Source organism: Phalacrocorax aristotelis, chromosome 17 (assembly GCF_949628215.1).
Source record: "Phalacrocorax aristotelis chromosome 17, bGulAri2.1, whole genome shotgun sequence".
NCBI classification, from domain to species: Eukaryota; Metazoa; Chordata; class Aves; order Suliformes; family Phalacrocoracidae; genus Phalacrocorax; species Phalacrocorax aristotelis.
In genome coordinates this window covers 559,619-693,281 of record NC_134292.1, presented here as the reverse complement: position 1 = coordinate 693,281, position 133,663 = coordinate 559,619, and the positions used below count along the sequence as shown (strand labels likewise).

General features: G+C 59.2%; 9 protein-coding genes across 31 annotated transcripts; 6 read left to right on the top strand and 3 right to left on the bottom strand.

Moving 5' to 3' along the window:
• Window positions 1-1,146: 1,146 nt before the first annotated feature.
• Window positions 1,147-4,030, top strand: LOC142065682 (olfactory receptor 1E16-like). Its single transcript, XM_075112090.1, has 2 exons — window positions 1,147-1,167; window positions 3,032-4,030. Exons 1-2 carry the CDS (start codon window positions 1,147-1,149, stop codon window positions 4,028-4,030), a joined length of 1,020 nt encoding a protein of 339 aa, XP_074968191.1.
• Window positions 4,031-18,312: 14,282 nt separating this feature from the next.
• Window positions 18,313-43,533, top strand: NPDC1 (neural proliferation, differentiation and control 1). The gene is made up of 9 exons (XM_075111899.1): window positions 18,313-18,474; window positions 32,847-32,990; window positions 39,197-39,304; window positions 39,446-39,625; window positions 39,752-39,818; window positions 40,261-40,345; window positions 40,501-40,580; window positions 40,680-40,776; window positions 41,732-43,533. The coding sequence occupies exons 1-9, from the start codon at window positions 18,381-18,383 to the stop codon at window positions 41,807-41,809; spliced, it is 933 nt and encodes a 310-aa protein (XP_074968000.1). The 5' UTR covers window positions 18,313-18,380; the 3' UTR covers window positions 41,810-43,533.
• A 3,883-nt stretch (window positions 43,534-47,416) lies between these two features.
• LOC142065666 (POU domain, class 5, transcription factor 3-like) lies at window positions 47,417-52,766 on the top strand. The gene is made up of 5 exons (XM_075112058.1): window positions 47,417-48,012; window positions 49,879-49,990; window positions 50,432-50,562; window positions 51,098-51,262; window positions 51,541-52,766. The coding sequence occupies exons 1-5, from the start codon at window positions 47,521-47,523 to the stop codon at window positions 51,790-51,792; spliced, it is 1,152 nt and encodes a 383-aa protein (XP_074968159.1). The 5' UTR covers window positions 47,417-47,520; the 3' UTR covers window positions 51,793-52,766.
• Window positions 52,767-55,263: 2,497 nt separating this feature from the next.
• FUT7 (fucosyltransferase 7) lies at window positions 55,264-58,559 on the bottom strand. The gene is made up of 2 exons (XM_075111789.1): window positions 58,236-58,559; window positions 55,264-56,638 (listed from the first exon to the last, which is right to left on the bottom strand). Exons 1-2 carry the CDS (start codon window positions 58,474-58,476, stop codon window positions 55,560-55,562), a joined length of 1,320 nt encoding a protein of 439 aa, XP_074967890.1. The 5' UTR covers window positions 58,477-58,559; the 3' UTR covers window positions 55,264-55,559.
• A 4,381-nt stretch (window positions 58,560-62,940) lies between these two features.
• On the top strand, window positions 62,941-98,703 carry ABCA2 (ATP binding cassette subfamily A member 2). 7 transcript variants are annotated; one of them, XM_075112201.1, is made up of 49 exons: window positions 62,941-63,199; window positions 71,477-71,570; window positions 73,947-74,058; window positions 74,511-74,677; window positions 74,901-75,028; window positions 75,239-75,343; window positions 75,817-76,002; window positions 76,114-76,332; window positions 76,941-77,272; window positions 77,576-77,735; window positions 78,012-78,140; window positions 78,422-78,589; window positions 78,904-79,000; window positions 79,399-79,572; window positions 79,656-79,758; window positions 80,405-80,519; window positions 80,850-81,040; window positions 81,273-81,423; window positions 81,723-81,927; window positions 82,450-82,614; window positions 82,933-83,113; window positions 83,404-83,616; window positions 83,930-84,126; window positions 84,212-84,394; window positions 84,816-85,000; window positions 85,099-85,258; window positions 85,476-85,766; window positions 86,860-87,078; window positions 87,254-87,356; window positions 87,769-88,097; window positions 88,648-88,861; window positions 89,038-89,143; window positions 89,492-89,603; window positions 90,039-90,099; window positions 90,352-90,526; window positions 90,612-90,727; window positions 90,978-91,125; window positions 91,363-91,486; window positions 92,329-92,461; window positions 92,652-92,769; window positions 92,914-93,092; window positions 93,410-93,551; window positions 93,868-94,002; window positions 94,240-94,343; window positions 94,604-94,696; window positions 94,983-95,085; window positions 95,244-95,381; window positions 95,640-95,846; window positions 96,068-98,703. In XM_075112201.1, the coding sequence occupies exons 1-49, from the start codon at window positions 63,134-63,136 to the stop codon at window positions 96,101-96,103; spliced, it is 7,572 nt and encodes a 2,523-aa protein (XP_074968302.1). In that variant the 5' UTR covers window positions 62,941-63,133; the 3' UTR covers window positions 96,104-98,703. The 7 variants fall into 7 exon arrangements, with proteins under 7 accessions (XP_074968302.1, XP_074968303.1, XP_074968305.1 ...); XM_075112202.1 differs by having other exon boundaries at window positions 82,906-83,113; window positions 85,099-85,219; XM_075112204.1 differs by having other exon boundaries at window positions 82,906-83,113; window positions 85,476-85,685.
• A 293-nt stretch (window positions 98,704-98,996) lies between these two features.
• Window positions 98,997-102,711, top strand: CLIC3 (chloride intracellular channel 3). Of its 2 annotated transcripts, none has more exons than XM_075112211.1 (6): window positions 98,997-99,161; window positions 99,977-100,086; window positions 100,466-100,591; window positions 100,719-100,819; window positions 101,149-101,324; window positions 101,709-102,711. In XM_075112211.1, the coding sequence occupies exons 1-6, from the start codon at window positions 99,126-99,128 to the stop codon at window positions 101,868-101,870; spliced, it is 711 nt and encodes a 236-aa protein (XP_074968312.1). In that variant the 5' UTR covers window positions 98,997-99,125; the 3' UTR covers window positions 101,871-102,711. The 2 variants fall into 2 exon arrangements, with proteins under 2 accessions (XP_074968312.1, XP_074968311.1); XM_075112210.1 differs by having other exon boundaries at window positions 100,719-100,825.
• Window positions 102,712-102,891: 180 nt separating this feature from the next.
• Window positions 102,892-105,382, bottom strand: PAXX (PAXX non-homologous end joining factor). Of its 8 annotated transcripts, none has more exons than XM_075111798.1 (7): window positions 105,227-105,382; window positions 105,081-105,141; window positions 104,921-104,955; window positions 104,660-104,850; window positions 104,029-104,100; window positions 103,454-103,547; window positions 102,892-103,330 (listed from the first exon to the last, which is right to left on the bottom strand). In XM_075111798.1, the coding sequence occupies exons 1-7, from the start codon at window positions 105,316-105,318 to the stop codon at window positions 103,291-103,293; spliced, it is 585 nt and encodes a 194-aa protein (XP_074967899.1). In that variant the 5' UTR covers window positions 105,319-105,382; the 3' UTR covers window positions 102,892-103,290. The 8 variants fall into 8 exon arrangements, 7 of the variants coding, with proteins under 7 accessions (XP_074967899.1, XP_074967894.1, XP_074967898.1 ...); XM_075111793.1 differs by having other exon boundaries at window positions 103,809-104,103; window positions 105,227-105,329; XM_075111797.1 differs by having other exon boundaries at window positions 104,029-104,103; window positions 105,227-105,329.
• On the top strand, window positions 104,847-108,807 carry TMEM141 (transmembrane protein 141). Of its 9 annotated transcripts, none has more exons than XM_075111802.1 (5): window positions 104,854-105,072; window positions 105,536-105,602; window positions 105,720-105,803; window positions 106,100-106,225; window positions 108,506-108,807. In XM_075111802.1, the coding sequence occupies exons 1-5, from the start codon at window positions 104,869-104,871 to the stop codon at window positions 108,583-108,585; spliced, it is 561 nt and encodes a 186-aa protein (XP_074967903.1). In that variant the 5' UTR covers window positions 104,854-104,868; the 3' UTR covers window positions 108,586-108,807. The 9 variants fall into 9 exon arrangements, with proteins under 9 accessions (XP_074967906.1, XP_074967903.1, XP_074967902.1 ...); XM_075111801.1 differs by having other exon boundaries at window positions 106,094-106,225; XM_075111799.1 differs by having other exon boundaries at window positions 106,046-106,225.
• Window positions 108,808-110,427: 1,620 nt separating this feature from the next.
• Window positions 110,428-122,169, bottom strand: ENTPD2 (ectonucleoside triphosphate diphosphohydrolase 2). Its single transcript, XM_075111790.1, has 9 exons — window positions 121,955-122,169; window positions 115,315-115,432; window positions 114,669-114,819; window positions 113,883-114,042; window positions 113,555-113,782; window positions 112,907-113,173; window positions 112,583-112,702; window positions 112,169-112,303; window positions 110,428-111,569 (listed from the first exon to the last, which is right to left on the bottom strand). Exons 1-9 carry the CDS (start codon window positions 122,063-122,065, stop codon window positions 111,369-111,371), a joined length of 1,491 nt encoding a protein of 496 aa, XP_074967891.1. The 5' UTR covers window positions 122,066-122,169; the 3' UTR covers window positions 110,428-111,368.
• Between the last annotated feature and the right edge of the window lie 11,494 nt (window positions 122,170-133,663).

Genomic DNA, 133,663 nt, shown 5'->3' with positions numbered 1-133,663 from the left:
CTTATCTTCCTCATCCTAGAAAGGGCTCCCTGTTGTACACCACCTGACAAGGTGTCCCTAACATACCACAGCATCAGCATTTCCCACATGGGCTGGAAACCTTTCCGCTGTCCCCATGGCCAGTTTGGCATCCTGTGCCACACTCATGACTGCCCTGCACTGACCAGACCACTGGGTCTCCAGCCAAGGAAGACTGCTCTGTAGTCCCAGAGCTCCTGTGCCTACCTAGTTTTCCTTCTTTTTCTTTCCCCTAAAGCCTTGCAAATGCCTGGTGCCAGATTCCTCTTCTCCCAATGGACATAGCCCCATCACAAAGACACTTTGTACCCTTGCTGCAGGAGACAGAGCATTCATTCTTCCTGAATTCAGGTGCAGGCACGCTCCCCGCCTGCAGCCGTGATGACATGCAGCAAACCTCTGAAGACTATCCTCCCTCCTTGATGTTGTCCCTGTGCCCTCATGTTGTCACTGGCCACTCTCCCTTTGCCATAAATTGTCATTGTCCTCCTGGAAAACAGGGAGTGGGTGATGTCTGACTTCCAGGGCACTGAACTGAGAAGCTCTGCAGGGCTGCCTGTCCTTCAACTACGTGGCTGAAGGGCATATATTAATCTCATAACACTACAAGCAATTTTCACAGTCCCCCTGCACTCCTTCATCTTTCAGTGCAGTCTGTGCTTACTGCTTTTCAGGCTCTTTTCTTTCCTTGCAGACTTTCCACTCTTTCCAAATACCCTCCTCAGTGTATATACATTGTTCATTTGCTAGGGGAGAAGCCCTGCTCCATGAGCCTCTCCCTTGTGATTGAGAAGGAGTTTTTAGCTGGGTTTTGTACCTTTGCTTTCATGAAATCCCAGCTCTTTTCTATTTGCATGCTTGACTTCCCAAATCTGCCCAGCTGCAGTAACCAGCTCTCCTTACTTGCCCTGATTTGTGCTCGTTCACAGCCACAGACACCAATCTGCTCCTATTGATCTTCCCATTTACGCAAAATGGCATTGACTCATGCCTACTCTAGCTGAAGTTATTTCCTCAGACAGCTCTTCTAAAAACAGCCTGTTTTTCAGGAGCAGATACAAAAAAAAACCCATCAGCTCACTTCATGCTGTGACCTGGTGAAGAGATGTGTGTGATATCATATCTGGAATGACCATTACAGACAAGGCTGTGATTTATAACATCACCACCCCTCCAATGAGTTACTCTTCCTGGAAGAATTTCTCTCCTGGGGCTGTATCCTTGCCCCAGTCTGCCTGAGGGATCTGTGACAGGCTCCCAGCATCAGCCAAGCAGACCTTCCTTCCCTCCTTCCCAAGGCAATTTAGATCCAGGAAGATCTTTCGATGGTGCCTTTCAATGTCTTGTGCTGTGCTACCCTTCCTCCTCTCCTCCTGTGTTCTCCATTGCCTCTGCTCTGATCACACCAGCTATTCTTCTGATCTCTGGGAACATCTGCTGCCATGAGCAGCTCCATGTAGTAATTTGAGTCCTCCACACCAGCTTTGCCTGAGGCCACAATCATTTATATTATTTCCTATGGACCATCTGCTCTTCCTAAGCCAGAGACACCAGCCTTTTGCTGCCCATATTGCCCTCCCAGCTGCTCTTATCCCTACAGGTGCTTCCCTTCCCTCTGTGGTTATGCCCTGGTTCACCAGCTCCCGCTCTTCCAGCATGAAGAGTACTTGCCTTTCCTTCAACCTCCATTCCCTTCATGGTTCAAAGTGTGACATCAGATCCCCGAAGGCTTCTCCCACCCTGCTGGTGTGCCTCCTTGTATTAAGAGGAGTATATCTGTGGAGGATCCCAGCTGCTCAAGCACCCCAGCCCTTCCTGTGACACCCAGCCTTGGGCTGACTGCTCCTCCCTCCATCTCTGCTCACGCATGCACCCCAACTGCTGGGTGCCAGGGCAAATCCACAGCCCATCCCTCAATCTCTGCGTTGTGGAGCACATCCCCAGCATGGTGGGGTTGTCCTTGTTCCCTCTTGGAGGGAGTTTGCAATGTCATTTGAGGGTGCTCAAGTCTTCTCAGCCTGGCACCCACCTCCTCTTTGCTCCTGGCAGATGCTCCACTTCTCTCTGGAAGGACCTGGTGACAGCTCTGTTAGTACCAACAGCTTCTTGCAGGCTTGCATGAATCTCTGATCATCTCCTTACTACTCTTCCTATGGATTCAGTAGTTTTAGGTTCACACTCAAAGTCTTCTGTATCTCATCTTCGTTATTCCTGAGCTCCAGTTTCTCGTTAGATTCAGAGTCTTTCCCTTTTCCTGCAGCCTAGTGTCTCTGCTTTCCCTTGCCACCCTCAAGCCTGTTTGAACTGCACAGTCATCTTCAGATGCCTTTTTGGTCCTCCTATGATCTCTCAGGCTCTCAGAGGTCCCTCCCTTGCATTACTTACTAGGTGTGAACATGAGGCTAACATCCACAGTGCAGTATTTGCTAGCAGACACCTTCTTTGTCCGTATTTTATAAAAATTTCTCTTTTTTTTTTTGAGATCTGCTCCCACGATCTGTGATGGAGAGGGGAAGCAGGAGATCTCTATATCTTCACTAATGATGTAAACACAATTTGCTCCCATGAAGGGTATCAACTGTTCAGGCAGGGTCCAACCTGTCACATTTTGTGGGATCTTTAGACCAATCTCCAGTTGCAGCCCGGGAAACCTGGAGGGGCAAGAGGAGCTGCTCTCATCCACTCTCATTTAACAGTCCCTGGGACCCCTAATGACTGCAGTGGTGAGGTCCCAGCTCTCTCTGGTGTCCTTCAAGTGACACAGAGTTGGGGGTCGCCTTGAGGATCGAAAACCCATGGACTGTGACTCGCCACCTGCCCCCACAGGTGTATCCCCCCTGCCAAGACCCTGGAGCGAAGTGTGAGGAGTGCCAGGGCAGTGGCGTGGCTTCAGCCCACTGCACAGCAGAGTGGAGGGCTGGTGATGTCCACGGCAGGGGTGAGCACTCACCTCCTTTCTACCTCTCCTTATCTCCTCCTGCTCTCCCTGTAGATGAGCCCCAAATCCCTGCAGTGGGGGAACCTCAGCAGCCCCACTGTGTTCCTTCTTTTGGGATTTTCAAGTGCCTACAGAGCACAGGTGACGCTCTGCCTATGCTTCTTGCTCATTTACCTGGTGACGGTGCTGGGGAACCTGCTCATCGTGACCCTTATCTGGCTGGATGCTCACCTGCACTCTCCCATGTATTTCCTCCTGGGCCACCTCGCCTTCCTGGACATCTGCTACTCCTCTGTCACTCTCCCTAAGATCCTTCGAGACTCCTTCTCACCGCAGAAGACCATCTCCTTTGTGGGCTGCATCACACAGATCTACTTTTTCCTTTGCTTTGGGGGCTCCGAGTGCATACTCCTGGCTGCCATGGCCTACGATCGGTACCTGGCCATCTGCCACCCCCTCCACTACCCGGCATTCATGAGCAAGAAGATGTGCCACTGCTTAGTGGCCATTGCGTGGCTGAGCGGCTCCTTCTCATCCCTGGTCCAGGCCTTCCTCACAGCCCGCTTGCCCTTCTGCAGGTCCAACATGATTGACCACTTGTTCTGCGAGATGCCCTTCTTGCTGAAGGCATCCTGCAGCCCTAATGCTCCCCTCAACAAGGCCACCTTGTATGCTTTGGCTGGGACTGTTGCAATGGGCTCTTTCCTCCTTACTCTCATGTCGTACGTTCATATCATTGGGGCTGTCCTCCAGAAGGGAGCAGGAACACAGAGGGCCTTTGCTACCTGCACCTCCCACCTGACCGTGGTGTCCCTGTTCTTTGGCACTGGGGCCATTGCATACCTGGTGCCTCACTCCAGCAGCTCCAAGGAGATGGATGAGGTCCTCACCCTGCTGTATGCCGTTGTGACCCCCATGCTCAACCCCATCATCTACAGCTTGAGAAACAGTGAGGTCAAAGGAGCCATCAGGAAAGCCCTGCACAGGGGGGTGTTACAGATGTCCACCAAGGGTGCAGGCATCACCGCTGAGCAACCCCGACCCTCCCCACAGCAGGGATACGACTCTCAGTGACCCAGCACACATGAAGGAGTCTGGGGCTCCTAGTTGGGCAGTGCCATGTGGTGCTGGGGACACACAGCCAGCAGCTCCTTGCTCTGCCTCACCAATGCATCCAACGCTCAGACCCATTATTGCCCACTGGGGACCTGCGAGCTGGGTACCTAATTCACAGAATTGTCTCCCTTTGTGTCTGAAACTCACAGTGCTGGCTTCAGAAAGCCCAACTCATGCAGGTATGACCCCAGGCCAGTGAGCTGTGTCTCATCCCATCCCAGGGGCCAGGTACTGTCCTCCCAGTGTGGAGTACTACAGAGGTCTTCACTCTCTTGGACCAATGGCAGAAAGATGGCACACCACGTCCTTTGGAGACCTGAATAGACTAGGAGGGGATTTTTAAAATTGCTAACTGCTTGGCCATGGGAGTTCTCCCAATAAGCAATTCTGGGAACTTTTTTCCTAAGAAATAGATATTGCCCAGGTAGAGAAGCTGTACTTGCTGCCACACACTGCTTTTGATGTGACGGTGCCCACGGTAACCGTTATTTTTTTAATCATTTATCTACACCAGAGCTTTGTCAGGCTTTCTGGAAGGGCTTTTATTCCTAAGCAGAGCCCTTTCTGAGGTGAAACACTCAGTAATGCTCAGCAGTAATGCACAGCTGTTTGTATCTCCTGTTAAGTGGTGGATAATCTTGCCTGGGCTGGACTTGCAGACGCTGCAGAGCCAGATGTCTTTCCCTTAATGCAATAAAATATGCATAAGGAGGAAAACCATTGTCAAGGGATTGATCTTTGTAGTTTCAGGAGTCAAAGTTAATCCCGGGAAGAGAGACCTGCTTCCACATGCAAAATGGTGGTGATAAGGCAGGAGCATGGGTGGGAGCGAAGATTAACCTGGTTCATGATGTGCCTTCAGGAAAGGTTCAGGGGCTCTCAGCAGCACATGGAGTTGGGAAGGTGCTACCTGGTGGTCATAAATAAAGGGACATGAAAGGATTCTGTGACCACTGCTCAGTGTATGCACGAAGATACTCCTACAGGCACAGTGAAACACATCCTCCCTGGACCTTGGCCGAATGCTGGGTTGGGATTTCTTTACAAGTAAGACTCTGACTTAGCAGAAATTATGGGAACTGGTTTCCTGTGATTGGAAACACCCACGTCCCTGATGAAGCCAAGGATTTCCCAGTAGGAACCCAACGTGCCTTATCCTGCTTGAGTGAGGATGCCATACGGCCTCCCAGAGCACATGGACAAGGCAGGGCCAGTGGGGGAACCCAGTTTTTAGGATATCTACAAAATCAGCGTCTCCTTTGGAAATAAAATAGGAAATTTCACATCTCTTTCCACCCACAGTGGCCAGGGCACGTGAGCCAGAGCTGTCTGCCACCCCTCTGCTCTCCCCACAGGGAAACCTGTCATTTCATTTCTGCTCCTGCCACATGTAGCTACTTTCATATTTGGCAGGGTATGCACCTCTGGAGGTGACAGGCAGGGAAAGAGGATGGAGAACCCCTGTGGCAGGGAAGGGTCAGGCACCACAAGTCCTGAGTGTGCTCAGTGCTCTGTCTTCATGACCTTGTGTCACTGATGGGCCAGACCACACCATGATACGGGCCAATGGAGCTTGCTATAAAGACCAGCAGCATCACTAGGGATAAAAGAAATATATATCCTTCATATCAGGCTTATCTGTCAGGGAGATCCCTGCTTTCTCTAGAGCAGAGGTCTCCAAAGCAGGGCGCATGCGTCCCGGGGGTACAAAAGACAATCCATTGGGGTGCAGGAAGAAGTATTTTTGGTACCATTAATAAATAAAGTAAAATAAAATAATATTTTAAAAATAGTATTCATCTAATCTTTATCTTGTCCTTTTAAAAGTGTCTATTACTGTGTATGTTTTATGATGTACCTGTGTATAATTTGTGAATAAATATACATATATTGGGTGTGGTTGCTCAAAAGTTTTTCATTAGTAAGGGTGCATAATTAAAAAGGTTTGGGGAGTACTGCTTTACACCACCACATCCAAGCAAAAAAGAGTCTGGGGAAGTGAAACTTTATATCCAGCAAAGGAAGATGTGGGGATGAAATAAGGACCAATTATGCAGATGGGACATATGCAGCCCCTGGGACCAGGTGGGATGCACCCCAGGGTGCCAAGGAGCTCGTTTGGGGCTCTCCATCACTCTGGAGCCTCTTGCTTTGACCCCACAGAAACCATCGGTGGGGCTGAAGGTGGCAGAGAATTTTTGCCCCCTTCTCCCTGCTGTCTCACAGAGGATCTGAGGGAATCACTCTGGCTCAGACCTCAGTAGGAACATACTGTTCAGCTGCAGGCAGGGAGAAACCCAGCTAATGATGTTATCTTGACACTGGCCATCACACAGACAGGGGATGAGGGAAGGCTTTCATAGAATCATAGAATCATAGAATTGTTAAGGTTGGAAAAGACCCCCAAGATCATCGAGTCCAACCTCCAACCCACCACTGCCAAGTCCACCACTAAACCATATCCTCAAGCACCACGTCTACCCTTCTTTTAAATACCTCCAGGGATGGAGACTCAACCACCTCCCAGGGCAGCCTGTGCCAGGGCCTGACAACCCTTTCGGTGAAGTTTTTTCTAATGATCAACCTAAACTTCCCCTGGCGCAGCTTGAGGCTGTTTCCTCTCGTCCTATCGCTTGTTACTAGGGAGAAGAGACCGACTCCCACCTCACTACAACCTCCTTTCAGGTAGATGTAGAGAGCGAGAAGGGCTCCCCTCAGCCTCCCCTTCTCCAGGCTAAACCCCCCCAGCTCCCCCAGCCGCCCCCCAGCACACTTGTGCTCCAGACCCTGCCCCAGCCCCGCTGCCCTTCTCTGGACACGCTCCAGCCCCTCAAGGGCCTTCTTGTCCCGAAGGGCCCAAACCTGAGCCCAGCATTCAAGGTGGGGCCTCCCCAGGGCCGAGCACAGGGGCCCCATCCCTGCCCGGCTCCTGCTGGCCACACCAGGGCTGACACAAGCCCGGGGGCTGGTGGCCTCCTTGGCCACCTGGGCACTGCTGGCTCATGCCCAGCCGGCTGTCAGCCAGCACCCCCAGGGCCTTTTCCTCCAAGCATCTCTCCAGCCCCTCTTCCCCAAGCCTGGAGCATTGCCTGGGGTTCTTGTGACCCAAGTGCAGGACCCGGCACCTGGCCTTGTTGAATCTCATACTGTTGGCTCCAGCCCAACGATCCAGCCTGTCCAGGTCCCTCTGTAGGGCCATCCTGCCCTCCAGCAGAATGATGCTTCCACCCAGCTTGGTGTCATCTGCAGACTTGCTGAGGGTGCACTCAACCCCCTCATCCAGATCATCAATGAAGATATTGAACAGGACCGGCCCCAACACTGAGCCCTGGGGAACACCACTCGTGACTGGCCGCCAACTGGGTTTTACTCCATTCACCACCACTCTCTGGGCTTGGCCGTCCAGCCAGCTTTTAACCCAGTGCAGAGTGCACTAGTCCAAGCCGTGAGCAGCCAGCTTCTCCAGGAGAGTGCTGTGGGAGACAGTGTCAAAGGCCTTACTAAAGTCCAAGCAGACAACGTCCACAGCCTTCCCTCATCCACTAAGCGGGTGACCTTACAGGAGACCAGGTTAGTGAGGCAGGACCTCTCTTTCATAAACCCATGCTGGCTGAGCCTGATCCCCTCATTGTCTCACATGTGCCACATAACAGCATTCAAGATGATCTGCTCCATGACCTTTCCCAGCACCAAGGTCAGGCTGACAGGCCTGTAGTTCCCCAGGTCCTCCTTCCGACCCTTCTTGTAGAGGGGCGTCACATTTGCTAGTTTCCAGTCATCTGGGTCCTCCCCAGTTGACCAGGACTGCTGATAAATGGTGGAGAGTGTCTTGGCAAGCTCCTCTGCCAGCTTCCTCAGCATCCTCGGGTGGATCCCATCCGGCCCCATGGACTTGTGAACATCCAGGTGAAGGAGCAGGTCGGTGACTGCCACCTCTTCAACAACCAGGACTTCATTCTGTGGACCATCTCCATCTCCCAGCACAGGGGCCTGACACCCCTGAGGATGACCAGTCTGACTATTAAAGACTGAGGCAAAGAAAGCATTAGGTACCTCAGCCTTCTCATCTTTCCTGGCGAGGTTACCTTCCATATCCAACAAAGGAGGGAGGTTCTCCCTGGCCCTTCTTTGGTCACTGATATATTTATAAAAATATTTTTTGTTATCTTTAATGGTGGTGGCCAGTTTAAGTCCCAGCTGGGCCTTTGCCTTTCTAATCTTTTCCCTGCTTAACCTCACAACATCCTTGTAGTCCTCCTGAGTCACCTGCTCCTTCTTCCAAAGGCAGTAAGCTCTCCTTTTTTTCTTGAGTTCCAGCCAAAGCTCCCTATTCAGCCAAGCCGGCCTTCTCCCCCACCTGCTCAACTTACAGCCCATGGGGACAGCCTGCTCCCACGCCTTTGAGACTTCCTTCTTTAGTAACATCCAGCCTTCCTGAAGGGAAGTCCTGAAGGGACTCCTTTGCCCTTCAGGACTGCCTCCCAAGGGACTCTGTTAACCAGACTCCTTAACAATGTTAACAATGTTAACCAGACTCCTTAACAAAGTCTGCCCTTCTAAAGTTCAGGGTCGTGGTTTTGCTGACCCCCTTCCTTACTTTTCCAAGAATTGAGAACTCTATCATGTCATGGTCACTGAGCCCAAGACAGCCTCCGACCACCACATCACCCACCTGGCCTTCTCTGTTCATAAAGACCAGGTCCAGCAGGGCACCTCCCCTGGTTGGCTCGCTTACCAGCTGCATCAGGAGTTATCTCCCACACTCTCCACGATCCTCTGAGACTGCTTTCTCTCTGCTGTGTTGTATTTCCAGCAGGTATCTGGTAAGTTGAAGTCTCCCACAAGAACAAGGGCTAGAGATTGTAAGACTTCAGCCAACTGCTTGTAGAGTACTTCATCTGTCTCCTCATCCTGGTTGGGTGGTCTATAACAGACTCCCACCAGGATATCTGCCTTACTAGCCTTCCTCTGATCCTTACCCATAAGCACTCAACCTTATCATTACCGTCATTGAGTCCTAGACAGTCAAAACACTCTCTAACATACAAGGCTACCGCTCCACCTCTCCTTCCTTGCCTGTCCCTTCTGAAGAGCTTGTAGCCATCCACTGCAGTGCTCCAGTTGTGCAAGTCATCCCACCATGTTTCCGTGATGGCGACCACATCATAGTTTCCCTGGCGCGCAATGGCTTCCAGCTCCTCCTATTTATTGCCCATGGTGCGTGCATTGCTGTAAATGCACTTCAGTTGATCTATTGATCTCTTCTCCAACACAGGCATGCCACCCCTAGGCTCATTCCTAGCAAGCCTGGTTTTATCCCCTTCCCCCTTTGCATCTCAACGAGGCCTGCTAACTCCTGAGCCAGCACCCTTTCCCCCTCTGCGACAGGTGAACCCCATCTGTCTCCAGCAGGCCTGGGGCCATGTAAACTGCCCCATGATCAATAAAACCAAAATTCCACCACTGGCACCAGCCTCTGAGCCACGTGTTAATGAGATGGGACTTCCTGTTCCTTTCCGTATGCCTCCCAGCTACCGATGGGATGGAGGAAAACACTACCTGCGCTCCTGATCCTTCAAGTAATCACCCCAATTCTCTAAAGTCCCTTTTGATTGTCTTTGCACCTCTCAGCTAACTCATCACTGCCGACCTGAACAACCACTAGCAGATAATAATCGGATGCTTTTACCAGCCTAGGGAGCTTTCTGGTAATGTCTCTTACCCTTGCCCCAGGGAGGCAGCAGACTTCCCTGTGGGATGGGTCTGGTCAGCGTATCGGGCCCTCTGTTCCCCTCAGAAGGGAGTCGCTTACGACAATTACCCTTCTTTTTTTCTTACCAGTGGCCATTTGTCATGGTTTAGCCGGCAGCTCAGCCCCACACAGCCGCTTGCTCACTCCCCCACTGGTAGATGGGGGAGAGAATCAGAAGGGTAATGCTCGTGGGTTGGGATAAGAACAGTTTAATAATTAAAATTTAAAAAACCAACAAAAATGCAGTGGAAAGGAGAACAATGAGAGGCGCGAAACCCGGGGCTGGGGGGGAGTGAACCGCCAAAACAAACCGCACGTGAGGCAGCCGCTCACTGCCCGCCGACCCGACACCGCACCTCCCCAAGCCGCAACTGCCCCCCCTTAATATACTGGTCATGGCGTCACATGGTATGGGATGAACATGCCACTGGCCAGTCGGGGTCATTCCCTTAGTTCCACTGAGTTCACCCAGTCCATGACTCTGGGCTCCATCTGCTGTATCAGTCTTTGAGGGTGGGAGAGGTGGTGTGTGTGGCGTTGGGTTGCTGCATACCGAGTCAGTCATCATTCCGTCACTGCTGCACTTCACTTGTTTCACAGTTTATCTTCCATGGGTTGGGAGGCTCGTACTCTGATATCATTGATACAACACATAGGTGACACACAATATTATATAGCAGTTTGCATTGTGCCATTCAGTTCATTGCCTGTTTTCGCCCAAAATCAAACCCCCTTGAGGCACACATTGGATTTCTCCATCCTCCCGCATCACCCACCAAGTGCACCCAGGTCCTCGAGCAAAAGCAATCCCACGAATGGCTTTGCCTTTGCCTGAGGCAGGGAGGACCCAGACTGTGTTGCCCAGCGTACTTTCTGCGTGCACTACAGGGACTCTGTCCCCCTCCACAGTATGTAGGATTTCTGACTGGGCAGGGCCAGCTCACCTGGCAGATCCCCTCGTGTTGACTAACCACGTGGCTTTTGCTAAATGTGTATCCCAGAGCTTGAATGTTCCACCCCCCATTGCTCTTAGCATAGTTTTTAACAGTCCATTGTACCGTTCAATTTTTCCAGAGGCTGGTGCATGAAAGGGCATTGACCCCTTCTCAGCCAAAACCAGCACACCGTTGTAATGCGTGGGGCTGACTGGTTCCCTCTAGTCAACCCCTTGGGTGGATCACTGTATCTTCATCCTCCTGGCCCTCAGGTTCCAGAGCCTCATAACTATTGTGTAAGGGCACCTGGCGGGGCGAAGTCAGCCAGGAGAGGATTCCCCTACTGCGCTGAGCAGGGATCTGCATCCATTGACCCTGAGATCTGTGCTCTGAGCTGCCTGCGCAGCTTGTCTTTCTCACAGTTGTGCTGAAGATGAAGGTCATTTTTGTGCTCCTGAAGTTGATACTTCTGTCAATGCTTCAGGCCCAGGAAAAATCCCTCCGAAAGAATATTTTGATGGAGAGAAGGTAGTGCTGCTGGAGGGAGTTTTCCCATGGTGGAGGATGGGGAAGATGCCTTGCTTGGACATGGTCTCCCCGAGGGAGCAGAGATCAAACAAAACCCACCTGCCTGTTTTTGCAAGGACCCCAGTTCCTGCTGGAAATCAAAGCCCCTCAGGTTTCCTAGCATTCAACAACATGACGTGTGGGTGCTAGAATGCCTTAGTGGGGCAGCCAGTGGGCTGGTCAGGGTCACAGAGTACCTGGGTTTGGCCAAGCGGATCTTGCATTGCGTTAGCTCTTTACGGCTTACCGCTGTTGTACCTGGCGGAGGAGATGCCTGTCCACCCCATCAACAGCCTGGGCAGAGGAGGGAGTGGTGGGTTCCTTCTCTACCCCTGAATCTCTCATTGCTTTCTGTATTAATCAGTGCAGAGCAATTCTCTCTATCTTGCTGGGAAGTGGTGTACCATCACCATAGCTTCCCACTCCAGCTCGATCAAAAACCTCAAGAAAAACAGGAAGATGTCTGTGAGCACCAGATTTCACAGTGATGGTGAAATGATCATCAAACGTTTAATTCCTGGGTAAGTGTGAGTGCAAATCTACTCATTCACTATGGTATCACCCAGCTCTCCTCTCCTTCTTGCTCTTCACCTCAGTTGGTTCTTGAGTTCTTTGTAAGACGTAGAAAGAACTACATGGGTCCCGGGGCATTGTTACTTCCCATCCTGGTGACACATGTGTGCTGATTGTGTGCACAGAGCACAGTTGTCAGGAGCTGGTCTCTCGCCTCCAACCTGGAATGAAGATCTACCAGCTGTAGAAAAATACGGTGGACTTGGGAGCACCTGCCATGTGGCTGGAGACTTCAGGAGGTGAGACCAGAGGGACTGCTGTGCCAGAGCTCTGTGCCCAGGCAGGAGATGTCCAGCTGCTGCTCCTGCTTCCAGTTCGGACTTGAGGTACAGCCTAGTTTGGCAAAACTGGAGCAAGGGGCTATGCCAGGAAGGCCTCCAGCCCATGAGGGAGGTTGTTCCTTCAGGTTCCAGGCTGAGTCAGAGAATTACTTCATCACCGGGTATTTGTAAAGCACCTTCGAGTGGGCAGTGTCAGGGACTAGAGAAGCATCACTAAATCACAGAAATTACGCAGAAACATCTTTGTATTTAAACTGTCCTTACCAGTGCAGGATTGTCTTCAGTCCTCATTCTGGGAGCATATCTGAGAAGAGAGGCCAAAATCAACCAAGCTTCTTCTCAGCAGAGGTGTCTGATGTGGCTTCACATGCTTTAAAGACCTGATCTGAAAATTAGATTCTTCTTTTGTCTAGCACTGGCTAGAGGATCCTACCTCTGCATTCATCCCAATTAATTTGGTGACAACCCTGTTTCTCCTAGAAAGGTGTCCAGCCTTGGTTAGAGGATGGTGAGAGATGGACATCTTAACATTCCCCTGACGTTGTTAATTATGCCTTGTCTCTAATTGGAATTGTCTGAGCTCAAGCCTCAGATGCAGCTTCACACCTCCCCAGAAGCTGCTTAGGCTGGAACAACAAAATGACTTCTCGAGCTGCTTTTTGAGGAAGCCCACTGGGAATGCTTTGCATACCATCAGCTGGAGTCCAGTGGTCTTTATTTGCTCTCCAGAACTGCAGAATGTGAGCAGAGGATGATGGTCCTAAAAAAACCTGATTAATCTGATCTATACACAAACTCCCATAAGTACCAGGGAGCATGAGGGAGGAGATGGGACCTGACCCAGCAACAGAACTTAAGCCCCCACCAGAACCATGGCACCAGAACCATGTGAGCTATTCCCCACTGTGTAGGTGGGAGTTTCATGTACTACCACAAAATGTATCATGGGGAGCTAGGGATTTCCATGCCATGCTCCCTGGGCTCCCCATACCAAACCCTTCAGATAACAGTGCTGCCCCGTTAACGTCTCCACCTGGGCATAGGGAGGCCTGTCCAAGAGCCCAGCCCTACGCCCCCTCCCAACTCTCCGGCTCTCTCTGTGGAGCATGCTGGAGTTGGGATTTGGGGGTGATGCCACCTGGGGCAGAAAGGTCCCTTTGCTGTGAGGCACAACGGGGCGACACCAGTCATCAGTGCGGGTCACTACTGGGTTTATTCAGGGAGAGGTTGTCCAGAAGCATCCTCAGAGAGACCCCCAGCCTCCAGCATGTGAGGCAGTGCTGGGGGACCCCTACCTCTCTCTTAGTGCAATTGAGTCCCAGCAAGTCCCCTGTGGAGGGGTAAGATCATAAAGCTTGTAGATTTGGGCTGTTAATAGCGTGCTTTGTTCCCAAGATTAAATAAACGGCATTCTTTAGGCTCTTCGGGGTTTAGGAGCCCTAATGATGGTTGGAGAAAAGAAGTGATGTTTCTCACAGGAATGGTAAGAACCTATGGCTTTTAGAGGGCTGTAGCCCCAGGTGGTCCCAGATCCATGGGATCACCCTGAGAAGGAGACATCCCAGCCAGGGCTGGAAGTGACCATGTCCCACAGCTGGGGGAGAGGCACGGATGGTCCTGGGAACAAGGCTGGCATGCAAGGAGGTCCCACACTATGCCAAGGTGAAGGCGGTGGGGATGGGTGGGATGCCACCATCTGGAGGCCAGTGGGTAGGCAGAGAGAGGGACTTCAGGGACTTAGTTGGGTGCACAGGAGGTGCAGGGTGTACAGTGGGAGATGAAGAGGGGTAAGGGGTGTGCAAGGGGTGCCATGGAGGGGTGCTGTGTATGTGGGGTGTAGAGGAAGGGTGTAGGGGATGTTGTGTGCAGGGCAGGGGTGCTGGGTGTGGGGGTTGTAAAGGAGAGGTGCAGAGTGTGTAGGGTAGAGGGATTCAGACGTAGAGGTTGCAGAGCAGGGGTACAGGCTAAGGCTCAGGCAGGCCGGACATGTGTGAGAAGATGTGCACAGCTGCTCCAGGAGCTGCTGGAGCCCCAGGAGCTCTGGGAACTGGGAGGCTCAGCCTGCATCCTGGCAGGAGGTAATGCCCTGAGCTCATCCCCTCCACAAATGACAAGTAAAATGTCCCACCACTTTCTCCTGCAGGGAAAGATCTCACCAGCAGTGGCCTGGTCAATACAGACTATGCCAGCTACACCATCCTCCTCCGCAACTGGCAATACCAGGGGCTGACAATCTCAGTGCTGTTTCTGTACAGTAAGTGTCAGAGGAAATATAAAAAGGAGCAGTAAAGCCCAGGGAGATGAGGGGTGTTGGGGGCTGACCCTCCAGCAAGCCCTTGCTAGTGAGACGGGAGCTGCTGGACAGTTTCTCATAGAATCATAGGATCATTAAGGTTGGAAAAGACCTCTAGGATCATCAAGTTCAACCGTCACCCCAACACCACCGTGCCTCCTAAACCATGTCCCCAAGTGCCACGTCTACACGGTTTTTGAACACCCCCAGGGATGGTGACTCCACCACCTCTCTGGGCAGCCTGTGCCAGTGCCTGACCACTCTTTCAGTGAAGAAATTTTTCCTAATATCCAATCTAAACTTTCTCTGCTGTAGCTTGAGGCCATTTCCTCTTGTTCTATCACCAGTGACTTGGGAGAAGAGACCAACACACCCTTCACTACAACCTCCTTTCAGGTAGTTGTAGAGAGTGATATGGTCTCCCCTCAGACTCCTCTTCTCCGGAATAAACAACCCCAGTTCCCTCAGCCTCTCTTCATAAGACCTGCTCTCCAGACCCGTCACCAGCTTTGTTGTCCTCTGCTTTGGGGGTGCTGGCAGGCTGAGTGTTCTGGCAGGGCTTCATGGGACTCCCAAAGTGCTCCTGGTGCTCCTCCCTTGGGAGGAGGAGGAGATCTGGGGACATTCAGCCAGGCTGCAGCCACATCTCTGTCCCTGCAAGTAGGGACACTGAAGTGAAACCACAGGTGTTGGAGAAATTCAGAGACATCATGAGCCAGATGGGACTTCCCAAGGAGGAGATGACTGTGCTGCCCAAAGCCAATAAGAGCGACTGGCAGCCCCCATCCCCAGGTCCTCCGTGCTCAGCTTTTTCATGGAGCGCAGAGGTGGTGAGAGGTAGAGGGTGGTTTTGGCACCTTCCTGTGGCTGCTGCACTGAGAACCACAGGGAGCATGGCTCAACAGCCGGGCTGGAGGTTCCCTGGGATGCACTGAGCTGGGGCAGGCTCAGCCCTTGCAGGCAGTGCATGGGGTGTGAGGCAGAAACACTGCTACCAATGGGCTCCATGGGGGATTTTAGCTGGCCCATCCATCTGGGTGGGCACTGAGCAGCTCTCTCCAGTGCCCCCTTACTTATTGGTCTCCTCTCTGGTGCAGGAGGTGAGCCTCATGCCTCGTTGTGTTTGCAGAGGAGTGCCCTGCCTTCGGAGTAGGTGAGCCAGAACTCTGTTTCTCCCATCCTGGGGCTGGGACAAGCCCCCAGCATCTTCCCACCATCCCAGTTGGAGCCTTGGGCACAGGGACTCCTGGTACAACTTCCCAAAAGCAGCCCAAAAGTGACCCCCAGCCTGAAGCGTCATTCTGGGGAGAGGTTGAGCACCAGATAAAGTCTAGAAAAGCCACTTTTTTCTTTTTTTATTTTCTTCAAAGTAAATTGTAAGATCTGAAACTCAGCATTAGCAACAGATGTGGCCTCAGCCTGCATTTTGGGAGACTGGGAACCAGCAGTCATCTGCAACAGGCCAGACCCTTGGAGCTGGGTCTGGGCTTGTGGCAAGCAGCAAGCTCCCTCCAGAGAGGGGGAATGCTATCAGGGCATCCCAGGATAACTCAGGCTGGAAGGGACCTTTCGGAGGTCTGTAGTCCAACCCCTTGCCACAGCAAGGCCCAGGTTACTCAGGCTTTCATCCAGCAGAGTCTTGTAAACCACAAGGGTGGAAATGGCATGGTTTCAGCAGGTCCTTCTCTGCCTTCCCCAGGAGAGCAGGTCGCACCTCACCACCAGCCCCACTCACCCCCGATGGGTCAGTGCTGCAGGATCCAGCTCAGCTCCCCGCTCTGCAGCCCCCACTCAGCTGGTGGGCAAAGAGGTTGGTCTCTCTGTCACTTGTGACAGGGACAACACAGAGGAGCTCAGCTTTTTCAGAGCGTATTGAAATCACTGAGTTTATTCGGGTTTCCTATCAGCATAAATGGGATGTCTGTCCCAGTAACCCTTTGGTTTGGCCCAGTATCTGCCCCAGCAACCCTCTAACTCCACCTTCCTGCAGGTCAAAAAGCATCAGATTAAAGATGTGGTTACTGGCCCAGGCATGGGCACTTGCCTCAGTTCTCCCAGTACGCTTGCTGGTCCCAAAGGTGCATGTTAAAATTGAGAAGCAGTTAATGAGTACAGAGCTCCAGCAAATTCAAGAGCAAAGGAAATGCAGAGTCTTTCCTCTGGAAGCAAAATCCTGGATTTGCCTGTACAGCTGGCAGGAGCAAAAGGACAAGGAAATCAATGAAGAAAGAAAACTGTAAGAGATATCTATTCTGCTGGAGGCAGATGACAAGGCTGCAACGAACATTGTCCCCATGGCAAGCCCCACACCGTGCTGTCACCTACCTCTGCCTACACCTTCCTGCCCAGCCTTGGTGACAGTGAAAGCATGGGCAGGTAGCAGCCCCTGCCAAACCCCAGCCCAGTGTCCCCAGCATGCCACATGCCCAGCTGCTCACAAATCTTGGAAAGCCACAGAGCAGGCTGACAGCCTGCCAGGGCACTGCTGACGCTCTAACAGGGCTCCTGCCATGAGCACCGTTGGCTGGGGCCGAGCCCAGCCACGTGGTGAGGCACCGGCCGTAGGAATCCTTCCACTGAGAATTAGGGATAGAAATGGCACCACACGTTGGCCAGCAGGATCCCGAGCAGTGGGTCCCATGGAGCATCACATCCTCTTGTCCATGCCAAGGTCTCAGGTCTGTGCCCAGAGCATTGGGCTTGAGATCAGATACCTGGATTTTGCAAAGCTGCCTGTCTCAGCACCTGTGGGGGAAACCCTCATGCAACCCTGAGCATCTCTGCAGCACACAGGGGCACCGCGGACAATAACCTGGGACCCCTGCCAGATGCGGCAGTTGGCATGACTGGGGTGTCCTGGGGCATTCCCAGGACAGCTGGGTGTGGCGGCATGTCTCCACCAAGCACCCACTGTCCTGCAGCCAGCTGGGACATCTGTGCTTTGAGGAGGACCCAAGGGTTGGAAAACAAACCCTACAGACATGAGCCTAACCCAGGGTATGTGAAGAGGGTTCGGAAGGGAGCTCACCTGGCCGGGCCCGGGGGATGTAGCTGTGACTGGGAAGGGAGGGGGTGCTTTGGCTGCGCGTGGCTCTGTCCAAGGCCGGTGGCTGCAGCTGAGGTCTGGCAAACACATCGCTCACAGTCCAGTGCAGGCAGGGACCTGACACCTCCTGCCATCAGCCTGAGCATCGCCCCAGCAGCAACCTGACCCCCATGCAGGATTTCCCAGCCCCTTGTCCCCAGATCATGCCACTCCTGGCAGACTAGAGCAGCAACCGGGTCCCAACATCCACCAGCTTCCACTGACCTCTCTTCCTGGAGCTGGGCAGAAACAGCATCTCTGCTGCCCCGTGCTTCTCGCCTCTGTGCATGCAGGCTGCATTTCTGGTTACCAGATTTAATGTTATCTGTCCCACCTGGCCATGCAGAGACATCACCACACAAGATAGTGATACTGCCAAGCTAATGAATCCCCAGAGCAGCTATCCCATGTTCACGTTTTGGAAAACACTCGCGCTTAAAGGAGGGTGGCTTGTGGGGGCAGGATAAGCCCGGTTTAGGTGGCCTTACTGCTGGCCTTGATGCTTGCCAAGAGACACGGCGCCCCAGCACCACAGCCCCCCACCCAGCAATCTGGCCTCAGCAGGGACGTGGACATCACCCACCAGTGCCTTCTAAGGGATTTCCCCCCCCGCCAAGCCCACTGGGGTGTGCGTGGGGAAGTGGGCTGAGATGATGGGGGGACCGTTTGAGGGATGCTGCAGGAGGGGCGGGGCTCGGCGGGGCGGGGCGGGGCGGAGGGGGCGGGGCCATCGGACCCCACCCCTCGCCCCGGCCCCGCCCCGGCGCTCCCGCCACCGCCCGCAGCCGCCGCGGCCCCCACGCCCGCCCGCGTCGGTGGAGGATGGTGGCGGCCCGGGGCGCTGCCGCCCGCCGCGGAGCGCTGCTGCTGCTGCTCGCTGCCCTCGGGGTCTGCCGCCCGCGCCTCGCCCGTGCCGGTGAGTGCGTCTCCGTGTAACCCCCCGTGTCTGTGTGTCCTCCTTCCGCCACGGAGCAAGGCGGATGCTCGCGTCCCCTTCCCGAGGGACCCGCGTGGCCCCTCCCACGGCGAACCCGGTGCGGTTGGCACCCATCCCCACCCCCACGAGGGCTCAGCATCCGTGGGTGTTCAGTCTCCCAGCCCCCTGGGAGAGGGCAGCGGGTCCCTCCCCGCACCGCGGCTCCCGCGGCCACCCTCCCCCGCAGCGTCTGGGGGGGTGCGGGGAGCTGCCGTGGGTTAGGAGCCGCGCAGCATCCTTCCGCGGGCAGCGCGGGCCGCGCACCCCCGCGGCCTGAAAGCAAGGTGGGAAACGGCCCGTGGGCTCCCCCAGCGCAGCCCCACAGGGTTTCCCCCACCCCAGCCGGCTCCCAGCCAGGCCCGCGGCGCTCCCGGGGCGCAGGGCTGGTCCCCGGCAGCGGCTTGGGGTGGCAGCAGGTACCCACAGATACGGGGGCTGATGCTGGACAGGGAGAGAGGAGAGAACATGGACTTGTGGGAGCGGCCCTACACTGTGGCCCTCATGAAGCGCCTTTATTGGGGGAATAAAATAAAATAATAAATTGAATAAAAACCCAAACAGAACAAAAACCAAACCAAAAACAAACACACAAACTAACAAGATCCAAATCAAACAAAAAAAAAACCCGAATAAGACTGCTGTGGTGACCGAGCCATCTTATAGAGCTGCTGGGAGGCTGGGCCAGGCCCAGAGCACCCCGTTTGCTCACCTGCCCAGAGTTGCTCCCTCGAGGGGAGCAGCAGCAGCAGTGTGCCAAGGGGCTGAATCAATGACGGAGGTGCATTTCTCTCTCCCGGGGCAGAAAAAGTGCATGGCTTTCATTTCCCTCCCAGCAGCACTGCCTTTGGCCTTCTTTTTGTTTTCTTAAGGGTTGTTTAGGGTTTGGTTTTCATTGGTTTGGGTTTTTTTTTTTAGTTTTGGGGTCTAGGTGAGTGCATTTCCCTTCCCAGCAGGTCTGGCCCTGGTTGTGCACTGTGTTCACTCGCTCTGTGCCCACTGCTGGGGTGTGTGGGGCTGCAATGGGCATAAACACCACCCTGCCAAAAACCCCAACCAGCCTCAAGTGTTGTTGCCTGCAGCAAAACCCGGGGGCTGCCCACCTTTGCCCACGTCGGTTGGTCCTACCTGCAGGGAGGTGCAGTGTCCCTGCCTGCAGGACGATATGTCTCTGGGCAGGTGCTTTCCGCCTCGCTGGCCGCAGGAGCTGGGGAGTGCCTCCTTGATCCCAGCATTGTTTGCGGATCTGATATTGTTCTCCCTGCTCTGGCTCGCCAGAGGGGCGGACACCAGGCAGGCAACCTGCCATCAGCTGATCCTAGAGGTCCTTTCCAACCTTTATGATTCTATGACAGTGCGGCCTCACCATGCTCCTGCCTGCTCTATGGGAGGGCAAGGAGGTGCAGGTTTTTTTAAATCTCCCAGCAGTTCAAAATATCCAGGTCTTTCCATGCTGGGGGGCTGAATGCAGAGGTGGGGATGCTCCTGTGCTCTCCCTCTTCTCTTGTGTCGAGGCCAGGGTGGCCCATCTAGGGGTGCTGGTGACACAAGCTGGGGTGGGAGGAAGGAGATCCAGGTGGCTCTGATGCAGCCGCCAGTGATCTAACATAATCTCTGCTGCCTCCAGATTTAAGGGGTTGGGGTGGGATAAGCTGGCCTGGCAGTGGCCAGGGAGGGAGGGACCCCTCGAGGGGCTGCTCAGGGTGGCTGTGTCTGTGGGCTGTCATGGGGGGGAGATAGCAGAGTTTCCCCTTCCCTTCCCCTCCCTTCTCAGCCCTGGGGGACTGCCAGAGATGAAGCAAGTGCTAGGGGCCTTGCTTCACCAGCAGCAGCCCACTCCAGCAGCTGGGTTATCGCACTCTCAGCACAAGTGGGGTTGGGATGGATGGCTCAACCTCTTTGCCCCCAAGAGAAGGCTGGGGATGGTTTCTTTGCAATGCTTCCAATCACGTTGTTGTACTGCCTGAAAATGCCGACAGCAGCATCCCACTGCCGGGAGGTCGGGTTTGTGCAGCGAAAAGACTGTGGCAGTGGGGAGCTCTGGGTTGGGATAGCTGGGGTGCCTGGAGGAGCATCTACAGGATGGCTGGGCAGGGAAAGGAGTTGCTGTCCTGTCCTCACAGCCTTCCTCCCTGAGCATGGCGGGGCAAGGGAAATGTTGGCTGTTTCTTTCTGTTTTATAATTTCACTTCCTGGGCAGAAGGGGCAGAGCTTGGCTTTCTCTGGGGACAGCTGCACAGTGAAGGCAGCAGGGCCAGAGACAGCTCCCGCTCCGGGGCGTGCTGGTGAAGCTGGCTCTTGGCAAGGAGAGAGTTGGGATAGAAGTTCCCAGACTTCCATACCTGCGTCCTCCTGCCTCTGCAGCTTCAGCAAAACTTTGTAAAACAGGGAGTGGCATCTCCTCCTCCCCACCTTCATCTGCCAGTGCTGCAACACAGAGGCCCCTGCAATAGATGGCCATCTTCTGGGATGCAGGGGCACATGGCACGGTGACATTCTTACCCTGCCAAGGGACAGATCCGAGCTGGAGGAAGGGCAGCCCCTGGCTTTGGAGGGGGGTGCAGCCTGTGTTTTAGTTTTGGTTGGTGCTCCTTAGTTTTTTCCCCATGTGTCTCTATCCAGTGCACCCAGTTTCAGGCAGAAACTCTTGGTTGCCTGTTTACTGACTGCATTTCCTGGAGCATTAGTGAGAGTCAGACTTCTCACCCCTTCTTGAGTAATTAGTTGCCAAATTTAATCTATTATTATTACTATTATTATAAACAAAAAAAAAGATTTTCCAAATGGGATGACAAGCAAGAACCTCTTTTTTTAATAACCCTGAAAAACCTGGCCCTGCTGCTGCAGCCAGTGTGCTTTGCATCAGAAACACCTGGAGAAGCTGTTCAGCAAAAAACTCGTGGTCCTTTTCTAGTTCAAGTGACCCATTTGGCCACGTGTGAACTGCTGGCTCCTTGTGCCACTCAGGGATGCGGGTGAGAGCACAGCAGTGCTGATAGGGGTTGCCCCAGCTTTGTGGTGGCACAGGGACTTCTCAAGGTCCAGAGCTGGGGACGGCAAGGCAGGAGCCATCCCCTATGAAGTCCTCATGCTCAGCCTGTGGTGGGATTATCCATCTCTTGGATTTTAATTTGCCTGCTTTGCAATCACCATGCTGGGGTAGAAGCCATGGCGGTGTTGGGGCACAGGGGGTGTCCCCCCAGGAATGTCATCCTGAATGCTGAAGCTGGGGCAGCTCCAAGCCCCCCTTGGGAGCATCGCAGCAGTGCCTGGTGCTGTGCCTGTGGCACTTGCAAGGAACCGACTGCCCTACCAAGACTCCCAGGGCTCTGCCCGGTGGGTAATCAGGGGGTGGTCTCTGAGCCCCCCAACATCGCACAGGTCAGTCTGCGGAAAGCAGATATTTCCAGCCCAGCTTTTGCTTGAGATGCAGAGAAGGTCATCTGTGTCCCCATGGTAGCGGTGGGCAATGGTCCCACTCAGGGACATGCCGAGCCCCCTTTGAACATCCCTTCGAGCCCGCCCGCAGCTGCACATCGGGATGTCCTCTGCCACGCCGGTGCAGACTGTTTCCCACGTAGCAGCTGGGGTGCTGCTCCCCCAGGAGCTGCACATTGCTCCCAAGTTTAATTTTTTGTGTGACTTTATTCTTGGAGATAATGTTCCCCCCACGTTCTCTGGGGTTACATTTGCTCAGCTGGCTCCCACCATGAGAAATGAGCCCTCGTGGGTAGGTGAGGAGTGGAGGAAGCTGGGGATGTGGTGCATGGGCATCTCATGGGGCTCCGTGTGTTGGTACCTGTGCCAGGGACCTGGGCAGAGCTCCTTCCACAGGCATGGGGAGGGGTAATGGATGGAAAGAGGCCCCTGATCTCCATGATCCCAGTTCCCGATGTGGTCACTGTCAAGGAAGAGTTTACGGTTTATGGAAGAGACATGGTAAATGTCCCTTCTCTCCTTTCACTGCAGCTTGGGGACCCACAAACCCGTGTGTGCCCACCCTGTGGGTGCCAGTGCACGGAGACCTGGAGCTCAGGGTGGGGAGATCGTGGTCCTGGAGCCTGGGAGATCCACAATTTCCCTGGCAGCCCCAGGTGCAGACTTGGGCTCCGCAGGCAGTCTTGAGCGTCTGGAGTGGAACCCTGGACTAACCCCGGGACTCTGCTGCCTAGAGAGGGCTCCCTGGGGCTGCCATGGCCCCGCAGAGCCACCCCCCTCCCTAGGGACCTCTCGCTCCCCAGGGGTGCCTGGGCCCTTCCTGCAGCACGAAGGGGAAGATGAATCCAGGACATTTGCCTGAAAAGGCTCTTCTGGGCCACAGGGGTATTAAGGGAGGTAATCGGTTTAGCTCTGCTGCGTGCGATACGGGGGGGCATTGGGGGCGGAAGGGGTTATGTGGATGCTGGGGACAGGAGGGGTGACAGTGTGATAGGGGCACAGGGGACAGGGAGCTTGATGATGCTGGGGACTAGAGGGGTAATGGGGATGTTGGGGCTAGGAGGGGTAACGGTGTGTCAGGGGTGATGGGGATAGGAGGGGTCACAGGGTAGCCAGTGTGCTGGGGACAGGAGGGGTGATGGGAGGTGCTGGCAACAAAAGGGGTGATGGGGATATTGTGGGTAGGAGGGATTATGGGGTGATGGGGGTGCCAGGGGAAGGAGGGGTGGCCTCTCCCCAGTCACAAGGCAGTGGGTCCCTGGGCACTGGGGACAGGAGCTGCCATCAGTCCCATCCCTGCGTTAATCCCATAAACATGATGCCCTCATGCTTTGTCCCCACAGGGTGCTCTGAGCCTGGTCTCCTGGGTCCCCCTTGCAGGCTGCCCCCCAGAGCCCCAGGGCACAGCCCCAGCACTGCTTATAGTGCCAGGGCATCTCCCTCCCATGTCTGGGTTTTACCGACCACCGCTGTCATAGGGGTGACCAGAGCACCGAATGGCGGCAGCAGGCCTGTAATTAGCTGCTTCATGAGCTAACAATAATTGCAACGGGAAGAAACTGGCCATTAAGTGCCTGGAGAGCACTTTGAATTGGAGGAAGGAAGAGCAGCCGGAGCAGGTCCCCGTCTCTGCCTCTTCCTGTCCCAGAGCACTGGAGGACCATGGTCTGGCAGCTGCCCGCCCTAACCAGTGCACCCAGTGGTGTGTTGCTGAGGTCTCTCCTGCACAGACAGATAGGGGCAAAGCCTTTGCGGGAGGGAGGCTTGCTCTGTGGTGTGGGGGACCCATTGCTTCAGGTGGGTGACATGAGAGGTGACATGTCAGCTGGCATGCTCATGTGGACCCTGGCTTGTCGTGGCACAGGGGTCCCCCAGGTTCCTGGCCCCTGTTCCCTTCCTATACAAAGGAGATGGCGATAGAGGTAGAGAGCAAAAGGTGGGGAAGGTGCTGCTCTCGATGTGCACCTGTAGCACCCATGGGTGCTGCCTGGGTTGAGTTGGGGGTCAGCAGAGGAACATTCCTGGGGAGCCTGTGGCTCTTGCATGTGGGAGGAGCAGCTCTGCCTCGGGGAGCTCATCATCTCACGTCTGTCGGGGATTATTTCCCAGCCGCCTGCTAAACCAGGAGAGAGGGTGGGCCCGGTAAGCTGCCGGTAACATGACCCATCCTGCAGTTGTAATTCTTGGCTTTCTGACTGGAAAGGAAAGGGTTTCCCCAAGCCACAGGGGATAAAACCCAAAATAAATCTCCAGGTCCAGCTGTTTTGGCACTGTCTGCAGCCCTTTTCCAGGAGCCCTGGGATGCTGCATTCACAAGTGTTCCTGAGATGCAGCTGTGCATCCCACGGGCGCACAGAAAATGGGCTCTCTCTGCCCCAGCAGGACACAAGGTCCTGCAGGTCTTTATCACTGATGGTGTCTGAGTCAGTGTGGGCGCAGGCTGGGGAGGGTGGGGTGATGTGGCCCCTGCTTTTCTGCCTATCTCTCACTTTGCATGTCCACCGGGCTGCAGACTGCCCGCCTGGGGGTCCCCACTCACAAGCTGTTGGGAAGCTGTAAGAGTCAGTCCATATAGCCCCTGGGACCTGCTGATTAGTGACTGTGTCCCCAAACCCCCCATCTCAGGGCGACCAGCTGGTGGGAACGCTGAGGCCAGTGTTGGGCACAGGTCAGATGGTGAGGGTAGGACAGACAGACTCCCTACCCCAAGCAAAGCTGCCTGTGCTGCTGCCGCTGCCTCCGAGCTGCCCGAGGGTGTTTAATCAGCAAAATCATCCTAGCGCGTCTTTACCAAAGGCTGCAAAATGTCTCACGGCAGTGAGGTGTGGGAGGGCTTTGGCTTTGCCAAAGAGCAGCTGGCCCTGGTGGGTGCAGCAGTGCTTCATCGGAGAGCTGCTGCTCCGGGGTTTTATTTCCAGCCCGGCAATGGGAGCGTGCGGCTGCTCGTAGATGACTGAGTTGTGACAGCACAGCCATGCTGGCCCTTGGCCTGGCAGCTCTTTGGGTGCTCAGCTGGGAGAGGTGAGCTCATGTCTTTCACCTCCCAGCCAGCAGTGATGGGTCTGCAGAGAGAGCTTGCCCATGGCTGTGGCTCTGCAGCAGCTCACCGGGCAGGTGCATGCCCTGGCAGACTGGGTTCTGTGGCTGCTGCTCTGCTGATCGGTTGGTGCCCATCCAGTGCCAGGAAGAGAGAGCTAGACCCGAGACCTTCCCTCGAGGCTGCTCAGGGCGTCAGGTGGGTCTGTGCTTGGAGCAGAGCTGTAAAACCCCCTGCCCTGCAGAGCACAGCCTGCTCCGGTGCAGGCACGGTGGTGGTGCCAGGGCTGCCCATCCCCTGCAATGCCAGCACAGCAAGGGTCCAGCACTGTGCTGTGCTGCCCATCAGAGCATCCCAGAGCACCATGGGGAAGCAAGGAGGGGTCCCCCTCACCGGTGAGGCCACTGTGCTGCACATCCGGCATTAGCACACCGTGCTCGCATGGGGCCGGCCCCGCTAGCACTCTTGCAACGGCAGCCTACACCTTGGCCCTGACCACTGGCTATTTCACCTGTCACATTGTGCTAAACCTCAGAGGCTAGCCAGTAAAAGAGGAATTTAAAAAAACCTGTCCCGGCAAGCCGTGGACAGGTACAAAGCCAGTTGATATTTGCTTGGGCAAAACCAGATAAACAGGACTGCAAGTGAGTGGTTCAAGCTGCAAAGAACAGCAAGGTGCTTTTTGGCATAGGGTGGCACTGGGGGCAGCCTGGGGTCCCTGGTATGGGTGGGCGCACACACAACCGAGCCAGGGCCAGCAATGCAGAGCCAGCAGCAGTCCTGAGCAGGCAGAACCAGGAAAATGGCATATGGGATCTGTTTTTTCTTTTTTCTTTTTTTTTTTTAATTCTTCTCTTCTGAATATCTGAGGCAAAGCACTTGGGGCTGGAGACAGCCCTGGTGCTGCAGGATCACCCTGGCACAGTGGGGGATGCAGCATATCACCCTGCCAGAGGCAACACAGCCTCTGTGGGGCTGGAGCTGCCCTGAGCAGGTGGAAGGGGGCAGCGTGCTGAGGCCAGAGCTGCCAGAACCCAGGGATGGCTGGGCTGGGGAACTGGGGGAGTCTTGCTCGGCTTGGTGCCCCCCTCACCTTCCACAGGCAAAGGGGCTGCATCCTCTGCTGCCTCCTGGCTCTGCCTGGTCCCTGTTGGAGTCTGGAGCTGTGGTTTGTCAGAGCCGTTTCCATCCATCCAGGTGCCATTTCCCCTTCCCGCACCACCCATCGCTCCAGCAACTCTTACCATGGCAGGCCGCGCAGGTTGCCAGGGTGGGGAACAGGGATTTTTCTGGCCAGTTAACGGGTGTGAGTAGCAATGACACAAAATTCTGCTCCATCGGCCTGGCAGAGGGAGGCTGCCTGGGGCTTCCCCTTTCCCCAGCCCTGAGTTGAGGAGCAGCTTGAGGTTTTGGGGTGCTTGTAGATGAGGTCTGCTTTAGAGCAGGGACAGGCTCTGTGGTAACCCCCCAGTGGTTATGGGGCGGGGGAGTGAAGTGTTTGGGGTTGCCAAGGGTTTGGTATCCCCATACCTCTGGGGAAGCCTGGCTCAGCCCCTCCTGGCCCTCTCTTTCCCCCTTGGCATTGAACCTGGAGGGGGACAAGGGTCTGGGAGCCCATCATGATGGCCTCAGGGCTGCAGCAGTCAGCTGCCCTCTGCGTGGCTCCCGTCCACTCTGCCACGCAGCCCCACTGCCTCCACAGGCCCCTGCCCACCCCGCGCTTCCTCTGTCTCTTCCCCAGCACTGGGTGCACACTGTGCTCCTGCACCGCCTGTACACTGGGGTCCAGTGCAGGCAGCCCTCCCCGCAGCGCCTGCAGGGGCTGGTGGCTCAGAAGCAGCTAGCAGTGGCATTCCAGCTGGGTGACTGCTTGTGGTGGCATTTTCTGTCGTTCCTGGGTGGGGATGCAGCCAACAAGACCATCCCCTCAGTGGGAGCGTGGTGCAGCTGAGGTATTTGCTGCACAGGCAGGGCAGGCAGGGGGGATGCTGCCAGGGAGTCCCTGCAGGGACACCCTGACCCCAGCTTGAGGGGATACGCCTGTCACCCAGCCTATGGCACAGGGCTGCTGGCACTGTCCCTTGGCCATGACGTAAGCTGTGTTGGGACCATCTCTGCTGGCATGCTTTATCAGCTGGGCCAGAACTTGGTGGCTGCCTGGCTGAACCAGAAAATCTGGAAGCTGGGACATGAGTCCCAGGTGGCCTCAGGGACAGGAAGCCTGGTGGCACATGGCCTTTGCCTGGACAAACCTGCCGAAGGAAAAAGCAAACAAGCACTTTGAGCCACAAAGTGCTCTCTGGTGGGCTGGCACACACACGCCAGTGCTGCCGCAGGAGGGTGTGGCGGGGGGCCCGGCTGCGCGGATGTGCCGTGTTCTCTGTCCCCAGGAGCAGCACGACATGGCCAGCACCCCCCTGCCCCCAGTTTGCTGGGATCAGTGTTTGCAGAGAGCCCCTCTCTGCTGCCTCCCCAGCCCGGGAGGGGTCTCCGTCTGCTGCATTTTCGGGGGCAGGAGCACGGCGGTGACGTGAGCAGCTGCAGGCAATGGCAGGGCTCCCGCGGGGGCTGCTGGAGCGGTGGCAGAGCCGCGCTGGCAGAGCTGGGATGGCCAGGGCCGTGGTGCCAGCAGCTATGCCCGGGGAGGGGGGATCACTCCTGGGCGTACGGCCATGCCTGAAGCGTGGCTCCCTGCTTTCAGGTGCAAGAAGCTGCAGGGCAGGGGGGATGCAGCCAGGTTGGGGAGCCTGGCAGGACTCAAGGCTGCCAGCACGGCATCAGTGCTGGTGTCAGTGTGTGTCACCCATGGTCAGTGTGTGCAGTGGGAGCAGTGCCAGGGCTGGGGCACCAGCCCGGGCAACCCCAAGCATCCAGCCTGGCTCTTGCCCTATTATTGTGGCTGCTGGCAGACAAGGCTGTGGCCACCCAGCTGACTCGGGGGCCAGTGTCCCTGGGCATATGTGGAGTGGGGCTGGGGCTTTCGGGGGTGTCAGCACCCCCATCCTCCGGCCTGCTGCTGGGCAGAAGCATCTGCCCCTGCCCTGGGGATGGCTGCGGGCTTGAGGGAAGTGAGACCCTGAGGGCTGGGGTGTGGTGCGGGGCAGCATGCCTGCCTGCCGGCCTGCCCACCCAGGGCTGGCTCCAGCCCTTCAGAACCAGGAGCAATTTGCAGAGCCAGGAGGAAAGCCCCAGCTGGTGCCAGCTCACAGCGGAAGCACTGGGAGGGCAGGCAGCTTGCAGGCAGGTCCCACAGCAGGTCCCACGTCACTTGGCCGGAGGAGGAGGTGGAGGAGGAGTGACCTTGAAGTGGAGCTGGCACACACCCGCTGCTGTGGGGCCTGGAATGCCGCCGCTGCTGGCGGTCTGCCATGCCTTCGGCTATAGTCGTCCCTCCAGCTGCAGCCATGTGCCAGCCTACAGAGGCTCAACATGGGAGCGGAGACCTGCACCCCTGTTTCCTGGGCACCCAGATACCCCCCCATGCCTGGTGTGGCCCCGTGCCTTTACTGCTGTGCAGAGCCAGACACCGGCAGCCCCGGGACAGGCTGCTCCCAGCAGGCAGGCGCGAGCTCCGAGCCCGCTCATCCGCTGCGGCTGATGCCCAACAGGCTCTGCCAGCTCATGCTACTGGCACCAGGGCTCCATCAGCCAGGAGGATAGGCGTTGGTGGTGCCGGCGCACAGAGCATAAGCACTTGGACCAGTGCTCAGCACTAATTAATTATCCTCTTACGTTAACTTTTATCTCCGTATCTGTGGCAGTGACACAGCGGGGGCAGTTCCTGCCTTCCTGACTACTCAGAAATCCTCCCTGGTGTTATTGTTGGGGTTCTTTTCACCTGTGTGTTTCAGCATGAGTGTCAAAAGAACCGCTTCACCCAGGGCCATGACTGTCAGCAGCTCCATGTCCTACCATGGCAAGGTGCTGACAGACCCTATGGCATTTGGAGGGGTGCAGCAGGCACCCCCTGTTGCGGGCATTCTGCTCGCCTGGGGGCCCACCCTGAGTGCCTGGCATGGTTCTCCCCAGGGTGGGTCCTTGGGGCCAGGGGTGTTGTGCTGAGCTTCCACCCCTGGATGACCTGCCTTGGGGCATGTGCATGTGTGTGCACACCTCAGAGCTTGCATGCCAGCTGTTCCTGCTCCTGCACATCCCAGGCTCATGCTCACCATTTGTCTTTGTGTGCTGTCTGCACGGTGCCACTCGCCCACTGGCCTTGGGCTCAGCTCCTGTCTGCATTTCTGCCTGCAGGGAGCCTCCTCCAGCACAAGCAGCTTGTCCCAGCCCAAAGCCCGGTTTAATGGGATACCCCTGGTTGTGCTGGGCTGGGCTTGCTGCCCACCTGCATGGGAGGTTTGTGCCATGGGAGCTGCAGTGACAGCAGTTGGATGGAGCATTCCACCCCCTCCACATACCCATGGCACATGTGGGCAGCAGTGGCTTCAGACTCCATGTTATTGCATGCTCCTTTTGCTTCACCTTACAGGCAGGTCTGTGCTGCCCCGCCATGCCCCTGTTCCCAGGGACCAGCCTCCCCATCCTACCCATGGCCAGACCATCCCTCCTTCCCCAGCAGCCAGTGGGGCTGGCCATGCTGGCATGCACTGATGCCAAGTAGGGGGCATGGTTGGGGTCGGGGGGAATCCCAAATTCTCCCAGACTCGACAGCAGCTCCACAAGAGCAGAGGCAAGACTGGGGGGCTGCAGCCTGCAAGCTGGAACTGGTGCAGGTGGGCAGCATGGCCATGGGTGGAAACAGGGCCCACATGCTGTGCCAGCACCAGCACTCACCTTGGTGTGGGTATGTGGGAGGGGGCACATGACCAGGGTGCTGTGCCAGGGCTGGGGAAGCCAAGGGGTGATGGGGAGGGTCAGGTACATCCCAAAATGGCAGCTGGACCCTACTGGCTGCCTGCTGGAACACTAGGCAGGGTGGCACCAGCCACTCTGGACATGTGCAGGTGTTTAGGGTTGGGGCAGGAAGCGCCAGCAAGGGTGGGTGGGTGGTCCTCTTGGTGGGAGATGTCCCCATGGCTCCTGAGTGCTGGCACAGGAAGCACCCTGTCCCTGGCACCTGATGTGGAGGCACCTGCTCTCATCAGCCCAACCAGAGAGCAGCAAAGCCTCTACAGAACCCCTCACCCTGCAGGGTGCCCATGCAGTGATATCTGCTCGCTAACCACCAATTGATTACACATGGGGAGCTTAATTAGATCAGTGCCTGCCTGTCTCACTCCTACTCATAGCCTGTGACAGCTGGGCAAGCACAGCTCGTTCCTCAAACAGAGATAACAACCTTTTATATATTCCAGGCTGGGGTTTATTTAACCAGTTGCTTGGCACTGGCTCAGGGCTGGCCCCCACCTCACCCCTCTCACTGCCCCATGGTGGCTCCGAGGGTCCCACTGGATTCTCATGGTGCTGGGTGGCTCCAAGTGCCAGGTGACCTATGCTGAGGTGGCTTCCTCCTGCCAGCGAAGAGCTTCTGGCAGCACCTATTTTGGGGGGATGTGTTCCCCTGGGTCCATGGCACAGGTGGGGGTCTGGAGACCCCCAGTGCCCCACAGGGATGTGGCATGTCCTCACCCCTGGGGCTGCACAGTGCCAAAACCTCCTCCTGCCCTTGAGCAGCTGTGTGTTTTGGCTGTTTTGTGAATTTTGAACAGAAGCGGCCTTGAGAGCCAGCCCAGAGCAGGTGAAGCAGGCAGCCGAGTCCAATTTCTGTGCTTAAATGGCCAGTTAGTTTCCCATTAAGCCTTAACTGTCCCCCAGCCACCTGGCTGAGCCCTGTACCGTCCCCAGGGAACAAACCCTCTGCCCTCCACCCCAAGTGAATCCCTTTCAGGCTGTTGTACACAGCGTGGGGTTCACCAACCCTAATTGCAGCTGCTGAGGAAACCCCGCTGGCAAGAGAAACCTCTGCAGGAAAGGCAGCTCTCCCCTTTGGCACGGTCAACTGGAGGGTGATGAATGTGATGCCCCATGGGATGCAGTGGGGAGAGGTCTGGGTGCAGTCTGGGGGCCATTAGTAGCGGTTCCACCCTCCGGTGAGCACTTTAATGGTGAAATAGAGCTGTGCAAAGGGGGATTTGTTGTGGGTGGCATCCCACATATGTTGCTTTGGGGTGACATCCAGCTCGGCATCTGCGCCCTGGCTGGAGGAGCAGAGCTGCCACAGTGGCCCTGGAGCTTCATGTCCTGGTGGCTCCATCCTGCACTGGGACACTCCCCTGTGCTGTGCCTAGGCACTGCAGCACTGCCCCCCTCACTCCTGGTGTGCTGCAGGGTTGGGGATGCTTGGGAAAGCCTCCAAAGTTGGGGTACCTTTCTCATGGGGTGCTTGGTGCCATGCTGTGCTGGGACTGTCCCCGGTGCTGCCATCCCCCGGGGCATGGGGACAGGCAGATGACAGGCACTTTGCCCACAGTGTCAGCGTGGGAGTGTGGGATGGTGCTGGGAGCTGGCGCCTGCTGTGACTCATCGCCAGGCTGGGGGCAGCCAGGCCTGGCTCTGCTCCCAGTGAGAGACCTGTGGTGGTGCTCTCCTGTGTGCTGCTGCCTGCAGGAAAGGTGTGGGCATGGCCACGCATGGCAAGGTGAAGAGCAGGGCTGGGGCAGCTGTGTGCACCCCCACCCAACTGTGCATGCCCCCCATTCAGCTGTGCACCCTCCCCATCTGGCTGTGCCCACCCCAGGACGTGGGCGCGTTGAGCAGTACCAGGCTCTGCACTGCCACCAGCTCCTAAGGGAGGGACATCTGTGCTCATGCCATGGCAGTGCCAGCAGTGTCACCATCCTTGGCAGCATCTCCTCCTGCTGTCACTGAAAGCCAGGACCCCAGAGTGTCCCAACAGCTCCATGCCGCAAAGTGAGACCTGTGCGCTGGCCCTGTGTGTCACTGTCTGGCTGGTCACTGTTCCTCTCTCCTTCTCCACACGTGGTTTGCCACCATCACCCGGTCTCAGGATTTGGCTTTGTGTAGGACCCAGGGACTTTGTGTCTGCCCAGGAGGTCCCGCTGGTTTGAGGCAGGCTGGGGAAGGCTGCTCCTGGTCGTGCAGGCTGCCATGATGTCACAAGTGTGTTGGGCCTGGATGAGGTCAGAGCATGGGGGGCTCGTGCCTGTTCCCAGGTACCAGAGAGGTCCCTGGATCTGACATGGAAACGAGATGCCCTGTAAAGCCACAAGGGAGGTTTGGGCATGGTACATCACCAGGGGAGGGCTGGGTGCCACTGTATCTCCCTGTCACAATACCAAAGGGATGGAAACCAAAGCTGCTGCTGCCTGTGATGGCCTGTTGCAGCTGTCCTGAGGCTTTACGGGAGGATTGGTTTGGGGTTTTGTTTGTTTGACCGCATGAGCATCAGTTTGTTTTGGTTGGATTTCAGCTGCCAGCCTGCTCGGCCACTGCCTGTGTGGTGCATGCAGGCACTGGAGACCCTCATCGCCTCCAGCTCCGCAGGACTCAGGGTGTCCTGCAGCACCCTGGGACATAGGCATCCCATGGAACAGTGGTACCCTGGGGCTTGTGGTCCTGTGCAAGAGGACGGGCACTGCCTGCTTTTTCCTGCAGGCAGCAAACAGCCTTGTGCAGGTCATAAAATTGTAGAATATCTTGAGCTGGAAAGGTCATATAAAGATCATCAAGTCCAACTTCCAGGTCATTAGAACCCATACTCATTTGCAGTCAATAATGACGTTATGAAGGGCTGAGGGGCGGCTCCAGTGAAGCACATCTGTACCCATGAGCTGCAGGGGAGCTGCCCAGGGTGGCTTTATCCCACGCCAAGCAGCCATGGACCTGTCTCCTTCTCCTGACCTATTTTCTCCCATCCCCACAGCAGCGTCCTGTCCCCGGAGCCTTGACTGTGCCCTGCAGCGTCGGGAGTTCTGCCCGCCAGGGTCAGGCGCCTGTGGCCCTTGCCTACGCACCTTCCAGGAGGACGACCGTGGGCGATGTATCCAGAAGCAGCTCTCACCCAGTGGTAGGTGCACCCACTCTGCAGCAGCCCCTTCTGCAACCCCCTGCCCTGCCTGCAAACCTGCCCTGCACTTCTGCAGCTCCAGGAGGTACCCATGCTTCACGGCAGCCCCCCACCCCAGCAGCACCCCTGCTCCCCATCCTCTAGCTTCTTCTCTCTGTGGCAGCCATATGCCTTTGAGGACAGCAGCTCTGCTCCCTCTCTCCCCACGCCCTGTCTCGATGCAGTTGTGGCACGGCTTCGAGGCTGGTGGGGAGCATGTTGACCCAACCCCGCTTCCTTGTGCATCCTCCTGCAGCTGTACCAGTGACCACGTGTGCCGCTGGGCCCTGCCAGCACACAGGGGTACCCAGGAGCCCAGGGGCAGAAGGCAGCCCGGATGGCTGCAAGGGCACTCCAGGGTCTGCCTGGCTGCTCTGGGGTGGGGGCTTTTCGGAGTAGGGGATGTGGCTGCACAGAGCCCTAGGCTTTGCAGGAGCAGGGTAGTTGCTTTCACAGGTTGTGACTTGGGCAGACCCGTGGCTGAGGCAAATGGAAGCCCGTGGCCTCACCTGTCCCAGGGCTAAGCCATGCCAGTATTTGGGATTTCAATACCTGGTTCCCATTAGTTTGAGATGTTGGGCTGTGGTTTGGTGCTGCCATCTCCTCCTCTGGTGATGGCCAGCATCCATGCCAGGAGGGCTGGACTCAGCAGCACCGAGTAGGACCCCTGCCTGGCTGTGCATGAGGGCACCAAGGGCTGCACTGCGTGTTATTCCCTCACTCCTTTCTCAAGGGAGCTGTGGGGCTGTGGCAGCCTGGGTGGCTGCACTGTGCCAGTGGGCAGAGAGATGGGCAGAGCATCCCTGGGGAGCAGCAGCCCATGGTCACCCATGCCTGCACAGGGGTCTCCCATCCACTGCTGCAGTGCGTGGAGGATGCTCCAGGTGCAGCCACAGCACCTGCACCCTGGCTTGACCACCCAGACAGTTCTGGGAGCTGGGCAAACGCATTTTTTAGGGTGACCCTCAACTCTTCATGCAGCTTGGAAAGCTGCAGGCAGAGCTGTTTCTGTGCCCCCCACCTTGTGGTTTTTCTTCCAGATTCAATGAGCAGAAGAATTAAGACTAAAATTTGGCTCCACCCAATTATTTTTCCTTTAACTGAAGTGGAGTGGTCTCTGTGTGTGGAAGGAGCCAGGACCCAGCCATGACCTCACACACTGCCCCCGTGTGGGTTTCGCTGGGGACTGCTTGGGTGCGGGGTGGGGGCTCCCAAGCACCTCTGAACCTCCTTCATGCCTGCTGCAAAGACCATCAACCAGCATCTTCCTCCAGCCTGCCCTTCTCTGCCTGCTTTTCACTTCCACTGCCCCCAAAATCCTCTTGCTAAAGGGGGGTTGTTTTTTTTCCAGCGGGCAAAGCCCATGGTCCCTCCTGGAGCCCAGCTCCTGCCTGCGGTGGGCACTCCGCAGCATTGCCTGGCCCTGGTGTGGGGCTGAGCTGGTGCTCGCCAGGCAGTATCCCCACCGGCACAGCCCTTTGCCCCCACCCCAAGGCCTGGGGAGCTCCAGAAAACACGCAGAGTGGCTCGTCCCACGCTGGGCGGTCTGGGCCAGGAGGACAAGTTCACTAGACCATGGCAGGACCCAGAGAGACAGCTCCCCCCTGCACCCAAGCTGCTGCCTGCGTGGAGGGGTCCTCTGGGTTTTTGAGGGGTTTGCTTTGCGTTCTGATTCCTGTGTCTTGAGCACACCAGAGGTCCTGCCGGGATGCCGCAAGAGTGCCCTTTCTCCGTGGGTCAGCCCACAACTTGCAGCAGGTGGGCACATGGGGGATGGCAGAGCCCATCGTGCCCTTCACGCCATCAGCCTCCTGGCAGGAGGATCACCCCCTAAGTCAGAGGGGAGATCCCCAAAGCAGGGCCCGGGATCTGTGCAAGCCTTTGGCTCTCGGGCAGAGGGTCCAGGCTGCACTGAAATGGGAGCGATGGCTGAGGGGGACGAGAGCAGGGATGGCACAGGATTGGGTCCAGGCTTGGTGCTTGGCAGCAAGCAGGGGTCCAATGGGCAGATGACCCCTGCCACAGGCACCACATCCACGGGTACTGAACAGCTTTAACAGTTATTGGTGGTTTATTTTTTACTGTGAAGTCTTGGGAGTAAATTCCCCTTTCAGAAGGGCTGCAGATGCACTGGCATCTCCATGGCAACCCCGCTCCTTGCAGACTTCTGCAGGGAGACCCAGGCACAGTAGCATCCTTGCCTGGCTTCAGCAGAGAGGTGTGGGACCGCTGTAGCATCCTCTGCTGGCTTCTCTGGGACTGTGGTAGTGTCCTCTCGCGGCTTTGTCGGGGAGATGTGGAACTTCTGTAGCATCCTCTGGGAGGATGCTGGGAGAATGGAGAGCATGCCAGGGTCTCTCCCAGCCCTGTCCTCTTGTCTCAAGCAATGCCCCCACCTTCTGGCAGCAAAAGTGTGGGTACAGGGGAAAAAAGAAAAAGGGGGATCCCCTCCCAAATCCTCTATTTTAGCATGCAGGGGAGCAGTAGCATCCCGAGGATGCCCAGCTCCTTTTGTCAGGGAGGCCCTGATATTTTTCCATGGGTGCTTTTGCATCCTGCCTGTACCTTGGTCTGGCAACAGTACCCAGCTGCCCAGTGCAACTGGGGGAGCCTGCGAGAATGCAGAGGAGGTGTGATAGCTGCATTCTGGGGGGGAATGCAGTGCAAATGGGGGGGCTGCCAGGGCTCAAGGATGCTTGGTAGCCCCTTTAAAGGGTTAGGCATCCTTGAGCTGCTTGTGACTGCTGGTGAAGCTGATCCCGGGATCCCAGCTGCCCCCGCATTCGCCACCATGCCATCCCCATGGTTGGTTGCAGGTCCTGGCAGAATCGTGGGCAGCAGCTGGGGCTCCTCTCCTCCAGCGTACCCATGCAGACAGGCAGGCACCAAGAGCAGCTTTCTGGGGTCTTGGGAGGGTGATGCACGTGAGTGGCATATTCCTGCCATTGGTGATGGTGTACATGGATGTCTTGGCATACCCAACACAGCACCAGCACAGAGGTGAGATGGGATGCGTGGGACCTGATGATGCAGTGCATCCTGCAGTTACTTCAGTCAGGTGGGCAGCCAGCTGCCTGTATGTCACTGGTGCTGCCTGCACAGGGGTCCGAGCCCCCAAAATGCTGCCAGCACCACATACTATATGCCATTTGAATGTGCTGTGATGAGTTTGCATGATGTGGTTTGGGCTGGTGGATCCCATCCCTGCTCAACTCCACTGGCACAGACCTGGGGCTGAGCCCCGCTTTGGGAAGATGGGGAAAAGGGGATCCCAGTTTGTGGACCTGGGCGTTTCCCCCTCCCCATTTGCTCTGCTGCCCGCAGCCAGGAAAGCATCAGCCATCCTGATGCAGGACTATAGAAATAAATGGATTTGTAGGAATTGTGTGCCCTCCTGTGGAGCCTGTCAACATCTCTTCTGGCTGGGAAGAAGCCACACATGTTCCTTCTTGATCCCTGCTGTCCCCAAACCCCTCATGGTAACTGGTGAGACCGCTGTATGTGTTCCACGGTTGAGCCCTGGAGACCCTGGGGAGAGAAAAGTCCCAAGGAGGGGCAGGGCGGGGAGAGCAGCTGGGCTGGGATGCTGTGTGCCAGCCTGGCCGTGCCCTTCCTGCTGCAGGCAGGTGGTGGGACCTACCATGAGAGGGCACCCGTTCCCTCTGCAAGCACTCTCTGCTCCCTGCGTACTCCCTGTGTGTCCTTTGCATTGCCCTGCATGCCGCCTGTGCATACCGTGTGCCCTGTTCATACCCTGCATTCACTCTCCGTGCCATGTGCATACCCTGTGCGCACCCTCCGTGTCCTGTGTACGCCCTGTGCCTGCCCAGCATGCCTAACTCGCTGCAGCGGGGCTGGGGAGGCCCCTGGAAGGCCCTCATCCCTCTTCCTCTTGCAGCAAAAGCAGCCCCTGGGCAGCTGGGCAGGAATCAGGGTCAGCCCCGGCCCCCTGTTCCCTGGGGAGCAGCCCTGGGCCAGCATTTCACCGCAGCGTCTCACCGACCTGCAGTGCCTGGCAGGAACCACCCACCAGTGACAGGCTGCTTCTGCCCTGCAAACATTGTGGGGTGGCAAGGGAAATCTCAGCTGCCGAACAAAACGGGTGTGGGGATTTTGAGCCGCTAAAAGGGAACTCGGTGATAAAGCTGGTTAATGCAGGTGAGCGGCATGATCCAGGCACTGCTGGCAATGCCAGAAACCACAAATGGCACAGCTGCCTAGGTTTTGCGTGTGCCACTTCGCACAGCAGGAGGCTCAGAGTGACCTGGGAACTGCTTTTGCTGGTTTTCCAGCTTTTTTTTTCCCCCAGTCATTCCATGTTCATACTCCTGAAGTGTCAGCTGTTGGAGCTGTGTCTACGCAAGGCCAAGGAACGTCAGGGCAGGGCTGGACCATGCCACCCCAATGGTGGCAGCACCAATGCAGCCCATTTTCCCCAGGCCTGATGGTGACACACGTGGCCATGGGCAGGATTGTCCCCTAGGTCCCCCGGGAATGGGGACAAGCCTTTCCCTGAGTGCAGTGGGGAGCTAGAGCCAGGCTGTCCCGATCCCAGGCACAGGACTGTCCCCATGAGGCACCAGGCTGTCACCTCCTGGCCACAGGCCTGTCCCCACAGGGCACAGGGCTGTCATGCTTGGTCCCATGCCAGCTCCCCTGCCCATTGGGAGAGCCTATACCGATGATGGCTCCTTGGCACCACGGCTGATGGCACAGCCCCAAACCTGGCACTGCATGGCCACAGCACTGCTTTGCAAATCACTTTGGGCATGGGAATAACAGGGTGCAAAGGAGCTCTGGCTCCTGCCAGGGATGAGGGGCTGAGGGGTGCTTTGGGGAGCCAGGGGTCACAGGGGACAGTGGCCCTTCATGCACTTGCCTAAAGCAAGAGTGTCCCCCTTTTAAACTGTTTTTTGGCTCATGTGGCTCTGAGTCATAGAGCGGCTGAATGGCCTCTGTGCCCAGCTCTGGAGGGAACTGGGGTTTATTTCCAAATACTGGGAGCGAGGACAGATTCCAGAGGAGCTGTAATTGTTATAAACTTGAATTATCCAGGAACCAAGCTGCTGGTACCACCTCGCCTTTGTATGTCTTGATTTACCCTCCAGGGCTTCCTGCTGGGAACAGCCTGAATACGACAGAGATGGGGCAGAGGGAGCAGGGATGGGGACAGGGACATCTCCTGCCTTTGAAGTTGAGTTTAATCCTGTTAAAAGCAGAGTGGTAAGCATCAGAGCTTGACTCTGCTCAGTGAGTCTGAGGACAGCAACTCGACTCCTGCTCTGTACTCTCACCCCTTGGGTGGGTACCCCAAGCCCGGGGTGGGGGTCCTGCTTGTGCCCCACATCACAGGGTAGATGGTCTTTTGTGGGTCCCTGACATACACCATGCGAGGACATGGGCTGGGGCAGCCAGCCATGAAATACCCTTGAGGATATATGATAGTCCTCACTGCATGGAGCACTCCAACCCCCTCCCCAAAGGGGCCACATCCTGCCGAGTGCTGGGCAGAAACTGGCCCCTCAGCTGGAGCGAGGTTTCCCACCAACTCCTGGACAGTCGCAGATGAGCCCTGCTCTGGGATGGCTCCAGCCCCTGGGGCATACAGGGCAATTTGGGGTGAAAAAAACAGTGTTCAGGTGTCCCCTGCCTGCTCTTGAAATGGACCCACTGCCTGCAGCAGATCTGTGATTTGCCCTGCCAGAGCTGCCCCTCACACCCCGCAGCAGCAGGGCAGCTGTGGGGTGTCTCTCCTAGTCCAGCTCGTGTCCCTCCTCGCTCAGGGCCATTGTATGGCCCTGGGTGCAGGGACACAGGGCAGGTCCTGAGCAGCGGGTGCTGGCAGCCTGCCTGCTCCTACAGGGCTCTGCAGGACCCACTGGTTCTGGCATGCGAGCAGCTGCAGCCACTGCTGCTCCTGCAGCCTTCAACATCTGCAGGGTGAGAAACATCCCAAAAGCAGCAAGGACAGGTGCGGATCCCAGGTCTCAGCTTTGGGACCACCGGTGTGCCAGAAGGCTGCATCCAAGTGGGCTTGGACTCCAAACCACCTGCATTTGCTTGTGCTGGGACATGAGCCCCTTCTCAGGGGGATGCTGGGTCCGTCCCTGGGGCTGGGCATGCAGCCACATCCCAAGGTGCCTGTCTCACACTCTCTCTCGGCGCAGGGCGGACGTCCGTTCCCAGCTTGGAGGAAGAAATTGATTTTCTGGCAGACGTGCTGGCCAGGCAAGAGGCTCCTCACCCCCACCAGCTGCGGGATGGCAAGCCCAGGAGTAAGTGTCTGTCCCTCACTTCCACCACTCTCTGCAGCAGTGCTGCAGACCCTGCGGCAGCCAGACCCTGCACCCCAGGCTGGTTTGCCCTCCAGAGCTGCCCAGGTGCAGCTCAGCTCACGGCTATGCCTTCTCCCGCAGCCACCCTGGTCCCTGGCAGTGGCAGACAGCGCATGGCCAGTGGGCTGAGAGAGGGGCTTCTGCAGCGGGGCCCCGCCGGCAGCAAGGCAGCTGCCACCCTCCCCACCTCCACTACCTCCACGGTCCAGAAGTACCCGGTGGAGGCATCCCCCATCCCTTCAAATGACGATGTGGTGCTTGGTGAGACCCTGGGGACAGGCAGCTCATGGGAAGGGGTTTCATGTCCTTGCTGGGGAAGCGTGAGCTGGTGGCACCATGCTGCCACGCTCACCCACTGTCCCTCTGTGTCCTGCTCCACTTCTGCAGGGCTGATTGTGGTGTGCACAGTGGCTGGGATCTCGGCACTGATCGTGGCTGCAGTCTGCTGGTGCAGGTGAGACGGGGGCTGCTGGGGCCAGCCAGTCCCTCAGTGTCCTCATGCCCACAGGAGCTTGTTCCTGTGCTTCCTGGGCGTGTGGGGGGTTTGGAGGAGAGGCAATAGCTGTCCTTGCCAGTCCACCTGCAGGTAGTGTCTGCCAGTCAGGGCTGGAGGACAGTGGTGGGACATCCCCATGCCAGGCACAGGCTCCTGAGAGCTGGTGGCACCTGGTTTGGGCATTGCTGTGGTGCTGGGTGTTGTCAGCCGCAGCATGTCGGTGCCTCATGCCCAGGCCTCATGGGATGGAGGTGGCTGCACGTGGGGGTGGCACTCGTCGTGGGTGCCATCACAGGGAACAGGGATGTGGGTGGGAGCACTGAGCTCCCCTGGGGTCGCTGGCTCCTGTATGGAGTCATCCAGTCCAGTGGCCCCTGCTGACTGCTCTCTTCCCTGGCAGGCTGCAGAAGGAGGTCAGGCTGGCACAGAAAGCAGACTACGCGGCACAGCGAGCAGCCAGCCCCTTACCCTATGACAAGATCTCGGTAAGGTGCCCTCAACCCTTCTTGCAGGGTTTTTGGTGCAGGGGTCATGCTGGTGCTGTGCTTGAGGGGCTTCTGACATGGTAGGGGACACCCACCAGCCAGGCTGGGTGCTCTCTGGAGCCCGGCCTCCATGCCTGTCCTTGCTCTCTCCACAGCCTGGGGACAAGACACTGGCTCAGAGTGCCCAGATGTACCACTACCAGCACCAAAAGCAGCAGATGCTCTCCATGGAGAAGTAAGCAGACCTGGTCTCTGATCGATGCCCTGCCATTAACTGGGGTGCTGTTAGTCATCCCTTTGGGCTTCATCCCCTCTCTGCATCCTCTCCCCCCAGGCATAAAGAGGAGCCCAAGCTGCCGGACTCAGCGTCATCTGACGAGGAGAACGAGGATGGAGACTTCACCGTGTACGAGTGCCCTGGGCTGGCTCCGGTACGGCGGGCACAGGGCATCTGGGAGGGAACCTGTGCGTGCGGGGTAGGATCCAACACATGCTTGGGATATGCAGTTCCTCACAAGGAGCCTTTTAAACACGTCCTTCATCAAACCCTGAGATAGGCCAACCCCTCTGCTTGGTTGGACCACCGCCATGCGCCTTGGCCAGGTCCCACCGGAGCTGTCCATTGCGCAGGAGTGGGTGCCCTGGTATGGGTGCTGCAGCATGGGGCCATTCGCTGGGGAGCACTGCCCCGTGGCCCCAGGAGTGGAGAGCTGGAGCGGCCCTTGGCAGACCCAACCGGCCATCGCTGTGGTGCCAAGGACATGGCCACCTTAGGCTTTTGGGCACCAGGACAGGGGAACTCATCCTGGTACCTCCCCAGCACCTGGGCCAGGGACCTGTGGCCCCTCAAACCCGGGGGGGGGGGGGGGGGGGCGGGTGGACACGACACTTTCCTGGCTGTCAGGGGACCCTGGGGAAGGGCAGCTCCTAACAGCCCTGGGTACAAAGAGCACAAAGAGACCCAAAAAGAGCTTTTCACATGGTAATGGTTGCGGAGCCTGACCATCAGGGCCTAGATTAAGGGTCATCATTAGGTCTTTACAGGCCCATTAAAGGGCACTTCATGGCAGGCGAGCAGTCTGGGCAAGGAACCCCATTCCTGCCAGCCAGGCTGAGGGTCCTCTCCTGGGGTCCCCAGCCAGGCTGTGGGGTCCCATCCCATATGCCATCATCCCCTCCCAGCATCCCTGGCTGCTCCTGGTGGGGAGGCAGCACCTTTCTAGGGGTGACAGCGGAGACCTGGTGTGTGTCACCCCAGCCCAGCCCACGAGGTCCCCCATCCTCTACCCTCCTTGCTGTGCTGGGGTTCAGGGCAGCTCAACCCCCAGCCGGTTTTTGACCTCCTGCCTTTTCCTTCCCCCCATCCTGCTCCCTCCACTACTGCAGACCGGAGAAATGGAAGTGAGGAACCCGCTGTTTGACGACTCCTCCTTACACCCCTCGAACCCCAAGTCGCACCAGTAACACCCCTCCTCTCCTCTGCCCAAGCTCGCTACGGACTGTATGCCCAACGCCAAAACCCGGCGGGGTGGCCACACCGGAGGGGCACCCGCAGCCGGGCAAAGGGGCGCGGACCCCACTCTGCCAGACTGTTTGATGCCTGCCCAATAAACACCCACTAACAGCTACGGGAGGGGGAAAATTGCCCCATTTCCAGCATTCTTGTCCTCTTTGCTGCTCTGATCGCGTCCCTGCCTTGCCCTTTGCTCACTGCTCTCGGGGACACAGCAGTCCTGTGGGGCGGGTGGCCACTGCCTTGGCACAGAAACGGGGCTGGGGGGAGGGGGGGAATGCAGCGCTGCCTCTTTGCATTTGGCTTTGAGAAGAGGGCTGCTGCCGTGGCTGTAGCTGGGCTGATGCAACAGCAGCTGGGAAAGGACTGAAGAGGGGGTTGCAGAGCAGGAGAGGGGCCAGGGCGTCCGAGCATGCTCATGTCTGCAGGGAAAGGCATCAGGGCTGCCCAGAGCCCCTTTGCCAGGGATGGAGACTTCACACAGAGTGGGTGGCATTGCTAAAGGCTCTGGTGCCTGGTCTGTCCCCTCGTTCCCAGCCTGGGCAGCCCCTGGTAGTAGGGTCCTGCTCCAGGAACCAAGAGCAGGAGCAGGCTTGGGCAGGCACTGGCATCGCTCCCAGGATACATCTTCAGATGCTGCTCTGTGCCATGCCCAGCCGGAACCAGAGGCTCTGCCCTGGCCCCTGCACTGGCTCCATCCCCTTCTAAGGGTGCTGGTCCTCTGAGGCCCTGGGGCGCAGACAGTCCTGGTGCAGCCGTGGCCTTTGACACCATGCCGGACTATGCAGGCAGAGGATTTCCTTGTGGCAGCCCTGGGTGCTGGCTGGGCTCTCACCCCAGGCCTCCATGGGGTGAATGCTCAGAAGAGGCTCAGTGTTTTGGTCTTAAGCCTGTGTGGCCAAGGGGGAGGAAGGAGCAAGACTAGTGGGGTCTCAGATGCCTGGGTGGAGTAGCCAAGGCACGGTGGCTTTGCTGTGCTGCTTCTCTGCCCCATGGAGTCCATGCCCTTTGCAGCATCCCTGTGGAGCCTGGCCCGGCGCTCTCCCCAGGCATCCCTCTGTGGCAGGGGACAGTCTCTGCCTCTCCATCCCAGGCATCCCCTGGGCTGCAGAGACCCCCTGCACCCCTCTACTGCCCGTATCTGCATCCGGGCTCACCAGCCCCCACCGACAAGTCCTTGCTCGGAGCCCAGCACTCTTCCCCAAAGCCTCCCTGGTGCATTGGCTGTGACCCCTCCTGCATAAGGCCCAGGACAAGTTTTGGGTTGCTTTTCACAGATGTGGCTTCATGTCCAGACCCTGGCGTGGACTGTCACAGCCACAGGTAACCTGTTGCATGCAGGTGGTGTCTTGCCATGGGGGTGACTTCTTGCACATGGGTGGCCTCCTGCATGCACAGGAGCTGTTGCATGCACAGGAGCCGTTGCACGCTCAGAAGCCGTTGCACATGCAGGCAGGCACGGGCAGGGCAGGCAGCAGCGGCAGTGCCCTGTGCTGTTGAGCGGTGGTGGTGTGGGAACATCCCCAGCGGGGCTGCTGGCAGAGACTGTCACTGCACAGATCCTTTCCCCGCACCCTGCTCCCTTTCCCATGGGCTGCTGCCCTTCTCTCCGTGCCCTTCGTTGTTGTATGTAGTTCTTTTAAAATGAGATTTTATTAAACGACCATGTTTGAGACCCATGCGAGTGTGTGGTATGGGGCCAGGCTACCCACTGCAGGGCCCTCGTCTCAGAGTGCTCCTCTTAGGAGCAGGGTGGGACGGGATGGGGAGGGATAGGGAGGGAGGATGCTGCGGGTCCACCATCCCCAAACCTTCCCCAGGGAATAGCGAGAGCAGCCGTCCTGTTCTTGCAGCTGGAGTAGCCTCCAAACCCTTCCCACGGGTTTTCTGAGACCCCGCAAGAACGTAGGGTTTATTTTTTTGCTTCTTAGTGTTTGCCAGGAGAGGTTTCCCCAGCGATGGGTTGGGTGGGAGCCCCTGGCTGTGTCTGCCCGCACCCAGCCCTGCAGCGCCCAGCGCCCACCCGCCCCCATCACCCCTTGCCCCCAGGGCCGGGGCCCTTCGCACCTCGGCGGGGCCGACAGATAAGGGCTATCATGTTCCCCCATTGTGTGGAGCCTGAGCTCCTCTCCCGGCCCTTTGATCACTCCAGCCCCCCCATCAGGCTGATAAAATCTCGTCTCCTCCTGGTTTCGGCAGCCTGGAGGGTGGGTGCTGACTCACCGCCAAAGCGCCCGGGCATCATCGGGGATGCTCAGCCCCGCTCAGAGCACACGCAGGCTTTTTGGGAAGCTCCAGCTTTGAGTAAAACCCGGCTGCTCCTCCCGGGAAGACTCCGTCAGTCAGGGCCCCCCTAGGAAGCTGTGTCCCCACCGCGTGTCCGGGCACTGGAGAGTCATTTGTCCTGGGACACCACGTCTGTGCCGCAGACATCCCAGCACAGCCCAGGGCTGGGTGCAGCGTCTGTGCTCAGCTCTAGCCTGTCCCTGCTTCAGTTTCCCCGGCAGGGAGGACTGGCTGGTGTGTTCAGGCACTGCGGTGATGTGGGCAATACCCAAATTACACCCTGGGCTCTGAAACGCAGAGGCCTTTTTAATGAGGGGACAGATCTGGACCAAACCATCCTCCAGGACAGACACTCATCGCAGCCACATTTGGAAGCACCAACCCTCTATTCCATCCACCCAGGCCAGCAGCCAAGCATATTGTGCCATGAAGTAGCTTTGGTGTTCCTCCCAGGGACAAGGCTTTTGAAGCTGAACCCACTGCCCAGTCCTCCTCAGACAGACCTGGAGTGAAGACTGTGGCCAGCTCCTGATCATGGGGTCCCGACCCACCTTGTGCAGGGCTGCAGCCCACCAAGGTGACTGCCTCAGGCATGAAACTCATGGGGATCCAGCACAGCCCTGACAGCTTCTCCATCATCTGCCCCAGGAGAAAGGGTCAGCTGACAGTTGAATAGACCATCATCTGTGGTCATACACTCTCTTAAAATCTTGCCTCCAAGCCAAACCAATGCCAAACCAGCACACTCAGCAAAGGGAGGACAAGCAAATGTGCATCTCTGTTCCCCACAGCCTGCTGCCGTCTCAGTGAGATGGGGAGGACAGAAGCGTTTCTTTCAGCACATCTTTTCCTAGCAGGATCCCATCCATCCCTGACTGGGTTGCAGACCACAGAGCTGGGCCCAAGTCTGGAGCATGAGCAGGCTCCAGCCATGGTGGTGATGGAGGGATGCATCCTTCCTCCTCCCAGAGCAGGCAGGAGGATTTGCCCCAATGGAGATGGACAGCCAAGCCCTGGCCATCAGCACACAATGACCCCGCACAATAACTGGGCACCTCACACTGCTCCCCCAAAATCACCCCATTGAAATGTAGAGGGAGGGGGCACACACTGAGAAACCCCACTGACTCCCTCCACATCCCCCAGCTAAAACCATCACTGCCACAATGGGCCCTGCTCCTACAAAGGGGCCGGTTCAAAGTCAACGTCTCCCTTCCCCTCTGCCTGTATATGAAAGAGAGCAGGAATGCGTTTGAGGCCTTGGCGGGCTAGGGGGGCTGGGGGGCTTCCTGGGGGGATGGAGAGAAAGAGCAGGTTGGCAGGAGGAGGGGGTCTGGCCCAGGAACAATAAATCAAAGGGAAGGGGAGTTACTGCCCAGCTAAGGATCTTCTGAAACCCTGGGCCGCAGCAGGAGCCCGGGAGGAGCAGGGCTGATGGCTGCGATTGGAGTCCCGCAGCGAGACTTCCTCTGCCGGCTGGCAGAGGGGAGGCAGAGGGGCAGGCCTGCCTGCATGGCGCCTGGGTGCCGGCACCCCTGGCAGCATGGCCCAGCGCCCAGCTCTCCCCTCGGCATGGTTGAATCCAGCACCTGCAGGGAAAGGTGCCTCCCCAGGTCTGGGCAGTGGTTCCCCTCCAGGCAGGTCCTGCAGCTGTGGGGCTCATTTGGGGTTGCCCACATCCCTGATGATGGGCTTTTTGCATCCTTGGGTCATTTTCCTGGGGCTGCCTCACTCCCCAGAGCAGCCTGACACAGCTGAGATGGGCAGCCCAGCACATGCCCAGCCAGGGGTCAGGAAGGGGCTTTAATTCCAGCTCATCCTCTTGGTCACCTTTTTTTTTTCCTTATGGCAGTATCATTACAAGGAAGGGGAGGCTGTTCCACTCCCCACCATGTGTGGCAGTGCCATGTGCTGGGCCAGGGGCTGCTGCTGGGGCTGCAGGTACCAGTCCCTGGGTACCAGCCACTGGGTGCCAGCTGCTGAGCACCAATCCCTGGAAGCCAGTCCTTGGATGCCAGCCCTCTCGGGAGCCAAAGCAAGTGCTTGATAACCAGCATCAAGCACCTTCTACCAGTCCCACCAGCAGCCCCATCCCCATCCCACTGCCGCAGGGGAGGCTTCTCCAGCCTATCTCTGCAGCATATCTCCAGTGCGAGACGATAGCCACAGGCTCCCGGTAATCCAGGTTAATAAACAGGGAGCAGGACTAGCAGCAGCATCGCCCCTCACCCTGCTCTGGCTGGGGTCAGGGGGATCCCGCACTGCCAGTGGCTGCCCGTAACCAGGAGCCAGCTTTGGGCAGGCTGATCCCAGCAGAGCCTGACCTGGCAGCAGTGTCAGGATGGGGAAAGCTCCTGGTGCCAAGGCAGGAGGGAGGGAAGGGGGAAATGACTGGAGCTGGCCCTGATAGTGCCATTGTGAAGGGCAGTGTGAGAGGGCAGATAGAGAAACATCAAGTGCGCTCCATTGTGGAGCAGATGGGCCTGATAGCCAGGGCTGCAATTAGCTCCCCAGTGGCACACCCAGAGCACCAGGGCCTCTGCCAGCACAGGCCTCCAGGAAGGACACGCTCCTTCCAACCCAAGGCCTTTCTCTGTGGGGTGAGGGAGAGGGCCAGTGGAAGTGTGAGGGAGCCGCAGCTTCATTCATGAAGCACTCCACAGGGAACCCCCGGGGCCACGAGGCTCTGGGCAAGAGGGGATGGCCAAGCCCCTTACAACCCTCCCGCTGCACGGTGGTGCCAGCATACCCGGGGCTCGACCCACAGCCAAGGGGCTGCTGCGGCCACAGGCAGGCTGCCATTCCCGCCTGCACCCCCAGCCGTGGCGGCTGCCCGTACCCCAAAGCAGTCCTGGCTCCCTGCCTGCACGCAGACCCCACGGCGCTGGGGACTTCCCAGGTGGAGAGACCCTGGGGCTGAACCTGTCCCAACATTTGGAGGCGTGGGCCTCACCGCGCAACCCCCGAGCCGTGCGGGGGGCTCTGCCCTTCACCGCCCACGGGCCGGACGGCACCGGAGGGGTGCGAGGAACCACGGCGGGGTCCCTCGCCCGCCTGGGCCGGCCCCGGCCCTCTCCTCCCCGAGACCCGAGGGGAAGGGTGCAGGCAGGCCGCAGCCCACCTTTCCTCGCACCTTCCCCCCGGGCGCCCCCACCCCCGCCTTCGTCCGCCACGGGGGGATCAAGTTCACGCCCGACCCACCGGTGCGGGGCCAATAGGGCCGGGGCCCATTTCCATACGGCCCGGCCCGGCCCGGCCCGGCCCGGCCCCGCCGCCCTCAGAGGCCCCGGCGGCGCCGCAGCAGGGAGGCAGCGGCCGGCGGGCGGCCGGGCCGAGCCCCGCAGCCCCCGCATGGAGCCCTAGGGCGGCGGGCAGCATGTTCAGCCCGGACGGGGGGCTGCCGGCCGCCCCCTTCGGCCTCCTCCCCGACGCCGGCCCGCCCTTCCCCCGCGGCGGCTTCGACGGGGCGGCCGCCCAGCCGCTCTTCTTCCCCTTCGCCGCCGAGTCCGAGGCTGCCCGCGACCCGCCGCCGGCCCGCGCCTGGCTGCCCCCGCCCGCCGGGCCGCCCGCCAAGGCGGAGGCGCGCCCGGGCCGGCCCTGCCGCCAGCCCTCGCCCGAGCCCCGCGCCGCGGCCTGCTGCGGGCCGGCCTGGCCCGCCCCGCCCTGGGCCGGGCCTGCGCCCCCCGGCGCCGCCAACGCCGCCCTGCCCGGCCCGCCCTTCCCCGGCCCCGCCGCCTCTTTCCCTGGCCCCCCGCTCTGCCCCGCCGCGCTGCAGCCGGGCGCCGGTGGCCCGTCGGGGCTGGGCAGCAGCGGCAGCTCCAGCGGCGCCGCCAGCGAGGGCGGACACTCCAGCGACAGCGGCGACGAGGTGAGACCCGACGGGACTTGGAGGGGGAGCCCTGCCCCGCTGCCCTCCGCCCGGCAACCGGGGTGCGCCGGCGCCCCTCGGGGGTGGTGAGGCGGGGAACTGCCCGGGCATCGCCGGCCCGGCCTGGGCAAGGGCGAGCGGGAAGCCCGCCGCCGGTGCCGTCTTGCCTGTCCCCATCGCCGGGTGCCCCCCGGAGAAGCCCTGAAACGGCCCGACGTGTCCCAACGCTGGGCTCGTCCCGGCTGGGTCAGCCGCTCTGCGGGGGGAGTGCCTCGGGGAGGCCGCTTTAAGGGGGAGAAAAGGTGGTTTTGGGGACTTGGAGTGGGGAGCTTTCACTCGTGCTGACCGCCCCTTCTCCGCGGTGCTACATGGACGTGCTAGCACACGACGGTGAAGCCCGGCTCAGGCGGGATACACGGGGCAGCGCAGCGCGGCCCCCCCACGGGCTCTGCTCCTCCGCCGCCCGGCTCCTGACAGCCCACGGCGGCTGCTTCCCGGCTGTTCCTCCCGGGCCTCCGCGGGCACCGACGGCTGCCGGGGCACGGGCAGAGCCAGGGCGGTGGGGGGCCGTCGGGGGGCGGCAGCCTAGCTACCAGTATGACTAACAGCTGTATTTTGGGTTTGGTTATCGTACTTTTTAAATCTCGGAGTAATATAAGCCCATCCCTCCCAGGCAGGGCCGCCCCGGGTATAGCAGCGGCAGATGATGCCCGGGTTTGTTGCAAGGCTCCTACAAGCTGTTGCGGGTGTGTTGGTCGGGTTTGTGCGGAGCTGCTGCCGAGTACGTGCTGCGACGGTGCGGGACGTCCCACGCACGCCACGAAGTGGGCGTGGAGGGTTGCGTGTCCCCCGGGGCGCAGTCTGCCGCGCTTGGGGGGGTGACGAGGAATGGTTTTCGCCGGCTGTGGGAGGGTGAGGATCACCCCGTGGCGGGGATGTGGGGATGTTCCGGACTTCTGGCTGCCGATGCGCGCCGGGAATTAAATGCCGAGACCTGGTGACAGGAGGAACGTCTGTGAAATCCAAAATTGCGCAGCAGATGTGGAAATCGGGTAAAAGACTGCAAAATGCCCTCGCAGGCGTGGAAGGCTGCGCTGCAGGGAGGAAGGGAAGCACCCGGGTAAGCAGCTTTCCAGAAGGGAAGAGCCTGGTTGTAGCAAAGAGGTGTTTGAATCCCACTCGAGTCACGGGCGCTTTCATAGTTCGCTTCACCTGAGCCGTTTCACCTGCCCGGGGCGCAGGTGGGAGAGGGGCTAGCGAGGGGCTGCCCCATGCCCGAGGGCCGTGGGGAGGTGGGTGCCCACGCACCGGGATAGCTGAACCTGTGGGGACGTGTTGTGGGATGGAGTGGGGCAATAATGGGGCCATCAGCGAATGTGCCCGTCAGTGTTGCCTGTGGTCGGGCCACGAGGGACTGAGCCTGGGGACAGAGGGGACATTCCCAGGACACGTTGGGGCAGAGCGGGAGCCTGGGTGGTCCCGGGACCTGCTTTCTGTCCCTGGGTCCTTGTGCTACCCTGGGCCTCTGCCACGCCAGCGTGGTGAGCTGGGTGGTGTGCCGTGGACAGGGGGTGGCCAGGGGGGTCCTGCTTGGGGCAGGGTGGGGTGGAGGCACTTTGATGTCCCTGAGCAAAGCCCCTTGTTCAGGGGTTGGAAAACCCTTCTGCCACCCACCCTATTGCCCCAAGGGACCCCATCGCCCAGATGTGGCAGCGGCTTGTGGGTGTCGGCGCTGCCAAGGGCACAGCCAAGCCCTCTCCTGTCCCCATCCCTGTCCCACACTGACCCCGACACACCGACAGACCCTGCTCTCAGCACCCCTTGGGCTCGAGTTGTTCCCTCTCAGTTTATCTCTGCCCCTGCCAGGATGCGCCGACCTCAGAAGAGCTGGAGCAATTCGCCAAGGACCTCAAGCACAAGCGCATCATGCTGGGTTTCACCCAGGCTGACGTGGGGCTGGCTCTGGGCACCCTCTACGGTAAGGGTCTGGTAAAAGGTCCTTGTCTCCATCGTCCTCGCCGGGGGGGGGGGGGGGGGCGGGGGGAAGGGAGAGGCCTGGGAGGGGCATGGAGCACCTGGGCAATGGAGGTTTCTGCTCCTTAACGACCTGCAAAGGAGGTGGTGAGCACCAGCCTCAGGGCTCCTGGGGTTCCCTAGACCTGGTTAAGTACTCCCTCAAGCTGGAAGAGTTTGATAACAAGGAACTGGTTTGAAAAAACTACAGCTGCTTACTGAAGTGCTTACTGAAGTGCTTACTGAAGTGCTTTCAGTGCTTTAAAGCCCTGCTGAAGCAGCAGGGAGAATGCCTTTCCTGATACCCCATCCCCAGGGACAGGGGATTCGGGACAGCTGCTGGAGGGAGGGAGACCTGCCGGCATGGGGGCAGGAGCGGTGCATGACTCCCTGCCTGCCCATGCAGGGAAGATGTTCAGCCAGACAACCATCTGCCGCTTTGAAGCGCTCCAGCTCAGCTTCAAGAACATGTGCAAGCTGAAGCCACTGCTGCAGCGTTGGCTCAATGAGGCGGAGAACACGGACAACATGCAAGAGGTACAGGGCTGGGAGCTGGGGGTATCGCACACCAACATGCCCCCAAGCTGCAGCGCCTCCTCCCTTTTATACATGTTGGAGAGAGGAGGGGAGCAGCAGGCATCCCATGCGATAGCAGCACCTCACTACAGTGACTTCAGTCTGGCTGCGGGGGGAACCACTGGGTATCGCCTTCTGCCAGGCTGGGTGAGCTCAAATCCCCCCACAGGCACCTTGTGACAACTGGCAGCTCCCGTTTCAGAGCAGTCGGTTTCTGCTGGAATCTAGGATAGGCTGGAGGTGCAGCTTGCTGCTCCCTGCGGAGCCTGGAGGGAAGTAGGAAGATGTGTCTATTCCCCCTGCAGCAGCTACAGGCGGTGCTGGAACACTGCAAATGGTGCCATTTGCAGTGGGGTGACACTCAGTGGACAGTCACGGGGACAACGCCTGTCCCCATCCCTCCCAGACCTCTGCAGCCAGCTGCACATGTGTCCAGAGCCTGGTTGGGACATTGCTAGCCCTGTGACCAAGCATGCAGCCTCACTTTCATTTTCAGATGTGCAATGCAGAGCAAGTGTTGGCCCAAGCCCGGAAGAGAAAACGCAGGACCAGCATCGAGACCAACGTAAAGGGGACGCTGGAGAGCTTCTTCCGCAAATGCGTGAAGCCCAGTCCCCAGGAGATCTCCCAGATCGCTGAGGACCTCAACCTGGACAAAGATGTAGGTTGGAAGGGTTTGCAGGGTGGGTGCCCAAACAGCTGCAGTTCCCGAGTACCCACATCAGGCCAGTTCAATACTAGAAGCTGTGGGAGAGTGGCTGGGGCTGGTAGCCACCATCAGCCCGTTTGGGTCCAGCTCCAAGAGGAGCTGTGGCAGGAGGGTGCTGTGCTGGCAGGTTGGGGTGCTGTGGAGATGCCACCAGCAGAACTGAGTCCTTGTCAGCCACACAGTGCCTGGGCTCACCACCCTCACCCTTCCCTGTCTATGCTCCCTCGCAGGTGGTCCGCGTCTGGTTCTGCAACCGGCGTCAGAAAGGCAAACGGCTGCTGCTGCCCTTTGGCAATGAGGCGGAGGGGGTGATGTACGACATGAACCAGTCCCTGGTGCCCACCAGCCTGCCCATCCCGGTGACATCCCAGGGCTACAGCCTGGCCCCCTCCCCTCCTGTCTACATGCCGCCCTTCCACAAAGCCGAGATGTTCCCTCAAGCGCTGCAACCTGGGCTTTCCATGAGCAACAGCAGCCACTGAACCGGGAGCTGCGGGGGCTGGCGATGGTGCCGCCCCAACACCGCGGCCGGGTTGGCTCTCTGGGGGCAGCTTCCCCCCCCTTCACCCTAAGAAGGCACGGGTATGGCCCTGCTCCTGCTCTCAGGCCCTGCCTCGGCACTCGCTGGGCTGCCTTAGGGCTTTTGGGGCAGAAGGGGCAGGCGGTTGCTCCCAGCCCTTCCCAGTTATGTGAGTTTACTGGTCCCAGCAGCGTCGACCACCCTCTGACCTCTCCTGGGGGGCAGCTGCTCCTGCCCCACTGCACCCCACAGAAGCCATGCATGCCCGGGGCACTGAGTGGAGCTGCCTGCACTCAGCTCCAGTCCAGCTGAGCCATTCTCCTGCAAGACCCAGAAAAAAAGTATTTTTTAGATTTTTTTTGTTGAGGGGGGGGGAGGGGGGTGGTTTTATTTTTTAAATGGTTTTTGGTTGTAGTTTTTGAAAAGCAAAAATCTTTGTAGTGATTACTAGTTTCCCAGGTGCCCCCTCCCTGTCCTGTAGAGCAGGGCTGGGGCACTGGGCCAAGGGCTGGGGTCCCTGGCTGCTCTGCCCACCCTACCAGGCAGCCAGGGCAAGCTGAAGACTGGAGTGTGGAGCAGGAGGTGAACCCTCCAGCCCCATGCCCCATGGCACAGGAGAGCTTCACCCATCTGTGGGCAATCTGGCAGGGCTTGTTTTGGAGGGGGGGGTCGGGTTGTCACCGGCCCTTGTGCCCAGCATCACCCCATGTCCCCCACACCCTCTCTACTCTCTGCCCCAGCCCTTGTCCCTCTGCCCCAGCCCAGCTGCCCAAGGACCATCTTTCCCCAGGGGTCCCAGCCCAGGGGAGCCGACACTGTCCTGTCCATGCTGCTAGCCACCCCCGTGCCTTTGAGCCTGCTGTAGTTGATGATGATTTATTTTTTTCTTAATCATATTCCCTCTGGCAATGAAATAAATCTCAGTTCTTTGGGGCATGAGAGTGAGTTAACCCTTTCGTTGCCTCCCTTTGCATCCCTGCTCCTGCATGGTGCCCGGCAGCCCAGCGGCATGGGTTTGGCAGCATGCGGGGGCACAGTGGAGCTGGACCAGCGCACTCAAATAGGATGGACATGTCCCCATTGTGCCAGCAACATCCAGCTCTTGGCTGCCTGCAGCCTGGCCCACCACCAGCACTGGTGGCAGCTTGGCCCTGGAGGGACATCACTTGTCCATGCTGTGCCCCCTCCAAAGCCGAGGTGGTCAGGCGTGCAGCAGAAGTCACCTTCCACTAGGTTTGGGCTGCTGTTTTTCCATAGCTGCTTGTGGGAAGAGTGGAAGTGAAGCAGGATCTCACTTGCAGGCTGCTCTAGCAGATGCTGTGGACAGGGAAGGACTGGGTAGGGACATAGCAGGAGCTGCAGAGCTCCCAGCCCCGGGGTGGGCAGCAGAGAGGTATGGGAAGCCTGGGGTGTCCTCGCTGTGGGGCTGCCAGCGTGGCACCAGCAGGTGAGGGGTGCTCCTGTGTGTGTGGTCCAGCCAGGACAGCCTTGGGTGGTGGCTGTACTGGCTGTACTGGGTGGTACCGCCCCATCCAAGCAGGTCCAGGCGGGCACCAGGGGATGAGCTGGTGTGGCTCAGGGGTGCCAGCCCAGCCAGGAGAAATAAGAGTCTGGGAGATGACACTTCACATTCACTGCCATGGGCAGCTTGGTTTGCCACCTGCCTGCACCTCCTGAGGGACTTTCCCCCTGAGCAGAAGCAATGAATGACCAAGCCTGTAGGGAAACTTCTGAAAAGCCCCTTTTTCAGCTCGTCTGCCAGTATGCAATGCGCTTGCTGGCCCACAGCCTTGCTTCCGGCAGGAGCAGGGTCACTGCAGGCTGCTGCTCGTGGGGTTCCTCGGGACCCTGCAGAGGGCTGGGGCGCGCACTGGGCTGTGTGCCAGCCTCACGGGGTGGGATCCCCTTGGCTCGCCCTGTGTTGCCACTTGCTTCCCCAGTGTCTGGGTACGCAGGGTCACATCCCTGCCCGCCTGCTCCATGGGTTGGGGCATGGCATGCTCTGGAAACTGCCCCTCTGCCACTGCTGCCCTTTGCTGCCGGGTACTTTGGGGGTAGGTGAGGTGAGGGTGCTGGAGGCTGGGGAAGAGCAGCGTTGGTAGCAGAAGGCCTGGGAAGGATGTCACCTCCCTGAGGTTTGCTTCTCTCCACATTTCCACCATGTGATTTTCTGCTCTAGTAAAAGGCCAGGCAAGCAGGAGTCTACCCACCCCATGAGGTCCCCAAATCCTCCTGCCCCAGTGCCCTCCCCATGGGCACCCAGAGCCCCTCCCGCTCTGTTTTCAGTTGACCCAGAAAACAGAGGCTGCAGAAATCAGAAGAGCACGGTGTCGTCAGCAAACTGCAACCTGGGCAAGGCTGGGCCAGGCTGGATGAGGCCACCGGCCGGGGACGCAGTGATGCACCAGCCCAAGGCAGGAATGTCCCCTATGCTGAGGGTGTCACCGCATGCCTGAGCCCCACTGCACCCTGGGACACAGGGAGCAGGTCCCGGAGGGCAGCCAGCAGCTTGTGGGTTGGCAAGGGTGGGGTTGGGCTACTTTGGGGCTGCAGTGAGGGAAATCAGGGAAAACCTGTGACAAAATGTGTTTGTATCAGGCATTGATGGCACCAAGCCGAGGGGCACAGAGGAAGGCACAGATGGAGCAGTTGTGTCCCACCCCCTGGTCCCGGCAGCTGCCACCGATTCCTCAGGGTGTCTGGGCATTGCCTGTGCCCAGGGTGCAGGGTGGCCATGGAGCAGGGTGGGTGCTCTCCATGCAAGGTCCCCATGGTGCGGGGTGCAGGGTGTGTGCAGGGTGCCTACAGCGCAGCCTGTGTGTGGCACTGCAGGGTGCGGGGACCTGGGGCGCATGGTGCGTGTGCCGTGCAGGGTGCCCAGGGGCTTGGCAGTGCCAAGGGCACACGGAGCAGGCTGATGGTACTGCAGGGTGCCCACTGGACCAGCTTTGCTCTGGGCTCACTACGAGGCTCTGGATGCCACCACGTCACTGGCTTCCTGCTGCAGCAGGGCAGGCGTGCCGGCAGGGGAACGAGAAACCACAGCATCCCTCTCTGACTCGGCCTCGCACTGAGCAGGCTGAGATTGCTCTTGAGAGCAGTGTCCTGCCAGTCGTCACCAGCACAGTGACACCCACAACTCGAGAGTGGGGGGGGGAGGGAAATGGGTGCTGCAGGGCTGTGCTGGGAAGTGGTGAAGCAGAGGCTGTCCTCTCTGTCCCTGCTGCAGTGTGCTGGGCCCCTCCGGGCTGCCCCAGGCTCACCTCCTCCACAGCAGCCGGAAATGTCACCATGGGGCCTCTGCCACCAGGGCTTCACCACTCAGCAGAAGGTGCTGGGGGGTCACAGAATGACTGCAGGGGAAGGTTGGGGACCTCTGAGGCCCCCATCAGCACCCTGCCCTGCCCACCCCCATGCCATAGGCAGAGCCGCTGCAGCACTTCGTCGTTTATTTCCAGTGCATGCTCTTGTCCTGCCAGCACCATGGTGAGGTAGATCAGTGTCGGGTTTGGGGTGGGAGGAGTTAGTCCTAGTTTGCAAGAAATGAAGTCACATGGAGTTGCTCAAGGTCCCAGTGTGGCAACAGCCAGGCTGGGAGGAGAGTTCAGGGCTCCTGCATCTCTCCCTGCCCCATGTCCTTGTCTGTAGGAGGGTGCCCCACACTCCCTCCACCCCAGTATTGTCTGCCCAGGTGCTTCTCTGATGATCCCAGCAGACAACAGCTCCGCACTAGATGTTGAACCAGCTCTCCAGGTTGGGATAGACACGGCCGTGGGGCAGGCTGGGGTAGGCAGTGCATATGGTGCAGATGCGCTCCCTCCAGTCGGTGTAGAGCTTCACGCTGTACCTCTTCTGCCAGGCGAAGAACTGCCGGTAGCGGCTGGAGTTCATTGTCTTCAGGAATGTGGCCAGCTCTTTCAGGGAACCAAAGTCATCGACATGAATGAAGGAGTCTGCAGGAACAAACTGCTCATAGTTGGCCCGGGGAGGCCCCAGAACCACAGGCACGGTGCCGGCCATCAGCGAGTTCCTCCAGAGCTTCTCGGTGATATAGTCCCGGTGGATGGAGTTCTCAAAGGCCAGGTAGAACTTGGACTTGGATGTTGTTGGCAAGAGGCAGTCCTTGCAAAGTGGCTTTTTGTTTGCTTTCCCATATATGTTCACATGGAGGTACCTGGAGAGGTTTTTGTAGATTTCAGCTCTTTTCTGAGTCCTGTGGTAGTTGCTGATAACCCAGGAGACCAAGTTGGTCTTTGTGGGGATGTTCACGGTGGCCGACTGGTTGGGCACAAGCTTGCCGTAAGGGATGAAGATGTCTGAGTCCCGTCTGTAAGTCATCACCCAGTTGAAGGTCTGGTTCCATGCTGCTAGAGCTTTAGTGTTGGAGGGGGACTCCAGGGAGACCCACACCCAGTTCTGCCCTGGTGGCCTCTCCTTGGGGAGCCAGTCCCTGCCAGGCTGGAGTCTGGAGTGGGGGAACACCACCACATCTGCCTGGTCCAGGAGCCGCCGATCCACGGTGAGCCAGCAGCCTGCAATGCTGTACAGCTCATGGCAAACGTCCCCACTGATGTTGGGGACCTGCTTTGAGGGCCATTCCCACACCAGGACCACTAGTGGCTCAGTGTGCTTTGGGGCTTCTCCGGAGAGCTCAGGAGGATTGAGGAAGCACCTCAGGTTCCAGAGGGTGGTTACAAACAACCCAGTGGTGACCACAGCCTTCATGCCCCACAGCAGCCGTGGCGGCAGTAACGCCCGGAGCATGCTGCTGGGCTGGCTGTCACCTTCTTGGGTGACAGAGCCAACACCTGGGAGAGAGGAGAGGCCACCAAGGGCCATCAGCTTGGCTTGCCAAGAGTGAGGAGTGGTAGAGAGGTGCTGGGGCTGGAGGGGATGGAGCAAGGGCTTCTCCATGAAACCTGGGCTCCAGTGTCATCCCTGGTCCCTCTGCTGGCCCCCAGCTCACCCTCGGGGTCCCCCATGCACCTGGTGTCACCCTGCAGTGGCTTTTGTGTCACCCTCCCACAGTCCCTGGTGCCCCCATCTCCAGGACAAGCAGGGATGCTGCCAAAGGGGGGCACAGAGCTGATGGGCAGCAGCCACCTGTCCCGCCCACCCCAATTTCCTGACACCGCTCCCCATTACATGCACAAGGGATGTGGTCTTTGGTACTTGCTCCGTGCTTCAGTTTCCCCACCTGACAAACAGCCACGGTTCCACTCCACCCTTCTTGCTTTCCCCTGGCCAGGTTGAGCCTGAAATGCAGCCAGCCTTGCCACAGCCAGGCTTGGGAGAAAGGTGCCTGGGGTTTGCAGGATGGGGCCACGCACCACAGGGCGAGGGGGATACCCTGGGTCCTGCCTGAATAACCCCACAGTGAGGCCCCAACTGTGAACTGGGGTGTCTCTGGGAGTGACTGGGAAGTCTGAAATCCTGCTCAGGGACAGACTGGAGTGTCCTGCCTGAGAAATGCCCCTCACCCCAGCAGCCTCCTGTGGCAATGGCAGGGCTTTCCCCAGGCTTGGGGTGCTTCCCCGGCCATCAAAGGCAGACGGAGCCCCAGAAGTCCAGGAGCTTGCAGCCTTGGTGCCCCAAACACTCCTATTTCATTTTTAGGGCGTCACAGACTGCCAGTGCCCCACAGGCAGGGCAGGGAGGGCGGTGCAGGCAGGGGGCCATTTGGGCCTGCTGCTGGTGCAACTGAGTCCGCAGGTGCATGGGAACCCTGGCTGCAAGATGCTCACCCCACCACGGTGCCCATCTGCCTGCTTCAGGCCTCCGCTGGCAGTGCTGTGCCTTAACCAGTGGCACTGATGGGAAGGGAGAGCTGTAGCAGGGGCGGCGAGGGGGATGCTCGGCTGGGCTGGGAACCAGCTGCCAGCTCAAGCTCACCAGAGACTGCCAGACCCAGGGGCAGGGCTCAACACCTGCAGGCTGCCCAGAGCGTTCAGCACCAAAGGCAGTTTCCCTTTCGAGGTAACCTCTGAAAACACCTTGGCTGCCCGAGCCCCACTGCTGGCCAGGGCTGTGCCGGTTCCTCCACAATTTTAGAGCCTCCTGGAAAGCAGTGCCCTGCTTTCCAACCCCAGCTGCTGCAGCTTTGCTGTGAAAAATCCCTTCCCTACCTTGGCATGCTCTATCTGTCCTGCTAAAATATATGACCTAAGCTTAGGCTCCAGAAAAACCTGGCATCCAAAGCGGGGAGTGTTGGGAAAGATTCCCCAGCTCTCTGCACCACAGACCAGTGCTTCAGGTCCCTCTGCTCGCCAGTCCCCTGCAGTGGGGATGCTACCCCCATTCTGAGGATGCTTTGGGAGGGGACACCCTGCTCTGGCAGTGCCAGGAGCCTACCCGTTTCTCAGCCCCTCTCCCCGTGGCAGCCAGCTGTGCTGAGCTCAGACTTACCGGGGAAGAGCTGGTGTGGCAGCGTGCGAGGTGCCTGTGAGTGTCTGCCTGGGCAGCTGCTGGCGCTGGGCTGGGGCACTTGAGGACTTCCTCTTTTCTGTGGTTTTGCCTCGTTCTGGCCCCACAGCGGGTCCTTCCTGCCGCACGCAGTGGCTGGCACAGCCTGCTCCCAGCACTTCCCCTGTGCTGTGTGGGCAGCGACATGACCCACGGCTGGATGCATGCCTCGGGGCCAGTGCATGCCCTTGGCCAGATGGGTGCTCCACAGCTGGGTGGGTGTCCTCTGGCTAAGTGGGCACCCGATGGCTGGGTGGGTGCCTTGTGGCTTGTGCATGTCCCACATCTGAGAGGGTGCCCCACCGCGAGGTGCATGCCCCATAGCAAGGTGGGTGCCCTGTGGCTGAGTGGATGTCCCATGGCTGTGTGAGTGTCCCATGGCTGGGTGGGTGCTACATGGTTGAGTATGTGCTCCATAGATGTGTGGGTGCCTCACGGCTGCATAGGTGCCCGTGGCTTGTGCATGCCCTGTGACTGCCCCACGGCTGGGTGCTGCACATGGCTGGGTGTGTGCCCCATGCCAGGGTGGGACACTGTTGCCCAGTGCATGCTCCATGGCAGGTGCTGCCCCATGGCAGTTCCCTGCACCCCTGGGAATGGTGCACCGGGGAGGTGCAGGTGCTGCTCACAGCTCTGTCTGTGCACCCTGTCCTGTCCCCCTGTGCTTCTCCCACCACCCTCCGGACAGTCTGCAGCTCCTTGGAGAAGGTGTGTGTGGGCCCATGTAGGACTTCAGTTCCCCAAAGGAGTTCCCCAGGTACCAGGTTTGAAACCAAGACCAAATCATGGCTCCTTTCTGCCAAGTGCCTTTCCTGTCCCAGCTGCCAGTCAGAGCCTTGATGCCCTGGCTGGGCTGCACTTTTCCAAGGTACCTGTGCCCAGTTTGCCTGCCGGAGCCATAGCTGTGCAGGGGGTAAAGCTGAGCCCATGGGGCAGCTCTGCTAGCTGGCAGCTTTGTGCCAAACCACAACTCACAATCTTTTGCTGAGACCGCTAATACATTATTATTACTATTATCATTAGTAGTAGTAGTTGCAATAGTAGTAGTAGTATTCTCTAAAGCAGGATTGTGGGGTCCGGCTGCATGTCCCTGGCTCATGCAACTCCCTCTGAAATCACCCAGACCCATGGCAGAGCTGGTGGGGATGGAGTGGGGCACCAGCCCCAGAGCCTCAGCCTGCCACTGCTACCCAGGGCCACAGGTGACTCCCTCATGGCGGGTGCTAGGAAGGAGCCAGTGCCTTGCCCAGCTGATGTGCCAGGGGTTTGAATGCCTGTCTGCGCTGGGACGCCTGCAGGCAGGGCCCTGCTGTCAGCCTTGCCAAGGTGCCTCCCATCTGCCACCCGCAGCCTGGTTGAAAACAGGATGCCAGCCTGACTTTGGCTCCCACTGACTCATCTTGAAACCATCAGCAGTGGCACCAGCAGCTCCTTGGTGCTGCCAAACCCCAGGCACCTGCCCTGGCCAGGATACCAAAAGGGGAAGTAGGCACCTGTGTGTCTCGGTGGCATCTGCACAGCGGGCTGCCTCTCGTGCCCAGGTTGCAGACCTGCCCTTGAACCTAGTCTGGCCATGCGCCTTGTTCTTTTCTTACTGGCATTGCTGTCTGGGCACCAAGTATCGCCCAAAGCCCTGGCAGGGGATGAGACGGGGAAACTGAGACAGATGTAGGGAGGGTAGCCCTGAGGCATGCAGCACTCTCCCTGGAGCTGGCAGGAGCACACACAGAGCTGGGAGTGGGGCCCCAAACCACTCCCTGGGAGCCCTCAAATAGCTCAAGCACCCCTGGGGTCTGCACTCCCCACTGCACCCTTGCTCCCACTGGCTGCCAGGATCCTGGGAGCAAGGATGGCTCCAGTGCTGGCAGAGAGGTGAGGAGCTGGCAGCGGCTGGGCACAGCACCATGCCACCATGCCAGGGTGTAGCAGAGCTCTGTGGTTACAGTGCCGCCCTGGGAGCCCTCGGAGGCCAACTGCAGAGGCCAACTGCTGCTCTGGGGCTGGGTGTTTTTTCCTCCCCAGCCATGTCCCCTGTTTCCTGTTATCTTTTCTCACCCCCTTTCTGCATTTCTTCCCCTGTGTGAATAAGAGCCCAGATACCAGACGCTGCACAGCCCACAGGGTACCATTCCCAGCCTGGCTTGCCCCAAACCCGCTGGCTGCAGGCAGCACTCCCTGGCTAGCTGGAGCTGCCAGCATCACCTCCGCTGCTGTCCCCATCCCCGTGCACAGCCCTGGGGACTGGGGCCACGAACATGGGGCCATTGCCCTCCATGGAGGACAGCAGGGACAGCAGCAGCCATCATGTTTCCACTGGGGTGCAGGATGGATGGTGGAGTAGAAGGGCACTTTTCACCAGCACTTGTAGCCGTCACCCCAGGGTCCTGCCCTAGGACACACTGCCAACAGGGAATGGTGCCCCAGGGGATACTTGCAACCGATGGGCCCAGGCACCCTGACCCCCACAGCCCAGGGATGTGGCAGAGCAGTGCTGGAGGCTCAAAGCTGGGCTGGGAGCCAGGGTCAGCTCTGCCTGGGTGCGCTGGGCAGAAGCCCCCAATGCCAGGGCAAGGGCATGGGTCCAGCCGGTAATGCCAGACAGCACCAGCACATGGCAGGGAGCTTTGTGTGGGTGGGTGCTGCCCTCTGCAGATGACCCCACACAGACAGAGAAGCTTGGCCACCCAGCAAGGAAGTCCCCTGAAAGGTGCTCAGGGCCTCAGGTCCATGGAGGAGATGGGTCGCTGGGTCCCTGGGTCTTGAGGATCACAGGTCCATGGAGGAGATGGGCCCCCAGGTCCTCGGGGCTGTGCTGCCCCATGGCATGCTGCTGAGTCTGCTGCTGGCCCCTCATGGGGTTTCATGGTCACACCAAGTGGAAGAGGAGCTGCGAAGCTCACCAAGGCCTTTGAGCCCATGTCACCCGTGGCCCCACCCGTGACCCTCTCTGGTGCACCCCTCCCAGCTGGGGACCCACTCTGCTGCAGGGCAGGGTTTTCTGAGGTGTTTCTAGTGTCAGCGTGGGACAACCCGTGTGTAATCCCTTGGGAGGAGCCAAGGGTGCATGTATCCCTCCTTCCCCAGGGACCAAGTAAAAGACACGGCTGGAGCAAGGTCCTGGGCTGGACAGCCTGTTGGCTGAACGCCCACAGCCTGGCTTACCTTGACACCAGATCTCTCCGGTATTTCAAAGCTGCAGAAATGCCAGCAAACCTCGGGGTCATCCCGGTGCAGCTGCCCCCATGTTACTTGTGCCAGTGGGATGTAGGTGGAAAGGTTCTGAGCCAGACCTGGCCACCCCCTACCCAGCTCCTCTCAAACGCCAGGCTGCTCCACCACCTGCATGTCTGCCCACACACCCTGTAGCCCTTTCAAAACAGCCACCCTCTCCAGGACACAGAGCTGGGGCAAGACATTGCCTCTCCACCATGTCCTCCTGGGTATCCCTCGGCAAAATGTTTCACCCAGAAGTTTTTTGAATAACGGTGCTTTGTGGCAGGACAAGGGGAGCTTTTGTTAGTGCCCCAGCAGCTGTCGCAGAGCCTGCCTGAAACCAGTCACCCTTAGCAACCCCGCTTGGGGCTGGGGCAATCAAACCAGTTATTTCACAGCTCCTGGCTGCACTTGGCTTTGAAAGCAGCATGGAGACTAGGTGGTTAAATGTAGCTGCAGGAGAGGAAAGAGGGTGAAGGAGAGAGGTGGCTGTAGACAGCTGGGGATGAGGGAGGGACAGGTTATGAAATGAAAAGAACCAGAGGAATGGGAAGAGGGAGGGAGAGAAGGATGGGTGTATGGATGGATGAAAGCAAGGACAGAAGGAAGGATGAATGGAAGGATGAGAGCTGGCCTGATTCAGTGCTTACTGCTGTTGAGGGTATGAAGAACCAGAGGTCAGAAGTAGATTGTTGTGGTCTAACCCCAGTAGGCAGCTCAGCCCCACAAGGGCATCCTTCCCAGCCTTGCAGTCACAACTGGGCTGGGGCGACAGCTTGTTGCAGGCAGGTCGGACCCTTCCAAGAACACACATGGACACGCTACCACCTGTCTGTGGGATCAGTTGGAGAGCAGCTGCAGGCAGCCAGGCCTAAGCAGGGCAGGCAGCAACCAGCATGTGAGGACAGCAATGCCACCATCGCATGCAGACTTCCACAGCAACAGGCTCCCCTGAGGCAAGTTTGTCCTGGAGGGGCAACAGCAGAGGAGAGGCTCAGTGGGGGTGACCCCTCCATGTCTCTGGCTTCGAGAGGTGCAGGGGCAGCTCCTGGGGTAGCTCCCTTGACAGACTGAGGGGTTCTGTGACTGGGCACATTCCTGAAGCAGGAGCCCCGCTCCTGGACCAGCCATACCCAGGGAGATGAGGGTGCCGAAGCGGCCGCCCCGCGCCGTGCCCCAGGGGCTCCGTGCCTCGGTTTCCCTGGGAGGAGCAGGACCCACCAGCAGGTGCCCGTCTGGCAGCAAGTCCCCGGGGGCCCCCGCGGGACAACGGTGCCCTCCGGGGCCAGGCGGCGGGACTCCGGGCCACCCTGGACCGCGGGGCGGGCTGGGCTGCGGGGGCACCCCGAGGCCCTGCCCCGGGCTGGACGGGCGGGGCCGCGGCCCTGCGGGGCCTTTAAGGGGCGGTGGGCGGGCAGGCGGCCCCAGGCTGGGGGCGGCGCTGAGTAAAGCTGGGCCGGGCTGGGCCGGGGCCGGGGCTAGGGCCGGAGCCCGAGCCCGGCCTGCTCCGCGGCCTCCGAGGCTGCTGGGGACAAAGGCGGCGGAGGCCCGGCGGGCTATGGCGGTGGGTGGCGGGTGATCCGCGGAGCCGAGTGGGGGGAGCTGCGGCGGCGAGGCTGGGCCCGGCCATGGGGTTCCTGCACCAGCTCCATCTCCTGCTCTGGAAGAACGTGACGCTGAAGCGGCGCAGCCCGGTGAGCGCGGGCGCGGGCCCGGCGGGGGGTTGCGGCTTCCCGGCGGCCCTGGGCGAGGCCCCCGAGCGGGGGAGGCTCCGCGGGGCGGCTGCGTGGGCCGGAGGGGAGCCCGCGGGGCGGGATGCGGAGCCAGCCCCCTCCCTCCCCACGGGCCGGGGTCTCCCCAGGTCCCCGCCCTCCCCACCACTGCCCCCTGCCCGCCGGTCGGGCCGTGGGGACGGGCGATGCGTGGAGGGGCGGGTGCAGGCCCGATGGTGCTGGGAGCTGCAGGGAGCGCGGAGCGTGGGTGCCGGCTGTGCACGGACTCACGGAGCGGCCGAGGAACGCCCCGCCGTCCCCGGCTGCCGGCGCGTCGCCCCCTGCCCCGGCGTGGGCCCAGCCCTGCCGTTCCCTTCGTGGGGCAGCAACAGTTGGGTCTCTCCTGCCCCGCTCCCACCCTGTGGCCGCGGGAGGAACCCGGGGCTGTGGGTTGGGTGCTGTCTTCCACCCAACCCTCTGCCCCGTGTAGCATCTCCCTCCCCTCCACTGCATATTCTCGTCTCCCAAGTGCCCCGGGTACTCGCCAGCCCTCTCCTGTCCCCCTGCGGGGTGGGAGAGCTTTCCCCAAGCCCTCGGTATCCGCAGGCTATAAATAGGTTTCCCAATCTTATGTGGGTCAGAGCTGCTTCCCCTCCGTGGGCTGGAGAGGAGCTGCTATCGCTTTCTGGGCGTGAGGATGAGGAACGGGGTTCCTGGGGGGCTGCTCCCCTCCCGGGGGTGGCAGAGGAGGCAGGATGGCACCTTCCCTGCTGGGGTCGCAAATCTGGTGTGACCCTGCCCCGGCTTCTCATGCCTGACTACTCCTGTGCAGGTCGTCCAGGAGGGAGCCCCGGGGAGGGACCCCGGCCCGGAGGGATCCCCGGCGGTGCAGGCAGGGGGATGGGTGCGTTGGGCACCGAGGAAGACGGTTATTTTTAGACGGTGGGGGAGGGTAGCGAACTGCTGCTCCTGAGCTGGCAATGCTCTCTCCTATTCCCCCTCCCAAATATCCTGCCTGCTTTCCCTCGCCAGCAGCCTGCAAGCATCAGACCCTGCCTCTGTGCCGGTGGCCATAACACCAGGGACTGCCTGGGACAGGTGCAGGCCCAGCCCTCACCAGGCCCTCCCCTGCCAAGGGCCGCGTTGCAGGCCAGCAGCCCCTGTGCCCCTGGGATGGGCGAGGGGGATGAGGATGCTCTTCGGCTGAGTCATCTCTGCTTCTTACCCTGAGCAGAGCTGCATGGCCACGGCAAGGGGCTGCCTGGTGCTGCTGTGCCATGGACCCCTGCCTGTGAGGGCAAGCCAGCTGGCACAGCTGTGCCCTGGCATCCACTGACCCAGACCTGGCTGCTGTGGCTGGTGGGGTTACAGACTGAGGATGCACACATCTTCTGGGGACCCGTTTCTCCTTGACCCTTCCCAGCCCGATGGTCAGTGTGGGGTTGCAGTGCAGGAAGCTGCAGCTGTACAAGGAGGACAAGGAGCCCTGGGCCTGGCCACCCCCACAGGCAGGGACTGGCACTGGAGTGCCTGCTTGCTGCAGGCAGGGTGGCAGGGGAAGGACCAGCTCCTCCTTGCCCACCCAGCAATGCTGTGTGTGGAGGACTAGCCATGCGCTGGGGCAAGAGCTGTCCCCAGTGGAGCAGGTAGTCGTGGATAGATCTGGTGCAGCCCTTGGGGTAGTCATGCCCTGAGGATCTGTGTGGCCTGTATGTGTCACCTACTTTCTCATTCTGTGTGTAAGTGCCATGGTCACCTTGTACTCCACTTTTGTGCAGAGGTCATTATCCTGCCCGATCCTGGGGGAACACTGCCCTTTCCCAGCAGCCCAGGAGCAGAGCTGCTGGTGCTGGCTGGCCAGGGCAGAATCAGGCCCTGTGCCGGAGCCCAGCCTCATTGGCCCATGCCTTGCTCTCTGTGACAGGTACACCCTGGCCACATTCAGAGCTGGATGTTTCACCAAGTGAGGCTGAGGGGACTGGGAGTAAGCATGAGACCCCTCCCCTGCTCAGGCTTCACCCTGGCGGGATCAGAGTTGGGGGTTGCTGGGCTTCTCCCAGTCTCACAGAGGGAGCATGGTGCATGCCCTGCCCTTGCCCTGCCAGCAGCCTCCCACTGGTACAGCCTCATGTCGTGGAGGTGCTGCCCTGAGGTGGGTGCCTCACTACAGTGCTCTTTCCTCCCAGCAACATGCAGAGCAGTGGCCCTGGTGCTATGGGATGGGATGGGGAGCACACACCTTGTGCTTGGCTGAGGGTGCTGGGCTGGGACTTCAGAGCTGGGGCCAGTGCCCTGCACTGCCCCTGAATGCTCGTGGTTCTGGCAGGGTCCCCATGATCCATGGCACCAGGGTGTCTTTGGGGAGCAGCATTGCAGCAAGGTTCAGCAGTGCTTTTGGGACAGACTTTGTCCACAGGCACTTGGTGAGGCCTTGGCTGGTCCTCTTGAGGATGCAGCAGTTCTGGGTGCAGCGAGGCTGCATGACCAGGTGGTCTTCAAGAGAAGTGTACTCCTGACCCACAGTGCCACATGTCACCCACTTCTGTAATGCCCTTTTGTCACCAGAGGAGCTCACCTGCAGCCTGGTGAGGGTGATGGCTGGGCACTGTACTGTGGTGCCGTCACTGGCTTTTGCTGGAGGGAGCCAGGGCTGTGGGTGCCTGAGGATGGACAGTCCCCTGGGGTGCTGATGGCAGCCCTGGGAGTACAGGCTGTGCCATTGTCTACCGTTGTCTTGGCTCTGCTGGGACAAGAGCTGAGCTCATCTATGTATATCTTAAGGGGTGAGTTCCCCGACGAGGTTTGGTAGCTGGTTAAACCTATGTTGGATGTAAAATTAACAGGTGATCTCTCAAAAGTTACCACAGGCATGGTTCAGGTTTTCATCCACCTTCCCTGTGGCTACATGTGCCCACATGTTTGGGACAGGAAGGTGACTGCAGCTGGAGTTCCCAGCTCTGGAGTGCTGGTGATGGAAGCACACTGCTGGGTTCTGTTTGGCCATAGGGAAGAGCTGCTCTTTGGAGCAATAGGGAGCAGGAGTTGAGGCTCTGGGTGCTGCTTCAGTGTCATAGCATGTCAGTGGGGCCCTGGGGTTGGGGATAATGCACATGGGGCACGGGAGAGCCAGCAGCAGTGTGGCTGCTTTACCCTGTGCAGGGTTTGTGCCTTTAGTACCTTGGCCAAGAGCTGGGAAGCTCCCACTGCCCAAAGAAGTTGTCCTGGTGGGTCTGCCTCTTCCTCCCTGGCTGGTGGGGGTAGAGCTGTGGGGATCTTGATGCCTCCAAAATACATAAGGCTGAAATCTTGGGGTGTTGGGGGAGCTCACCTGGCTGGCCCTGCTGCAGCAGCACCTGTGCCAGAGAGCAGTGTCCCTGGGGGACAGAGCACCCAATGCCTGCGGAGGCACTGCCAGGTCCTGCTGCCAGTGCTGGGTAGGGGCTGGTGCCAGATCCTGCAGCAGGAACTGATTGGGCTGGCACTGCCCTGGCTCAGGGTGCTCTTTGCCCCCTCGCTGTTTGCAGTTGGTGTGGGGGAGGTGGTGGTGTGGGACATGACATGATGTGCAGGCTTGGCAGGGTGGTGCTGGTTTAGCAGTGCCAGGCAGCACCCCTGTGAATCCCTGCTTGCAGGGTGGCCATGGGGGCACCTGTTGCAAAGCGATTGGTGGCCACAGTGGCCCAGAGGGCAGGTGCCCATGAGCCACTGAGCCTGCAGGACTCTGCCTCGCTCCCTGTCTGCAGGGAGAGGCTGCAGGGCAGCCAGTGCCTTCCTCCACACTGTGGCTGCTGGCACAATCCCACCTGCTGTCAGGCTTGACACCTTTTGCCAGCAGGAGGTTGGCCACTTCCTAGTGCCATGTGCTGGTACGAAGCGCTGCTGCGTGGCCCTGGCGACAGGGGGCTGCTGCTGCTGTATTCCCCTTGCCATGGCACGCTGGTGCCCAGCTGACATAGCACGGCGGGGTTGGCATGGGGGAGAACCATGCTTGTCTCTCCCTGGACTCCCAGTTCTGGCATGGCAGGACCGGGCTCAGGAGAGGTATTGGCCAACCCCAGTGCAGATTCCTCCTGCTCCAGCGTCCCTGAGGCTTGTCCCCAGGCTGCCATGCCAGGGCTACAGGGCAGGGTGTGAGGGGTGGGGATGTGCCCTTGCTGGGGGCAGTGATAGTGATGGGCACAACTTGCGCTGAGCAAAAGTGTGACCAGAGACAAGGGTGGTGACAGCCAGGCATTGGCAGGGGAGTCGGCAGCCCCTGGGCCGCCCATGGGTGAGGGCACAGGCAGGTGACCTCGGGGGAGCCCTGGCGGTGCCCTGCTGGATGGTGACCATCAGTGGCTGTCTGGGGTGGTGGTGGGGAGGGGTGGGAGGGGCAGGACTGGCCTGTGGTGGGTGCTTGGTTTGGCCTCATGGGTCTGCCTGGCCATGGGGCCTTGCTCATCTGCCAGCTCTAGTGCTCATCTTTCCCAGTGACTGTGGCTTCACCTGCTTGTGCTTCCCAGCTGTGGGCAAGTAAGTGGATATTTAATGATGATTAAAGTCTGGAGACATCAAAAAGTTTAAGATATTTTTGCCAGCCTTAAAATACCGTTGGAAAAGTTGGGGTGTTAATTCTCCAGGAGCTGAGCTCTATCCGTTGGGGCTCCTGTGGGCTGACACTGCTGCTGCTGCTGGTTCTGTGGGCAGTGCTGGGACCGACAGGAGAGGCTGACAGGGAGCAGGCAGCAGCTCACCTTCCTCCCCAGGGAGGAGCTCAGGCAGACCATGCCCTGTCCTCTGGTGGTTGCAGGGTGAGAGTTTGGCAGCTGGGCTTTTTCCCCAAGCTCTACAGAGTGCTGCTTCAGGGCTGGTAAATCCCCTCACATGTGCCAGGCCACAGGGAGAGGGGAGCTGACATGGCAGGTTTGGGCTGTGGGGGCATCACTGGGGTTGCTAGCTTGGGTGTCTCTGGGCCAGGGCTCCCAGCTCCTGCATGGCCCTCTGCAGGGCCATGCTGGCTGAAGGTGATGGCTGCAGGCTTCAGGGCATTTCTGGGAGCAGACAGGGAGGGATGGACCAGGCTCTTGGGTGGTGGTGATGGATGTAGAGAGCTGCCTCCGCCTGGCCTGGCTGCCCCCACAGGGAGTGAACAGCTTGGGCCATGAGAGCATGCACACTGCTGTGACCCAGGGGTGCCAGCAGAGTTGTCCTGCAAAGTCCATGGCCCAGTGCCTGTGGCTGTGCTAACCCTGGCTTCAGCACAAATGCCATCTGCCCCCAGTGCTGGCCAGAGGGTGGGCACGGTGGGATTGCGCCAGGCCAGGCTGTTTGCTCTTGCTGTGTCCCGTGTGGCTTGTTGGTGCTTTTGGCCTGGCAGCATGGGAGCTGCGTGTCCCTGGCTGGTGCTGCTGCTGCCTCATGCTCAGGCTATGCCGTGCCTGGCCCTCATCCTCCTTGCCACCCCCTATTCCCATCTGCTGTGTGGCAGAGGGCAGGAGCAAGTGTCAAGCTGCTGGCCTGGTGCTCTGGGGAGCTGAGTGTTTCCCTGCCAGGGAACTGCCTGCCTGGGGCCAGCGCCCTGCTGGCAGCACCTGCCAACCTCTGCCTCCCTTGCTGTGGGAGTCAGGCAGGATCTGGCTGTCCCTGCGTCCAGCTGGTGGCAGGGCTCAACGTGGGATCCCATCACTCATGATGATGTGGGCAGACACATCCAGTGCTCATGCTAGCCCAAACAGTGCCTATAGCCTCATCCTGCTCACCTCTCCAGAAGGTCAAGGTGAGCATGTGCAGGGGGATGTACACATGTGTATGTGGTGGATCCCTCTGGCATGCTGTCCCCAGTGCCCTCAGCCACTGTCACCTGGGCACAAAGGCCCCTGGGACCCAGGTTCCCACCCTGGGTGCTCACCAGCACCCTCCCACAGATGTATGTGTGAGAGCCCTCACTGAGGAAGGAGTGAGGAAGGGTGAGAGGACAGGACAGACTGTGCAGGGCATGGCCAGACCTGCTGCCAGCAGTCACTGGTCCTTTTCTCCTTGTCCCCTGTCTTCTCCCAGCATTTCCTTCCCAGCTGTCCAGATCCAGGCCTTGCTTCCTCACACAATCCCAAAGTGTCCCCCTGTGTCCTGCACCTGCAGGCAGGAACCCTGCTGTCTCGAGGCTGTGCTAACATTGGGTACCCCTGCTGGGTCTCCCACCGGGGGTTATGATGCTCCCTTGAGACAGCATACCTCCCCCTGCTTGCCAGTGCCTCTGCCCCACTATGGGTGTGGGGCAGCCCTGGCTCTCCTCTGTGCCTGGGAAGCCCCTGTGGGGACATGCCAAAGGGGAAGGATCAGTTCCAGAGGTGTTGGCTGGTGAGCCCTGCTGTGCAACCGTGTCTGCCCATCATCACGCTACCCCAAGTGCCAGTGGTGGGGAACAGCCTGTCCTGGCACTGGCATATGCAGCGGTGCAGGAGGGGTTGGGAACAGAGGACATCTGGGGAAGGAGATGAGCAAAAGGTCAATGACCCACTTTAAAAAAACATAAAATAATAACAGGCAGGTCCCTCCCATTGCCACCAAGGACCCAACAGTCACCAAGGGAGCCTGGTACGGCCTGGTGTGGGTGTGGGGGGATGGTCCCACAGGCGCCTGGGCACAGAGGCCCGATTGTGTGCCTGATAAACAGGCGGGGGTGGGTGCAGGCAGTGAGCAGCAGGGCAGGAGCCACGGGGAGGGCAGAGTGGGTCAGGGTCTCCCTTGCCATCCCCCCACCCCCCCGTACAGGGATGGTGACGCCAAGGGCCATGCCTGGGACTGGTGGTGCTGGCAAGATGGGGATCCCCTAGCCATGGCACCATTCCTGGGGTGTCCACCCTCCCCTTTAGCCCTTCTTCCTCCAGTCTGCCTCCCCCAAAATCAGCAGCTCTGGGTGTGGGGAGGGCAGCAGTGAGGGGCACCCATGTGTCCAGCTATGCCTGTCCTACAGCCCTACTGACCCTGATGCCTGCAGGAGTGCCACAACAGGTGGAAGTCCCTCTGCTCACTGCGGTTCACTGGGCTGCTGTGACTTTTTGGCGGAGGGTTTGCAGCCCCTGGGTGAGGCCAGTTTGGAGGCGACGCTGTTGGGAACAGGAGGGTCTGGTCTGACTCTGTCACCTGCTGCCAGCTGTGTCCTTCCAAGCAGGCACTGTCATGTTGAAGCCTTCTCTTCCCCTGCTTCTGGTGTGCTCCTCTGGTGCCTGGTCACTGCAGTTGACTGGGCTGGTGCAGGAGTGTGGCAGGAGGTGCCGGTGCTGCAGCGAGCACCTTCCTGGCAGCAGAGCTGGGGCCTGCCCTGCCCAAGGTGGCAGCAGGTTCTGGGGTCTCAGTGCCAGCCTAGGGTCTGATCTGGCCCTGAAGCAAGCTCAGGTTGGCTCACCTCACCCCATGCCTTAATTTCCCCACCCACAGTAGTTCCCCTTCACTTGGCAGCAAGGGCAATGAGGCCATGATGTGGCCTGGGTACTCCCAGAGCAAACTGGCAGCAGCTGTGCTGGCAGCCTGCTGGGTGCCCACTCCTGCTGGTGGCTGAAGGTGCTGATGCCTGTCCCCAGGACCTCTGGGCACAGAGCCCAGCCTAGGCTGCCTTGTGCTGTTGGGGTCAGGGATTCCTAGGGATTTGCTGTGATTTACTGTATGCCTCTGGTGGAAATCCCGTGCAGCCATGGCTTTCCTGGGAGGGTATGGAGGCAGTGCGAGGATCCCCCATGCTACTGCCCAGTTGCACCTGGATCTGGTGGCAGGGCCTGGCTGAACTGAACCTTGCCTCGATGGTGTTGGGGTCTGTCCCCTGCATGGTCCCGTGAGTGGGACCCAGCAGTGGTGCGGGTGGCTGCCAGCTGTGAGGGCATTGCCAGGATGGGGGCCTGTGGCTCTTTGCTGGCCATAAGGACTTGGGGTCATCTCCCCTGGGCAGCTGCAGCTGCAGTGGCCCATCAGGGCTGGGCTCAAAGCACCAGCACCCTGTTTGCATTGCTGGAGTAGTGGTCCATCTCCTCTGTGGTACCCTCTCCTGTCCTGAGGTGCCCCAGGCAAGATGAGTAGGCAGGGTGCAGGCAGGGACGAGCAGGAGATCCTCGGGTTCTCAGGGACCCGTTTGCTTCTGGCTGAGCTGCAATGGTGTCACGTCACCCACAAGATGTGGGCACAGTGCTGCACTGCACTGGTGCTCCAGGGACCCCTGCCCATGCTTGTCCTTGGTAGCCAGGTCCTGTCCCCAAGCGTCACAATCCCTCTGCTTTGTGTCATCCTCAGTGGGTGCTGGCCTTTGAGATCTTCATCCCCTTAGTGCTCTTCTTCATCCTCCTGGGGCTGCGGCAGAAGAAGCCAACCATCCCTGTGAAGGAAGGTGAGTGCCAGAGAGGTGGTACTTGGGGCCACCCCAAGGCTCTGGGGAGCTGCTCCAGCATGCTAGGGACTGCCTGGGGGGCCCCCCGCGACAGCTGGTGGGGATCTAGAGGGACCTTTTGGGGGGCATAGCACTTGGCAGGGGCTGCAGCTGAGGGCTGGCAGGGCAAGCACAGTGGGGTTGGAGAGCCAGAATCAGTCCCAGCCAGTGGGGCCTGCCCTGGGGGTGACAGTGCCAACCAGCCTGTGGCTGCCATCAGCAAGGACATTTTGTGGTAGGAAGGGGGAGATGGAGCTGGATGGCGCTGGGACAGCCACAGTCCCCCTGAGTGGTCAAGGAGCAGCTGAAGTGCTGCTGGAGGGGGGAAATGCACTGCGTGGAGACCCGTGACTGGCTATGGTGGGGCTCTGGGGCCCTGGCAAGGTGACAAATTGATGGGACTGGAGCTAGGGGCTCCTGGAGATGTGCAGCCGGAGCTCTGGCCGGGGCTGCAGGCGCCAGTGCCTGTAAGCTGTGCTGCTGGGAGGAGGCGGCAGAGCAGACTTGCCAGCTTGCCAGGGTTCTGTGTGGCACCTGTACACCCTGTGGGATGCCCACCCTGGCGGGTGCCCTTGCATGGGTGGCACAGTGGGGCCAGGGGGAGATGCTGGGAGCTGGCGGCAGCAGCGACCTGGCATAACTTGTCCAAGCCTGTGTTTCAGCATGTCCAGGCAAGGGAGAGCCCAGCTACGAGTGTGGGTCCACCTGCAGGCATTGCCCTGGTTCCTACCCCAGAGCTGACGTGCGCTCTGTGTTGTGTGGTTTTTTTGGTTTGATTTTTCTTTCTTTTTGCTCATGTTTTCTTTTTCTTTCCCACCATCTCCCTTGTCCGCCTGCCCTCCATGCCTCTACTGCATGTGCCAGTCTGTAAGTTGGTGGGGTGGGTGGGTGCCTCCCCCCCTTCCCCCACCTGTGCCAGCTACATGTTTTGGGGAGAAAGAGCCTGGTTTGGATCAGCTCACTCTGGCCTAATCCACACCTCTGTAACCCTGTTGCCTTCCTCTGCAGCTGGTGAAGATGAGCTTGGGCAGCACAGTGTGGCCCCTGCCTGCTTCTCCCTGGTGGACTGCCCAGCCAGGACTGGCCCCTGGTGGTGTCCCCACCGGGTTAGTGGTGCCGGGTTCCCCAGGTGCTGGGGCCACTGGTGATGATGTCCCCGGCCCCCTGGGCTGCAGAGGGCTCTCCAGGCCAGGGGGAGGCTTGTCCTGCCCCTTCTTGCCTCCCTCCTGGGGCAGATGGGGCTGGGTGCTGGCCTGCGTTCTTGCCTGTGCTCCCCCAGTTGGTCCCCAAGGGGCTGGAGATGCTCTCACCCCTGCACCACCACTGGGTCCCTGTCCTGGCCCCTTGCAGCTGGGACAAGCTGGGATGTGGCAGTACCAGGAGCCTGGAGATGAGCAAGGTGACACCCATGCAATAGCTTTGTCACCAAAGCGTGGCATGGTCAGCACGGTTTGTCCCACCACCCCAGCAGGCTGCTAGCCTGTCCTCTGCAGGGCCTGACCCTGCCCTTGGCTGCCCCTTACCCCTGCCAGAAGCCCATCTTCACCAGCCCCTGCCTGTTGTGGCCATGCTAACAGCACTGACCTGCCTCTAACCATGGGGCCCCTGGACAGGGTGGCAAGTGCAGGGTCCCTGCCTGGCACTGCCGAGTGACAACCTCCGGTCCCTTTTGGGCAGGACCCTTCCAGGCTTGCCCAGCCCTGGGGAAGGACATGGAAGGACCCCAGCAGGGATGATGGCGCAGTACCAGTGGAAGGGGGGAGGTTTGCTGTCCCCTTGCTGCTCATTTCTTCCGTCTCCCCCACACTGTGTTTCCATTTCCACCCACCTCCAGCAGCCGCACGTCAGGGCAGGGGGGAGGCCAGGGGCTCGGGGAGCTGTGGGTGACAACTTTAGTTTCCCTGTCGTATTCTTCCTTCTCCTCCTCTTCCTTTGGAGATCTGGCAGTGCCTCTGAGGTTACTAACAAGAGGGGCCAAGAGGCTGGGGGAGGTTGGCAGCCATTCTGGGGGAAAGTGGTAAAAGTTGGTATCGTACTGGGGCAGAAGGGACCTGTCACCCAGGGGGAAGCAGGCATGGGCAAGAGGGCAGGAGCCAGGGTGGCAGGAGTTGCCCACAGCCCCAAGTGACCACCAGCTCAGCACAGCCGTGGTGGGAAAGCTGCACACTTCTGACCTTGGCCGCCAACCTCCCGCGGAGCTCACAGGGCCCAGCACGTGCTTCTCTGAACTGAGTGTCTCTCCGGTGGCCCTCTGCCTCCCCCCTGCCTTCTCCCACCTGTCCTCCCTCCCTGCCCACACCTTCTGCGGCCTCTTCTGCGCTCTCTTGCTGGCTCCAGCTTTCTACACGGCGGCCCCGCTCACCTCGGCTGGGATCCTGCCCGTCATGCAGTCCCTGTGCCCTGATGGCCAGCGCGATGAGTTTGGCTTTCTGCAGTACTCCAACTCCACGTGAGTCATGCCCTCACACACGCTTCCTTCTCCCACCCCACGTGCTCCTGCACACTCCTGCTCATGGCCTGCCCCTTCTTCTGCAAGCACTGCCCTCCTGGCAACAAGCACAAGCCCCTGTCCCCCAAAGTGCTTGGGTGCAGAGCACCGTCTCCCTAGGGTGCAGGGGACATCTCAGTCCGTTCCTTCATGGGCTGTCAGGTGCCCAGTGCTGGGAGGAGGACGGAGGTGGCCCTTGGGGACACATTGAGGCACTGGGGCTCTCCTCTGCACCCCTGGCATGGTGGATTTGGTGTGCAGGCAAGGGCAGCTCTGGGGGCAGCGATGCCCCATGGCAGGCATTGCTGCTGCCCCGCGCACACGAGGGGCTCGTCCCCTGCAGGGCTCTGTGGAGGGTGTCCCTATCCCTCTGTCCCTGTCCCTGAAGCCACGGTGGTGCTGGGCTCTCACAGGGTGACGCAGCTCCTGGAGCACCTCAGTGAAGTGGTGGAGCAGAGCAGCCTCTTCGACCCACAGCACCCAGGGCTGGAGGAGGAGTTGGAGTCGCTGCGCCGGCGCCTGGAGGCACTCAGCAGCAGCGAACCCAGCTCCATGGAGACCCACTTCAGCAATCGAGCAGGTAGGCTGTGCCCTGCGGGCCTGCACTGCTGCCTGCGCAGGCAGAGGTGCAGATGCCCATCTGCCAGGCACCCAGTGATGCGATGGTGTGTGGCAGTGCCCTGCCAGTGTCTCACATTGCTGCATTCCAGGCAGGGCCAGCTGTGATACGTCCCCGTGTGGGGCTGTGCAATGTCCCTGGCACTGGCGAGCTGCTCTGACACCCCTGCCTTGCTCCTTGCCAGGATCTGGCTTCACGCTGGCGTGGGCAGCCAAGGACTGGGGCGAGCTGTACCGCTTCCTGACACAGAACATGTCCCTCCCCAACAGCACGGCTGAGCTGCTCCTGGGCTCCAGCGTTGACCTGCGGGAGGTGGGTGACCACACAGTGCTGCAGAGCCTGGCTTTGCAGGGGTCCGACTGACCCAGACTGAGCCCTGACTGCTAGACCCACAGGGTGGGAGTCAGCAGGCACCAGGCCGCGATACATCCTGCCCTGCCCCCTCATGCTGGGGCATTGCTGGGCAAACGGGTCCCTCCGGGCCTGGCATGCTCAGCAGCCCCACTCCCATCCCTGGTGCAGGTGTACCGCATTTTTTTTGGTTCCTTTCCTTTGGTACCCGATGAGACCCATGAGCGTGACCTGTGGGATAGGTTTGGCCCTGGTGAGAAGATGATGCAGCTGGAGGTGAGGAGCAGTGCCGCATGCTGGGGACATGGTGGGGCAGAGCTCGTCCTCTGCATCCCCTCCGTGTCCCACCACAGGGCGATCTGGGGGTGTCTGTCCCAGCAGAGGGATGTGACAGGATGGTGTCAGGTGGCCAGAGCCGCAGCAGGGATAGCTGGGTCCTGTCCCAGTGGTGCCACCAGTTTCTCCAGTGCTTTGAGGCACACCAATGCCTGTGCCTTGGTTTCCCATTGCCACGGGTGCTGACACCACCTGGATGGTGGCTGAAGAGGGAGCAGAGGAGTTCCCTCCTGTGGCTGGGGTGCAGGGGACCCATGCTGCCTCCCACCTGCACATCCCCTTTTCTTCCCCTCCCCATGGAGATCATGGATGTGGGTGCTGTGTGGGCCGTTCATGTGTGCTTGGGGGGACACACGAAGGGGGACCCCGAGGGGCCCCTGCACCATCAGCCACCCCCGTTGGTCCTCTTGCAGAAGAGCCTCCCCAGCGGCTGGAGGAGCCTGCAGGAAGGGCTGGTCCACAGGGCGCTTCGGGACCCCGTGGCAGCTCTGCGCCAGCCAGCGCTGCTCCGCCTGCTCTCCCAGGCCCTGGGCCTTGCCAGTACTGCCCCAGCACCCAGCACCTCAGACAGCCCCCAGGCCTTCATCACTGAGATGGAGGTGAGCACCTCGCAGGGTGAACTGGGGTGTGTGGGCAGCAGCTCTGCCAGGGTGGGCACCGTCACAGTGCCCCTGTGCCCAGGGCTGCACCCCCACGGCTCCCTGCCCTAGGGTATCCTCTTCACTGCGCCGATGCTGGAGCAGCTGACGTGTGAGCAGAGCCCAGGGGGGCTGCGTCGCCTCCTGCACGTAGCCCCTGGGCAGCAGCCGCTGCTGCATGCATACCGGGTGCTGGCCTGCAATGGCAGCCAGGCTGCCCGCCGGGAGCACTTCGCCCAGCTGGCTGCTGAGCTCCGGGAGCAGCTGGATACCCGCAAGATCGTCAGCAGGGTGAATGCGGGGCTGCGGGACGTGCCTCCCACTGGCTGTGGGGTGGGCTGTGGGGCAGGGACATGTCCTGGGTGGGGTTTCCCTACTTACCAGGGATGTGTGGGGATGGGGCTCTGTTACATGGTGCGGCCCCTCCTGATCACCCCTTTATCCCACAAGGGCACCCCCCACCCAGCCCCATGGTGGGACCCCAGATGATTCGTCTTCCTGGCACCTGCTCGGACGCTTCCCATTGGATGGGGCTGGGTGTCCCCAACAGGCTCCTCTCCCCAGGACTGGCAATGTCCCTGGTGGCACAGCTCCTCAAGGCTGGCTCTGAGGTCCCCCTCCTCATCTGATGTGTTCCTTGTGGTCACAGAGGACCAACCTTCCTGCTTGAGGGACACCTCGTGTGCCCCAGCAAGACCCTGCCTGTATTTGCACTCCCACTGCCTGATAGCCAGGGATGCACATCAATGAGTCTAGGGCCCCAGCTGGGCACAGCTCCAACCTTTTAACCCATGAAGTGGACATGCCACTGCTTGGGGTCACCCTTGGTCCCCTCCTGGTGGTGAGCAGGGCTCTGTTGCCCCAGCCATGTGTAACCTCTTGCCTGGTCCTCCTCACAGCTGAAGCTGGATGAGGTGAACAGCACAGCCACCCAGCACCGCCTCCGCGCCTTCCTAGAGGACCTGGTGGAGATGGAGAAGGTTCTCCGTGATGTGAACATCCTCTCAGCACTGGCCAAGCTGCTGCCCAGGGGAGCCTGCGCCAGCAAGGCCCCACCACCCACTGCCAACAGCACTGGCTGGGTCAGTGCCAATGGCACGGCTGGCAACACCACGGCGGAGGAGGAGGGCACCAGCAGGGGCCCGGCTGGCAGCGACGACCCCCAGGGGCAGTTCTCGGCATTTGTGCAGCTCTGGGCTGGGCTGCAGCCCATCCTCTGCGGCAACAACCGGTAGGAGCCCTGGGCGATAGAGGGGGCGAGATCCAGCTGCTCTCTGGTTGGGACAGGGGTGCAGGAGAACCCACCTTGCCTCTGCCAGTGGTCAAGGGCCCCGGTTATCCCTTGATGAGCGTGCGGAAAATGGATGCTGCACCACAGCAGCCTTGTCCCACATCCAGGGGAAGCTCCCCATGCTGGGCAGCACCACGCTGGCATGGGAGTTGGTGTGAAATCCCCTCATGGGCAGGGGTGGGCTGCCTGCAGTGAGGAGTGCTGTGGCTGGAGCAGAGTTGGCAGCCTGAGCCCCCTTTGCAGGACAATCGAGCCCGAGGCGCTGAAGCAGGGTAACATGAGCTCACTGGGTTTCACCAGCAAGGAGCAGCGAAACCTTGGCCTCCTCGTGCATCTGATGACCAGCAACCCCAAAATCCTGTATGCCCCTGTGGGCACTGAAGTGGACAAGGTCATTCTGAAGGTGAGTGTGCAGAGGTCAGGATTCCTGTCTTTCCTCTCCCACCAGAACCACTCTGTGGTGATCTCCTTGCTCAGATGGGCTTGGCAGGGCCAGAGCTGAGTGGGGAGGAAGGGGCCAGCTGCCAGCCAGCACTGCCAGAAGCAGACAGCTGCACTGGCCCTTGCTGGGATAGGGATGCTTGCTGGGATGTGGGCAGATACTGCCATGGCTGTTAGCCATCCCAGAGAGCAGGGGGACCCCTGTCTCTTCCCACTGTGTGACCTTCCTCCCCTCCAGGCCAATGAGACCTTTGCCTTTGTGGGCAACGTCACCCACTACGCCAAGGCGTGGCTGAACATCTCCCCCGAGATCCGTGCCTACCTGGAGGAGGGCAGGCTGCAGAGGCGCATCCGCTGGCTTCAGCAGGTAGGATAGGAAGGAGGGGACCAAGCCTGCCTGGGCTTTACTGCCCTGGGGGTGTGGAGGGGGTGTCCTGTCCCCAGGCACCTTGTAGCTTCTTTGTGTGAAGCTCCTGGGTGCCCATCCTGCTCTTGCAATGACCGGGCTGGTTCCCGATGGAGGGTGGACACTGTCCCTCTGTCCCCAGAAGGAACGTTGGGTCCTGTCTGTGTCCTTAGGGAGGACAGGAGGATGAGAGGCAGGGCATACCCCAACTTCTCCCTCCCATATCTCCTTCTCTGCCCTAGTTCACCACTGACCTCCGCAAGCACCCAGAGATCCTCAATGTCTCTGACAGCGATGTTCTCCACAATTTCCTCAATGGCAACTTCTCCCTGCCCAATGCCAGCATCCTGCTCCAGCAGCTGGACACCATTGACAATGCTGCCTGCGGCTGGGTCCACTTCATGGCCAAGGTGAGGTTGTGCCTGCCTGTGGGAACATGGGTGCTGGATCAGCACCCACCACCCACAGCGGGCTCTGTGGGGTTGAAGAGGGGTCAGGCGTGCTCAGACCTCCTTAAGGCCATGGGATGGGACCCCTGGAGGAGATAGTGGCTTCTGCAGTGTCAGGAGCTTGGGGGTAGATGTCAGTTGTGGAGATGCTCATCCACTGTTGGGTTTGGGGGCTCGCGGGGTGGCTGTGGGTGTCACATGCTGCACTGTGTGTAGGGCCCACGTGCTAGACTCATTGGGGAAGTGAGGTCTCACCGACCTTCCCCTCCCACTAGGTCAGTGTGGACATCTTCAAAGGCTTCCCAGATGAGGAGAGCATCGTCAACTACACGCTTAACCAGGCCTACCAGGACAATGTCACAGTCTTTGCCAGTATGTCCCTGGGAGTCAGCCCCTTCACAGGGATCCCTGAAGCCATGTCCTTCTCCAGATTTGCCCTGGGCTGGGATCGCTGGCTTTGGGATGTGGATCCCTTATTGCATGCTTTGGGTGTATGAGTGGATAGAGCATCTCACAGTACCCATCCTTTGCCCCTGGCCGAGCTCTGCCACACCGCTGTCCTGGCTTTCCAACTGCTGCTGCCTGCTGTCCACGTGCCCTTGCATCCCGTGCCAGGGCCATGCTCACGCTCCTCATCCATGGCAGCCCTTGTGGTGCCCTTGGCTGGGACATGCTGAACCCCTCCATGTCCCTGCCTGTCACTGTGGGCCAGCTGGTGTGGCCATCTCCTGTGGTGCCAGCAGGCTCCCTGCCTCTCCCACTGCCCGCAGGCGTCATCTTCCAGACCAACAGAGATGGCTCACTGCCCCCCCATGTCATGTACAAGATCCGGCAGAACTCCAGCTTCACAGAGAAGACCAACGAGATCCGACGGGCGTACTGGCGGCCCGGCCCCAACACTGGCGGCCGCTTCTACTTCCTCTACGGCTTTGTCTGGATCCAGGGTGAGTGCCAGCTCCCTGCCACAGCTGCCCACATCCCTGGCCCCTGCCCACACTGCCCGCTCAGCTTTGTCTCTCCTCCTCAGACATGATGGAGCGCGCCCTCATTAACACGTTTGTTGGCCATGACGTGGTGGAGCCTGGCAACTATGTGCAGATGTTCCCGTACCCGTGTTATACCAGGGACGAGTGAGTAAAACCCAGGTGGACAGGGTGGGCAGGGGAAGGACCTTTCCTCTTCCCCCTTCCAGGCCAGGACACTTGAGCTGAGAGGAGGAGAAGTTTGTGAGTCTGAGAGAGGTTGGTGACATTGGGAGTGGTGAGCAACCAGTTAAGCCCTGTTCCTTGGACCACCAGGCTAGGCAAGCAGGGGAAGGATTTTGTGCCCAGTTCGCAGCTGAAGTGAGGAGCTCATAGCTGTGGGGGTGTCTTGGAGGCTGAAAGACTTGGGGAGAACAAGAGGAGTGTGGTAAATGGATGGCACATTGGTCTGTTGGTGGTTATTGAACACAGTGGACTGGAGAAAGCACCTGCAGAAGTCCCAGAGCCCCTAGCCCTCCAGGACAGGAGGGTGGATAGAGCCCTGGCCATACCAGGGTAGGCAGGGCACCAGGCCAAGCCCACAGCTGCTGCCTCCCTGCCTGCCAGGACACTATGTTGTCCTATGGGCTCATTGGAGAAGCTGTTTCAGGGCACTAAGGAGCTGCTGGACCAGAGGGCTGGTTGTCCGCAGCCAGTGGGAGAGTGCCTCCACTGCCCTGTGCCCCAGGGTCTGCCTGGGTCTCTGCAATGGTGCCACCATCCAGCTCTCCCCTTTCTTCCTCTACCCCACCAGCTTCCTCTTCGTCATTGAGCACATGATGCCCCTGTGCATGGTGATCTCCTGGGTCTACTCAGTGGCCATGATGATCCAGCACATTGTGACGGAGAAGGAGCATCGCCTGAAAGAGGTGGGGATGGTGGGAGAAATCCTTGGGAAGGAGCTGGCATCTCTGACTTCTGCACTGCGTCCCTGGGCACCTTACCTGTGTCTCTGGGGTGTGTGAGCTGGGGCGGACGCAGATCCTGCATCTTTGGGCTGAGATGGTCCATCCGAGGTGCCCAGTGCCAGAGGGAGCTGAGCCTGTTGGCACCCTGGCACAGGGTGCTGTGGCCTGCCTGCTCACAGCAGTCCCTGGGGACCCTTTGGTGCTGCCTGTTGCCCTCCCAGCCCCAGCGAGTGAGGCAGCAGGGATCCGCACGGTAGGGGACAACCCTGCTGAGCAGTTTTGGCCTCACAGGTGATGAAGATGATGGGCTTGAACAACGCAGTGCATTGGGTGGCTTGGTTCATCACTGGCTTTGTCCAGCTCTCCATCTCAGTCACGGCACTCACCGCCATCCTGAAGTATGGCAAGGTCCTCATGCACAGTGATGTCCTCATCATCTGGCTCTTTCTCGCCATCTATGCAGTGGCCACCATCATGTTCTGGTGAGCTGCCAGGTCCAATCTGTGGGGTGAGGGGGCATGGGCAGTGCCAGGGTCCTTGTGCCATGGGCCGAGGGTGCTGGGAGCACTGTGGACAAGGGCCAGTGAAGGTGCACAAGTTCCCCCAGCCAGCTGATTTGAGGGGCCATTTTATCACCTCAGCAACACCAATATCAGACGGTGTGGCGAAAGCCCTGGTTGGGTAGGACCTGAGGTGACACTGTCTTCCCTGCAGCTTCCTGGTGTCGGTGCTCTACTCCAAGGCCAAGTTGGCCTCTGCCTGCGGTGGCATCATCTATTTCCTCAGCTATGTGCCCTACATGTATGTGGCCATCCGGGAGGAGGTGGCACATGACAAGATCACAGCCTTTGAGAAGTGCATCGCGGTGAGTTGGCTGTGGCTGCTGGGGAGGTGCTTGGCCCCAGGTTTGCCCAGGGCACCCCATGTCCAGTACCCAGGTCACCAAGCTGTCACCAAGCCCTGGGCAAACCTCTGCCTGTATGAACCACCTACCTGTGGGGCTTTGGAGGCATCTCCAGGAAGTTTGGTGCCTCCCAGGGCAGGGAGCATCTCCACAGGGCTGGGTGGGGAACAACTGCGTAGGAATTCGTCCCAGCCTGTTCCTCTGGAGCTGGCCTGTGGTTTCTGCTGATGTTTCCTTCCCTTCTCTCTGCCTCTCCACAGTCCCTCATGTCCACCACAGCCTTCGGGCTGGGCTCCAAGTACTTTGCGCTGTACGAGGTGGCCGGTGTGGGCATCCAGTGGCACACCTTCAGCCAGTCGCCTGTGGAAGGAGACGACTTCAACCTCTTGCTGTCCATGATGATGCTGATCGTGGATGCTGTGGTGTATGGGGTACTCACGTGGTACATTGAGGCTGTGCACCCGGGTACGTGTGGGAGATGGGGCATGAGGGCACCTCTGATCTTATGGGAGCCTCCTCACTGGGCAAGCTGCTTCAGGGTCCCCTGTGTGTGTCCAGCTGGGGACACCTGCCTACATGCCCTGACCCACTGGTGACACCAGCAGGTTCCTTGGAGATGTTTAGTCCTGTGTTCAGTGGCCAACTGTAGCAAAGCAAGGTGTTGAAGGCTGGAGCGCTGTTGCCCCTTATCACCTGCTTGGGAAGGAGTCTCACCTCTTCCTTTGCTTTCCTAGTAAAACTGAAGTGTGAGCCAGACCCAATCCAAAGCCCAAAGGACTTCCTTGCACAGTCCAGCCGCGTTGCCCTGAGCCCAGTTGGCCAGGGCGCTTGCAGCCACCACCCTGCAGTGATGTCCCTAAGCTGGGGAAACCTCCAAGCTCATGCCTGTGCCCATACCAGTGCCACGCTCTGTGCTGGCACTCGGCCAGCTTCTGCACAGACATGGGTGCAGGGTTGGCCCTGACTTCACAGGGGTTGTGCTTGCAGGCATGTTCGGCTTGCCGCGGCCCTGGTACTTTCCCTTCCAGAAGTCTTACTGGCTGGGCAACGGGCGAGTGGAGACCTGGGAGTGGACCTGGCCCTGGTCCCGCACCACCCGCCTCAGCATCATGGAGGAAGATCAGGCCTGTGCAATGGAGAGCCGGAGGCTGGGTGAGGGCAAACAGGGGCCTGTGGGGGCCCAGGGGTGGCCCTGGCTCTGCTGTAGGGTCCTGCTGTGGCCAGGGGCCCCTGTGTGTCCCCTGTGCCCTTGTTGGGGCACGTTTCTAGGCCGGGCACTGCCGCCTGTCTGGGAGCTGCTGCCTGTGGTGCAGGAGGGGGGAAGTTGGCAAGAAGCAGAGAGGAGGGGGCCGTGAGCCAGCACAGCCACTATGGGATGATGGTGGGGGAGGTTCATTCCCTGGCTAGCCCCACTCCAAGCCCGGCCTCCCTGCTGCCCCCCAGCTTCTCACCATCCTGCTCTTGTGGCAGAAGAGACACGGGGCATCGAGGAGGAGCCAACCCACCTACCCCTGGTCGTCTGCATTGACAAGCTCACCAAGGTCTACAAGACGGACAAGAAGCTGGCATTAAACAAGCTGAGCCTCAACCTCTATGAAAACCAGGTGGTGTCCTTCCTGGGGCACAATGGTGCGGGCAAAACCACCACCATGTGAGTTCCCGTTGGGGTGCACAAGGGTCATATCCTGGCCAGCTGCAGTGAGTGGGGAAGGTACTACGCGAGGTACTGGCAGGGTACTGTGGCAGCTGGTGCCATGCCCAGAGGGTGGAAGTGTGAATTTGTGGTTGGCGTGAGACGGGGACAAGCAGTGGGCGCATGGCCCAGCACTGGCATTGCTCTGCCTGGGGCCTAGGAGATGCTCCTGGAGGTGGTTATTGGCATTGGGACCGGATGGAGGAATATGAGGTCTCTCACATTGCTACCTTTCTCCATCCATCCAGGTCCATCCTCACCGGCTTGTTCCCTCCAACCTCGGGTTCTGCTACCATCTATGGCCACGATATCCGGACGGAGATGGATGAGATACGGAAGAACCTGGGCATGTGTCCCCAGCACAATGTGCTCTTCGACAGGCTGACAGTGGAGGAGCACCTCTGGTTCTACTCCCAGCTCAAGAGCATGGCAGAGGAGGAAATCCGCAAGGAGATGGACAAGTAGGCTCCCCCAGCTCCTTTTGCTCCATCCATGCCTTTTGCATGAGTGGGTCCCCTTCCTGCTGTGCTGTGGTGCATGATCTGGGAGCAGAGATGTCCTCCAGAGCAGCTCCACCAAGTGTTTTCCAAAACTTGGGGTATCAGTCTGTGGAAGCCAGCAGAAGATGCCTCTGTAGCCTGGCTGTAGCTGGGCTGTCCCAGGGACAGAGAGCCATAGGTACCACATGGGGGAGAGGCGTCACATGCTCCCTGCAGGCACCAGGCACCAGTACCAGGCTGCCCAGCATCCCTCATGCTTCTCCCTTTTCCCCAGGATGATCGAGGACCTGGAGCTCTCCAACAAACGCCACTCCCTCGTGCAGACCCTCTCAGGGGGCATGAAGAGGAAGCTGTCGGTGGCCATTGCGTTCGTGGGCGGGTCACGGGCGGTGATCTTGGATGAGCCCACAGCTGGTGTGGACCCGTACGCACGCAGGGCCATCTGGGACCTGATCCTCAAGTACAAGCCAGGTGGGTAGAGGTGGGCAGCGCCCAGTATTGCTCCTCTGGCTGCAGTGGCCCTGGCCTCCCTGATGAGGCCCTGTGCCACTGTCAGGGAGGACCATCCTGCTCTCCACACATCACATGGATGAGGCCGACCTACTGGGTGACCGTATCGCTATCATCTCCCACGGCAAGCTCAAGTGCTGCGGCTCTCCACTTTTCCTCAAGAGTACCTATGGTGATGGCTACAAGCTGACAGTGGTGAAGAAGCAATCAGACACCAGGAACAGCACAGGTCTGGGGGGGGCAGCGGGACCCTGTGTTTAGAGTAGATGGGACAAGCCCAGGAAAGGAACGAGAGGTCAACACCCAAGTGCTCCCACCCCAAGTCTCCTTAGGCCACAAGGAGGGCAGAGGGTGTACAAAGTGGCATTGCCCAGCCTTGATTTCTTGCATCTGGGTCCCAGGTTAGACCTGGTGTCATTTGTCTCCAGGCACTAGTTCTGTCTGGCCCATGGGCTGCCCACCGAGATGTTCAGCATGGGCCACAGCGCAGAGCACCATCCCCAGGCCAGGCAGGGCAGCTGGGAAGCCTCTAGTGCCCTGCGAGGGAGGCTGGAGGAGCCCCCATGGTGCTGGGGTGTAGGGTGGATGTGGTGGGTCCTGGTGGGGGTCCAGGTGAGAAGAGACTGACCATTGCTGCCCCTCTGCCACAGAGCCAGGCCAGCTGCACAGTCCCCCAGCCCACTCCTCCATTAGCCCCTGCTCTGAGCCTCGTGTCTCCCAGTTCATCAAGAAATATGTGGCCTCCTGCCTCCTCATCTCTAACACCAACACTGAGCTCTCCTACATCCTGCCCAGCGAGGCTGTCAAGAAGGGCTGCTTCGAGAGGCTCTTCCAGGTAACTGCAGGAGCTAGCAGGGTGGGCAGGCGGGCATTTGTGGGGGGCTGTGGCACTGCAGGCAGCTCCTGCCCTCACACAGTGCTCTACCTCCACAGCACTTGGAGCAGAGCCTGGAAGAGCTGGACCTCACCAGTTTCGGGCTGATGGACACCACGCTGGAGGAGGTCTTCCTGAAGGTGTCTGAGGAGGACCAGTCCCTGGAGAACAGTGACGTGGGTACGGGCAGCAGTGGGGCACATGGTGCTGCTGGGACTGGTGAGGAGCTTGTGGCTTTGCGTGGGCTTAGTGGCTCCTCTCTCCTGGCACATGGCTGCAGGAGTCTCCTTTCCCAAGGGAAGGAGTGGTTGCCAGCAGAGCCCATCCCAGGCAAGGGCAGCCGGCCCTCTGGGTTTCCAGAGCAGACCTGTCACTGCTCTGTGCCGTGCCGCAGTGAAGGGTGGCATGGCTGGTGGCAACCCCCTTCTCCTTCCAGACGTGAAGGAGTCCAAGAAGGATGCCCTGCAGCCACCTGCTCCTGAGCTGGGCCTAAAGCCTGAGGCCAATGGGGAGCCCCTGGCTGAAGCAGCTGTGCCGGAGAAGCCTGAGGTGGAGCTCAGCAACCTGGTGACCTGCTCCAAGTTGGCGCAGTCGCAGGCGTCCCTGCGCTCGGCCTCCTCGGTGGGCTCCATGCGGGGCGACGAAGGTGGGGCTTATTCGGAATTCTTTGGGGATTACGTGCCCCTGTTCGATAATCGGCAGGACCCCGATAACATCAGTCTGCAAGGTTCGTGCCCCCAGTGCCTGGCCAGCGGCAGGGGCCGGTGGAGGTGCTCAGCTGGGATGTGGAGGGTGGCCGGGGCAGTGGTGGTGCCCATCCCTGCACCTGGGCAGGACAGTGCTGACCCTGGCCAGGGCAGGTAGATGTGCTGGGGATGGGGGATATGCCTGCTGGGGCAAGACCCTGTGGGGGGGTCTGATGATGCATCCAACAATGCAGTGCCCAGAGAACTGCAGCCTGGGTGGGAGGGTTGGGAACAGGTGCTTCTACCAGTTTGCACCCCCAAACTGGTAGCGTGTGCAATGGGGAGTCCCATGCTGAGACATAGAACCAGCAGGCGCAGCTGGTGTTAGCTCTGCCCTTTGCCTCCGTCAGATCCAGCAAGTACCATCCTGCAGACTTGCCCCACTAATGTGCTTGCTCCTCATGCTGTTGCCTGGTCGGGTTTTCTCCTCTTGGCCCTTGGGCATTGAGTCATCTTCCAGCTGGTGGTTTGCTCTCTGTACCCTGACGTGGGCTCAGGGCTCTCCCTTCCCAGATGCTGGGATTGCTGGAGGATGGAGGATGTAGGCAGGCACCCTGAGGCTACTGCTTTATTCACAAATCCTTTTCTGAGTTATCCCAGCAGCTCTTGTTCAGGGATGCGCCACCCTGCCTTCCTGGCTGGGGCTGCTCTGAGTATTGTGATTTGGGTTGTGAGAGGCAGACCTGAAACAGTGCTGCGGCAGAGCTCCCTGAGCCCCAGCCGTGCACCCACTGCCTCGCTGGGTCCTCCCACCCATGTCCCGTCCCCCATTCCCGACTGTGCTGACCCCTTGCGAGCTGCGTGAGCTGATGGGAAAATGGAGGGGTTCTGCCAAAAAGCAGCAATTTACATTGTTTTTTTAAAAACTATTCTCTAAATTTCCCGTCTTGGGCCAAGAGGAACCTGACAGCCAGCTGCCTTGCTTCATGCTACGGTGCTGCTGTGGCTCAGTGGCCAACAGGGTTGGGTGCTGCCCTGTCCCGTGGGGTGGCTGTGCCCAGCTCAGCTCCCTGGAGGCCAAGGCAGGTGGGGGAGTGGCCATGCTGGGGAGCTGACATCCTTCTCATCTCCCAGAACAAGAGGCAGAGGTGGAGGCGGAGGACAGCGATAAGGCTGGGCAGGGGAGCTTCAAGCTGGAGGGATCGTGGCTGAAGCTGCGCCAGTTCCATGGGCTGATCGTCAAACGCTTCCACTGTGCCAAGCGCAACACCAAGGCCCTCTTCTCGCAGATCCTCCTGCCTGCCTTCTTTGTCTGCGTGGCCATGACAGTGGCGCTATCCGTGCCCGAAATAGGTGCCTGCAAGCCACCTGCCTGAACGCTGGGGGGTACTGGTGTCCCCTTCTGCCTGCCCCAGTGTGGCTGGTGGGGACGCTGGCTGGGGCAGGGGTGAGGACAAGGCTTGTGGGTGCTCGGCCTGTGCACAGTGGTCCTGCGGGTGCGAGGGGGTTCCTGTCCTTGTCCCTGCAGGTGACCTGCCACCCCTCATCCTCTCGCCATCACAGTACCACAACTACACCCAGCCCAAGGGCAACTTCATTCCTTATGCCAACGAGGAGCGGCGTGAGTACCGGTGAGAGCTGCAGCTCACTGGTAACCAGTGTCCCATGCCCCATCCTCATCCCCATCCCTGTCTCCATCCCTGGGACTGAGATGGGGGCAGCAGGGAGGGCAGCCTGAAGCGGGGCTGGTGCTGGGTCTGGCTCAGGCTTGAAGCAGAGCCTGGCTGGTGCCATGTCTGCCCTTGCAGAAAGCAGCCTCCATCGTCCGCAGGGTGTCTCTGGGAGAGGTGCTAGCCCTGACAGTGGCTGTGACTGGCAGCTTGGCTCATGCCAGGCCTGGGCTGTGTGTGCCACTGTGGTGCCCATGCCCACTTAGTCATGATATGTTCCAAGGCCTCAGGGAGGCCCCAGCAGAAGGTTGGCCAAGGTGGTGAGACCCATGTCTGCTGCTCATTGTACCTCCTCACCTGCTCCTCTCTGCAGCATCAGGCTTTCTCCCGATGCCAGCCCCCAGCAGCTGGTGAACACCTTCCACCTGCCTTCTGGTGTGGGGGCCACCTGCGTGCTCAAGACAGCCTTCAACAACACACTGGACCAGCCCATGCAGACGCTCAACCTCAACAGCAATGAATCCAAGATGCTGGCAGCCAAGTACTTTGACGCCATGTGCATTGACTCCTTCACCCAGGGCCTGCCGCTCTCCAACTTTGTGCCGCCGCCTCCATCCCCGGCCCCCTCTGACTACCCTGTCTCGGTGGATGAGGACCTGCTCCGTGCCTGGAACTCCACAACCTTCTCTGCTGCCATAAAAGGTATCACCTGTGCTTGGTGTCCAAGTCTATCTGAGCCTGGGATTTATCCCCAGCTGGGAGATGATCTGTCTTGCCCTTAGAAGGAGCTCCAGGGACCCCTGGAAGCACCTATCAGTTTGGCCTGGCCCCCAGCAAAGCATCACATCACTGGGTTGAACTTCTGGCTGGTGCTGGCCCTGGAGCACTGCTCCCCGTTCAGCCCTGGCAGTGCCAGTGGAGCTCCCTGTGATGGTGACACCGAGAGCCTTGTGGCCAGCCTTGTGTCACCCTTGCTGGCCTGCCACCCCAGCCATTGCCTTCTCAAGCCACACTTCATGGCCCCTCTCTGAATTCTTTCTGCCCCCACAAAGTTTTCTCCCACGTCCATCTCTTGGTCCTTCTTGGTGACCAGGACACAAAAGCCCTCTCGCAGACCAGCCTCTGGCCATGGGGCAGAGTGTTCCCTCCTGGCCTGGCCAGGACCCCTTGGCTCAGCCTCTCACCCTCACATTGTCCCAGGCAGCTGGGGCAGGCAGGAGCCTGGCTGTGATCTGCCCTTTCTGCTCCTCAGAGACTGTGACCTCAGCCCCTGCCCTGCCCCACATCATCCACGAGCCCATCAAGTGCACATGCTCCATGCAGGGGACTGGCTTCTCCTGCCCCAGTGGTGTGGGGGGCCACCCCCCACAGATGAAGGTGGTGACGGGGGACATCCTGGCAGACATCACAGGGCGCAACGTCTCTGAATATCTGCTCTACACCTCAGACCGCTTCCGGCTGCACAGGCAAGAGGGAAGGCTGGGAGGGTCTGTCTTGTGCTCTGGAGCAGGGGAAGGGGGCTGGGGACTTGGGAACACCTGCCCGGGGCAGTGATAGGAGCCAGGAGTATGCTTGAGCATGGCTGTGCTCCTGGAGGTGGAGGACAGCAGTCTCAGCTTCTTGGCCATGTCTTGTCCCACAGGTACGGGGCACTCACCTTCGGCAACGTTCAGAAATCCATCCCGGCCTCCTTCGGGGCCCGGGCTCCTGCCACAGTGCGCAAGATTGCTGTCCGGAGAACGGCCCAGGTGGGACCACGCTGCGCCCCGCAGGAGCTGGGTGGGCAGTGGCAGCCGTGGCATGGGCGGGGAGAAGGGGGCAGGCAGCGCTGCCTGCATGGCAGGGACCCCTCACTCACTGCTCTGCAGCGGTGCTCTCCACCAAGGAACCTGGTGGGGCTCTTGCCCCATGGGGTTCTTTGCAGTTCCCACACCAGCAGGTCTGGCCCAGCATGGTCAGCAGTGGCCTGCTCTCCCCACAGCTGTGAGCACGGGAAGCCTGCCCTGTGGCCATCCCATCCCATCCCTCCTTTCCAGTACATCTGCTGTGGGCCTAGCTCTCTTGCCACCTCCCACCAGTCTTCTCTGCTCCTCCAGGTCTTCTACAACAACAAGGGCTACCACAGCATGCCCACCTACCTCAATGCTCTCAACAATGCCATCCTGCGAGCCAATTTGCCCAAGAGTAAAGGCAACCCTGCTGCCTACGGTAAGGACCTGGAGGTGTTTAAGAGCCGAAGCATGTCATGAACAGCTTTAGGGCATGGTCCAACCAGGCTCTAAAGTGCAGTGTTGCCCCTTGGACCAAGCAGGCTAGTGTCCAGTTGGGGCAGGGTTGTCACAGACCTTGGCTATGAGATCTGAGCTAGGCAGATCTCTCTGAGGTCTGGCTGGGGCAGAATGTCCCAAAGTGCTGCCTGAAGGCACCTGGGCTTGCAACATGGCCACGGATGCTTTCTGCCAGCTGGTGAGGGAGGGCTTGGCTTCAAGGTGCTCAGTTGCTTCAGACAGCTCAGCTCCTGCCAAGCTGCAGGGAGGAAACCTGTGCTCCCACTCACAACCAGGAGTGGGCAGGCTTGGAGGAAGATTTTCTGTCCTGAGCCAGCTTTCATGCTCCCATGTTTCTTCTTGGGCCTTCCTACAGGCATCACTGTCACCAACCACCCCATGAACAAGACGAGCGCCAGCCTGTCCCTGGATTACCTGTAGGTCCAGGGATTGGGTTTGAGGGAGGGTGGCTGTCCTGTGGAAGGGAGGGAGCTCCTCACTGTGGTTTGCAAGGGACTGACGAGGCTTCTGCCCTGCTGGCTGCGTGGGGTGGGGACTGGTTGGCTGTGACATGGGTGCCCCTCTGCCATGCCCTGTGCACAGTGACTGTCCCATGCCAGGATGGGTGACCCTTCCCTGGGCAGCTGAGGGTGACGGGGTCCCTGCTCTCCTCCTTGCTCCCATTGCAGCCTGCAAGGCACGGATGTGGTGATTGCCATCTTCATCATTGTGGCCATGTCCTTCGTGCCAGCCAGCTTTGTGGTGTTCCTGGTGGCTGAAAAGGCCACCAAGGCCAAACACCTGCAGTTTGTGAGTGGCTGTGACCCTGTCATCTACTGGTTGGCTAACTACGTGTGGGACATGGTGAGCAGGGCACACGGCCCCACCAGCCGAACCCCCAGGGCTGGGCAGATGGGTGGGTAGTCACAGAAGTTTCTGTCTTCTCCAGCTGAACTACCTGGTGCCAGCCACATGCTGCATCATCATCCTGTTCGTATTTGACCTCCCAGCATACACCTCTCCCACCAACTTCCCCGCTGTCCTCTCCCTCTTCCTGCTCTACGGGTACGTTGCTCAGAGGGGCAGTCAGGATGCACTGGTGCATCCCACCAATGCCCTGTCTGCACTGTGGCTACACGGGCAGGATCTGGCCTCAGGGCTGCCCATCTGGCTGATGTTCTGTGTCTCCTCTCACTGGCGGGAGACGGGTGGGAGGACAGGGCTGGGGGATGGGCGATCCCAACGCTCGACAGTTGACACTGCCCGGTCTCTCTCCTGCCATGCTGATGGGCGCTCCTGCTGCTTGCCCTCCCAGCTGGTCCATCACTCCCATCATGTACCCTGCCTCCTTCTGGTTCGAGGTGCCCAGCTCCGCCTATGTCTTCCTCATTGTCATCAACCTCTTCATCGGCATCACAGCCACCGTTGCCACGTTCCTGCTGCAGCTCTTTGAGCATGACAAGGTATGGGATTCACAGCTCTGCCTGGAGCCACCAGGAAGGGAGAAGCTGCCATTGGGTTGTGGGACAGCTCAGGCTGAGATGGACCTCAGGAGGTCTCTGCTCTGAACTCCTGCTCCCAGCAGGGTCAGCTATGAGGCCTGACCGGGCTGTATCTTGGTGGGGATCCTGATCCTACCATGTGCTCCTGATCCTCAGGTATGTTTCTGATGGTCATGTCCTCTCTGCCCATCCCCACAGGATCTGAAGGTGGTGAACAGCTACCTGAAGAGCTGCTTCCTTGTATTCCCTAACTACAACCTGGGCCATGGCTTGATGGAGATGGCCTACAATGAGTACATCAATGAATACTATGCCAAGATCGGTATGGCCTCGCGTTCTCTCCCTCCCTTGCCTCAGGGCATGGGGGCTGGGGGGAACCACAGTGCTGGCACATCCCCTCTGCCTGCCCTGTGGGGATTCCTGAGGTCCAGAGCAACCTGGATGAAAAAGCCAGGGGAAGTGAACTAGACTGGGGCACAGGAAGAGACATGGTTGAGGGTCAGCCATGCTGTGGTGCTGGTGATGCTGAAAATGATTCCTTGTGCCATCCTGAATAGCAGCCCTGCAGGGAGAGGAGGTTGTGAACCCTGGCAGAGTTGTGCATTTCTGCTGATGTTGTACGCTGCCTGTGGTGGGGCCATAGTGGAGCTGTGGTGGGCCATGGAGGGCCATGACTGTGCTGCGATATGAGGGATTGGGTCTGCAAGGGCTCTTTCCTTCCAGATGTGGTCTCTTGCTTGCAGGACTGCACAGCCCAGCCAAAATGACCCTTTTGCTACTTGCAGCTTCAGCTTGGCCTCAAAAAGCTCTTGCTGCTCTCTGCTTCTCAAGCAGCTTCTGTCTATAACCCAGATGGCGCTGGCATCATGAGGGGCAATTTTGAGGCAGGCTCTGGCAAAATCATCCAATACCCACTCTCAGCTGCGTTGATTCATCCTGCTGAGGCTGAAAAGTTGCAAGATGATTTCAACAGCACACGTGCTATGAATGGAGAGCCTTGTGACCAGCTCTGGTGCTAGTAGCACCAACCAGCCCAGGCAGCTGTGGTGGAGGAGGGGACATGGGAGCAGGACAGTGTCATTGTCACAGGCCAGCTCATGACATATGACCAGGTTGTCCCCACGGGTAGGTCCCCACCCACTCTCTCGTCTTCTTCCCACTCAGGGCAGTTCGATAAAATGAAATCACCCTTCGAATGGGATATCGTGACACGGGGACTTGTAGCTATGACAATTGAAGGCTTCATCGGCTTCTTCATCACCATCATGTGTCAGTACAACTTCTTCCGGAAGCCCCAGTGAGTGTGGCTGGGGAGCAGGGGGCAGGCTAGGGGGGACTGGCCACAGGGAAAAGCTTTGCCATCGGGACCCCTTAGCTCAAGGCTTCCCCTCCAGTGGGTGCGAGATAGGGAGCTGCCCACCCCTGGCAGGGATGTGGGCAGGCTTCCATGCCTGCAACCCCATCCAGCCCCGGGTGCCCTCCCACAGGCGGCTGCCTGTCTCCACCAAACCCATCGAGGACGACATTGATGTGGCCAATGAGCGGTACCGGGTCCTGCGCGGTGACGCCGACAATGACATGCTCAAGATTGAAAACCTCACCAAGGTGCAGCAGCGGGGCGCCGGTGGTGGGGGATGTGCCAGGGCTGCAAGGAGACACCTTGGAGCCGTGCCATCTGAGGGGTGTGGGTTGGGGCTGGGGGTCCAGTTGCCTCCCAGCAGGCTGAGCCCCCATCCCCTGCCCCACCAGGTGTACAAGTCCCGCAAGATAGGACGCATCCTGGCCGTGGACAGGCTGTGTGTGGGTGTGCGGCCCGGGGAGTGCTTCGGGCTGCTGGGCGTCAATGGCGCGGGCAAGACGACCACCTTCAAGATGCTGACAGGGGATGAGAGCACCACAGGTGGAGAGGCCTTCGTTAATGGGCACAGGTCAGTGGGGCATGGGCTGGGTGGGAGGTGGGGACTGTTTCCTGTCCTAGGGATGGGATGGGGCCTGCTTGGGCATCTCCCAGGAGGAAGCAGTGTGAGTCTGCCTGTGTGGCTCCATGGGACTCTGCAGCCCTGTGTCCTGGGCTGCCTGTCATCTGTGGGGTGGCAAGCAGCACCAGCTCTCAGCCAAGGCTGCCCATTGTGGGTTACCTGGTAGAAGATGCTCCAGTATAAAGGCGTGTGAAAGGGGGGTGAGCAATGGGATGATCCCAGAAAGCAATTCCTTCTCCCCATGGCCCCTCCATCTTCTCCCCCAGCATCCTGAAGGAGCTCCTGCAGGTCCAGCAGAGCTTGGGCTACTGCCCCCAGTTTGATGCACTCTTCGATGAGCTGACGGCCCAGGAGCACCTAGAGCTCTACACCCGCCTGCGTGGCATCCCCTGGAAGGACGAGGAGCGGGTAGGGCTCTGGGCAGGCTGGCGCTGTGCCTCAGGAATGACATATCACTGGGCACCAGCAGGACTTAGCCGGTGCTGCTGTCCTCACGGCATTGCTGCTCCAGTGGTATGCCCATGTGGGGTGCTGGGACTGGGCACATGTGCTCACAGGCCCCTACTGATGCTCATGACTCTGCTGGGGGTGCTGTGGGGCTCCCCTGACTGGCACGTTGCTTGTGATCCCCTTGGAAGCGGGCCTGTGCTGTGGAGCCCAACTGCTTGCCCACTGCCAGCCCCATGGCCTTGGCAGGGTGATGGCAGCCCCCCACACCTTGCAGGTGGTCAAGTGGGCACTGAAGAAGCTGGAGCTGACCAAGTACGCTGACAAGCCTGCCAGCACCTACAGCGGAGGCAACAAGAGGAAGCTGTCCACAGCCATCGCACTGATCGGATACCCAGCCTTCATCTTCCTGGTGTGCCCCAGGGTCCAGCACCTTGCCCACGGGGTCCTCCTCCCACCCTCCCCGTGTCACTGGGGCTGACACCGGGCTAGGGTGGAGAGATGACCCTGGGTGGGAGCTGCCTACCCCTGGCTCTGTCACAAGTGTCTTGGAGTGTGGGATGGTGTCTTGAGCTGGGCTCAGGACAGGAGGAGGGTGATGGGGTCCCCCCAGGGCCTGGTGTGTCTGAGGGTGCTCTCTGTCCTGCAGGATGAGCCCACCACAGGGATGGACCCCAAGGCACGGCGATTCTTATGGAACCTCATCCTGGATGTCATCAAAACGGGTCGCTCCGTGGTGCTCACATCTCACAGGTCTTGGTGGGGGGGGGGTTTTGGCTGCACCCACGATGCCTCTGGACACCTGGGGCATTGTGTGGGTGGGAGGCTCTTTGGTCCCCGGGGGATGGCATTCGGTAGGAGCCCAGGACCCCTGTTGCCTTCTCCCGTCCCTGGTGGTGGGGCCACAGCACCCAGGTGATGGCTTGGGGAGCTTGGCTCCCCGCCTGCCCCAGCTGCGGCCCGGGGCACTGGCCCCCAGCGCTACCCTGCTGAAGCCTGCCCTGTCTCCCCAGCATGGAGGAGTGCGAGGCGCTCTGCACTCGCTTGGCCATTATGGTGAATGGGCGGCTCAAGTGTCTTGGGAGCATCCAGCACCTGAAGAACCGGTAAGAGACTGGTGGGGGTCTAGCACCCCAAGTGTGCTGCAGCGTGGGATGGGGCTGGGCCCCCAGGGCAGGGCGACAGCATGGCATGTGCGGAAAGATGTCAGCCCTTTCTGTGGGTGCTGCTTTGGAGGATGGGCAGGGGATGGGCTCACTCAACTGTCCTGGCACCATCCTAGTGGGTGCAGTGGCTGATGGAGAGCATCGTCCCCTTCCGTGGGGTCAGTCCTTCCCCAGAGGGGTGCAGGTGGGGTGACAGATCTTCATGGGGTCCCTCATCCCCACACAGGTTTGGAGATGGCTACATGATCACGGTGCGCACCAAGTCCAGCCTCAACGTCAAAGAGGTGGTGAGGTTCTTCAACCGCAACTTCCCTGAGGCCATCCTCAAGGTGAGCTCCCTGCAGTGTGATGGCGCCCCCTGCCAGCCTCCACCTCGGGGTTCAAGCAGCCTTCATCCACCAAGGGACATCGCTGTAGAACCCTCCATGGGGTGACAGGAGGGAGTCTGGGAGTGAGGGCTCAGGTGTCACATCCCTGTCCCTTGCAGGAGCGTCACCATACCAAGGCCCAGTACCAGCTGAAGTCGGACCAGATCTCACTGGCACAGGTGTTCAGCAAGATGGAGCAGGTGGTGGATGTGCTGGGCATCGAAGACTACTCTGTCAGCCAGACAACGCTGGACAATGTGAGACCAGGGACAGCGCGGGTGGCTGGATGCTTGTCCTGAGAGAGGGTGGCTGTGCCCGGGGTGGGGGTGGCTGTGCCAGTGTGCCTGGCAGAAACCATCTTTGGGATAGGAGCTGGTGGGGTGCATGGTGGTGGCCACAGCCTGGTGGGATGCGCTGGAGCCTGTCTCCAGCAGCATGGATGGCAGGCGAGGGGCAGCCAGGGGGTGGAGGTGCTTGTGGGGTTCCCTCACAGCCTCCTGCCCCTTCCTCCCCAGGTGTTTGTGAATTTTGCCAAGAAGCAAAGTGACAACCTGGAGCAGCAGGAGACGAGCCCCAGCTGTGCCCTGCAGTCACCCCTGGAGCGTGTGCTGAGCCTGCTGCGCCCCCGGGCTGCCCCCACAGAGCTGCGGGCCCTCGTTGTGGAGGAGCAGGAGGACCTGGAGACGGATGATGAAGGCCTAATCAGCTTTGAGGAGGAGAGGGTGAGAGGTTGTCCCCAGATCTGGGTGTCCCTGCTCCCAGCTGTGTCCCTGCCAGGGAGCACTGGGGCTGGGTGCTGCTGCACCGGGTCTCGTCCAGGGAAGGGAACGCAGTGGGGCCAGGGATGGACTAGAGGGGGTTCTCTGGGAGGGGTGACTGCTCCCCCCTCAAGCAGCCCCTGCCCAGCCCAGCCCCTCAGCCCTGCCCATCTCTCTGCCTGCAGGCTCAGCTGTCGTTCAACACAGACACACTGTGCTGAGACCCCAGGGACAGCCATGTCCCCTGGTTGTGAAGCCACTGAACCCTTTTAGCCTCTTTCCACCCTTCGCCCCACTGAGCGGAGCTGCTGCAGCTGGAGGTGCGTGCCAGAGAGGACATGGTGGGTATGGTGCTGGCCTGTATGGACCTCGCAAGTCACCTTCAGCTCCAGGGCAGTGTCACTGTGTGGTGCCAGGGGCCATCATCCTCGGCCGGCTCACCTGGCCAGCGTGTACCAATGGACAGACTGCGAAGAGGATGCAGATTGGCTCCAGTTGCCAAGCCCTGCACGCTGTGTGGTGGGGATGAGGCCTGTGAGCTGTGCCTTCAGTTGGATGCCCATGTTGCACCCACCCTGGGGACGCCCAGCTGTGGGGATGCCCCCCTGCCCCAGCACTGGCACCACTTCAGGCCTGGTCCAGGCAGAACCAGAGGAAGGACAGCTGCTTTCGCCTTGTTTCCATCACCCCTGGCTTGCTGCTTGCCCATGGCACTGCAAAGGCAGGAGATCTGGTGCTTCACTCACGGTTGGTTTCCGTCACTGACGGGATGTCACTGGTGGGCCTTCAGCCTGCCCAGGACAGGGGCCTCAGCCTGGCAGGTGCATCCTGCCCACCCACACTGCTGCCAGCCACGGGGTCTGGCCGCCCTGGCCCTGCCCGGCCTCACCATGCGTGCACTAGGCACTCGGCACTGTCCCCGGGGCTGGGCAGCAGCACCCCTGCAGATGGGCACGAGGTGGGGCAGAGGGGTATTTCACAGGGTATTTCACATGCTGGCACCAGCTGTTTCTCCCCTCTGCCCCCAACCACGTCCCTCCCAGAGTCCCTCACGCCGCCTCCTGCCTGCCCTCACCACCTGCTTCCACCACCACAGGGCATCGCTGTGGCTGTGCCACCTTTCCGCTGTGACCCCCTCCTTTTCCCCCTTGGCCTGGCACTCATTGCTCAATGTCCAGACCTGCAGAGGAGCCACCTGCACTCACGGGTTTCTTATTGTTGGGCCACTGGTGATACTGGGAGAGGAGCTGCTGCAACCCAGGCTGTCTTTTGAAGCTGGGAGCGTGGTGGCCTTGAGCTAGGAGAACGAAAGAGCTCGCCTGGGCACTGGCAAAACCTGGCAGTGGTGCCAGGGGGTGGAGGGGCTGGCACTGTCACCAGGGTCTGCAATGTCACCTGGGGCTGGCAGTGGGCATGCCCTCGGCCAGCAGTGCCCCTCCTTTCTGCAGAGGGTCCTGCTGCCTTGTCACCTACAGGGGCCGTACCCAGCACCTGCAGCCTAGCAGCATCCCCCAGCCCATGGCTCTCCAGCAACTCGCAGCTGTGCCCAGAGGTGGGGTGACGGCAGGGCCTATGACACTGATCCCGACCACTCACCCCCTGGGTGTCCCAGGCCTTTGCAGCACCGTGGGGTAGCCATGCACAGTTCCCCTCTTCTTCCCAGGGAGCACACAGGGCCAAGTTGCCCATGTGTGCCGCACTGCCCTTTCTGCCTCAAGGGCAACAGGATCAGCTGGAGGCCCCGAGCTGGCTCCTGCCCACTGGGAAGCAGGCAGAACCAGGTACCCCAGCTCGCTGCTGTGGGGCAGAGCACCACGTGGACAGGTGCATTGGACCAGCCCTGGCCCCACTCAAGGGCACAAGCAGGGGCGGAGCCAGGTGGCAGCTCACACTCTGCTGTCCCTGTGTCCTCGGTCTTGCCAGTCCTGTATGCCACCTGCTATAGATTGTGATACAATATACAGTATTTTCAATAGGGGAAACACTCGGGGGGGTGGGGTGGGGAGATAAGCTCTATTTTCAGATTTTTTCAGACCATATTTTTTTTTAACGGCATACTGGAAACTGGCTGGTCCTGGGGTGGGGTGGATGGCACAGGTAGGCAGCCCCGACCTGGGGTGACCCCTGCTGCCTTGCTGGGCGTGCTCTGCCTTCCTGGGTGGGCACTGGGGGGCAAGCCAGCTCAGGGTTAGCCCTTGGTCACCTTTGGGTCCCCAGCTGTGACCTCAGTGGGGGGGCCCTCGGGGCCTCCCAAGGTGTCCATAGTGCCGTACTCTGGCCAGGGCTTTGTCCTCACCTGGCACCCACTCTGCTGCTCAGGGCTCTGGGAGGGCACCGGCACCGTGGAGACAGAGTCCCTGCCTGCACCCTCTGCAGCGCTGTCCCCACCTGCTGCTGTGCCACCATCCCCATGCCCTGTGGCTTTTGATGGTCAATGGCGATGCTTTTGTGCCCCCAGTACGGTGTGCCCAGCACAGCCTGGATGGCTGCAGTGGCCTCCCCACCCTGAGCTCAGGGCTGCCTGCTGGGGGCACCCCGAGGGTGGCAGCGGGGTGGGAGTACGAGGGCATTGCCCCAGGGCAGGGGTGGCTGCTGCCTTAACACTATTTGCTTTGTTGAGTTTGGCCCCGCTTCCTGCCTCAATTCCCTCTGCATGTCCTTGGCCAACAGCCGCAGGCACAGCACCGGTGTCACGCATGGCCCCAGGCATGGGGCACCCGGAGGGGTGGGGACACCTTGGAGGAGCCTGTACATTGCAAGCAAAAAAAAACAAAGATGAAATGTGAAAACAATGATTGTTTTAAATAAAAAATAATAATGAGCCAGCGATGCTGTGTGGTTGCTGGTGGGCAGGAATGCCAGGGATCAGTGCCTGGGGAGGGACTGGGACCTGGGATAGGGGTGCAGGAGCCTGCCGTGGGCAAATGAAGCTGGGCACAACACAGCTGCATCCAGCGCTTGGCATCTTCCAGGGCAGGTGGTGGGGCTGGCTGGGGGCATGAAGCCCGGCAGGGCGCCCAGGCAGGAGCTGCTGATACTGGCAATCCTGTGAGCCACCCTGGCCAGACTCAGGCTGGGAGCAGCAGCCAGGGCCTCACGGCAGGGCGTCCCTGGCTGCACCGTGGGGCCAGGTGTGGGTGGGAGCAGGTGCACCTCGGAGAGGAATGTGGGCTGGGAGGAGCCATAGCTCCAGCACAGGCACCTGCAGCACAGCCACCACTCAGCCAGCAGCCACCACCCAGCATGGCCGAGAAACCCCAAATACAGCTCTTTGTCAAGGTGAGGGCAGAGGGGAGGTCATGGGGGCCTGGGGTGCACCAGGCCAGTGGACTCCTCTGGCAGCCACCCCTGCCACTGCTGGGCTGGGGTGGCCCAGCTGCTCCTGCCCACCGCAGGGCCCAGATGTGGCGACCTGGGCAGGCATTTGGCAGTTCAGGGCTCTTCTCCATGGCACAGCAAGCTGCTGCCTGCCCCGCAGGCATGGGGGAGGCTGTGGGCGCTCAACATGGAGGGGTTTGGTCTGGGGTGCTCTACCCAAACCAGGGTCCCCTGCCCAGCAGCCTGGCCAGCAGAGCATCTGACTGACTGCCTGCACCTGCCGGGCCCTTCCCAGCCACCACCTGGCCGGGGCAGTTTGTCCAGCTGCACAGGGCAGGACAGGGCCTGCCTGAGAGTGACAGGGCCACCAGCATTGCCATCACCTTCCTCCGGTACAGTCCCTGCCACAGCTGCCCCTGGTGCCACCGTGGTTGCTGCCCCCAAGCCCCAGTCCACGTGGCCCTGCGGAGCTGGGGTAGCCTGGTGCCCCCGGGGAGTCAAGGCTAGCACCCGCCGTGCCACACAGGCTGCTCTGGGGTGGGGCACAGAGGCCCCAGGAGGCGGTGAGGGCCAGTGCCCTGCCCAGCATAGCAGGTGCCACAGGATGCCAGTGCTGCTCACCTGCCTGCGGCCAGCCCAGACATGGCTGGGGTGGGGTGGCACTTGCCCTGCCACCCTCACCCTACACCCACTGGGGCCACCCAGCCAGCACTGCCCCTGCTGCAGCAGCTGTGCCAGGGGGAAGCAGCAGCTGAGCTCTCCCTCTCTGCCCACAGGCAAGCGAGGATGAGGAGAGTGTGGGCCACTGCCCCTTCTGCCAGCGGCTATTCACGGTGCTGCTGCTCAAAGGGGTGCCCTTCACCCTCACCACCGTGGATGTGAAGCGGTGAGTTGTGCCCCCCCACTCACCATGGGGCCACAAGGGTTGCCAGCCATGGGGTCAGGGCCACAGGTGGTATGGGACAACCTTGCCCTGACACCCTGAGGGGGGAGTGGTAGGCCCCCAAAACTTTGGGAAGGGGCATGAAGGGTGGGCACTGTGGGACACATGCAGCCTGTTGTACCCCTGCAGCTGCCCACTACTGCCTGAGGGAGGTCAGCGGGCAGAGCTGCCATGGGCACACACTGAGGCAGGAGCAGCTTTGGGGCACCACCTCGTCCCTTTGCCCAGGACACATGTGTGTGTATACACAGACACACAGACACAGTGCCCTGCAGAGCCCTGGGCACTGCTGGGCATCAGCATCTGTCCCCATCTCTCACAGGGCACTGGATGTGCTGAAGGACTTCGCACCAGGTGCCCAGCTGCCTATTTTGCTGTACAACAGCGAGCCCAAGACCAACACTGTCATCATTGAAGACTTCCTGGAGGACAAGCTGGGCCCTCCCATGTCAGTGGGCAGTGCTGCCCCAAGAGGGGGCAAGGGGCCAAAGAGGGGCAGGACAGGCAGGGGGGCAGGCAGCACATGAGCCTGCTGGCCCCTGCCTCCTTCCTCAGCTGCGCCCATATCCCTGCAGGTTTCCCAGCCTGGTCCCACGGTACAGAGAGTCAAGCCTGGCTGGGAATGACATTTTCCACAAGTTCTCCACTTTCATCATGAACCCAGTGCCTGCCCAGGGTGAGGGTGAGGAGCTGAGTGGGGGGACACCAAATGCAACCTCTCAGGTGCCACCACCTCGACACCTGGTCAAGTCACCCAGAGCTGCTCCCCAGGCCACAGCTGGGTCTCTCCAGGCACTGCCCCTCCCCACACAGTTCAGTGCAGCCATGCCAGGGCTCTCCTGGGAGAGCAGGGGCAGGTGCCAGCCTGGGCAAAGCAGGAAAAGCACAGACAGGCACTGCCTGGGCACAGGGATGGGCTGGCAGGAGGCCTCAGCAGAGCTGCGGGGCCCCATGCCTGCAGCAGGGCTGTGGCCTGAGCCAGCAGCACTGCTGCTCTCCTCACAGCCCTGCACCGGAGCCTTCTGCAGGCCCTGCTGAAGCTGGATGAGTACCTGAGTGCCCCAATGGAGTACCAGCTGGCCCACAACCCCCAGCTCCGGGCCTCCCGGCGCCAATTCCTCGACGGGGACCAGCTCACATTAGCTGACTGCAACCTGCTGCCCAAGCTCAACATCGTTCAGGTGAGCCCAGGCATCCCAGTGCCCTGCCCTCCCCCTTGCCCTGGCTTCTCGAGGCTGCTGCCCCCACACCCTCACCTCCCACTCAGTGCCTATGGCAACCTCCTGCTCCTTTGCCAACCCCTATATCACCCCAGCGCCCCCCTGGAGTCCCCCTCCCCATGACCCCTGCCCAGCACAATGCCTTCCCACAGACCTCACTCCCCTCCGCATTCCCTGCTGGGTGCCACCCCTTGTCTCATGCAGGTCCAGGGATGTCCCCTGGCACCTTGCCACCCTTCCTGGCTGGCTCCTGGCTGCGAATACCAACCCACGGCTGGAGGGCCCTCCTTGGCACACCAGTAGCAGATAGGGCTGGGCAAGGGCTCACCCCATTTCTGCCTGCAGGTTGTGTGCCAGCATTACTGGCACTTTGGGATCCCCAAGGACCTGCGGGGTGTGTGGCACTACCTCAACGGCACCAGTGAAACCAAGGAGTTCAAATACACCTGCCCCAACAACGAGGAGGTCATACAAGCCTATCATTCTGTCATCCGGTCACTGCAGTGAGCTGGGCACACGCCCAGGTGAGCGTGGGGCCAGGGTTGGGCAGCAGCCAGCACCCACCCTGGGCCTGCCGTGACCACCACTGTCCTGCCTGCACACACCTGGGAGGGCAGAGCATGAGCTGTGCCCTGGCATGCAAATTCCCCCAGCTGGCACCCCTGCCTGTGGCACCAACAGGAATCTGCATTGCACTGCGCCCACAAATGCATTCTTGCCTCTTGTGCCACACTCTCTGCCTGGCCAGGACCCCCCCACCTGTCCTGTGGCCCCTCAAGCATCAGAATAGGTGAAAGGGGGCCACAGCCATGGGCCCTATCTGTACCAAAGCTCGGCAATGCTGAGGGCAAGGGCCGGAGCTGGGGATGAAAAGCTACCCAGAGCACAGGGCTGCAGGGCACAGAGGGCAGCACACTACTGCAGGCATCCTTGCAGCCTCCTTTGGAGGCACACCACACCACCTGCCAGGTGAGCAACCCAAGGCAGGGCTGTGCCAGGGCAGCAGGCACCACAGAACACCCCCGAGAAGTGGCAGTGGGCAAGGGGAACCAGCACAGCCACAGCACAGCCCTGGGGACAGAGCCGGGTGCACGCTGCAGGTGGTGGGTCTGGCCCAGCCCCCATCACCCTGGGTGTCCCCCCAGAAACTGCTGTTAGGAAGCTCTCAGGAGCAGATGTGGGAGAGGAATGGGGGTGAAGCAGGGCAAGTCCAAGCCATGTATCAGAGCTCTCAGAAATCAATAAAGGCTTTGCAAGCAAGTGTGAGTTTGGAGTGACCAGCCCCAGCACCTCTCCACCATTGCAGGACTTTGCGCCAGCCTCCCAGCCCTCCCCCAGTGCCTAGCAAGGGCTGGGCCCATTCTCCCAGCTCTCCAGGGGCCTGGGGAGGCTCTGACCACTCACCCACCAGTCCACTGGCACAAAGCTAGCAGGAAAGTGCACTCTGAGTCGCTGACCCTCCAAGTTCAGACTAAATTGGCCACAGGGTACCTGAGCAAGCGAAAGGCAGAACTGACCGACACACCTGGCACTGACCCAGTCCCCAGAGACTGGCTAAAATCACCTTTATTGGCAATAAGTTAAGCACAGGCAATCTTTTAATTACATAGCGATAAAAAAGTTCCTTAAAAACTCCACCAGTTCATTTCAGGTGAGGTAGAGAGGTGGCCCTGGCCAGCAGGGAATTGCTGCATGGAAAAAAGCCCCCAATTCTGTCATCTCTGCCCTGTCTGTCCCCCCAAAGGCCCTGCCACTGCACCAGCTGAGGATCTGCTGCTTGCTCAGGCCTGCCAGGTGCTGGCTCCAGCTCTCTGGTTCCTGCTTGCCCCATCCACTGCCCAGGGTGCAGTGAAACCTCCTCCACCACCCACCCACACAGGTGACAAGGCTCCGGTAGGGCTGTCATCAGAGAACAGGACAGCACAGGTCAGGAGTCCTCGAAATCCACTCCAGACGGTGCCTTCTTGCTAGATGGAGGTGGAAGGAGCATCACAGCCCAAAGCCCCACACTCTGTCCCCATGCAGCTACAGAGTCCACTGGATCTCCAGCACTGCCCAGCCCCAAAACTGGGCCTGGGAGCAGCACCTACCTTTTGAAGCCAGGGTTAATGAGAGACTCTCCTGGGATCTTCCTCTTGGCTGGAAAAGCTGAGCCAGCACCCCTGTTTTTCCTGGGATTGGGGTCTGCCTCGGTCAGAGACAAGCAGGACAGGGATTACAAAAGGTCAGCTCTACAAGCCCCTCCATGCCCAGGGTGGGCTTCCAGCAGCCCAGCCTGGCTGGCCCAGCACCCTTGGTGGGGGAGGAAGGGCCAAGCCTGGTCTCCTCTCCCAAAGAAGCAGGAAGGCATGGACCTGCCATAGCCCCCAGTTTGGAAGAGCAGCAAGGCCTGACCTCCTCCTGGAGGCTAGCAAACAACCTGTCTGGCGATGCCTGGCATCTAACCTGAGCAGAGTGCACCCCAGACACCTGTGAGCCACCAGGCTGAGCCCTAGCCCCTTCCATGCCAGGAAGGGCACTTGGACAGCAGGGCAGCCGACAGTAGCCACAACTGAGAGAACTGATAGTGTTGCAGAGCTGACGGTCACAGGACCAGCTGCCTCCTGGGGAAGAAAAGGCAAACAAATAGCGGGACCGGGGGAGGTGCTCCCTGGCAATTGCCCACCTGGCAGGAAGAGCTGCTGGCTCCAGGCAGCATTCTTCTCAGGGCTGCAGGAAGGTGCCAGTGTCTCCACCACTGCTGAGACAGGAACCAGAGCCAGAGCTTGTGACAACACACCACAACACGGCATGCAGCACTCCAGGCCTCCCCAGGAAGCTCCCTCCCCTCCACAGCCCAACTGAGCCACATTCTCCTCCCAGCAGTCCCACCTAGGCTGTTGCTGCCCCAGGATCTTCCTAGGCCCCTAAAATAGAGGCCTCTGTAAGGCAACTCCCACACACAGAGGCAATGGTGTGGTGCCAGTCATGGAGACAAGGTTGTGCTTCTGCACAGAGACACAACACCGGGTCCTCTGGTCCCATGCAGGACCTCTTCTGCCCGAGATGGTCAGACCAGCTTTGGGAACTGGCCAGCCTAAATCAGAAGAGAAGGCACCACGCCCTCCTGGCCAGTCCACCAGGACCAGCAAGGAGAAACCACCTGGCATGAGGCCAGGGCAGCACAGCCTTCTCCCATCGCTGGCTGAGCTGGATCACTTGGGGTGCCTTTGAGTGTTGGGCATGATACTGTAAAGGTAACAGGGAGCTGCCCGCCCTCCTCCTGCCTTTACCCCCTTCCAAAACCCACCACGGACCTCCCAGACGTCTCTCCAGGCTCTCGATGTGCCCCGCCATGCCAAACACCAGCGCCTGGAGCTGGCTCCTCGCCTCGGCGATGGGCAGCTTGAAGAGGTCGAGGGACCAGCACGGGGCCTCCTCCCGCAGCTGCAGCGTGGCCTTCCCCTCGCCCAGGTGCAGCGAGGCGGCCCCCCGCCCCAAGGCCTCCCTGCGTGGGTGAGGCCGGATGAGGGGGGCCCTCGGTGGAGGGGCCGGGTCCCCGCGGCTGTGGCACCTACCTGAGCTTCGTGCCGTACTCCTCTGGCTGCCATCGCTGAGGAGGAGAAAGGGCACGTCCCGAAACGGCCCGCCCCGGCCCAGGGCCAGGCTTGGCCTCACCGCCGCGCCGGCCCGGCCCGGGGCCCGGGCCCTCCCCACCACCCCGGCCCAGGTACGTACGCAGCCGAGCGGCCGGCTGGCGCCGAGCTCCGCGGCCCAGACCTCCAGGGCGTCGGTTACACTGCGAGAGGCAGCGGCTCAGGCTGTGCCGGGGCTGCTCGGCCCCGTTCCGGCCCGGCCCGGCCCGGCCCCAACCCCGCACTCACTAGACGGTGCCGCCGGGGCCAGGGCGGCACCAGCAGAGGTACCGGCCCGGCCCGGCCCGCAGCAGGTAGAAGGGCCCGGCCGGCTCCGCCATGGCGCCGGCGCCGGAAGGGGCGGGCGAAGCCCGCGGGCCTTCCCCGGCACTGGGGCCGCCACACCCACCATGGTCAACCTAGGGTTGCGGCGGGTGGAAGACAGCGTGGCCGCCAAGCACCCGGTGCGCTGGGCCGGGACCGGGGGTGCCGATGGGGCCGGGGTGGGGGGCGCGTGGGACCGGGGGCCGGAGTCCCGTGCTGAGGGTGTTTCCGCAGGCGCTGCAGCAGTACGCGGCCTGCCAGTCCCACGCCTTCATGAAGGGTATCGGCGCCTTCCTGGCAGGTACGGCCTGGCTCGGTTCCCCCCGGCCGCTCCCCGGGGGCTGCGGGCACCTGGGCGGGGGGCGGCCCGGGCGGGAGCCGCGGCCAGTAACGGCGCCCGGGCCCCGGGTTTCGGCAGGTAGCGGAGCCGCCTTCGCCGTACAGAAGCTGGTGAACAAGAAGCTGCCGTACAGCCTGCAGTGGAGCCTGCTGCTGGCCGGGGGTGAGTGTCCCGCCCGGTCCTGCCCGTGCCCAGGCAAGCCTGCGGGACGTGCTCGGGGTGGGCAGCAGCTGGAGCAGGGCCACGGTACAGGCAGAAGGGCAGTTTGTCCTTAGCGTGGGGTATTTTCTCCCTGGCTCCTGTCACATCCCTGCTCTCCCCAGCCTTGGGGTGCTCAGAGACAGCTCGCAGGCAGCTGCAGCAGCTCAGAAGGTGGCAGGTGCTTTCCCCACCGCTGCCCTTAGCAAGTGCCCTTGCTGCCAGCATTCTCGGGAGTGTTTTGGCCTCTCCAGCTGCAGGGTCCCTTGCCAGTTATGCGGTAACCAGAGCTGAGACGCAGAAATGCTCCGACTTCTGGATTTACCTGGAGACAGGCACGTCCCCACAGGAGCTCGCCGTGGCTAGCAGGGTGTCTCAGCCTGCAGGTACATTCACATCTCTCCTTGCTGCTTTCCCTAGGCTTGCTGTGCCTGTTTCTTCCCTGCTGCAACAATTTGCTGTTCCCACCTCATAATTAAGCTGGTGACTGTTTGCATCATTGCCAAAATCCCCATATAAGTACTGCACTGCCACCCCGCAGCCGAGGGAAGGGAGCAGACACCTGGGGTGGCAGCAGTGCTAGGGCAGCCAGAGCTCCCTGCCTGGTCTTGTGGGTCCCGTGTCCCTCCATGCTCCAGGCCCACCACTTCTGCTGCAGGTACCTGAGCAGGGCTGGTGGCGCTGGGTGGGAGCACTCGCTTCTGTCTGCTGCCCTGCCTGCTTTGTGGGTTCATGAGAGCCAGGGTGAAGGGCTTGTCTGATGGAAGAGAAAGAAGAGGGTAGGGAATGGAGGGAGGCACTAAACCCCTCCACACCTCAGTTGCTCTGTGGTCAGAGAATCATAGAGGTCTTTTCAAACCTTAGAATCATTAAGATTATTGAGTCCAACTGCCAACCCAACACCACCGTGCCTCCTAAACCATGTCCTAAAGTGCCACATCTATGTGTTTTTGGACACCCCCAGGGATGGTGACTCCACCACCTCTCTGGGCAGCCCATTCCAATGTCTGACCACTCTTTCAGTGAAGAAATTTTTCCTAATCTCCAGTCTAAACCTCCCCTGATGCAACCTGAGGCCATTTCGTCTCGTCCTATCACTAGTTACTTGCAAAAAGAGACCAACCCCCCCTTTACTACACCCTCCTTTCAGGTAGTTGTAGAGAGCAATAAGGTCTCCCCTCAGCCTCCTCTTCTCCAGACTAAACACCCCCAGCTCCCCCAGCCGCCCCCCAGCACACTTGTGCTCCAGACCCTGCCCCAGCCCCGCTGCCCTTCTCTGGACATGCTCCAGCACCTCAAGGGCCTTCTTGTCCTGAGGGGCCCAAACCTGAGCCCAGCATTCGAGGTGGGGCCTCCCCAGGGCCAAGCACAGGGGCCCCATCCCTGCCCGGCTCCTGCTGGCCACAGCAGTGCTGACACAAGCCCGGGGGCTGGTGGCCTCCTTGGCCACCCGGGCACTGCTGGCTCATGCCCAGCCGGCTGTCAGCCAGCACCCCCAGGGCCTTCTCTGCCGGGCACTTCCCAGCCCCTCTGCCCCAGGCCTGGAGTGCTGCCTGGGGTTGGTGTGACCCAAGGGCAGGGCCCGGCACCTGGCCTTGTTAAACCTCACACAGCTGGCCTCGGCCCATCGATCCAGCCTGTCCTGATGCCCCTACAGAGCCTTCCTGCCCTCAAGCAAATGGACACTCCCACCCAGTTTGGTGTAATCTGCAAACTTACTGAGGGCGCATTCAATCCCCTTATCCAGATCATTGATAAAGATATTAAACAAGACTGGCCCCAGTACTGAGCCCTGGGAAAGCCTGCTTGTGACCGGCCACCAACTGGTTTTAACTCCATTCACCACAACTCTCTGGGCTCGGCATCCAGCCAATTTTTTACCCAGCGAAGAGTTCACCCATCCAAGCCATGAGCTGCCAGCTTCTCTAGGAGGAATACTGTGGGAGACAGTGTCAAAGGCCTTGCTAAAGTCTAGGTAGACAGCATCCACATCCTTTCCCTCATCCGCTAGGCGTGTCACCCAGTCATAGAAGAAGATCAGGTTGGTCAGGCAGGACCTGCCTTTCATGAAGCCATGCTGGCTGGGCCTGATCCCCTGGCTGTCCTGTATGTGCCGTGTGAGCTCACTCAAGATGTACCACTCCGTAATCTTCCCTGGTACCGAGGTCAGGCTGACAGGCCTGTAGTTCTCTGAATCCTCCTTCCGGCCCTTCTTGCAGATGGGCGTCACATCAGCAAGCCTCCAGCCACCTGGGACCTCCCCAGTTGACAAGGACTGCTGATAAATGATGGAGAATGTCTTGGCGAGCTCCTCTGCCAGCTCCCTCAGTACTCTTGGGGGGATCCCATCTGGCCCCATGGACTTGTGTGTGTCCAAGTGGCACAGCAGGTCATAAACTGCTTCTTTCTGGATTATGGGGGGTTTATTCTGCACTCTGTCCCTGCCTTCCAGATCAAGGCAGAGCTGGGGGGGCACCAGATCAGCCGCTGCTGGGTGGTTCCCGTGGCTGCTTGCTGCTTTCTCCCCCTGGTACCTTCGGCTCCCAAAGCTAGGCCTAGCTGAATAGGGTTTAAATGCTTCACCATGGCTTTGTGGTTCTCTGCCCACCCCTGGCAAACATGCCGGGATAGTATGGGGTCCAGGGAGTTTGTTCTTTCTGTCACAGAAAATCTGCCCAGCTCAGAGGATGGAGAGAGCACGGCACCACTTCTGAGGAGGAACAAGTATGGGGACATTGTGGAATAGCCAGCAGAGCACAGCACACCATGCCCGTGTCCTGCTTTATCCCTTCCTGCCTGCCCAGCCTGCCTGTGAGACTGGTGGGCTCTGCGGCAGTGCCTGGGAGCTCGGATGAGTCGATCCTGCAGTGAGAGTGTGGTGGAGGCACTGTAGGGATTGCTGCCTCCCAGGTGGCCTCTGAACGTCACACATGGGGGAGTACAATAAAAGGCGAGAGCTGAAAGCGCACATTGTGGATGAAGTGAAGCCTGGTGGTGGGAGAGGGAGAGCTGGGGTGCAGGTGGTAACTCTCACCCTGAGGCAGCCTCTGCAGTAAATGTTGGAGCAGAGAGCTCTGGTCCCTCTGAGGCTACGGCACCTGCAATTCAACAGCGCAAGGCTGTGAAGTCACTGCAGGCACGGATGGGTTTGGGCTAAGCTGTGAGGGGGCAGAGTGGTTGTCATGTGCTTTCTGTTTCTTGAGCCTAGCTGGTCACAGTGTCCCGGACCCCATAGCAGCAAGGCTTTTCTTGCCTGCCCAAATGAGGCTGAGCTGAGCCCTGCAGGTCCTTGGCCCCTGGGGGGTGTGCTCTCTCTCCCTGCAAAGGGGGTGCACATGTCTCCAGAGTCCCTCTGTGTGGCCCCCACCTTGCTCTTGAGGCATGCACCCAGCCAGTCCCAGATTCTCTATCCAGATCTGTAACCAGCTGGCAAGGGAATGGTACTGTCTCAAATTCCACTTATCCAGAGAGGCTCATGGGAAGATTAAGCCTCTTCTACTTCATTTTTTCCCAACTGTAAACTCCAAGTCATGACTAGGGCAAACTGGGTGCTCTTGGTGGATGTCTAGCTCTGATTCAGCTGCAGCTGAATTTCTTAGAAGGGGAAACCCAGTCCGAGTTCTGAAGGCTAGCTGGTTTCTTAGAGAAGAGCAGCAGTGTTTCAGCTTGAAAGACCAGAAAAGCCTCCTTCCATGTCAGAGCTGGAGACAGAGTCTTGCCACAGGAGGGAGTCCCTATGCTGGCAAGATGAGGGGCCCAGGGAAAAGACTGGATTTGGGGCCTCAGAACATCATCTGAACTGGCATAATGTTTGGCCTGTACAGAGAGATGGGAAGCAGCTCTTAGAACAGCTAAAAGCAAAGTAGCTTCAGGGAACAGGCAGGTTAAGCCAAGTTCAGCATACTAGGAGTTTGGCTGGAGCGGGGAGCAGAGCTTGTGCTGCACGTGAGAGCAAGGAGGGCAGCAGGAAACCACAACTCCCGCTAATGCTGCTCCTCTGCTGGGGTGTGTGGAGGAACACAGCGGGGTGGGCTTGATGAGTTGGGACTGGCCCTGTGCAGCTGCCCGGCGGCTGGATGCATGCTGTGGTGGCTGAGCTGACTCAAATTGCCAGCCCTGCGGGCTGATCTCCTGCCCTGCTTGGGTAACAGACCCAGCCCCCTGGGAGCAGAGGCTCCCTACGTGTTTTCCTTGCGTTGGAGGCTGTGGCTGCGAGTGCAGCGGTGAATGCACGGGGCAGAGTCAGCTTGAGCGCTGCCTGCTCACACCTTTGGGATGACTGGACCTCTAGCACTTGGCAAACCTCAGCTTTGCAACCACAGCTGATTGCAACTTCTACCTCTAGGTGGGCCTGAGTCTGGATTGAGGTTTCAGGCCCACCTCAGTCCATCTTGGGGGGGTTCTCCAGATTGGTAGAGCATATGAAGCCATGATGGTGTCTCAGCACTAGGCAGGGGGCAAGGGATCGAGACCTTCAGGCAGAGCCTGACCTGTGGCTGTGTCCAAGTAGACCCCATAAGTGGCTCTACCTATGCGGGACAGCCAGGCTTTTTCAGACTGTTGCTTACAGGAGCCACGGAGCCATAGGAGTGGTTACAAAGATGTATTTCTGGTTATAAAAAACAAACACCCAAACAAAACCAAACCTTCTGCATGTTTCCATGTCCCTGTTCTTACTCAACTGGAAATGAAGGCATGTCCTCCCAGCTGCCTAGCATGGGGTGATGCAGGGCTCGAGCCCCAAAACAGCACAAAGCCCCACTCCCGCAGTGAGACAACCACCTCTGCGCTGGCATGGCCACACACCAGGGAGCCATGGGGGCTTTTTGTGCCATTGCTGGGGGGACAGAGGAGGCTCTGGCTGTGGCAAAGGCAAGTCTGGCTTTGGAGCCCCAGGAATGGGGAAAGCACTGCATCTCATTGCTGAAGTGGGACTTGGGAAGCTGCCTGCCCCCCCCATCTGGTTTTTGCTAAGCCCCTACACAGAGCCCCTGTGCTGAGGCTGGTGGAAGTCCAGGCCAAGATGTGGCCCTCAGAAAGGTCAGGGAGCTTTGTGCATCAGCCAGAAAGACAGTGTGGGGTCCCTTTGAGGCAGGGCTGATGCTCCAGGGACAGGCTAGAGAGGTCAGCTATAAGGACTAGCATAAGTAATGCTCCCCACCCACCCCATGCACATGAGTATAAATCCTGCTTTTGTCTGGACTTACTGGTCCAGTCCAGCCCAGGTCTGGTTGCAGGTCTGAATGTCCAAATCCCAAGCCTGCTCCAGGGTCCATCCCTGAGTCACACTGGGAAACCCTTAAGCCATTCTCCTGCAGGGCCAGCAGTCCTCTTCTGTCTCCCTGTTTCTGCAGCTTGAAAGCAAGGGGAGGGCAAAAAGGGACAGTTTTCCTTCTAGGACAGGCAGCATCAGATATTGGAGGAGGACATCTCTGAGCGCTTGCTGCATCCCAAGTGTTCAGGCCATGGAGACTCCAGCAGGAAGGAAGGTGCTGGGTCCTGCAGACAAGGCCCACCCTGCCCCTGCCGTTAGATTGCACTGGACTTGCTGCGCCGGAGCAGGCAGACAGCAGTCACCAGAGACGTCAGGGTGGCGACCACAAAGAGCAGGATGAGGATGACCCAGTAGTTGTACAGCATGCTTTTGTGGGAAGAGGGCTTCTCTGCCGGGATCATGTTGGTGAGGTTCAGCATGTAGCCCAGGGCCCAGCCGATGGAGGTTTCTCCTGCCTGTGGAAAGAGCATGGCATGGTCACCACCTCAGCCAACCCAGCTCCACAGGCCTCAAGAGACCTTCTAGGGACCACCTGAATTTCAGCCCAATGGAGGAGAAGGGTGTGAGGGAGTCAACAGCACCCTGAGCCCTCACTCGCCCATGGGTCCAGCCAGCCCAAGGACGAAGCAGTGACCCTTCTGTGCTGAGCTGGCCTCATCTGATGGGAGCATGATCTCATCCACTCAGGCCAGTCCTGATATCACTGCCCATCCCATGGCTCATGCAGGTGAGGGCACTTGGCAAAGGTGGGATCCTGCCCTGAGCTAACTTCCCAACAAGCCTGAGCAAAGAGTTGTTTGAGAAGGCTGGTGTCTTGAGGGCCAAGGAAAGACTGGAGGGTCTGACTCCATGATGGCAGTCAGCTCAGCACATTTTTTTTCCATCTCCCAGAAGATCTACCCAAATACTGGGAGTCCCATCCTGCCCCTGTTCCTCAAGATCTTCCCTCACATTGCTTGGCTCTTTCCTGGTGTGGAATCATCTCTCCTGCAGGGCTTTTTGGGCTCATTCAAACAGATATCATGGGATAGGTATGTGCTCTGGTGTTACCCACCTTTTTCTGGAAGGTGATGTTGGGGAAGGAATCATTGTTGAAGTTGTAGCCTTTGGTGGTGAGCAAATAAATGAATGTGCTGACGGCGCAGTAATCAGCCAGCCTTTTCTCCAGCTTGGGGGCTTTCTGGAGCAGCTGGGTGGGATGCATGGAGGGACAGAGAAAAGGGGTCAAACCAACACGGTCCAGGCTTTTCTTCTATGGCCTGAAGCTCTGGGTGGTTGCATCTGGCTGGCCAAGGCACTGCTCATACCCACCTGAGCCTCTCCTGGTCCCTTGTGGGAGCTGTCACCCACCCTCCCCCTACTCCATGGGTGCCAGGACACCCAGCCCCCTCCAAGGGCTGCTCTTAGAGCCCAGGTGATGCCCCACATGAAGCAGTCCCCTCCTCACTGCCATGCCTGAGGAACCCACCTCGCTCCAGCTGGTGGCACAGATGTACTTGGCAGCATCCTTCAGGTCGCTGGAGAAGTGCACGGGTCTCCCCATCACTGTCTGGATGAAGTCGACTGTGTAGAAGAAGGCAGAGAAGGCCTGATGGAGGAAAGGAGGCGGCTGTGGGATAGGCTGGGAGCAAACCCTCTTGCCACAAACAGCCACTCAGACTAGCATGGTGGGCACAAGTGACCACCCTTGCAGAGACAGGGATCTGGCTTTGCTGCTGCATGATGCGGGGGGTCCAGGAACACCTGCCCATGCAGCAGCCAGGCCACCACCCTGCTCCATGCCAGGACTTACGATGAAGTTTCCTGAAACCTCTGGCTGGAAAATGCCATTGAAGGAGCAGCGGGAGAAGGAGCAGGTGGTGAAGTCAAAGAGCTTGCTGACATGCAGGGAACAGAGGCTCCCATTCCCGGTGCCAACCACAGTAATGGTGGTGTTGAGGGCAAGGCTGGGCCTCTCCTTCTCCGTGCAGGGGCTGTCATAGATGCTGCTCAGCAACAGGCTCTTGTGGTAGCCCGTGGGCCAGCAGGGATGAGGGATGGTTGCTTGGTAGCTCTCAGCCTGCCAGAGAAGTGACACAAGACATGTGAGCTGTGCTGTAGCCCCAGCACTGCTGCCTGCTTGCCTCCATTTCCCTGCCAGGGAGATGCAGAGTGGCTTGGGCAGCAGGACACAGAGCTGGCAGTTGCCACAAGCAGCTTGAGATGACTCGTGACATCTTGGCTCTGGCCAAGGGGTGCAATACATTATTGAGTGGGCAGGAGGAAGCCCTGGGACCATCGGAGAGGGTTGGGTGCAAAGAGCTGGCTGGGAAAGGTGCACGGCCGGCCCTGCAGGGCTGTCCTAGAGATAGGGTTGGGGACACTCCTGTATAAACACCAGGGTGACAGGGCAGCTGTGAAGTGATAAGAGCCAGCATCCTTGTCAAGCACATGCTGGTACCTGGAGAAGCTTTGAGAGTAGCCTCTTGAGGACCTGGTCCCTTCCGTAGCAGAGGAAGCTGTGGGTGTACACTTTGTACACCTGGCCGTACAACTGCAGCTTCACCTCGTTTCTGGGGTCTTCGATGGTGTACCTGGTTTCAAAGGTGATCTGTGTGGAAGCACCACCAAAGTCCATCGCCCCTAGGGTCATCTTCTGGGGCTGGATCCATTCCCCGAGCCACCCGCGCTGAGCAAGGAAAACAAGAGCGGGCATAAAGATGCAATGAGCTGCAGGACAGCCTGGCCACCACAGCTGTCCCTGAAGGGCACCGCGCTCCCCTGCCCACCTTGATGAAGTTCTCCAGGAGGTAGTTTGCAGTGACCCAGCCAAAGACCCCTTCCTCTTCCCCCGACAGGATCTTTGCCCCCCGGAAATCGAAGGGGTACGACTTCAGCGTGGCCACCACAGCGCTGAGGACGGCATCCGAAGCCTGCAGGTTCGCAATGCTGCGGGCCAGGCAAGAGGGCAGAGTGGCAGGGCTGAGCTGGAGCACCATGAGCGGAGGCCCCACTGCCTGCACAGCCCTCCTGCCATGGCACATGGGGTAGGAGGAAGGTGTGTCTTCACCTGGGTACCTGTAGGGATGTCCCTCAAAAAGACCCAGCTAATTCCCCTTGTCACTTCTGGAAAGGGAGGCAGGTGCACTCCCTTCTCATGAGCCATGCTCTGTGGCTGATGAGGGGGGCATGACTCCTTCTTCTGTGTGGTTTTCAGAGAGGTAATTATTCTCACTGCATCCCATCAGGCTGGCAGTGGGTGCAGGGGGACGTTCCTCCTGGCTAGCCAAAAAGACTGGGTGGGTTATCCTGGGGCTGGCCCCACGCCAGCCCCTTTTCAGCCAGGGATGTGCTGGCTGTGCCCTGCAGAGCATCTCCTGCTCTGAAAGGCAGAACCTCTGCAAGGGACACAGAGCTGGGCAGCTGGGAGGGTTAAGAGCTTCACCTGGCAAAGAGGACACATTGCAACTATCCTTTACCATCTCTACCCCTGCCATGGTGAGACGGCAGGGTGGCATGGCAGGGCCCTCCAGGCAGGGTTTGAGGCCAGGCAGCTGGCCAGAGCAAGCACTCACTTGAGCAGGCGCATGCCAGCTGTGGCACCCAGGTAGAGTGGGGTACCCATGTGCTTCTCCTTGGGCACGTCTCTCAGAGCTTGGTTCAGGCAGTGCACCAAGCTTGTCCCAGCAGCCAGAGGGTTGGAGCTGTAGCTGGAGATGCCAGGACCTGCAAGAGGAAAGAGCATTGGTCCCTGCAGGTGGTGGGAAGATGCTTGGTGGGCAGCTTTGCTTCTCCCAGGCTGTTCAAAAGGCAGGTGGTGCAGGTTTCTGTGGGCATGGAGCCATCCAGAGTCCAGCCACATCTCCTTGCCCATGCCACACCCCCCACTGACTGACAGCTAGGGAAAGGTTGCTTAAAAAGAGAGTAGAAAACTGTCCGTCACTCCTTGCTGGGCAGGGAGCTGAATTGTTTCCTGGTGGTTCAGTGGATGCCAGGAAAAGATAAACCACAGGCATGCATGGTGGCAAGCCTTGGAGGGGGGAGATGGGGAACATTTAGGAACAGAGCTGAACCCCTTGTAACACCTCATTGTACTGGTGACTACACAGGGAGGCAGCTGGGCATGGCAGGGCATTTGCACTGTCAAGGTGCCCTGCCCACAGGGGATGTGACAGACCCTGCCACCACCCACCGTCCCCCGGTGACTGAGACAGCCCTTACCCTCCACATCGCACATGCTGTGCTCGCTGACCACCCCGGTGTCGTTCTCCTTGTCTGCAGGCCACTTGTAGATGAACATGGCTGTGTGGGAGGACCCGGCGTCCAGCACAATGCCATACTGTGGGGGGAGGCAGCAGGTCAGGCCGGAGGCAGGGGACCCCCCGGCTGCCCCAGGCCATCCCGAGGGAAGGCACTGGTGCTGAACGACCCGCTGTGCGTGGCCAGTCCTGTGCTGGCGGTGCCCGGCCCAGCAGCTTCAGGAGCGTCGTCTGGCAGAGGTGAGCACTGCTCAGCTCAGCACGGGCATGGTCTTGCCCACACCTGCCTGAACAGCGCCCTGCCCAGGACGTGGCTGGGAGTGGGTGCTCTCCCCAGCCAGGGACAGCGGCTGTCTCAGGACACCACTGAGCACTGTATGGGGACTCTGGCTTTTTGGGCATTGGGAACCCCTTGCCTCCTTGAGCACAGACTGGGAGGCTCTTCCTCTGCTACTTGCTCCCATCTTCCCACAGCACCACTCCTGGCCAGTGGGCATCTGTGCTGAGCTGTGCCCGCAAGTCCCTGGGGCCCGTGCAGGGGGGGACACCTGGGAGCAGCCCCTTGGGGATGCAGCTCGCCAAAGAAGGGCAGCCAGGCACCTTATCCCTCCTGCCCTTGTATGGCTCGGCCATTCTCCGGCTATAAATAACCCCACTTCCTCCCGCCAAACAAGGTTACCCAGTTCCCAGGGAGGGGGCTACCCCATGCTGCCTTCACCCCCTCCGGGCAGAACCCTCTGCCTCATCTTCCACCACCCGTGGGCTTAGGGCCGCCTGTGCTGGCCCCGCCTGTGGCCCCACTAGAGCTGCTTCACTGACAGAGAGGAGGCTGTGAGCCTGGGGGGGTGGGAAAGCAGCTAAGCATCTATGGGATGAAACCACTTAAGGCTTAAACCTGGCTTGTATAAAGGCTCTGTTTGTTGCCTGCCCTGCCCTGACCCGAGTACAGTCCCAGGGCTGAGGCAGGCAGCTCCTCTCCCTGCCCAACACCCAGGACCCACCCCAGCCCTGCCTGGTGCATGCCCCTCATCCCATCCTTGTCCCCTTGTCCTGGGTGGCTGCAGGGTTGGGTTTTGGCCAGCTCAGGCAGCAGAACTAAAGTGTCAGGGCACCCGCAGCGATGCCTGGGGTCCCAGCTTAGCCGCAACCCCTAGTCCCATGTGAACACATGGCCCCACACCAGTGGTACCCCCTGCTCCCCAAGGGAACCATTTCTAATGGGTTTCTAACCATTTCTAAGCCTCCCCTGGCACCTGTTAACTGTCAATGGCTTCCCACATGCTCTGGGCCAAAAGCTACAAGCCAGTGGAGAATCCCCATCTGCAGGCAGACTGAGGCCGGTGTGCCGTAGCACTGCTGTCACAGAGCAGCTCCCAGAGATGCTAAATGCTGCTGAGAGGAGAGGGGGGGCTTTGACAGCCTCCCCCTGCCCCAGCTACTGCTCCAAAGCACAAAGCTGGGGAGCAGGAACCCCAGTTTGGGCCATTTCTGGGCTGGATGGTTGGGGTTGGTGCCCTAGGCAGCCGTGGGAGGGCTCTCACTCAGCCTTCTCCTCTGCCCAGTGTCCTGTGGGCCATGCACACCCTAGCACTGACTGTTCCCCCGGTCCCTCCTCATCATAGCACCCTCTGCTTCGCCTGCCTGCCCTGGGACCCAAAGGGAAAGCATGGACAAGTCACCCCCAAACCCAGGGCTGAGCACAGCTGGGACCCCAGGAGCAGTTTCCAGGCCCAGGATGACATGTGGGGGCTGCAGCCCGTGGAGGGGGACAAGGCTGGAGACGGGGATACCTGTGGGGTGGCAGGGGCTAAGAAACGCTGGAGCAGGAGGCAACGAGGATGACCTGCAGCTCTGGGGACACTGGGTGCCAGGCACCAGGGATGGGGACAGCCCGGCGGGAGCAGTGCTGGGGGTGCCAGGCTGACCCTGCGGCAGGAACGGGCATGGCCATGTGAGCTTGGACACACGGCTGGATCCAGGGTGGGCAAGGGAAGCCCCATATCCCTGTGGTGGGGGAAACCTGGTTCAGGGGATTTTCTCCTGCCTTCACTGGGGCTGGCGCAGCTGGGCCCTGCTTGCAGCCCCACAGAGAGCTGGCATGGCAGTGCATGCGTGGGGTTGTACATGAAGGGGGGAATTGCACATGCATGTGGGTGCACACACATAGGTATACATGTGCATGCATGTATGTGTGCATGTGGTGTGCGTGCCTGCAGGCATGCATGTGTGTGCATGGACATATGCACACACGTGCAAATTTAGGTTGGAGGTGCATGGGGAGGTGCATGACATGGGTGCGCATGGTGGGATGTTCATGCACATAGGTGTGCCGACATGTTTGTGAGAATATGGGTGCGTGTGTCTCTATGCATATGTGCATTTAGGTGGGTGTGCATGGGCATGCATGCGAGTGTGCGTCCATGTGGGCACTCCTGTGGATGTGCGTGTGCAGGAGCTTTGAGAGGCTTAGGGCTTGTCTGTTCTCACTGCACAGGAAGCTAAGCTGTGGGTGCTCTCTGTAGGAGCAGAGCATGGGGAAGCTTAGCTCCTCCTGCGAGAAGCCCATCTGTCTGACCTGAGCAGTTCGTGGAGAGAGCAGTGTTCCTCTGCGTGTGCCGAGGGAGGCTGCCTTCCTCCTTTGCCTGTGTTAGGTGGTGGGGAGCACCTTCCCCTCTTCCCCTGAATTAGCAGCCTCTCCTCCCTGCATAGGGAGGGGTGATAGACTCTTAAGATCCCATTTTTTCGCTTTCTCACATAGTATTTGGGAGTTTAAATCAGATACATAAACTCAGGCAGTGGAAGTAGTAGGAGGGCGAGCTGGCAACAAGTGACAGCAAGTGAGAGTCTGGCTGGCAGCAAGGTACTGGGAGGGAGCGGGTGGAGAGGTGCAAAGGCCCTGCAGTTGTGGCTCTGCTGCCCACACAGGGCGGCCAGCAGCAAGAGGTGGCAGTGAGCCCTGTACCCAGGGCAAGCCCTGTGGGGAGATGTCATGTTTGGGGTGACAGTGACACCACCAGGGCAGGTTGCAGAACTAGCTGTCCCAGCAGACATGTCTTGGTGCCCTTCACTGCCAAGGCCTGTGAGTTGGGGTGGGGGGTCTCTCCTCTCACATCCCAGTGTCCAGGCAGGCAGAGCCCATCGCTCCCAGGTGCGGGGTGGCAAAGATGGGCAGCAGCCCCAAGACCTCATGGGTGAGGAATGGTCTGTGGGACCCCCCCCGACCAGCGGTGGCCTGGCCCCAGCAGTGCTTGGGCCTGGCTGATGGAACGACATGCGGCAACATGAACTGCTGCAGCGAGGTGGGTGCTGCCAGCCGCAGGGAGTGCCCGGCACCCAGCCAACTGCCGATGCCACAGCTCGCACCTGGCTGCCCCGGCATGAGAGGAGTCGCCATGGCCTTGTGCCAGCCCCCTCTGCCCCCTCCTGGGGGGTACAGGGTTTTGCACCCCAGCCTGTCCCAGCAGAGGAGCCATCCTCCCTGGCACCACTGGTCGCAGTGAGCAGGGGTGGAAGCCACTTGCAGATGTGTGTGCACGTGAAGGGCCCAAGGCAGTCCTGCATGGCCAAGAGGGTCCCCAGGGATGAAGGAGAGGTCCTGTCCCCTCCTCCAGACCTGGGGGTACACACACCCCTCCAGCAGCTGCATGGAAATCGGGGGGGGGGTGGTGTGTGACTCACAGCGGGGCTGTGATGGTGCCAGCCCCTGTCCCGGTCCTAGCCCCTGTGCCTGGGCATTGGAGCCACTGCATCACCCACTGCAGAGCAAGCTACTCTGCAGGCTCAAGCTGTGGATGAATTGTAGGCTTGCAGCCATGTGGGGGTCACAGGCAGGTTTTCTTCAGAGGCCCTGCAGACAGGAAGCCCCTGGAGGGAGAAACCTGGCTGAAAAACCCATCTTACTAGTGATTTGCAGCATAAGCACCGCCCTCAGCTCTTCTAGCTGAGGTGTCCTGTGCCTGCCAGCAAGTGGGCTGGAAACAAGGGCTGGAGGGACACAGGGATGCCCTGGCATGCTCCTGTGCTGGCGCCTGGCTCCTGTCATCCCTCTCATCGGCCCCAGCACATTTGCCTGTAGGCACCCCAGGGCTTGGTGGGGCCTCACACATATGTTCATGGCCCTGGCCCCAGCCCATGGGACAGCATCTCCTGGTGGCACAGGGATGAGGGATTTTTCTAACAGGTCCCCCTGACCAGACCCTGGTGATGCCACAGGGCCAGGGGACATGGGGTTCCCTGGCACAGCCCCACACTAGGATTGTCCCCATGCCAGCTGCAGCCCTGTTGCCTCCTGGGTCACCTGTGGCCCTGCAGGCTCTGCCCCACAGCAGCGTCACTCAGCCCAGCCCAAGCCAGGGCTGCTCAGTCCTGAAGCCCTTGCAGAGGTGACAAAGAGGGCGGGGATGTCCCCAAAGGCCACGTGGCAGCAAAGACCTGAGCAGGGCTCTGCCCAGAAATATCCCATGCCCCAGGGGAGGAGGCAGAGGGGGACACTGAGAACTGCCCAACTCTCTGTAGCCCAGCAGCATGCCACAAGGCTGTGCCCGTACCTCCAGCCCCCAACCCCACAGGGTCTCCAGGTGGCCCCACGGTGAAGCAGGGGTTCAGCCCAGCCCCACAACATCCCACCTCCCTTGAGTGTGGTGAGACCCGTGAGGGCTCAAGGTCTGCAGTGGGTTATGACGGGTTTCCTTTCCACTGTGGGAGCCACAGCTCTCCCAGGACAGCTGGCAGGGGAAGAGCCTTGCAGGCATTGTGATGGCCTTGTTGTGATGAAGATATTTGCCAAAAGAAGGAAAAGAAAAATTGTCAAAAGAAGGCAACAGCTCCAAGCAGTCAGGCTGTGGTGGTGTAAGCCCCACTGCAGACCTGTGAGGGAAGGGGAACACCATGCTCTCAGGATCAGTTGCCCCAGCAGCAGGATAACTAATTGGAGGCATTTTTAGGGCTATATTCCAAGCAAAGGAGCTGGAAAGGGAAGACGTGGAGCCATAGCTAGGCAGTGTACAGTGCTTATCACCCATCAGCTGCTGCTAACGTGGTCTGAGCCAGCAAGGACCATGTCTGGCCTGGGACGTGCCCAGGGTGCCCCACAGCAGGACCAAACTCCTCTAAATCATGTCTGCACATTTTGGGCTGAGTTAGACTAAGACAAAGCTTTGCATCCCCAAAACAGCTCTGAGCTTTGGGTAAAGACAAACCCCCCAGTGCCCACCTGGCTCCAGCCCCATCAGAACGGGCACTGCCATGACACTGGTGTGAGCCCTGGTGGGCAGCACCTCACGGCACGCACTGTGCTGGACCTCACATACACTTGGCACAGCCAGGGACAGTGCGAGACCCCAAGGCCCCGGGCCAGGTTGCGCAGCCTCAGGTGGAGCAGGACCAAGACACATGTGAGTGTTCAGGGATGCTGAGTCCCAAACCACATTGCTGCCTGTAGACTGGAAGGTGCTACCATCCAGGGAGAGAAAAAGCACAAAAAAGCTCAAAAATTAAATATCTGGGAATGCATCTGGCGTAAAAGCAAAACTCCAGCTTGGAACTAGGAGGAGAAAAGGCTTCTTAGGCTAACCCAAATGCTGCACACAGGGCTCTTGGCACTGATCCATCTAATTCCCCGTGTCCAAAGAAACAAAATCTGTTTTGAAACCAGCTACGGGCACTGCTCAATATGGCCCCAGCCCTTAGAAATGGGTGGCAAAAAAAGGTGTCACAGGGAAAGAGTTAATCATTGCTAGTTATACTAACAGCAGAGAGTATCATCATCTTCATTACATTTGACAAACCCAGAGAGAAGGCAGCACATCTGACATTCAGGCTGGCTCAGAAAGTTTTCAAGCAAATTGCTTGGGATGAGAAAAAGGGGGTTTTGGATGAATCATTTTCCAGGACAAGAGCCTGCTCCCCACAGAATAGCTTGGTCTGTCACTGAAAAAAAAAAAAAAAAGACTTTTTTAAAACAAAAGACTTGGGCTTGAAAAGAGTCAACTGGAGGACTTGGCCAACTAGAAATTGGTTGGAAACCTCTTTCAGCATCTGAATTTACAATGCAAAAGAAAAAAAAAAGCAGCTCGTTTTCACAGGGAAGTGCATTTCTCACCCAGCAGCGCAGGCTCAGGCCATATAGCTGGAGCCATGAATGCTGGGTGATGCTGGGGTGTGCATGCTGCCCCATCCCCAGACAGAACCATGGGAGCAGATGCTGACACAGCTGCTCTGGCCTGGGGGGCTGCATCCAAACACGCCACCACTATTTTTTAGTGTCTCCAAAAGATTCCTCTCCCAAAGATCAGGTCTGAGGTGCCGGTGCCTGGCAGGCGGGGGTCTTGCTGCTGGCCTGGTGGTGGGGACCTTCCCGTCCCTGTGCAGCCCAGCGGGGGCTGCTCCCTGCGACCCCCACCCCGCAGCTCGGGTACCCCCAGCCCCAGTGGACTCCCGTGACGCTGGGGATCCTCTGGATACCGGAGCCTCCACCGCACCGGGCATCCCGCAGATCGGGGTGCCCACTGCGGCTCCCCCAGCCCCCGGCAGCCCAGGTCCCCCTCGGTGGTGCTGTCCCCATCCCCTCCGTGCCCGGAGCCCCTGGTGCCGGCCCCGCTCACCTTGAAGCCCGGCGGGCCCCGCGTGTCCCCCGAGCCGAGGCAGAGTAGGAGGATGCCCAGGAGGCAGCCGAGGGCGAGGAGCAGGAGGACGGCAGCGACCCGGCGGGCCATGGCGGGGCCGGAGCGGGGCAGGTGAGCGGCTCCGCGGCGGCTGCGGCGGCTCTTGCTGCTCCTCCTCCCTTGCCTCCTCCTCCTCCTCGCCCGCCTCTCCCGGCTGAGTCACGGCCGCCCCGGCCCACCCGGGCGGGACACCGGTCTCCGCCGGGCTGCGGGGGGCCGGCCCCGGGTTGCGGGTCCGTCCTGCGCCCCCGCCCCGGGCATCGCCGCCGTCCCGGGCATCGCCCCTGCCCCAGGATCAGCCCCATCTGCCCGGCCACACCCCCCCCCCCACCCTCACCCCCCGGGCACGGTCCTTGACCCAGGGACTGGGCCCCATCCCGGCCCTGGGCATCACTGTTACCTCCGGGATCAGCCCCAGCCTGTCCTGCCTCACCGGGCATATCCTCTGTCCCTGAGATCAGTCACATCACCCCTCACCAGGCATTGTCTTTGATGCAGGACTCAGCCCCATCCTGCCCCCGTAAGGCATTGCCCCTGCCCCAGAGCTCAGCTCAGACTTGGGTGGAGGTGAGAACACCCTGAGCATCAGAAGAGCTCTGAGAAAGTGTCTCACCTACGGTGATCAACAGCTATTAAAATATTACTGCTTTTAATCATTTACAAGGATTTTGTGACAGTCTGAGGAGCCCAGATGTATGTTGAGATTTTTTTTAATACAGTCACAAGTGAATAATGTAATGCGTTTCCACATGGAGCAGTGAGCTAAGGAAGGTTGGGCCCCTGGCTCTGAGAAGGACATTCTGAGCTTGCTTCATAGTGCGATAAAAGAGTGAATAATAAACAAGGAGATATCACCAAGGAGAGGAGGCTGAAGGAGGACGCAGTTTCCAGTCTGGCTGTGTGGCAGGCTGGACCATTACACTTCAGCTCCTCGCGTCTCGCCTCACTTCTTAATTTTTTTTTGACACAAACCACTTTTTCTGCCGCTCACAGCCACTGTGCACGTAACAGGCATTGCAGCAGCACTGGGGTTTCTCAGAGCTTCTTGCCTATTGCTGTGGTTTCTCAGTGCAGAGGTGCTAGAGGGGCCCAGCCTGTGTCAAGAGCTTGTGGTCCGGCACATGCCACTGCATCGCAGAGGCTCTGTGGCTGGAGGTGACAGCCAGGGACGAGCTCCAGTTTTGTCCCCTGGAGCAGTGACCAGCAGCAGAGTCTGAGGAAGAAAATGGTTAAATAGGGGCACAGACAGTGACTCTTGCTTGGCCAGTGTGCATCATCACAGTGCAGGGCTTCTCTGCAGGATTGCTGTGTTCATCCTGTGAGTGTTTGCAGGTGTGTCTACTACCTCCTCACTTCAATTCATTAAGCATTCAACCTCTGGAAAACCTGTGTCAATCAACTCTAAGACATTAGTATACTGATTTGTGGGGAAAAAATGTTTCTTCTTTTCTGCTGCTGCTAATATGACAGGAGACCACAGTCTTGTCTCTGAGGATTAGCATAGCATCGTTTCTGCTGCCTTCCTGCATCACTGCTGAGTTTAAGGCTCTTCTCAAGTTTCCACAGGGAAATGCCTGCCTATTCCTGACTCTTCTTGCCATCCTCCTCACCCATCCAGTTTTCTGAGGCATACATCTGCAACCCTCACAGATGCACCGCACCAGGGATTAACACAGAAGCAGAAAGATCTCTGGATTGCACTTAATACCTTTCTTAAAAGCTGTCAAGCCTCCTGGTTCTCTTTTAGTCTGGACAAGCAGTGAGAAGAGGCCTTCAGAGACTGAAAAGGAATAGTAGTGAGCAGAGGCAGGGCAGCAAGAGCCCTGTGGGGGTAGGGGTGGTCCTTTGCTCCTCATCCTTATTTTGCTTTTAGGGTTTTGGAGCAAGTCCCTTTCTGGTAGGTGGTTACTTGGTGTGGTGGGACCTTCCTGGGATCTGAGTGCAGATGTGTCTTCCATACCTTGGTCTTGCACATACTTGGCAAGCCTGTTCCTAGGTTGCCTGTGTGTGGCACAGAGCAGGGGATTTGCAGCCCTTCCCACTGCAAGAGGGGCTGTTCCTCCTTCTCTGCATGGGGTCACATTTGCCACCCTCTGCCCAGCCCCATGATGCCAAGGTCTGGGGGAGCCTGTGCCCAGCCCTGGCTGATCGTTGCTCTCCCAGGAGACTCAACCTCCAAGAACTGGGCACCAAGAATGGGGACATGCTGGGCTGGGAATGCTCCCAGCCACGCAAGGGGAGTGATGGCCACATGGACTCATGTATAGCCAGAGAAATACTTCTGCCATGGCCCCAGCAAGGGGAGGCTCCCATGAGCAGCCATTTCTCATTGTGCCCCATTTACAGGAGGCACAGGCTGGGCTGAGACTGCTCACAGGGCCACATGTTGTCATCCATGGGAGGAAGAATCCCCCAGCCCTGCTCTCAATCCCAACCATAACCCCAGTCCTAGTCCTAATCCCAATCTCACTCCTGCCTGAGAGCAGCACTGGACCGACAGCCAGGTGGAAGGAGTTCAACCTGCTCCCAGTCCCCAGGGCCACATGCAGCCTGGCTGAGCTCTGCAGCTCTCACTGGAGTCAGGACCTGGACTGACTCAACCCTGGGGACTTAGCTGAGAAATCAGGTGTATTTTTTGGAGGTTGCAGGCCAGCATAGGCCAGCCGCCCTGCAAGCCCAGAGCCGTCCCTTCCCCAGGGATCTCCAGGCAGGCTGAGTCCTGTACCAACCAAAGGACTTGGATGTCTGGGCTTCCCAAACTGCTGATGCTGACTCTCTCCCCAGTGTCTCTTTGCCTTGCATGGAGATGTCCCAAAATTGCTCAGAGTACTGGACACCCTCCCAGCAACCTGTCCTGCTGGGGAGATGCACCCCTCAGCCCAGCAGAGGTGTGTGCAGCCAGAGCTGGAATGATGCTTTTGCCTGGGGTGCACTCACCTGCACCACCTGCACAGTGTCACTGACATGGTGAGAGCCGGGCCAGGGCTGGCTGGGGATCGAGTGCCTGTTTAGAATGCTGGAGGTGCCCACACCGGTCCCAGCACTGAGCAAGCCTACAACACATGCATACAAGGCATTTTTTTGGGTGGTGGTTTTTTTTGGTTTTTTTTTGAGTCTGTGGGCAATGAGGCTGCAAAGCCAACTAGTGTTTCCATCGGTAGAGTACAAAAATAAGGGGGTGCAACAAACCAAAGCGTGACTAAGGGCAGCTCCTGCTGAGCCAGGGGCTTTGCCTCTATGCTCTGCTGGTGGGAGCTCCCTGATGCACTCAAGTCTCGGCTGCAAGCCCAGAGCTTTTCCTCCTACAGGCACTGAAGGATTGGAAGGACCCTAGTGTATCCAAGGCTTTAATTGTGCTGCTGGCAAGGATGCGTGCCTGGAAGAAAGATCAAACCCAAGCACAAGTCCCCATTCTTGCCTTACTTCCTAAAACCTTTTCTTTCTCCTGTTTCTCAGGGCAGCGTCTCTGTGATGCCAGCCCAGGGGGGCTCCCATGGGCAGGGATCTGCTCCCTGTTGCCCCAGCACAGAAGCAGCCAGGAAACAGGCAGCTTCTCCTGAAAAGCCCCACCGGTTTCTCACAGCTGCCTTGCCAGGAACACTCTTGTGACGAGGCAGATGGCAGGGAGGCGTCCAGCCACAGGGCAGGCATTGCAGCGAGGAGCCACCGTGGGCTGGCAGGCATCCTGTGCTGTCAGCTCTGCTCATGCGGCTGTGGCATGGTGCCTGACGAGCTGTTTCTCCAAGCTCGTGGTACAAGGCTGCGGATCCCAGGGTGGGACACGGGACTTCCCTGAAACTGTGGCCCCAGGTCAGAGGTGTGCTAGCATGCAGAGCCCCGAGGCCACGGTCACATCCCACTGGCTCCGCGAAGATGCTGCAGGCTCATCTTTCCCTAAACCTGTGGGACAGGGTGTGTGGGCAGGAGGGAAGCACACCACATGAAAGCAGGGAGCACCATGTACAGACCCACATGGGCAGCCTTGCCCACAGGGCTCATCTCCATCCTCAGCATGAGGGAGGGGACAGTGGTGGGGTGGGGACAGAGCTGGCAGGACGGAGGGGGAAATTATGCTCTGCTTGGAATAAAGCAGGCAAACGTTTGCCACTTTTCTTAAAACTGGCCAATACTACCCAAGGCCTTCAATCACAAGCAAGAAACCACATTTTGAACGACCTTGGCTCACCACCATGAGCTCACAGCCAGCACCGGTGAGCAGCCGGGTGATGCAGAGGCTGAGCCCTTGCACCGGCTCTCAGGGCAGGAGGCTCCCTGAAGCAGCCCCGTGTGCCAGGTGGCCCATGACCACCACTGTGTCCTTATCCAGAGGTGCAGCAAGGATGGAGTCCCCTGCAGGATGTCAGAACACCCAGGTACCCCCTCTGAGCCCCCACCAGCGCATCAGAGGGGCTCTGAACAAGCAGGGGACTGTTAGAGGCAGCTGTGTGGGACTCTCCGATAGGGCTGCTGCTTAGCTTCCCAAGGTCTGGAGGTGAAGAAGACCATGGGGCTGCTGCAGACGTCTCCCTGTGGGCAGCAGCAGGCAGCAGGACAGGTGTCAGGAGACGAGCGGGGAGAGCATGGGGGTGCCTGTGGCCATACCTCCTCCACCTAGGGCTGTGTGTGCAAGCACTGCATTCCACTTTCCCCCAAAATGTCATGCCACTTTCTGACCTGAAGCAGTCTCTTATTTCCCAGTTATCTACATTTAACTCAGTCGCATGAGGGACTTTTCCCCCTGAAGGTCCAGACAGAACCTGCTTCCCCATTCTTGGCTACTGCATTGTTCTGCAAGGAGAGTTCAAGTCACCTGGAGGTATGTGGTTTGTGTTAGCATCTCTCCGTTAGCTCTCCTGTGCAGTGAATTTTCTCTTTCACCATTGCTATTGCATGGAGAAACTCTCTGCTCTGAGGTTCCCTTGAGTCCCTGGAGGTGTTGGGGCAAAACTAACATTTTAGGAGGACTTGAGCACCAGGAAGTCTCTGCGTATCCACCGCCCTCCTGCTGTGCCACAGCAGCCAGTTCAGGAGGTAGGAGCATCCCTGTTAGGGCATAAGCCACCTTTCCATTGCCATCCTGCAGCTATCTGGCAACGTGCCTCAGCCCAGTGAGGTGACACTGCTCCAGCACCCCTTTCCTGAGCTCTGGGAAGGGATGTGGGAAGGTGTCAGTTCAGCCCAATTCCATTTTGCACTGAGCAAGATCATTTTGCTTCCCTCTGATGTTTGCAATTGGTTTTGAGGACCAGCATCCCATGGAGGGTTCCCACTTGCAGAGGTGTAATCATGTCCCTCGATGCTGTTGTGCAGTGTGGCAGCCAGAGAAGCTGTCCTGTCCCAGGGCGACTGTTCCTTCAAATTTTTGGCATCACACTATGCTTGTTTGGTCTCAGACCTCACACTGGGAACGCAGTCTGAGGGAAAAGAGGGGTCTTTCTTCTTCTTTGGCAGGACATTGATAAAAACTAGATTCCCAATGCAGGCTGGGGCTCCCTGGTGGCCTCCCGAAAAGGTTGGGGATGGCCAGTAGAGCTGTCCCACATCTTCCCATTCCCTCCCTGTGCCACAGTCCTTCTGGGGAAACCTCTGCACCAGCGAGGCATCACATCTGAAGTCCCAGCTCTGCCAGTCCCTTTTCCCACCATTTTCCAGCTGGAGCTGTAAAAGCAGCCCCAGCATAGTATCTCAGAGCCCCACACCTGTGGGTGCCCCCAGCCTGGGGCAGCGCTTTGTCAGCCTGGCCGCCTGGCTCAGCAATCTCTAAATTTAAGTGTATAAGTAGTGTTGTTTCTCCCCCTAATAGCGGAGTTTCCTTTTGATAGATGGTTACTGTCTGTGTAAAGGCACACAGCCCTGAGGATCACCCTTCAGCCAGAGGGCATGTTTCCAGTTCTTTCCGCATCCCAAAATGCAACAAGAAATCCCTGGAGAGCTATTTCTTCTGCCGGCGCACCAGGGCTTGCTCCGGCTGAGTGTGACACACTTTCTCTTCCCAGCCTTAGTCCAAACAGCATTTTCTCATCCTTTCCCCACCAAACTGCTGCATGGGCAGCCAGATCCTTCCCTGCCCGGTGGGCTTCCAGGGTGCAGCCCCAGCTAGCCGACTGCTAGAGGGCAGAAGGTGACTTGAAGCCACCTATGCTGGTCCTGAGACGGGGAGACCATCCTTTGTTCCAAGACAAGGACTTCCTGCTGTCACTCTGCTGATTTAGCCAAAAACCCCCAAAGCCCGGCGGCACCAGGCCTCAGTTCCAAGTGACCTTGGCAAGTGATTCCTCACATGTTCCCAGGGCTCTGAGTCCTTGGTGGCGAAGGGAGGACCACAGACCCCCTCTGAAGAGGGGCACAGGGGAGGTCATGGACTGCTGGTATTTCTGCCTCAAGCTGTCACTGCTCCTGGTGGCGGGACACTATGTGCCCAGCAGAGCAATGCCAGCGTGATGGCACAGGCATGGCAGATGGTGGCACACACAGAGCAGACAGTGGCACAGGCAGATGATGGCACAGACAGGACACATGCTGACACTTGCAGTGATGGCACACACAGGACAGACTTCATTTCTCACCACCGGGGCAGGGAGGACAGCACGAGGTGCCCAGAGCAGCCTGGGGTGTGCCTGGGTGGCTGCAAGGACCTGTTTGCAGGGATGGCAGCAAAGAGACCTGCTGCAGCACAAGGGCAGGAGAGTGGGTGCTGCGACTGTTTGGCCCAGGCTCACCCAAGTGAGACCATCCTCTCCCATTTCGCTTCCAGCCCTTGGCAGCCATCCTGGGCTGCTTCCCGTCAGCAGCTCTGCCTGTCCCCACTGCCCAGGCCCTGCAGGATCCCAACACAAACCCACTGACATCTGAGCACCAGATAGATCTCTCCCAGCTGCTGATGGCTCCCAGTTTGGGCAAACACTGCTGGGAGTTTGCTTTTCCAGAGACACTCCCTCTGCATCTGCCTCCCAGCAGCAGCTTTCCAGCACCCAGGCTCATCATCTTCCAGCAAAACCAGCACTCCCCAGGGCTGCCTGGGGAGCAGGAATGAGCTTTGTAGAGCCACTGTGCTGAGATCAGGCTGTTGAACTGATCCATATCCAGGCCAGGGAATTAATCAGCTTTAACCAATTTATTAAGTTTTTTTTCATATTTAACCCTTCTGCTTCACCACCATTGCCCACTCTGGGGCTTTTCGTATGAACCCTCCTGCTGAATTCCTGGTGCACCCGTGGCTCCCCCTTCTCTCTTTAGGGTTCTTTCTCAAATGACTCAAAACTCAAAAATGGGAGTCAGACAACCCCAAATCCTGAAATTTTAAAAAAAGAAAGTTTATGAGCTGCAGAGAATTTCACTGTTAAGCTTTTCAGTTTTTGAACATAACTGCAAAGCTGGACTTTTATTTGTCTTTCAGGGAGAACTGGAGCTTCTGATCTCATCGTGGGATGCCACCAGCTGCAATTTAATAAAATCATGTGCTATGAATCTCTCAAAAAGCCCTTGAGAGCTTCATTCATTTCCTCTTCCTCCATATGCTACAAAACAGTACAATTTATGAGCAGCTGGATGCTCCTGAGGATGCACAGGGGTCTCTCCAGCTGGAGGTGGACACCCTCAAATGCACCCCAGTGCTGCAGGTTACCTGCTTCTGCCCCAAAACAAAGACATCTCTGTGGGTCTTCTTCAGGCCACTTCAGAAAGGTCAGCTGGCTCAGTGCAAACCTCTGAAAAATGATAAAAGAGTTGCTTCAGCATGAAGCAGGTCACGGGCTGCTTCATGTCCCTTGCCCCACTTCCATGGTGCAGCATCTCGCTCAGCTCTGGGAGCATCCCAGCTGGCGGCAGAGTTTCAGCCTCAGAGTCCAGCCTCCCTTCTTCACTAACATGTGCAAAATATTTTGAAGAAACATGGTCCCACAAAGGGTGTTATGTGCTGCAGGACAGAAGTGCAAGCAGGACCCATGCCTGGAGTATCACCAGTTAAACATACGTCCCTGAGGCTGAAGCAGGTTGCAGAGGTGATGAAGTCAGGAGAAAGGAGATGGAGAATAGCTGTGCCCTGGAATGATCTCTGAGGCCTTCAGGGCTGCTAATGCTTCACTCAAAGCCACCACCCTGCCCTTTTAAGATATGTTTGTGCTTTGTAACTGGGACAAAAGGAAAGGAAAAACCCACCCAGGTTCATTTGTGGGAAGCTGGCTGTGTGACCTCCAGGTGCTCCTCTGCACTCGCAGGGATGGGGTTGTGGTTGGGAAGGGCGTGGGAAAGATGCTCATCCCACCTTCAGGTTCACGCCTGCTCTCAGGTTTCAGCAGGTGAGTTGGATGAAACTACAGAGTGCAATTTTTCCAGCTTCAGCTGGTTTTTGCTCTTTTGTGGGGAGGAAGAGCAATCATCGCTTCACTTGCTGCTGATGGGAGCTGCAGGGAGCCGCTGACCTGCCACAGGGAAAAATCTTCCTTTGCTGGAAAGATTTTTTCAGCATGAAGTCCCTGGGAAGGGCTGATGTTAAACCCTCAGTGCAGACTAATAACTTTTTGCATGAGTGTGAAATTTGGCAGAAACCAGGGGTGCAGCCAGCTTACGAGAGGTATGCTCTGCAGCCAGCAGCTGCTTGTCTCCTTTCCAAGGAGCAGCCGGTGATGTCCAGCTCCTGAAACATTACCTGTGCTGAGTGTTGGAGGAGCTGCCCAGGCTGGTGAGTCCTCAGGAGAGCTGAAGCCAGTCTAGGTGTGTGGTAAGCTGCTGTCAAGGCAGAAATGATCCTGTGTCAACCAGACTGGAGCTGGGCAGAGGCTGGTGTGGATGAAAGACTGCATCCCGTTCCCAGCATGTCCTTCCTCTGCTCCAGCCCGGTCCCCCTCCTGCCAGAGGGCTGTTGTGTCCTTGGGACTGTGTTCTGTTTGCATTGGCAGCATTTTGGTAGCAGGAGGCTGCAGGGGTGGCTTCTGTGAGGAGGCAACAGGAGCCGTCCCCATGTTGGATCCAGCTAGCTCCAGGCAGCTCAAGACAGACCCACCACTGCCCACAGCAGAGGTGATCAGCAAAGATGGTGGTTCGTCTGTGATAACATATTTAAGAAAGTGTAAAAAAATGCCGTGCAGCAGATGGGAGAGAGAAGTGAGAATATGTGAGAGAAACAACCCTGCAGACACCAAGGTCAGCAAAAAAGGAGGGGGAGGAGATGCTCCAATCACGGGACCAGATTCCCCTGCAGCCTGTGGTGAAGATCATTGTGAGGCAGGCTGTCCCTCTGCAGCCCACAGAGGTCCATGGTGGAGGAGGTATCCACCTGCAGCCTGTGGAGGAGCCCACACTTCCACCTTCCCATGGTAGGAGCCTGCACAGCCTCTGAGGGCTGGTTTGAGAGCCAAACTGCTGCCAGAAGCCTGCCTGGCTGCCACGGCATCCTGTCTCCACCTCATTGTATAGGAAGGCATGTGCCTTGCTAAATCATTCAGTTTCCCTTTCCAACATCCCACATGTGCCTTTCTTAAAAAGTGAGCCACGGGATAGGTATTTTCAGTTCTCCTGCGATCACGTGGGTGCCCAGCTGCAGCAGGACTTCCACAAACTGGGGCCAAGCAGAGCTGCCAAGTGGCTGCTGCATCCCAGCCAGTGCCAGCCAGAGGTACATGGGTCCAAGATGGAGACCTTGAGCCCTGTCCCAGGCTGCAGATGCAACTCAGGCTCCTCTCATCACCCCACCAGGACTGTTGTGCCTGTGGGGCAGGAGGACAGCTCTGAGTGGGAAGGATGGACACCAGGTCCTGTGGCTTCAGAAGCATCTGTGTCTGTGCAAGGAGCCACATTTCCAGTGTCTGAAATAACTGGGGTCCCCTGGAAGTTACCAGGCAACTTGTGGTGAGGAGCTCACTGGGTAACCAGGCACTTGATTAGACCATGGCTGGCACACACCTCTCTGAGCGAATAAGGCTAGGAGAGGGCAGCAGTAACACAGCTGTGTTGTCCTCACTGTCCCTTCCTGACTCCCAGCAGTGTCCAGGGCTGAAGAAGATGACAACAAGCATACTTGAGCCCTCTCCCAGTCTCTGGTTGTTTTCAGCTCAGGGGATTTCCTGAGCCAGAGGTGATTTCCTGATTTCTCTGTATTTACACCCTTCAATAGATACCTCCTCTTTGGATTTGTCAAAAAAACTCTCTTTGGGTGCAGGTAAACTTCCAGCATCAGCACCATCCCTCACCAAGGAGCTCCTGCCACCCCAGCAGGAGACAATTCTCCAACTGCCTGCTTCAAGTTGGGTTGAGTCTGGCTGCCACCTTCACCTCATTCATGTGTTGGAAGAGCTGGTGGCTCCATCACTCTCTGGCCTCTCCAGGACAGTCCTGAGTTTCCAGACCCCCAGTTGCATCTTGTCTGGCTGGAGGGTCCCATCCTGCTCAGAGAGGAAGGTGCCTTCCCACTTCAGTTTCTCAGGGACCCTATGGCCACCACGATGCCTGCAGACACTGCTCCTCACACACCACCCTGGGTGTGTCCCAGGGGCCAGGATCAGCCCTCACGTTGCACCAGCTGCACCCTGCAGCCAGCTCCCACCCTCCATCCCACCTGGCAGCAAGCGGGACATTCACCATGGGACAGAGGTACACCATTATCCCACAGGCTGGCCCAGACCTCTTGGATTTTCCCTCCAGTGATGTATTTTCCATTGCATTTAAAAATAAAATCCCAGCAATAAAAGCTCCTGCTAATTTTATACCCAGCCTGTTTTTCCCAGGCTCCTGTAGGATGAGGTGCCTCCCCCAGCCTTGTGGTCCAGGTTCACCCCACAGCACAGACAATGCTTAAATGGCCAGGGTGGTGTCACATGTGGCCAGGGGTGTGTGGGGGGGTATAGGGTGCGTGGGTGTGCTGCAGTGGAGGACGTCAAGCCCCAACAGAATCTGTTGCCTGTGGAGGGGCTCCTTCCTCTTTGCCTTGCTGGGGAGCCGGGAACTGAGTAGGGAAAGTGGGGCTGGGAACAGAGTTTAGTGTGATGTGAGCAGAGTCACGGTGTGAGCTCAGACACGGTGTGAACATGGACGTGGTGTGACCACAGACATGCTGTTCATGGCCCTAGGACAGCTTGGCACAGTGTGAGCATGTACACCCACAGGTGTGCTGCTGTACCCATGCCTGTGCCCACCCACAGCAGCCAGTTTCTCCAGCAGTGCCTGAATCCCTGAGCATTTGCCTGGAGCAGTGCCATGAACACTGGCACACTGGTGTCCGTGCAGTGTCTCCCCCTTGGCGTCCCCCCGTCTGCCTGTCATTTGGGGGTGATTGTTATGCACTCACAGGCTGTGCTGGAGCATTCCAGCAGCTCTCAAGCTGCACCAGTGGTCTGCAGTGCCATGCACGTGGCCAGGCCAGGGTGGCTGTCACGGCCGGACATGGGCACATGTGGGGGACAGGGAAAACCTCCTCCCAGCCCTGTAGCTGGGCTGGCAGCTGGAGGGATGGCAAAAACTGCCCTACCCCAGCGGACATCACCCTGCAAACAGGTGCCTCTGGCCAGCATGGCCCCCATGGTCGTAGCAGCGGGAACCAGGTGCCAGCCCAGTTTGTGAGGGGCAGTAGGGTCCTGGGAAGGGGACCTGGCAGAAGAGACCCTGTCCTGCAGACCCACATCCCAAGTCTGCCACACAAACACCCTGTGAGCAGGG

Bases quoted from the DNA above. Each gene is read 5' to 3' on its own strand.
- LOC142065682 (XM_075112090.1), top strand. From the start codon at position 1,147: ATGACCATTACAGACAAGGCT. The intron at 1,168-3,031 runs GTGATTTATAAC...AAATCCCTGCAG, and splicing joins TGACCATTACAGACAAGGCT to TGGGGGAACCTCAGCAGCCC.
- NPDC1 (XM_075111899.1), top strand. From the start codon at position 18,381: ATGGTGGCGGCCCGGGGCGCTGCCGCCCGCCGCGGAGCGCTGCTGCTG. The intron at 39,626-39,751 runs GTGAGACCCTGG...CCACTTCTGCAG, and splicing joins AAATGACGATGTGGTGCTTG to GGCTGATTGTGGTGTGCACA. The intron at 40,581-40,679 runs GTAAGCAGACCT...CTCTCCCCCCAG, and splicing joins CAGATGCTCTCCATGGAGAA to GCATAAAGAGGAGCCCAAGC.
- LOC142065666 (XM_075112058.1), top strand. From the start codon at position 47,521: ATGTTCAGCCCGGACGGGGGGCTGCCGGCCGCCCCCTTCGGCCTCCTC. The intron at 48,013-49,878 runs GTGAGACCCGAC...TGCCCCTGCCAG, and splicing joins CCAGCGACAGCGGCGACGAG to GATGCGCCGACCTCAGAAGA. The intron at 50,563-51,097 runs GTACAGGGCTGG...TTTCATTTTCAG, and splicing joins ACACGGACAACATGCAAGAG to ATGTGCAATGCAGAGCAAGT.
- FUT7 (XM_075111789.1), bottom strand. From the start codon at position 58,476: ATGCACTGGCCCCGAGGCATGCATCCAGCCGTGGGTCATGTCGCTGCC. The intron at 56,639-58,235 runs GTAAGTCTGAGC...CCTCTCTCCCAG, and splicing joins GCCACACCAGCTCTTCCCCG to GTGTTGGCTCTGTCACCCAA.
- ABCA2 (XM_075112200.1), top strand. From the start codon at position 63,134: ATGGGGTTCCTGCACCAGCTCCATCTCCTGCTCTGGAAGAACGTGACG. The intron at 79,759-80,404 runs GTGAGTAAAACC...CTACCCCACCAG, and splicing joins CCGTGTTATACCAGGGACGA to CTTCCTCTTCGTCATTGAGC. The intron at 88,862-89,037 runs GCAAGAGGGAAG...CTTGTCCCACAG, and splicing joins GACCGCTTCCGGCTGCACAG to GTACGGGGCACTCACCTTCG.
- CLIC3 (XM_075112210.1), top strand. From the start codon at position 99,126: ATGGCCGAGAAACCCCAAATACAGCTCTTTGTCAAG. The intron at 99,162-99,976 runs GTGAGGGCAGAG...CTCTGCCCACAG, and splicing joins AAATACAGCTCTTTGTCAAG to GCAAGCGAGGATGAGGAGAG. The intron at 101,325-101,708 runs GTGAGCCCAGGC...TTCTGCCTGCAG, and splicing joins CCAAGCTCAACATCGTTCAG to GTTGTGTGCCAGCATTACTG.
- TMEM141 (XM_075111799.1), top strand. From the start codon at position 104,869: ATGAGGGGGGCCCTCGGTGGAGGGGCCGGGTCCCCGCGGCTGTGGCAC. The intron at 105,804-106,045 runs GTGAGTGTCCCG...CGCTGCCCTTAG, and splicing joins GAGCCTGCTGCTGGCCGGGG to CAAGTGCCCTTGCTGCCAGC. The intron at 106,226-108,505 runs GTACATTCACAT...TTTCTGTCACAG, and splicing joins CAGGGTGTCTCAGCCTGCAG to AAAATCTGCCCAGCTCAGAG.
- PAXX (XM_075111791.1), bottom strand. From the start codon at position 105,318: ATGGCGGAGCCGGCCGGGCCCTTCTACCTGCTGCGGGCCGGGCCGGGC. The intron at 105,142-105,226 runs GTGAGTGCGGGG...TGCCTCTCGCAG, and splicing joins GGCCCCGGCGGCACCGTCTA to TGTAACCGACGCCCTGGAGG. The intron at 104,851-104,920 runs GTAGGTGCCACA...TCACCCACGCAG, and splicing joins GAGTACGGCACGAAGCTCAG to GGAGGCCTTGGGGCGGGGGG.
- ENTPD2 (XM_075111790.1), bottom strand. From the start codon at position 122,065: ATGGCCCGCCGGGTCGCTGCCGTCCTCCTGCTCCTCGCCCTCGGCTGC. The intron at 113,783-113,882 runs GTGGGCAGGGGA...TTCCTTGCTCAG, and splicing joins TCCTGGAGAACTTCATCAAG to CGCGGGTGGCTCGGGGAATG. The intron at 111,570-112,168 runs GTGGGTAACACC...CTCTTTCCACAG, and splicing joins ACATCACCTTCCAGAAAAAG to GCAGGAGAAACCTCCATCGG.